A 142,144-nucleotide genomic window follows, 5' to 3' on the forward strand; every position below is an offset into this window, starting at 1 on the left:
TAAACTATTACAATTCATGTCAATAAATCTCACTAATTGCCTCTTTTTGTCCAGGTGAATTTCTCCAAATTGAACTAAGTTTTTGGTTTCTTTGCAGACACCCTCATTTAGAGTGTTTATATGTTTCAAACTCAGCAAAATATTAGATTATAATTTCTGATGACATTTGCAAAACACGACAGGAAGTTTTCATCAATCCTTCACCACCAAACAGGAAATGACCACAGCTTCAGAAAAGAATTTGGGATTACTGGCAACACAATTTTCAACACTTTTAACTATAGCCCATTTAAAACTGGTGGAGGGTAAGTTTGTGGCACCCCCTAGTGGCGACCCGCAGAAGGGCAGGCACGTTGTGCAGAGTTTCATATGTGGTGAAGCTGTAAGGGCCGCTCAGCGCTGCTTGTGGCTTTAATTACTGTTTATTTTTTTAGTGTTTATTTAGTTTTTATGTATTGATGTATGTTAAATCAAATCTGGTTATGGAAAGGTTTTGTACATTTCTATGTGAAAAGTGTACAAACTCTGATAATTCCACAATATTTTTCGTATCGGGTAGCATCAGAGGAGAAGTGAATATAGGACAGCACAGATGAAGTATAATCCTCCAGATCAGCGCTCTCTTTAAACACCCTGCAGTCTGTGCGTTCAAAGCAATCATTGAAAGCTGAACAGGCCTGAACACGGGTCTGGTTCTGGTGATCAGGGGTTTGTAGGCATGGATCAGGTCCACAGACATTCTGGATTGCTGTTCATTTGGCTGTTTAACACCATTTAACCACAGTTCAAGCAGCTTTTCTCTCCTTTATTGGATTAGAGTTTGGAGTGCTAATAACACAAACAAATCACAAGGAACAACATAAAGAGCCAGTGAGCTCCGACAGCGGCAGCCGCCTGCACCGCCATCTCAGACACTTCCAGAGTCTTTCAAAGATAAAGAAATGCTACCAGAACCGGTGTGCCGTTGTCCGTCTTCAGGAAACTCTTGACGGTCCAGCTCTTCAGCGAGCATCTCCTACGCTGTACTTCTCTAACCCTTTCACTTTATCTCTTTCTGAACTTCTCTCTATTCTTGCTCTATTTCTACATGGTCACCTCTGACAGAACCTGTCTAATGGTTCTCCTTCTGAGTAGCTCATTCTTAGCTTGAATATTAACTGCATTGTTATATCCTCATTTGCAAAGTTGCTTTGGACAAAACTGTCTGCTAGATGCATTAATATTAACATAAATATTTAAACACAAAAATAATTTATTTTTTCTGAGTAAGTTTTCAGTGTCTCACCTTTGGCGTATGATCAGTGTTTAATACATGTTCTAGAGAGTGTTATATTTTCTCTGATGAAAGTAGGGTAAAGGTGAGCTGTATGCTGTAGAGCACGTGGCTGGAGGATGTGGTTGGTTTTTGATGAAACTAACCACAGCTGAAGAAAATATAGCAGTTTGACGTCTGTATTCTGTTCTGGTAATGGTGCAGATCACACCTGGGTTAAGGTGGCATTAGTAAACTCAGGAACGCTTCATTTCTGTGTTTTTCACCATCATGTACCTTCAGATAAAACAGGAAGAACAACAGAGTTAAGGACAGCAGTAGATCAAAGCACTAGAGCGAGGTGCAGAGGCAGAGATTGGCCAGGCCAGTTCAGGTTCTGGATCAGCTGCAGCGTTCTGATCCACTTCTTAGGCAGACCTGTGAAAACACCGTTGCAGTGATCAGTTCTACTAAAGATAAACATGGATTAGTTTTTCCAGATCCTGCTGAGACATCAGTCCTTTAATCCTGGAAATGTTCTCCAGGTTCTAGAAGGTCCACTTTGTCTTCAGATGGAGGTTCAGGTCTGAGTCCATCACTACTCCCAGGTTTCAGGCCTGATCAGTGGTTTCTAGCTGAAGCAGCTGAAGCTGTGAGCTAACTCTGGATCTCTCCTCTATTTGTCCATGCATTGATTTCTTCTAAGCATTTCCTCAGTGCTTGAATGGGTTCATAGCCTATAAAGGTCATTTTGTATCAAAACTTTTTGTGCATCATAAGTGTGAATTTGAAGTTGCAGAGAGAGTTACATTATAAGTTTTGTAATTGTAGAATTAGAAAAATTCCCAGGGTGTACCCCGCCTCTCGCCCATTGATAGCTGGAGATAGGCACCAGCCCCCCTTGTGACCACGTGAAAGATAAGCATGCATAGATGATGGATCGACGTAAAGCTGTAAGAAATTACATCACCTAACTAAAGTCGATATGTGTAAAAAACAAAGAATAGGTTGACACATGTCAAAAACAGTGCTTTTATTTTGAAAAGTAGTCTCAGGCATTAGTAACAATATCCGGTCACGGAATATGAACTAACAAGCATTTTTTTATCGTTTCTGTTTAAAAGCATTTTTGTTTTCTGTTACCCGAAATGGGTAAAATTTACTTTTCCCTTTTTGACAATGAAAAAGTGAAACGCTTTGTATTTCAATTTTCTTTTTTGTATTTTAAAACAAAAATCAAATTGCCATCTGTTTCTGAAACTAAAATCCAATAACTAAAAGATACACGGACCTTGAAACAATAAATATAAATGGCTGCATCCTTCGAAGGTCTACGTGGGCTGGGTCCATAGAAGGCAACATGGCAGTAGGCCATATATGTATTTGCAGATGGTACAGACTGACCGAGCAGGCAGCGCCCCCTGCTGTACGACCAGGGGTACTACCCACAAGTCACGTATCATTTATAACAGCTTGACATTTGTGCCAAAAGTGAAAATGAAGGTGTAACTTGTAACTTTTTTTGTAATTGGTAAAGATAGAAAAAACTGTACAATTACAAAGCTCCAAAGTTACAATGCACAAATAGTTTTGCAGCATAAGTTCTGGACCATTTGGAGCAAAACTGAGAATGTAAGAGGTTTTTGATGTGCAACTTGTGGAACAGAATTTGTGTACTGGTACTTTAGAATTTGAACAGGTGTAAAAAAATTGAACTTGTGATTTTTTTTTTATTCTACAATTACAAATCTTATAATGTAACTCTCTCTATAATTTCAAATTCACACTTAGAATGCAAACATAGTTTGATACAGAATTACCTTCATAATAGTCACCTGGTGACATGGTGATGTAGAGCTGTGTGTCGTCTGCATAGTGATGGTAGCTGATGATGTTTATGATCTGAGCTAGAGGAGCATGTAGATCTAGAACAGGAGGAACCCAGGATGGAACCTTGGAGAACCCCACATGTGATTTATGTTGTCTCTGATGTAAAGTTACCTGCTGACACTAAAAGTCCTTTAGGTAGGATTTAAACCAGTGGAGAGCTGTAGCAGAGAGGCCGACCCAGTTCTGCAGGGTAGGATAGGAAGGTGTTTAATTGTTGAAACTCAGCTTTTTCTATAATCTACTGATAAAGGAGGTTTGAGATGGGCCTGTAGTTCTGGAGTAGAAGTTTGTCTAAATTGTTTTTATTCAGCAGTGGTTTGATAATTGCTGTTTTTAGGGACTGGAGGAAAACTCCTGACAGAAGGGACGCGTTTATTATCTGGGTCAGATCAGACGCTATGACAGGCAGAACGTTCTTAAAGAACGCTGTGGGGAGAACATGAAGGCAGCAGGAGGAGGAACTTAGCAGCTGAATGATCTGCTCTAAGCTTTTGTAGTTTATTTGGCTGAATTGGGACATTTTGTCAGAAATAGTTCCAGCTGAATAAAGCATTGGTTCTGGTGTTGATATGGTAGTACAAACTGATCCTCTAATTTTTAGGATTTTTTCAGTAAAGAAGTTAAATTCATTGCAGGCCTTGGTGGAGTTAACAATGCAGACGACTCTCCCTGTGGCTCTACTCTTCTTCAGGAGGAGTGAATGCTGCTCCTCAAGACTTGATGTCAAATAGGTTCCCTTAGATAGGACATTTTTGGACAATAATCTGATTGAATTTGACTTTGGAAAGTGCCTTGAGATTACATGTTTCATGAATTGGCGCTATATAAATAAAATTTAATTGAATTAAAAAGTCAACGTGGAGTCTGTTCTTTCTCCACCTGCGTTCAGCTTTTCCACATTCCCTTTTTTCACTTCTAACTGCTGGAGCATTTCTCCAAGGAGATTTATTCTTCCCAGAAACAACTTTCACTTTGACTGGAGCAATGCAGTTAATGATGTCTGAGACTTTAGAATGAAAGTTATCTACTAGCTCATCTACTGAGTTGCAGCCCAAGGTTGAAGTAGCAGAGTAAGCTTGAACAAAAGTTTCCGTGGTATTGTCCTTAAAGGTGCGTTTTCTTACGATGTCCCTTTGGCTAAATGAGTCGCTGGTAATTATTTTTTCAAAGGTAACAGAGACGTGATAGAAGTTTGTTCGGGCTGTACTTGCTTATTGTTTGTTTGCTCATCTCCACACCCAAGACTTCAGCTTGTACTGAGTTTTTCAAGGGTAGGGTGTTCTTTATTATCCTTGGAAGGATGTCTGATACATTAGACACCAGGCGATAGTTCAAACAGTTCTAGGTCAACACCTTTGTGTTTTTCTTGTTACAGAAATGTTTAATCCCACTTTAAGATCCATTGCATGACATCAGGGTTCTTGGCCCTGTGCCTTGTGTTTTCTCTGTTATTTCACTTTTCTTGGGACACGTCTCTGTAATATCGGTTTTCTTTGTCTAGGAGTTTGGTTCCTTGATCTTTTGGCCCAGAGTGGTCCAGGGAGGGCCGGTGGGTTTATTCTCATTTTCGTCAGAGAACTGTTTGTTCCCTGAGTTGCTGGGCTGGTGGTCACAGTTCAGAATGACGGGCAGGGTTGTTTTATTTCCATAGGCGGCTTTTACATCATAATTCATTCAACTCATTTCAGCTCCATAGCAGCTATTTTCTATAGAAGTATGTCAAATTCCTCTGTGGTGAAGGCAGCCATCTTTTGCTCATTATCTGGAATCGGGTGTTTATTCTCCATCTGCTTCAGGTTGAATTCTTTCTATAACAGCGTTTTTCCAGAGAAGTCTTTCTAGCTCCTCTGGGGTGTAAAGAAAAATGTGGATTAGCTGAAAACTAAAATAGTCCACACGGGAAGAAAAATAACCTAAATCCAATTTACTGTAGTATTGGCTAAGAGATAAAAGGAGATAAAACGTTAAAGGCAGGAAAATCCGAGCAAGCAGGGAGCAGAGGAGAAAGCGTCCGAGTGGGTGGAGAAGCAGAGGCAGAGCTTTAGGTGTCTTTTCAAAACATTAAAGATTGTTGTTAAAAGGAAACACTTTTAAAACTTTATCCTGTCAAACTATTGATAATATTCTTAATGTTCCACAGAACCTTCATTCCAGACATGTGAGAAGTTTCACAAGCCTGGAATGAAGGTTCCCTCCCTTATATTACCTCCACTAGTTTAAGTGTCTTGCTTTGCTGTTTTTCACATGTTCGAGCCGGGGACTTTTAACTATTTAAAGGAGATTATTTATCATCTCAAGCCCTCTGGGTGTGTCATGGATGCGCTCCCACCGAGGATTTTTAAAGAAGTATTTATTACTTTGGGGCCTCCTCTCCTTGCAGTTATTAACAGTAGTCTTTCCTCAGGTGTTTTTCCAAAGGAGTGAAAAAATGCCATTGTTCAGCCCTTAATTAAAAAGCCAAGCCTTGATCAAACCGTATTGTCAAATTTTAGGCCAATGTCCAAGCAGCCTTTTCTTTCCTGGTTTTAAGTGAAATCATAACACAAAATCTGCTCTGATCAGTGGTTTAAATTAATTATTTTAGCTACTGACTCAGAAAACCACTTACTCCTGATTTAATTGGATTTAACAGCTGCATTTGACACAGTTGATCACAGCATTTTAATTTATCACTTAAATCATTTCATTGGCATTTGGGGAACTGCCCTTGACTGGTTTAGATCCTACTGGACTGAAAGGACTTTCTGTCAGGTTAGGAGATGTTAGATCTTCTGCTTCCTTTCTGGTTGAGTCCTTGGGCCTCTGCTTTATTCATTATTACTCTATTTTCCATCTGTATGCTGATGACTACCAGGTTTAAGTTCCCCTGAAACATGAGGGACCTCTGCACAATCACCGTTTCCTCACTTGAGGAAGGTAGAGCCTAAATGACTCTTAACTGCCTTAATTTTAATGACAGAGGTTTTGTTTTTTAGTCCTGGAGTCTCCAATGGGTTTTTGTCTGGGGCACCTGCCATTTTAAACCTCCATGTCATAGTTGTCACAGTTCTTGGTTTTAGCATTTAGTGTGATTTCTGATATCTTCAGTTACATTTTGATTTTTTTCTGGTCCTTTGTTGCTCTCATTTCTGTTTGTGGTTGTAATGTGACAATATGTGGAAAGGTTCAAGGGGTATGAATAATTTTGCAAGCCACTGTAAGTGGGAGGTTTGTTTCAGTTTATCATAACTCATGCTCACTAGAAGGCGTAGGCCTACCGCTTCCAAACGACTAAAAATGTTGGTCCCTTCAAAAACCAAAAATCTTGCTGCCAGTTCATGACCCTTAAGGTGCGTTCATTCTGAGTGTGAATGTGTCAGGCTGGGTGACAGATTTACATGATATCCCTACGCACAGGTGCCACACAGGAGTGACGTGACGCTATGCTACGCTACACCACAGAGTAGGGTGACCAGACGTCCCCGATTTCCGGGGACTGTCCCCGTTTTGGACCACCTGTCCCCGGCTAAAGCTGTCCCCGGAAATGTCCCCGATTTTACCGAGGGGGAATAAGTGTTGCGGTAGCTGGGTGCGCTGCGCGCACCACTAGATGGCGGTAATGATCCTTTTGTATGTCAGATGCCATTAAAACACGAAGAAGAAGAAGAAGAAGAAGAAGAAGAAGAAGAAGAAGAAGAGCGCACCACTTTTAAAACAGAAGAAGAAGAAGTGGAAGAAGCTCCCCCCGTTGTCACAGGGGGAGCTTCCCTGTGTCATGGTAAGTATTTTGATCGGGCTGATCCTGTGATAAATGTTTAGTTTTTGTCCAAGTTAAAAATTATCAATAAAAAGTAAGACAAGACCACGAGTTGCTGCTCACATGAGTAAAAGACACTTAGATAAAATGTAACAGAATAATTGAAAACTCTTTGTAAAGCGCTAAACTGGTACACTGGTTCTCCAGGGATCAACAAGGGTTCGTCTAAAGATGTTTTAGAACTGATTGGTGACCTTTAGTTTATATTTCAGATAGTTAGAAGTAGAGTTATTACTAGATGTTTTGCTGATTTATGAGCATAGACTTCCAGGCTTAGGTTTAGCTTTTCTACTGCTCACTTTGGATATATAAAAGCTCCTCATGAAAAAATAGGAGTCAGTAACAGGAGAACTGAATGAGAAAAGATCTACATGATCTGAGAATGATGGAGGAAGAGATAACCACCTGTTTAATGGTCATTTATTATGTTGTTTTTGCTTGTTTTGCTTCCCCCATGTTGTTGCTCTTTCTTCGAGAGTTTCAAGGCAGCGCCTGTAAACTCCGTTTAGGCGGGGTCTGGGCAGTTTGGAGGAATGTAGCCTTGACAGCTGCGCTTTTTAGCAGCGGCTGGCTGGCTGCGTTCCTTGGCAACGCAAGGCCTCAGTCAATCGTTCCCCCCAAATGTTTGTTTGTTAAGTGTATGTGATGGACGGTTGTACTGGAACTGACTTTTCGATTGCAATGCAAATTGTAATTGACAAATAAAATTTGATTGATTGATTGATTGATTGATTGATTGATTGATTGTAGCTCCAAATATTGTGGTAATTAGATTTGTAGTATTTAATTAGATGATATACTAATAAAAATAACAATAATTGGAAGTTTTCATGTTGTACATTCTAATGTTTTTGGAACTGATTTTAATTATATAATGTCTGTTTTAGAATAATGTAAGATTGATACAAGAGGAGAAAGGAAGAGGATAGGAAGTCAGAAAGGAGATTAAATGGGTGGAGGAAAATAGGAACACTGATGTAAAGAACACTTGATGAGAAGACATAAAATTTTACTTAGAGTATTATTAAAGTTCAAGTGATAAAGCGTTGACATGATTTAAGTGATAAAGTAACGTAGTGAGTAATGTAGTGTGTGAAGTTTGCTATGTAAAACAGAGTGACTCAGGTTTGAGTTGAGAAGCCTGCTTGTCTGAGGATATAACCTCTTTCTGAGTCTCTGCACTGAACATGAGTTTCACTGCACTTTCCTAGCTATGGCAGAATGAAGAGGCAGATTAGTTGTATCTTTTTCTTGTGTCTTAAAAATGTCAGTTCTGCACATAATACATTCTCTTCTCCTCTTATTTTATCCAGACCTCTGGATACCGGGGCTGATGGCTCTTCAGACACAGAAGGCCATGAAGAGATGGTTCTGACGTCACTTCCTGTTTGCGGTAAGGCGTATTGTATCACTTCCTGTTTTCACTGCGTGAGCAACGGTTTGTTGCTCCAGATTCTCTCGCTTTTATCTTTAATCTCTTTGCTGTAACATCTGTTTCTAACACATAAGCACTTTTAAAACATTTTCTGTTGCTGCACATCACGCTTGGGAACTCCTCGTGTTTCACGGTTTGCTCTCTTGGCGTGGTAGAAGGGCGCTAGCCTAGCTTTAGCCTAGCCTAGCGTTAGCTCCACAATGGCTTCCTCTCCTACTATTACTTCAGCTTCTCCGTCTCTGACTAAGTCTCCCCTTATCTCCTGCTCTCTGTGTCAGATGTTTAGCTATTCCTCTGCCTCCTTTAGTGATAATGGTACTTGTAATAAATGTAGTGTTTTTGTAGCTTTGGAGGCGAGGGTGTCAGAATTAGAGTCCCGGCTCCGTGCTATGGAAAGACCAGCTGATAGCCGCCCCTCTGCTAGCGCGGAGCCACATAGACCTAGCGTTAGTTCACTTAGTGGTCCTCCAGAAGCACCCGAGCAGCCGGGTAAGCAGGCCGGCTGGGTGACAGTTCGTAGGAAGCATAGCTCTAGATTTCAGCCCCCAGTTCACCACCAACCCGTCTGCGTTTCAAATAAATTTTCCCCACTCAGCGACACACCCGCTGAGAAGCCGATCCTGGTTATTGGGAGCTCAATAGTCAGAAACGTGGCACTAGAGACACCAGGGACCATAGTTAAATGCCTGCCAGGGGCCAGAACGGGCGACATAGAATCTTACCTAAAACTGCTGGCTAAGGATAAGCGTAAATACAGTAAGATTGTTATTCACGCTGGCGGTAATGACACCCGATCACGCCGATCGGAGGTCACTAAAGTTGGTGTTGCTTCGGTGTGTGAGTTTGCTAAAGCAATGTCGGACTCCGTAATTTTCTCCGGTCCCCTGCCTGATTTGACCAGTGATGACATGTTTAGCCGCATGTCATCATTCAACCGCTGGTTGTCTAGGTGGTGTCCTGAAAACGACGTGGGCTACATTGATAACTGGAGAACTTTCTGGGGAAAACCTGGTCTGATCCGGAGAGACGGCATCCATCCTACTTTGGATGGTGCAGCTCTTCTTTCTAGAAATCTGGCCGGATTTATTAGTCCTCCTAAATGCTGACAACCCAGGGTCCAGACCAGGAAGCAGAGCCGTAGTTTAACACACCTCTCTGCAGCTTCTGTACTGTTACCCATCCATTATCCTATTGAGACGGTGTCTTTCCCACGACCAAAACTTAACAGATCAAAAACTTATCTAAAAGGAACAAATCATAAAAACCTAATAAAAATCAATACGGTTCACCTTGAACCTAAAAATAAAACAATTAAATGTGGTCTATTAAATATAAGGTCTCTCCCTCCAAAGACTTTGTTAGTTAACGAATTGATTTCTGATAAACAGATTGATTTGTTTTGTCTCACAGAAACCTGGCTACAAGAGGACTACGTTAGTATAAATGAGTCAACTCCCACCAATTATTCAAATTTCCACATTCCCAGATCTGTGGGAAGAGGAGGAGGAGTGGCAACTATCTTTCAGCCTGATTTATTAATTAGTCCCAGGCCAATTAATAACTACAGTTCTTTTGAACATTTAACCCTCAGTTTCCCTCATCCAAGCTGCAAAGCAATAAAACCTCTTCTGTTTGTTGTTTTGTATCGTCCACCAGGCCCTTACACTCAGTTTTTGGATGAGTTGTCAGATTTCTTATCTGATTTGGTGTTAAATACTGATAAGGCTATTATAGTGGGTGATTTTAACATCCATGTTGACACAGAATGTGATAACCTTAGTGTAGCCTTTAAAACTATCCTAGATTCAATTGGTTTTGCTCAAAATGTGCATGAACCGACGCACTCTCGGCTCCATACTTTAGACCTTGTTCTGACATATGGCATTGATTGTGAAGAATTAACAGTATTTCCTCACAACCCTGTCCTATCTGATCATTTTTTAATAACATTTGAGTTTAATCTAACTGAGTTCTCCACCCCCAAAAGAGGGTTCCATTATAGTAGATCTTTATCGGATAATGCTGTATCAAAACTTAAAGAGTCTGTCCCCTTTTTAATATCCTCCGTATTGCAGAAATGCCCTGCAGATAGCAGCAATGTTGTTTCTTCCAATTCACAAATAGATGTCTTTGTAAACGGTATGACTTCGTCATTGCGTTCTGCATTAGACAATGTAGCTCCCTTGAAAAAGAAGGTGATTATTCACAGGAAGCTGGCTCCTTGGTTTAATTCAGAGCTGCGTTCCTTGAAGCACAATGTTAGGAAATTGGAGAGAAAATGGCGCTCTACACACCAAGAGGAATCCTACCTAATCTGGAAGAACAGTCTATTGTTGTATAACAAGACCCTTCGCAGAGCTAGAGCAGCATATTTTTCATCATTAATTGAGGAGAATAAGAATAATCCTAGATTTCTCTTCAGTACAGTTGCCAAACTTACTCAGAGCCACAGCTCTGTTGATCCATCCATTCCCTTAGCTCTTAGCAGTAATGATTTTATGGGATTCTTCATAAATAAAATTGATTCCATTAAAAATAAAATAATTGGCATCCTCCCAAACATGATTACCTCATCCTCAGTAAGTGAGGCAGCATTGGAGGAATCCTTAGAACCTGTGCAGTGTCTGAACTGTTTAAAAGCAGTAGAGCTTTCTGAGCTATCTAAAATTTTAGCTTCATCTAAACCTTCTACCTGTATGTTAGACCCAATCCCAACCAAGTTGTTTAAGGAGGTATTCCCTCTGATCAGTGGTCCTATTTTAGACATGATTAATGTATCCTTGGTAAATGGATATGTACCACAGGCTTTTAAAGTAGCTGTTATTAAACCTTTACTTAAGAAACCATCTCTTGATCAAGATGAGTTAGTAAATTACAGACCTATATCTAATCTTCTTTTCTTATCTAAAATTCTTGAGAAAGTAGTTGCTAATCAACTATGTGAACATTTACAAAGTAATGACCTACTTGAGGAGTTTCAGTCAGGCTTCAGAGCTCATCATAGCACTGAAACAGCCCTGGTGAAGGTCACTAATGATATTCTCATGGCCTCAGATAATGGACTTGTGTCTATACTTGTCCTGTTAGATCTCAGTGCTGCATTTGATACAGTTGATCACAATATTCTCCTACAAAGACTTGAGCATACTGTAGGGATTAAGGGAAAAGCATTAGGCTGGTTTAAATCTTATCTGTCGGACAGATTACAGTTTGTTCATGTTAATAATAAATCTTCCTCAAACTCTAGGGTCACTTGTGGAGTACCACAGGGTTCAGTCCTTGGACCAATTCTCTTTACTATATATATGCTTCCGATTGGCAAAATTATCAGACAGCATGGGATTAATTTCCACTGTTATGCTGATGACACTCAGCTATATTTATCCATAAATCCTGATGAATCCAATCAGTTACTTCGACTGCAGTCATGTCTTGATGACATCAAAAGCTGGATGACTTTAAATTTCCTGCATTTAAATTCTGACAAGACAGAAGTTGTAATCTTTGGGCCAGAGTCTTCAAAAAATAAAGTTCTTAATCAATCCCTTAATCTGGATGGCATTAACTTGGCCTCTGGTAATAAAGTTAAAAATCTTGGTGTTGTTTTCGACCAAGACATGTCATTTAAATCCCAAATTAAACAGGTTTCCAGAGTTTCCTTTTTTCACCTCCGGAATATCGCCAAAATTAGAAACATTCTGTCCAGGAGTGATGCTGAAAAACTAGTCCATGCATTTGTTACTTCAAGGCTGGACTATTGTAATTCTTTACTATCAGGAAGTCCACAAAATGCAGTTCGAAGTCTTCAGCTGATTCAAAATGCTGCGGCAAGAGTTCTGATGAAAATCAACAAGAGGGATCATATTTCTCCAATTTTAGCTTCCCTTCATTGGCTTCCTGTTAAATCAAGAATAGAATTTAAAATTCTCCTTCTAACGTATAAAGCCCTTAATAATCAAGCTCCACCATATATCAGAGCTCTGATTACCCCGTATGTTCCTAACAGAGCACTTCGCTCTCAGACTGCAGGTCTGCTGCTGGTTCCTAGAGTCTCTAAAAGTAGAATGGGAGGCAGATCCTTTAGCTATCAGGCTCCTCTCCTGTGGAACCAACTCCCAGTTTTGGTCCGTGAGGCAGACACCCTATCTATTTTTAAGACTAATGTTAAAACTTTCCTTTTTGACAAAGCTTATAGTTAGAGTGGCTCATACCCTGAGCTATCTCTATAGTTGTGCTGTGATAGGCCTAGGCTGCTGGAGGACATCAGGGTCTATTTTCTCACTCTACTGATTTCTACTGTTCTTCAGTCTACTGTTCTCCAGTTTTGCATTGTATTACATTGAAATGACTGTCGTCATTTCAGCTTTTAACTTTTTGCTCTCTCTCTTTTTCTTCATAGTAGGTACACCTGGTCTGGCGTTCTGTTAACTGTGACATCATCCAGAGAAGACGGCTCACCCGCTACTACCATCTAATGTAGAACAGATTACTAGATCAATGTGTGCTTCTGTGCTTGTTTGTCTGTCTTGTTGTGTCTCTGTTCTGTCTTCTGTAACCCCAGTCGGTCGAGGCAGATGACCGTTCATACTGAGCCCGGTCATGCCGGAGGTTTTTCCTTCCCGTTAATGGGTGGTTTTTCTTCCCACTGTCGCTTCATGCTTGCTCAGTATGAGGGATTGCAGCAAAGCCATGTACAATGCAGATGACTCTCCCTGTGGCTCTACGGTTCCCCAGGAGTGAATGCTGCTTGTCGGGACTTTGATGCAATCAACTGGTTTCCTTATATAGGACATTTTTGACCAATCTGTATAATCTGACCCAATCTGTATAATATGATTGAACTTGACTTTGTAAAGTGCCTTGAGATGACATGTTTCATGATTTGGCGCTATATAAATAAAATTGAATTGAATTGAATTGAAGAAACCGGAGATGATCTCATGTTAGCTGACTCACTGACCGGAGTTAACTCACCTTATAGGAGCAAACAATATACTGGCACATCAACTACCGCCATACACATAATGTAGTTATACACACTTTGTGTAAGTTTATACATGCTCATGCTGCACACTGATCCAAGGGGTCTCCAAGTCTGTGCCTTTGTTTCACCTCACAACACCACAACCCATTTTCTTGTCCCAAACAGGCTCTATGCACAGCTCCACTTCTTCCTGAAGCTCAGCAGCTCCTGATTAATCCAGGTGTGTCTGACTTCAGTAACCAGCCAGACACACCTGGATTAATCAGCTTGTCCAGTAAAGAAAGAAAGGAAACAAAAGAGCTGCTGAGGTTCAGGAAGTTGTGGAGCTGTGCTTATAGCCCATTATGGAAAGAAATTAATCTGCTTATCTGAGATGCACAGGCCCCTGATGTGGCCAGTTTACAGTAAGAAACATGTATCACCCTTTACGTGCGGGCTTGACCTCTACTTCTTTTTTATGTTAATGCAGAAAACCTATTGCTCATAGGTATGTAGACATGAGCAGAATAAGTATTTGCTGCACTTTTTTAAAAAGTTGGGGAACTCTGTCTTCACAGAGAGCCACAGTCTAAATGTTTGTATTTTCTGGTTTTTCTTTTCCTCATGTCACTCTCCCCTTAGGAGGTGGCAGAGCTCTTTGGGCTACACAAAATTGGAAAAACCCTGCTAACCACCTTAGACCCCTCCACTCCCACCCCCATCACTTTGCCCCAACCCAAAGACACAGTTCTAGTTTTCTATTATTCATTTTATTAATCTTAGGATATATTAAAAGTGTGGAGAGGCACATTCCTGGCTTTTACACTTGATTTTTGTTGTTTAAATATTAATAAATATGTAAAAATAAATGAAACCATTACTGTCCCCGTTTCCTAATTTCGTCTTGATGAGATGTATTGTTTTTTTATTCACGAGTAAGAAATGTCCCCAGATTTGATTTCAGAAATCTGGTCACCTTACCACAGAGCCAATGCTAGAAACGCAAAATGTACGATTTTGGCTAACAAAGCAAAACCAGAGCGACACGACATATGAAAGGGATGCAAAGCGACTTGTTATTTAATATCTAATGAATTTCCACGTCTTTAATAAACATTAACAGGATCAGGTCAACTTATGACAACTTAGGACAGATTGTAAAGCTGAGCTCCTCTGGTGCTTCTACAGTCTCTGCAGGAGCCAGAATTTATATTTTGTTTTTATCTTGGAATGCTTTTCCAATCTCCAGAGGAGCTTGGAGGCTGAAGAAAGGGAGGAGATGATAGAGAATGGAGCCAGCTAGGAAGAGGAGGATTTCACCTAGGAATAGGAACATTTGATTTGATTACTCCTCCACATCAGATGAGGAGGAAATCTGTTGAGCAGCATCTGGAGGTGTTCTCCTGACATGCTGAATCAAAGTAATTCACCGTAAATGTAGATGTTTAGTGGCAATATTGACAGCAATTTAGGCCACATTAAATTAATGTAGAGATTTTGAATGGCTTTTATTTTGAAATGCCACATCATGTAGATGGACTTTGATGAATAACACCTGGACATTTATCATCTGTAATTAAAAGTGGTCACCTGGGAAAAAATGTTTTAGTAGTTATTGAGGCTGATGAGAGTGACCAAACTATGCATTTCCGTATTGACCGTCTGACCTGAATAATGAAAAGTAGTCTCAAGCCTTACTACCGTAATGAATGGTGTTCACATGACGTACAAACCCAAGTGAGGGCTGGACCCTGAAAAGCTACGCCTACAGCACCGTCTGCATTTTCCAGCTCACACCAGGAGGAATAACATGTTTCTGCTCTGTGATGGAGACCCTCTTCAGGATCTGGTTCTTTATGGGTGAGTGAAGAGCTGCTTCTGTGAAAAACTGCACATTAAGCAGGTTATAATTAGGCTGCCTTAGATAAAGAGCTTTAGAGCAACAGGCAGCTGCTACAGTTCCAACATCGTTGATTTGAATCATAAACTGATGCAGATTGTAACAGACTGTGTTATAAAATGTTTTATTTAATTAAAGGTTTCTTCATAAGTGGAATGAAGGGCTGGACAGATGCAGAAAAAACAGCAAAGGTTCATGAAAAATCTGCGTTTATAGAATCAGAAAAATAAAATGTTTTTAGGATCTGACCAGTTGACTAAGATCAAAGATCAACTTTACACTAGTTTCCTTGTTTGAAATGTAAGAAATTACAACCATATTGATCCTCGGGAGAGAAACACTTTGAAGAGAATAAAATTTCAGGAGATAATTTATGTTAATGAGAAAATTATCACATTTATGTGACCCTTAGTGAACAGTTTCTCTGAGTTTAACAGCAACTTTTGTCAGGTGAAAAGAGCAAAAAAATTAGGATAAAGTATTTCCATAAACTCTGTGTCTCTTCATCCTTCAGCTAGTAACAAAAAACCTAAAACAAAGTAAAATTATAGTATTGTTTTCTTTTTTGATTAACAATAATTTACATTTAACTGGTGCGTATTCTCTGTTATTTTAACATTAAACTACTTATGAACGAGTAAGCTTTCTGTATTTTGGGCCTAAAATGAAGAGATCAATGCTTCAAGACCCTGAAATGCCCCTGAATTACATATATAGCTTTGATAAAAAAAAATATGTAATGTTTAAATAATAATAAAACGATGCTTGGGTTCATAATGAAACTCATCATAATGCTGTGAGTTAAAGATGTTTGATTCATACAAAGCTAGCTGTGGGTTTTATGGTTCTTTTCTAATAAAGGACATTCTGTGTCAGGAAACATCTCCGTCTCACTTGATTGCCTCTGACATCTTGTTTTCTACAAAGACTCGTATTTAAGTCTTGCACTCTGGATGAAGACAGCGTCCTGTGGGAAATCACGATAACTGATTTCAGTTATTAAATAAAAAGAGTCAAAGATTCTTTATTGTCACCACGTGTTACCGTGATGCAATTTCTTTTTGGCCACTGTTAAAACTGTTCTGAACAAGATTTGCAGGACCCACTATTCAGCCAGACAAGCAGAGGTTCAGATAAAAGGCAATTAATTAATTAAAGTCAACCCGCGGAAGGCCTCAGGCCCTGACAACGTACCTGGGCGGGTTTATGGAACGCCAAAGCGCTCACAGACATTTTTAACACCTCGCTGGACCAAGCCACAGTGCCAGCATGCTTTAAGTCTGCCTCCATCATTCCAGTGCCGAAGAAACCGGAATGATGGAGGAGGGAGAGTGTTGGCCTAGTGGTTAGAGCAGTGTGCTTGCACTCAGAGAAGGATGCAAGTACCCGGTTCGATCCCCAGCGCCTGCACCCTGGGTCCCTGAGCAAGACCCTTAACCCCCGATTGCTCCCCAGGCGCTGCACATGGCAGCCCACTGCTCCCCAAGGGGATGGGTTAAAAGCAGAGAACAAATTTCGTTGTAATGTATGTTTCAATGTATGTTTCAATGACAATAAAGATGATATTACTATTATTACTAAACCTCAAGTCACCTGCTTTAACGACTACCGGCCTGTTGCACTGACTCCCATCATGATGAAGTGCTTTGAAAGGCTGGTAAAGGAACACATCGTCTCCAGTCTCCCCCCAAAACTCGACCCGTTCCAGTTTGCCTACCGACGGAACCGCTCCACTGAGGACGCCATCTCCTCTGCTCTTCACCTGAGCCTGGCACACCTGGAGGAGAAGAACACGCACGTGCGGATGCTGTTCCTGGACTTCAGTTCAGCGTTTAACACCATCATCCCACAACATCTGGTGGAAAAACTAGAACATCTGGACTTCAGCACACCCCTTCAACTGGCTGCTAGACTTCCTCACCAACAGACCTCAGTCAGTCCGGGTCATCAGAACACCTCTGATGTCATCACCCTCAGCACGGGCTCCCCTCAGGGCTGCGTCCTGAGCCCCCTGCTGTTCACCCTGATGACACACGACTGCGTCCCCAGGTTCACCACCAATCACATCGTGAAGTTTGCTGACGACACAACGGTGGTGGGCCTGATCAGAGACGACAACGACCAGGACTACAGAGGGGAGGTGGAGCAGCTGGTGGGCTGGTGCAGACACAACAGCCTGATCCTGAACGTGGAGAAGACGAAGGAGATCATCGTCGACTTCAGGAAGAACCGGCCGCACCACGCTCCACTGCTCATCAACAGCTCAGCTGTGGAGGTGGTCAGCAGCACCAAGTTCCTGGGGGTGCACATCACGGACAACCTCAGCTGGTCTGTGAACGCCACGTCACTGGTGAAGAGGGCGCAGAAACAACTGTACTTCCTGCAGAGGATGAGGAGAGCCCGCCTGCCCCCGCCCATCCTCACGACGTTCTACAGAAGCACCATAGAGAGCATTCTGACCAGCTGTCTCTCTGTGTGGGGTGGAGGCTGCAGTGCCTCCGACTGGAAGAACGTGAGGAGAGTGGTGAGGACAGCAGAAGGGATCATCGGGGCTCCTCTTCCCTCCATTAAAGACATTTCATCTCAGCGCTGTGTGTCCCATAACATCATCAGGGACCCCCCCCCCCCACCATGGACTGTTCTCTCTGCTGCCTTCTGGGAAGAGGCTCCTCAGCATCTGCTGCAGGTCCACCAGGTTCTGCAAAAGCTTTTTCCCTGCTGCCATCAGACTGTTGAACTGCTGTTGAACTCTGATCACATTTGCAACATAATTTTTCATTACCAGGACCAGCTCGAGGCGAACTAAGCAGCTGCTTGGGGTCCCCTCACCCCCAGGGGGCCCCCCACTGAATTGTTTTATTTTTGTTCACAGTTACAGTTTCAAGAAGCGATATGAATCAGTGCTCCCCAGCCCACATATTGGTACATGTCTGTTAAAACAACAATTCTGGAATACATATTACATGGGTGAACCACTTGGTTGTGGCAGAGAATAGTTAATAGCTGCTACACAGTAAGAACTCAGTTATTTGTATATATATATATATAAATAAATGTATTGTTATTATTTATTAATACATTTATTTTACTGCATCCACTTGCACTTTGTGGGAGTTATATCACTGTGTAGTTATTGTCTTGAGATTTGTTTTACATTCAACAACTATGTAAAATAATGTTCTCGTAAAAATAAAAAATAGTAGTAGTTTATTCCACAACAATGACATTGACTGTGAGGCAAGGTGGCTTTATTTATATACTTTTCCTCTAAAGGAAGCTCAAAGTGCTCCTACATACAATGTAATAAACACAAACTCAGAGCACTATGCCCTGAGTTTCTTCTACATGAACCAGTTTTCTAAAACCTGCATTAATTATGCCAGTCTGTGTTCAGTGATCAATACACATGATCGTTTTTATCACAGTTAGTATCTGAGGTTAATCTGACTGCATCTGTTGGTGTTTTACAGCTGTGATGAGATTATCTGCTGCTGAGGCATCGAAGGACCTGAATGGACTTGTTGGAGGAAACGTCACTTTCCCAGGTCCTGTGTGGGAGACGGGACTTTTTTATGGATTCGTTCCAGATAGAAGAATGAAAATTTTAGAAGAAAGATTTGAAAGGGCTGCTGTGAATAATGGAGAACTTGAGATTGTTGATGACATTTACACAAACAAACTTCACTGGAACAGAACCTCTGGACTCTTTACAATCACAGATCTGCAGAAGAATGACTCTACACTTTATATCATCGACTCTGAAATAGGTTTAATGTTCTATAATGTCATGGTTTACGGTAAGTCATAGTTTCTCAATAATTTCAGAAAAGATTTTACCTATTTTTTAGCCTTTAATAGATGTTCTACTGATGTTTGTTACGTATTGCCTCTGGTAATAAAGTTAAAAATCTTGGTGTTATTTTTGACCAAGACATGTCATTTAAATCCCATATTAAACAGGTTTCCAGAGTTTCCTTTTTTCACCTCAGGAATATCGCCAAAATTAGAAACATTCTGTCCAGGAGTGATGCTGAAAAACTGGTCCATGCATTTGTTACTTCAAGGCTGGACTATTGTAATTCTTTACTATCAGGAAGTCCACAAAATGCAGTTCGAAGTCTTCAGCTGATCCAAAATGCTGCAGCAAGAGTTCTGATGAAAATCAACAAGAGGGATCATATTTCTCCTGTTTTAGCTTCCCTTCATTGGCTTCCTGTTAAATCAAGAATAGAATTTAAAATTCTCCTTCTAACGTATAAAGCCCTTAATAATCAAGCTCCATCATATATCAGAGCTCTGATTACCCCGTATGTTCCTAACAGAGCACTTCGCTCTCAGACTGCAGGTCTGCTGGTGGTTCCTAGAGTCTCTAAAAGTAGAATGGGAGGCAGATCCTTTAGCTATCAGGCTCCTCTCCTGTGGAACCAACTCCCAGTTTTGGTCCGTGAGGCAGACACCCCGTCTACTTTTAAGACTAATCTTAAAACTTTCCTTTGTGGCAAAGCTTCTAGTCAGAGTGGCTCATGTTACTCTGAGCTATCTCTATAGTTATGCTGCTATAAGCTTAGGCTGCTGGAGGACATCAGGGTCTATTTTTGTCTCTCTGCTGAGTTCTCCTACTGCTCTCCAATCTGCATTGTTTGTTGTTATTTCAGCTTTTAACTTTTTGTTCTCTTCATAGAAGGTCCACCTGGTCTGGCGTTCTGTTAGCTGTGACATCATCAGGGGAGGCAGATCATCCTCTATTACCATCTAACATAGAAAGTACTCCTGGGTCAATGTGAGCTTCTGAGCTTTCTGTGTCTCTGCTCTGTCTTCTCTAACATAGAAAGTACTCCTGGGTCAATGTGAGCTTCTGAGCTTTCTGTGTCTCTGCTCTGTCTTCTCTAAGCCCCAGTGGGTGGAGGCAGATGAGCGTTCACACTGAGCCTGGTTCTGGTTCTGCTGGAGGTTCTCCTCCCTGTTAAAGGGGAGTTTTCCTCTCCACTGTCGCTTCATGCATGCTCAGTATGAGGGATTGCTGCAAAGCCATCAACAATGCAGACGACTGTCCACTGTGACTCTATGCTCTTTCAGGAGGAGGTTTGTCCTCAGGGGACACCGAGTCTAGACGATCCAGATTATCCAGGATTTGAGGTCAGAGCGGCCCAGACGTTCTACCAAACAAATCACATCACTCTTAACACATCCTGAGATAGTCTGGGCCTGTCGGAAGGGCCAAAAATTGGGGTCAATTAACCTGCCATGGGCTACACAATGGTGCAGTGGGTAGCGCTGTTGCCTTGCAGCAAGAAGGTCCTGGGTTCTAGTCCTACCCTGGGTCTTTCTGCATGGAGTTTGCATGTTCTCCCTGTGCATTCTTGGGTTCTCTCTGGGTACTCCAGCTTCCTCCCACAGTCCAAAAACATGACTGTTAGGTTAACTGGCCTCTCTGAATTCTCCTTAGGTGTGAGTGTGTGAGAATGGTAGTTTGTCTCTGTGCTGTCCTGCGATAGGCTGGTGACCTGTCCAGGTGAACCCCGCCTCTCCCCCATTGAGAGCTGGAGATAGACACCAGCACCCCTCATGACCTCACAAGGGATAGAATTAAAATTCATTAAGATGCAAACTATAAAATATTTAAAAAGACAACAGAACATTTTAGGACAGAAAGTTTTTCCTTCATTTTCTGCTAAAACATCCAAACTTTTCCATTTTGCCTGCAGATGGTGCTCCGACTCCTGCAGTAGAAACCCTGACTGTGAGCTCTGACAGCTGCTGGTTGCTCTGTTCTGTGGACAAAGCCACGTCTCTGCTGTGGTACAAAGAGCAGGAAGTACAGAACCAGAACAGTTCTGCTTCCTCTTTACCCATCACTGTCCACAAAGAGGACAGAGACTCATCCTACAGATGTGTAGCAGCCAACCCTGCAGAAAACAAGACTCTCCATGTTAACGTGACGACAGCATGTGGGTTCAATGAGACAGAAAGTGGTGACAACTCTGACCAAAGAGCATGTAAGCTTCACTGCAGTAATTATAACAGAGTTTATTCACTTATTTAAAAACTGTTCTCAGTGGAGGAATGTGCTTCATGTGGTTCTGATAGACTGGATCGTAGCAGCAGCGGTCATGGGGCTGATGATGGTGGCGGTTCTGGTCGTCTGGAGGATCAGTCAGAGGAAGACGAGCATCAGAAAAACACCGGGCAAGTATTGATCTGATTTATTATTATTTCAGCTCAACTGATCAGGTTTGATCATCTAATAAATATAAACATCAGTCTGGAGATTGAAAAATATTCACCAGAACTGATCTTTACTCAGATATTTTGCTGTTATTAGTTTTATTTCTAAATGTGAATGACTGGTTGGTGACTGAGCAGTTCTGGCTTGGTTCTGGTTTGGTTCTGGCTTGGTTCTGGTTTGGTTCTGGCTTGGTTCTCACTAATCAATAGAAAAATCTCTGCCTGCATCACAGGAATCAGCCGTAGTTTTAATGGCTGATCAGCTTTCTGCTCGTCTTTCTGGTGATGAGCTCCATGTCGCTGAGGCTGGAAGGCCTCCTGACCATCACCCTCATCTTTAGCTCCCTCTACCAGATTCTGGATCAGATTCAAGTTTGGACTCTGGCTGGACCGCTCCAGAACCTCGTTAATGCTCTTGGTAACATGTTGGTAAAATCAAAAGATTATTTCAGACCTAAATCTGCCAGGGGTGGGTGTTCTGGTCTATAAATACCGACCCGGTACAAGTCCAGTTGGATCAAAGAGCTGATAAAGACGATTAAAGACGACAGATATTCGTTTAGTGGTCGAGTCAGAGAGTCAAAGGTTTAAATCATGAAGAACGTTTCACACCTGCGGCCCGTTCACTTTGGTCCGGATCAGTCCATCACTTTAACATGTTCTGGTGGTTCTGTTTCTTTTCATGAAGAGGGAACTCCACAAGAACCAGAACCTGTCTAACGACCAGGACAGAACATTCAGTGTGTTCACGGGTCAGATGGGTCCAGGTCAGGAGAACCAGATGTAGATACAGGAACCAGATGCTGGGTTCTGACCCAGGTGGAAACATGCAGGATTTAATGACACCGTTAGCGGGTGTGAGGTAAATGATCTGGACCGGTACCAATGTTGTCAGAATTCTAAACAATAACTGACTTCCTAGATTTATTGAATAAGGAAACGGTGGAGTGATGAAGTTCCAGCGCTTTTATTGAGAAACAGAGCAGAGATCACATAGATGAAAAATATTCACACCCCACGGAAGCTGAGAACACCACATTTATTAGACATCCTGAAGTACACAGAGATGCAAATAAGACACAAATAACTAAGATGATCTTTCACTCCGGCAGACATCAATAAACCGCCACAAAGGTTACAGGATAAAATGGATACAACTGCAACATTAGCATAATGGCTGGATTTGTTAAATAACAATAGTAAATTGAGGATTAAAGCAACAGTGAAAAATTGTCTAGAATTACACGCAGTTATCTACAAGATTTATGGAGATTTAATATCCCTCCGGTCGGACGCAAATAACCCAATAGTTAAAACATCTTGATGAATGAATACACATATTATTTAGTGTAACTAATTATTTGACTAGAGGTTTTTAGGCCAGGATAATTTAAAGATTTCCCTCTTACTTAAATTAATAAAAAATAAATAAGGCTAACGAGATTGGTTGAACATTTTGGATCTGGTCAGGATTGCTGGGTGGCTGTGATGATAAAAGGAAACAGCTTGAAGGTGATATCAATGAATGAAGGTTGACTCTGAAGAACATTAAAGCTGCAATGGCACCTGACATTGGAACTCCTGTTGTGAAAAGAACATCTCGAACGGGACATAAGGTGAAATCCTGGGCTTTCAAAGAGAGACATTTCACACACAGGGGGGATGGAGACACCCAGGACAAGCTGGAACTGTGGGTTGGAACTGTTGTGAACTTGTCACAGGTGGTTAAAGTGTTTTGATGGCCGATGCACCTGGAACCAGGTTGGACACAGGAGATGACGAGGTGGTCCCACAAGGATTACCTGACACCTAACACTGACTGTAAAGGATTTTGGGGGGGGGGGGGGTTGCCAAAAGAGGTAGCATTAGAGACGACTTTCTCTGTCCTGATCATGTCCGGGCTTAAAACACTAAGATCCAATTACCGAGGTCTAGACAAATATGGACACAGAGGCGCGATCATCCAAAGAATTTCTTTAATCCACAGATTGAAATGCAGCTACTAAGGCTAAACAGAGAATTAAAAGAGTGACAAAATTATTGCTTGTGATTTAACCACAGGTGGTCGATATTTGAGGGTTTGAAGAAACTACACAATTTCTTAAATATTCACGACAGACAGCAAAAACTTTAAAATATATAGACCTGATTAATCAGCTGGAACAAGATGTAGTGCAAACATAAGATAAGGATTTACGGATCACTGGGTGATGAAATTTCACAAACACTGCGGCAGTAGTAATAATAATGGATAAATGAAAATGTAAGAATATTACTCTTAGTGCGATAAATGTTAAATGAACAGGAGAGATGTTTTTAGAGAGAAACATTGGGTTACTGTTTACATATTACAGTCTAAAGGTTATTTTAGTAACCAGGGTTGAGTGGATAAACTGTCTGTTAAAACCAATTTGGATTATTAAAATAATCAATTAAAGGGGTTAGAATTGCAGTACATTTTAGGCAAAAAGAATTTCTTCTGCTTTCGATTAGAGATCCTTTTGATTTGATGCACGTCAAGCTGAAGCTGATTCACAGAACTGCTTCCTGTCTCTTCCCTAGGCTACGCCTACTTCCTGAATATCAACCAATTACGACTTGGTGTGCTCTTGGGCATGCAAACACTTCTTTTCTCAGCTGAGTTTTACAAAATAAGACAAAAGATATATAGGAATGCTTCTTATTAAATTGCAAAACAGATCTGGAAATTACAGAATGGAGCATTCTTTTACAAACTTAAGGGTTTATTGTTTAGTAACACATGTAAAGTATTTTAGAGCTGATTCAGCATGGAGTTTCTGAAAGGTTTTAGTACATTTCTTTGCTGAGACTGTGTTAAATGAGATAAGGTGAACCTTCACACAGTAGAAAATAGAAACAGCCATGAATTGAATAACATAACATTATGTTGCAGAAAACATTCAACTGTCAGACAGTGAAAAGTTAAGACACACATTGGATGAATTATGTTAGGAATTGCTAAGAAAATACTGCAAATACATTTGAACTTTAATAAAGGTTAGGCAGGATGTGATCATTATAGAGCAGGATTTTAAACTGAGAGTTAAATAATTGTGAACGAGAATATCTGGACGTGAAAGTGCTTGAAGAGAGTTTTGAATAAATGACATATGAATGGGAGCATGATAAGAACACTAATTACACTTTTGTTTCTGTTTTTGAACAGAAAATAAAGCCTTGTGTCTGCAGACCATCTCATTGCCCGAACCAGAACTGAACAGACATTGCCATCCAGCTGAATCATCTCCTACAAGTGGAGGAACAAGAAGAGGACTGACAAAAACTGGTGATGAAGAAGCCAGAGAACTCTGATTTCTTATCCTGAAGAGAAGAGGAGTTTCCTGAGAACCCTGAGCAGACCACTTATGCATGTTTAGATTCATGTCTGCCATGTGCTCTGAACGGCGTGAAGGCTTTCTTTATGTTGTGTTCTTAATGGACTCTTTTTTTTTTTATGTTTCTGTGTTATTTCAACTGCCCTGTTCCACTGACTTACATAATCCCATTCGTAAAGCCAAATGTTGTTGGAATTCTAAACAATAACTGACTTACTAGACTTATTGAATAAGGAAACAGTGGAGTGATGAAGTTCTAACACTTTTATTGAGAAACAGAGCAGAGATCACATAGATAAATAAGTAATCGCACCCCACGGTCCGGCCGCCTGTCTGTCTGTCCTGTCTCTCTCCCTCCCCGGCTCCCCATAAATACCCGCCTTGCCGTGAGACAACTCAGAGACGGTCGTATCCTGGACATTCATCTTTTCCTGCACAGTAAAACCCAAGCATTTGGCCTTGGCAATCAGCAGATACTGTGGAGCAGCTGCTCGCTTATCTCCAGTGCTCACATGTCCAAGTTGGTGTCAGGCTATGGTGACTTCAGGATATTTTTCCAATAACAACCACCGACCCGTTTACTGGACAGTTTGAACAATGGATGGTTCTATGGGTCGTTTGTAGGAGATGATGAATCTGATCATCGACCCAAATATCAGGAAACGGACCTGGTTGCTGGTTCACCTGAGCCCACGGGTCATCTTTGGCCTGGTGCTGCAACTCCTCTCCACCACGTCCAACAATGCGAACCTGGCTGCACTTTGGACACCCCTAATCTAGACAGAACTTACCAAAGTCTTTATTTTTATGGATTTTATCTTCTCATCTTTTTCAAATGTAATTGACTTCAAGCAGAAAATTGATTTCACTGAGGTTTACTGTAATAGTTTTTGTCTCTGGGTCGGTTCTGAAGTGGGTGGCGGTCCATCTGGGTCTGCTGACCAGAATAGATGCTGACCTCAGCAGGAAGGTGGGAAAACCGGGCCTGCTGCGTCACGCTGACCTCTGCCGGTGAAACCAGAGAGCTACAGGCTGTGATCAAGTACAAACTAATATGCTTGTTTTCAGAGAAATACTTTGGTGGTTTTATTTCTGAGTCTGGTTAAAAACAAGAAAACATTATAAAGTTGCTGCAGTTAGTCTTGTGAATAAATCTAACTGAGCAGGATTTTAGTGTCCCAAAGAAAAAAAACTATGGAAAAACAGAGAAACATAGACACAGATTGCTTCGGTTGCTTCACAATAAATATATATTTTTTTACATTGAAAACACAATTGAACAATGAACAATGTATGTGTGTATATATGTGTTTCATGTATATATGTATATTTCATAAACGTCTTATTCAAATCTAAGCTATATTTGTTGTAGTAGTAAGATTTTTCCATAAGTAAAACTCAAAATTAATATTTTAATTTGTAGGGATTAAGGGGAAAGCAATGACATGTTTCATGAATTGGTGCTATATATATAAAATTGAGTTGAATAAAAAATGTAATTGAATGAAGAAACCTTGCAGAAATACAGCGACTAAAGTAGCTCTCAGGAACATGACTGAACAAAGTGCAGATGTGGTAATCATAGTGATATCATTATAACAGGAAGGTCATGAAAGCAACTAACTAACTAAGATGGCACAGCGCTATGTTTTCCCCTTAACACTGACACAACATGACAAAAATATACATTTACTGGGCAGTGGTAAAATGGGAGAACACAACTAAGTATATTTAACAGCTTTGTAAAAAAAAAAAAAAAAAAAAAGGATAAATAAATAATTGTACATGTCTGGTGGCCTAGAAGCGTTGGATAAAAATAACACCAAGATTTTTCACTTTATTACCAGAGGCCAAGTTAATGCCACCTAGATTAAGTGATTAAGAAGTTTATTTTTTGAGGACTCTGGTCGAAAGATTACAACTTCTGTCTTTTAAAAACTTAAAGTCATCCAGCTTTTGATGTCATCAAGACATGACTGTAGTTGAAGTAACTGATTGGATTCATCAGGATTTATGGATAAATATAGCTGAGTGTCATCAGCATAACAGTGGAAATTAATCCCATGCTGTCTGATACTTTTGCCAATCGGAAGCATATATATAGTGAATAGAATTGGTCCAAGGACTGAACCCTGTGGTACTCCACAAGTGACCCTAGAGTTTGAGGAAGATTTATTATTAACATGAACAAACTGGAATCTGTTCAACAGATAAGATTTAAACCAGCCTAATGCTTTTCCCTTAATCCCTACAGTATGTTCAAGTCTTTGTAGGAGAATATTGTGATCAACTGTATCAAATGCAGCACTGAGATCTAACAGGACAAGTATAGACACAAGTCCATTATCTGAGGCCATGAGAATGTCATTAGTGACCTTCACCAGAGCTGTTTCAGTGCTATGATGAGTTCTAAAGCCTGACTGAAACTCCTCAAGTAGGTCATTACTTTGTAAATGTTCACATAGTTGATTAGCTACTACTTTCTCAAGAATTTTAGATAAGAAAAGAAGATTAGATATAGGTCTGTAATTTACTAACTCATCTTGATCAAGAGAAGGTTTCTTAAGTAAAGGTTTAATAACAGCTACTTTAAAAGCCTGTGGTACATATCCATTTATCAAGGATAGATTAATCATGTCTAAAATATGACCACTGATCAGAGGGAATACCTCCTTAAACAACTTGGTTGGGATTGGGTCTAACATGCAGGTAGAAGGTTTAGATGAAGCTAAAATTTTAGATAGCTCAGAAAGCTCTACTGCTTTTAAACAGTTCAGACACTGCGCAGGTTCTAAGGATTCCTCCAATGCTGCCTCACTTACTGAGGACGAGGTAATCATGTTTGGGAGGATGCCAATTATTTTATTTTTAATGGAATCAATTTTGTTTATGAAGAATCCCATAAAATCATTACTGCTAAGAGCTAAGGGAATGGATGGATCAACAGAGCTGTGGCTCTGGGTAAGTTTGGCAACTGTACTAAAGAGAAATCTAGGATTATTTTTATTCTCCTCAATTAATGATGAAAAATATGCTGCTCTAACTCTGCGAAGGGTCTTGTTATACAACAATAGACTGTCCCTCCAGATTAGGTAGGATTCCTCTTGGTGTGTAGAGCGCCATTTTCTCTCCAATTTCCTAACATTGTGCTTCAAGGAACGCAGCTCTGAATTAAACCAAGGAGCCAGCTTCCTGTGAATAATCACCTTCTTTTTCAAGGGAGCTACATTGTCTAATGCAGAACGCAATGACGAAGTCATACCGTTTACAAAGACATCTATTTGTGAATTGGAAGAAACAACATTGCTGCCATCTACAGGGCATTTCTGCAATACGGACGATATTAAAAAGGGGACAGACTCTTTAAGTTTTGATACAGCATTATCTGATAAAGATCTACTATAATGGAACCCTCTTTTGGGGGTGGAGAACTCAGTTAGATTAAACTCAAATGTTATTAAAAAATGATCAGATAGGACAGGGATGTGAGGAAATACTGTTAATTCTTCACAATCAATGCCATATGTCAGCACAAGGTCTAAAGTATGGAGCCAAGAGTGTGTCGGTTTATGCACATTTTGAGCAAAACCAATTGAATGTAGGATAGTTTTAAAGGCTACACTAAGGTTATCACATTCAGTGTCAACATGGATGTTAAAATCACCCACTATAATAACCTTATCAGTATTTAACACCAAATCAGATAAGAAATCTGACAACTCATCCAAAAACTGAGTGTAAGGGCCTAGTGGCCGATACAAAACAAACAGAAGAGGTTTTATTACTTTGCAACAAACAAACAAGGATTTGTGTATCCATATGTGTGTGTGTGTGTGTGTGTGTGTGTGTGTGTGTGTGTGTGTGTGCGTGTGTGTGCGTGTGTGTGCGTGTGTGTGTACTTGTACTTGTAGCTATGTGAGACATTCTTTGTGCATTTCTCTAGTAAAGTGAGGACTTGGGACCTTTTTTGGTCCTCAATTTTTTTCTGTTTTAGGGGATAGGTTTAGGGCTAAGGTGTCCATTAGACCATAGAAAAGCTTCAATGGCTTGTAAATGTCTTGTATAGTGCTTTAACTAGTCTAACGACCTGAAAGCGCTTTACACTACAGTTACCCATTCATGCTACCCATGAACCAGCAACCCACCAGTTACAGGACAAATTCCCTAATTCCTTGCAGCACTTTCACCATGAATTGTCATGTTTGTGATGCCAATAGATGAGATCTGATCTCAGACTCAGACATACTTTAATGATCCCAGGGGGAAATTACTTTTGTTACATGCTCCAGAATACACACATTGTTATATATATATATATATATATATATATATATATATATATATATATATATATATATATATATATTTACAACATTCCACACAAGGTATTACCCTATCACAATAGTCATGTCACTTCACCTTGGAAATCCAAGTGAAGTGATAGTGACTTGTGCAAGAACAGTGCAGAGAATGCATTAATGACAGTTACAGAGGGGGGGGTGCCAGGATAACTGAGGGAGGCGTTGTAGAGATTGATGGCCACAGGCAGGAATAATTTCCTGTGGCGCTCTGTGGTGCATCTGGGTAAGAGGAGCTGTGACAAAGTGGGTGAGAACACCATTTGTCTGCTTATATACATTTGGTAACATTCTGGTTTGTTTGATTTAGACATATTGTATTTAGTCTTTAGTTTGCAAATATGTACTATCCCGGGTTTGTTTATGTTTTGCATTTCTAATGATTATTTACTATAACATCGTGGTTTAAATCGTTCAGTTTGTTTGTAATTGTTTTCCATTTATCTTGTGTATTTTATTTTAGTGAGTTTACCTGATGTGTTGCAGGAGGAGGTGTTACATTACTTCCTGGAAAATAGGCCTTCCTGTTGGAGGATTGGCACAGGAAGAGACCAACTGAAGAGGGGGAAGCAATAGCTACTTCAGTCTTTTTCTGATGGAGTTTTTGGCATTGTGTACTTTCATGCTGTTGGTATTTTAATTTGCATTGTTTCATATTCAGATATAGTGCTGAATTGTATTGGTTTAAACAATGATAGGGAATGTATCAACTGTTTGGGGGTTCCTGTGTGGGAGAGTCTATCTGAGGCCATTTTGTCTACCTTGGTGGGGAAAGGTATAAAAGACAAGCACTTGAGAGGTTCTGGAGAGAGGGGGAGAACCAGGTCAGTGTAGCTGTGTGCATGTGACATTAATTTTGGTTGCTTTATGTTCAGTTTTGATCTGTTGAGCCATGTTAAACCTTTTAGTTTTTGTTTTTTTAGATTTTTTGTAAATATTTTTTCCAACACCTTTTTTTGTGAATAAACCACCTGCTACACTGGATATCTTTTGCTTGACTGCCTGTGTGTCATGGAGAGGCTGTGAGACATCGTCTAAGATGGACTGGAGCCTGGACAGCATCCTCCTCTCTGCCACTGCCGTCAGAGTGTCCAGCTCCTCCCCCACAACATCCCCCGCCCTCCTGATCAGTTTGCTCAGTCTGTCGTTGTCAGCAGCCCACGGCCCCAGCATGTGACAGTGAAGAAGAGCGTGCCGGCAACAACAGGAAGAAGAGTCGGCTTTGACTCTTTTTGTAGACCGCCTCGGTGTTCCTGGTCCAGTCCAGTTTATTGTTAAAGTACACTCCCAGGTACTTATACTCCTCCACAGTGTCTACAGGGACCCCATGGATGGAAACAGGGGTCACAGGTGTTTTTTTTAGACCCTTACCATGTCTACATGTGAACTCAGTTACGACAAACACTTCCATCTTAGTCCAAAGTCCTGTAAGAAAAATCTGTTTGGGTTGAGCTGAGAGGAGCCTCAGATCTGAGCCGGATAGAAAAAGGAAGGTTCTAATGTCCGTCCGTTTACCTGTAGGGAGACAAAGTCATGTGCAAACACTGAATTAGCACTAAACCAAACCCAGTATTAACAGTGGGGTGCCAATTGTTGTAGCTCCAGGGGTTTTAGGGCTACACTGTATGTTTTCAACCAAATAAATAATCCATGTGATTATTGCTGCTGTAATAAAACCGTTTGTGCAAAGGGGAAGTTCTCAGTAATATATTCATTTAGCAGCTTTTTCCTGGGAACAGATCTGTTAGCCCCTCCTTCATGGGTTTTGGGGTTTGTCTCTCTGGGCGTTTCAATTTTGCTCTCAGTAACCTCACAGTTCACTGCTGGAAAACATCTGCAGCCGGTAAGAATTTTTTTTTATTACAGGACAATCATTTTCTTCTTCATATGGCTAATGGTGGTGTTTGCTGAACTAGGATCAGCATTTCCCTGTTTACTGCAGTATCCTGATCAAAATTATGGATTCCCTGCCTGATGTGATGCTTTACTAAATCATTTTACGTCAACAGTCTTTAAACTGTTTCTGCTATCTGTGCAAATTAATAATTGTTTAAACGGTTTAAACTGCCTTCTCTGGAGTGAAAGTTTTGAGACTTCTGAACCAGAGCTGGAGATGGTTTATCTCTGGAGCTCAGGACAAGATCCAGCCTGCAGAAATATGCCGGATATTTTCTGTCTGACTTGTTCTGACATGAAGCTTTTGTTCAGCAAAGGGAGAGTCTGGAGAGAGATTCTGTTGGACCGTTTGGAGATGAAGTCGTCAGACTGGTTGTTAAACTCTGAAGACATTTTGGTTTTAATTCATCTTTTTACTTTCTGCTCATTGGCAGTTAAAATATGTTGGCCAGACGGCTATACTTTCAGCTCGGGTTTTCATCCTTTCCTTTACGTTGTTCTCCCTGCATAGTTGTTGCAATTGAACATCATTAGTTTAATAAATTTATTCAACGTGGTTTTCGGACATTTTGCATCATAGTGTTTTTAACTCATTAAGTAAAATGAAATGTGTATTATTCATAAAGGATAGTTTATAAGTGCTATATATATTTGACTGTGACCTACACAACGAGAACATTTCTTTTAACCCTTTAAGTTGTTATTTTAAAAAGATTAATTTTTAAAATATTTCCTAAGATTTACACCTTGCACCTTTAATCTTTGGCCACTAGGTGGAAATTATGTCACAAAGTTGTGGAACTAAAGCTTTATGAACAAGACCTTTCATATATTTAGAGAATAAATGATAGATGAATTAACTTTTTTATTGAAAACCCAATCACTATATATATTGTTTTACTGAATGCATATTAATAAGTCTACTTAACATAAAACTTTGCGTTTTATGTATAATAAACTGTACATCACCCTTCCCCAGTACTTTAATTCCTTGCTTGACTCATGTTGAGAGTGCTGCAGTGTTCATGGAACATAAGTATCCATTTAACCTTTATTTCATCAGGAAAATCCCACTAAGATTAGGAATCTAAAGGCAACAAACTTTCCTGCCAGACTTTGCTTTACTCTGGGGGGGGGGGGACTAAGCTTTATGCCACTGTGGCTCTACGCTCTTTCAGGAGGAGTGAATGCTGCTTGGAGAGACTTGATGCAACCTGCTGGGTTTCCTTAGAGAGGAAACTTTCTCACCAACCTGGAGGATCTGATGGAAGCTGACTTTGGAAAGAGCCTTGATGATGACGTGTTTCATGAATTGCCATTATATAAATAAAATAAATTTGAATAGAATTTAATTGAAAGTACCGCTAAAAGAATTTGAGCCAAAATGCAGTACATCCCTTCAGAACCAGTCACTGTTGCACGTTGGATCTGAAAATAGATCCGCTAATGTAGTCTGAAACACCACTTAATCTGTTTATAAGTTTTGTTTTTATTAATGCTGTGTTGTTTCTGTGCCTCAGCACTCTTACCTACTTCTCCTCTCTCCTTCCTCTCCTCGGAGCCAGAAGCTCTTATCAGCGTCCATCCTTCAAAACTTTAACCATTACGTTTCATGTCCTTCTGCCTGTAGAATAATGTCCCAATTAAAATCAATAGAGAGTTAGTAGTTGTGTTTCTTGCTAGTTGGTTCAGTCTTAGAACAAGCGGTGCTTCGGTGGGCTTCTGTGTCACCTTGCATCTGCTTCAGGTGATAAATGTGATTTAGGTGCGCACTTTAAGGGCGTATTAAGGGACATGTAACATCGGGGTCGTCAGCTTAGAGCCCTCATTCCTCCTGTTCTCTCTAAAGGAGCTCTATACAGTCTTTATTTGTGCATATTTTCTACTGTTTATTCTCACAGTGCACCAATGGAAAAATGAAGAAAAAGATCCTCCCACCTCAGCACAGTAGAATAAATCATGCTTAGACCAGACATTCCGCTCCCAAATTGCGTGTTTTTCAGCTGTCACTAGGAACCAGTGAGGCGAGGAGCTTGAAAAGCTGCGCCAAAACTCATCAGATCGGGCATTGCACCGCATAAAAAGTGCTTCCTGTAGGATTCTGCCTTTAAGACTATTACCGCACTAAAAGCGAACCAGAAAGTTATCATTTCGTCTGCACCGACCACAAACAAACAACTTCAAACTCAGCCTTCCAATTGCGTAATTACACATCAGAGCACCCTGTGTCAGGAGATTTATCTGGTCAGGGTAGAGACTGAAAGGTGATGATGGTTATAAACTGTAACAGGCTAGAAGTGCATGGAGCTGAAAAAGGAAACATCAGCATAAAGACGCAGCGTGAACCCCGGTGTGCTTCAAGTGTTGCAGCTGAGGGGAAAATGTCGGACCATATAGGCTTTCTAAAACTTTGATTTACCAATGGGGAGATAGACAGCAGTAAGAATCAGATACTGACTTTAAGGTCCCGGGTCAACACTCATGTTAGAGACATTAATGGGCCCAAACAACATAACCTCAGCCTTTTATTGTTCTGGTGTAACAAGTGTGTTGACATTCATGATTTCTACAATGAATTCGAGAAGTTTATTTGCAGAACAACTATTTTCCTTTTTAGTGTCATAAAAGTATGATTGCATTCTTTCTAAAAAAAAAAAAAAAGGCTAAACCATGTTTTCTTATAACTGACTCCAATAGGACGGGGTAAAGAGAGAAGAGGAAGGGGCCAAGAATGGAGGCTTGAGTCACTCCATATTAGTGGGACTCTTTAATAAAATAAAATAAAAAAGCAGTTCAACGTCTTTTAAAAAAAGAAATTTAGTTTGACATGGCTGTCTGTCGAATGATGACTTTGACACACTGACATGGTTTATTGGAATGATCCAGAAGGTCCTCCACCGTGTTCGGGGCTCTAAGACATCAGAGGAAAAAGGCTCTGAATCTTCATCTTCTTTGATGTAAAGATGTTCACATGAACAGAGAAGATGCTTTCTCCCTCCCCTTGGCCTGTATCTTCTTCATATTGATTAAACTTGCAATTTGTGTGCAGTGCCAATCTAAGTTCCACCTTTTAGGACACACAAAATAATGACAAAAAAATGGGCGCTAATATTTGCAGCTGTAGTGAACCATGCTGTATGTTAAATGACAAAATTTGCATCAGTATGCAGTATTTAAAGTAACTTGTTTTTTTGTTACTAGGGACCAAGAGGGAGACATTTTATAAAAAATTTTATCACATTAGTGATCCTGGTGGAATCTGGGGGTAAAACCTTTTCTGGGAGGGCGTACGATGCAAAGTTTGGAAAACCACATCTTTATTCTGCAGTTTAATAAAAGTCACAAAAACATTGAATGCTAAGAGGTTGCTGGTTGGCATCCTGATGTCTAAGAAAGAAGACCCTGGGATAAAATCCTCGTGGCTATAATACGTGAGTTTATAAATTTCAAAGTCAGATTATTCTTTCATTCATGTGAAACATCATCAACAGGTATGATTTTAACGTCTTAAATTGATTCTTATGTTACTGATTAAAATTTTTCTGCCTTGGTTTGTGGTTGGGATGACTAATATGTAGCTCAGATGCTTTCTGTAAAGATTTATTATAGAGAAAGATTAACATGACTTCCTCATTTCTGTGTATGTAGCAAACCTCTCCATGATGTACAGGGGTGACTCCTGGAGTTTTGGGTCCCATGACAAAAACTTTAATTGGGCCCCACCCAGCCCCCCGTGGAGCTGCTGCCACCATATCTCTAGAATTTAATTGACCCATCAAAAACCTTACATGGCTAAATTTTTCTTCCACTGGAAAACTGGTATCAGCGCAGTATTTACTGTCAGCAACCCGGGTCTTTGTTTGTTTTTGAGTCCCTCGGAACCCTGTAGTTCTGTTAGATTGGCATCTGTTAGTGTTGTTTATTGCCTGTAGATTCTTCTTTCTATCACTCCTTAGTTTTCTGTTTATTATGATGTTAGTTGGTTATCCGTGTTTTTAGACATGTTTAACCTTGCCAGCCAGATTAGTAATGTGCAATAATATCCCGTACTGATCAAAACTGATGCAACAAATAAAGGACATTTCCTTAATTTACAGGGAAATCAGGACCGGTGCTGCACAGTAGCAGTGGGTACCGCTGTTGCCTTGCAGCAAGAAGGTCTTGGGTTCTAGTCCTACCCTTCCCTGGGTCTTTCTGCATGGAGTTTGCATGTTCTCCCTGTGCATGTGTGGGTTCTCTCCAGGTACTCCGGCTTCCTCCCACAAAAACATGACTGTTAGGTTAATTGGTCTCTCTAATTTGTTTGTCCTGTCTATTTCTGTGTTGTCCTGCCATGGACTGGCGACCTGTCCAGACTGGCAACCTGTCCAGTGATGATTTGTGTTTTCTTCATGGAAACATAGTGAGCTTTGTCAAATATTTGCATTTAGTTAAGCCTCTACCCCAATACCTGCCCAGTTAAGGGTCTAGGTCAGGGACCCAGAGTGCCTGCGCTGGGGATCGAACCGGGTACCTGCAACCTTCTCTGAGTGCTCTAACCAAAGCTCCTGATAACAGTAAGGTGACAATCCCACAGGATGGAAACAAAGAATATTAAATATTGATTAAATAAGTAAAAAAAAATCTAAAATATCCTTCATCCAAGTTTTAACAACCAACTGCATAACATACATTATGGATGTCCATTAAGCAATTTTATAACTCAAATCAATGTATCCCTGATAACTAATAATAATCTCAAAAAATAAAAGAGAATGAAATAATCACAATAAATGACCAAAAAAATTCTGATATAGAATTAACAAACACAGCATGCATGAATTACGTGAATAATATGAAATGTCTCAACCTCCAAGCAGAAAATCAGTGCAGAGACACAGAGCTCCTTAAAAGCTGCTAAGATGAGAGTGGAAAGTGAACAAAGTGTAAAAACTGCTGTGTGTTTATCCTCTAATCAGCATCCAGAGCCAGAGGCAGAGGCTGGATGGGGGGGCGCCACAGGTCACTGGTGTGAAAGTCTGCTAAGCATTATGGGACACGGGGACCTGTTTGTTGTGGTGTGATTTAGAAACACTTCCACTGCAGGGCAGATACAAAAACAATAGAAATGCTTTCCACTGTTGACATCACAGCAGATGCTGTGCTGCCGTTTCCTTTTGTTGTCTTAAGGATCTAATTACATGAATCACTACTGAAACACTGAACGGGACGATGTTTCCTGGCGAGGCTCTCTGCTGCGGACTGCAAACTGATGACTGCCTGTGAATGACGGAGCAAGAATTTTGTTTTTTTGCTTTTTGTTTTTTTTTTTTTTTTGGGGGGGGGGTGGTATTGTCCACTTTTGCCTAAAATAAAACCGGCTGTGGTTACTGCGAAAAAATGAAACTGAGGAAAACAAGCTGTCCTGTTGGGAAATTCTGACTTACTTTTTGCTTTGATGGGAATATTCTGATTTAAATTGTGTCTGTGGGAGAAATCAGGGGTAACAATCACGTCATCAATACTAGTGGCAAAGTTACGGTTTACTCCTAAACGTTTATTTGTATAGACGAGCGTTTTTTAACATGATCCAGGACTCATTTTATAGCCATAGGCATAGTGAGATGTCAGTGGGACTGATGTTACCTAGCCCAGTTTTTAGCTATCTATCCATTTTCTAACACGTCTCATGAGGGGTGCTGGTGTCTATCTCCAGCTGTCAGTGGGGGAGAGGCGGGGTTCACCTGCACAGGTCGCCAGTCTGTCGCAGGACAACACAGACAAACAACCATTCACTCACACCTAAGGAGAATTTAGAGAAATTAATGAACCTAACAGTCATGTTTTTAGACTGTGGGAGGAAGCCGGAGTACCCAGAGAGAACCCACGCATGCACAGTGAGAACATGCAGACTCCATGCAGAAAGACCCAGGCTGGACTCAAACCCAGGACCTTCTTGCTGCAAGGCAACAGTGCCACCCACTGTGCAGCCGCATGTTTTTAGCTGCCATTCAGTTAATTTATGCAGAAAGCAGCGGTGCGGTGAGATGTTGTCGGTAACAGGGAAAACACAACGTGGAGTTTTAGAAGTATGTGAGTATTCTTATCAATCAAGTGGAATTAATAACTTTGGGAAGCAAAAGAAACAACTCACAGGGAAGTGATACTTTCGTAAATGTGATCAGATAGCTTTCAAAAGTGGCGGGGGGGGCGGGGGGGTACCTGACAATCTACTGATGGTGAATTGTACCTGTGTACCTGCAGCAGTCGACATACAGCAGATGGAATTCCCAATTTGAAGCAATATTAAAAGCAGACATAACACACACATATATATATATATATATATATATATATATATATATATATATATATATATATATATATATATATATATATATATATATACATATATATATATATATAGAGAGAGAGAGAGAGCTCCACCACCTGCATGGTTGTCTTTCTGTGTGTGTCTCCCTGTAATGGACAGGTGACCCGTCCTGAGTGTTTACTCCACTCTCACTGCTTTACATGGACACCAGTCACAGCTTGTCATCCTCGTCACAAAGCCACTGCTGTTTCATTCTCGCTGTCATCAGGCAAAAAGCAGGGAGCATCCTGGACAAGCCGGGAGTCCATGGGGCGACAGACAACCATGCACACGCATAATCGTACCTGATGACAATTTGTAGAAAAACCGGTTAACACTTTTTCAAGCTGGAGTACCCAGAGAATGCATAAACATGCAGACAGACCCGGTACCTTCCCTGCTGCTAACGTGAAACCACTGGACAAAACTCATCATCAAAGATGAGTTTTGATGCAGACGACTCTCCCTGTGGCTCTACGGTTCTCCAGGAGTGAATGCTGCTTGTCGGGACTTTGAAGCAATCAACTGGTTTCCTTATATAGGAATTTTTTGACCAATCTGTATTATATGATTGATTTGACTTCGTAAAGTGCCTCGAGATGACATGTTTCATGAATTGGCGCTATATAAATAAAATTAAATTGAATTGAAAGAGACATATTAAAATTTCTGAAGTCAGCAACTTCAGAAACCTTCATACCAGTCTCACCCTCTTTTTAACTTCAGAGTCTGGGCATCACCCAATCCATCATCACAATCCCACATCAGTGATGTCTCCTGGTTTGCCTATTTCCATCACTTCTACATCCATCGACTGTGTCCCTCCCTGCTGATTGGAATGTCATTGAATAGAGTTAATAACCTTTTTCACTGCGACAGGGAGGCAGTTACGCTGGTTTCAGTCAGGACTGCTGCTTAATCTCAATCATCTGCTCAGTGTGGTCAAAAGAACAGGGAGAAATTAAATATATGAATATCTTCTTAAAGATTTCCCTTCACTGATTAAATGCTTTATGTTTTATAAGCCAATAGATTATTTTTTACACTACAGTCTACCAGCCTCTCCTGGAGAAAAACTGGGTTACAATTTAACACCCTTTTTGTTTGTTTTCTCTCTGTTTTCACTTTTTTTTGAAACCCAGATTTTATTGTTTTTCTAGACAGCCTGGTTATTATCTCTGTTGTTCTTATTGTCTACTAATGGCTAAACACCCTCACTGTCATAAGCATGAACAGAAAAACATAAAGAAACTAATAAATGAAAAATGTTTTTCTCAATTTTTGAGTTTTTTGTACAGCAATCCCAGCGCAAGTCGGTGGCGTTGAACCCTGCGTCCATAACAAAACACCAAAGCAACAGTAGAAAAATGTAACTGACATCTTAAAATGCATACAAACACTGGTGGAAACTTAGTAGTAACGTGATCTGTTTCCATGCCACTGTGAATTAATCTAACATATAAAATGTCAGCCTGACTCGTATTGAGGAGCCAACTGAAACTGAAAATATGACTTTTCCCACTGTGGACCAATGTGGATATTACACATTTTTTAGTGAGACTGGGTGGGCTCTGCATCTGCTGACAGTTTCTTTACCCTCTCTGATCTGTTTCATCATCCCACGTACGAGTTTCATGCGTTCAGAACTAATTAATGTTAGTCGTGAATAATGCTGCCGCGCCTGCATGTCCGTCCGTTTGAACATCTGAGGGTTCAGCCCCTCCCTGCCTACAGCATGCCACAGTCAGAGCAGCGTAGAGTGGCAGCAAATGGCAGAAAACGTCCTGCAGATCAAAATGTTCTCTTACTGACAGCATTACAGAGTTATGAGTCATTTACTTCTTCATTGTGCATGTTCCTTTGAAAGGTGAAGCTGTTTTGCTGCGTATTCTTTGCAAATAAGCGGCAATGGGGGTGGGGGGAGGGGGTGTGCAGCTGGATTGGAAGTAGAGAGACGTGACTTGATGCACGTCTTGGTTTGCTTTCCAGACAAAACTCAAGCTCCACGTAGGCGTAAAAAAATTGATTACTGCTCCTTTAACTTTCCTGTTTACTTTGTATTTACTCTGAAAGTTTTATCTTTTTTCAAGTTCAGCACAAAATGTTTTACATTGGTGGAATGTATTTCATTTTCTAGTTGTTTTTATTTACATTGTGCACTATGCTGGTAAATGGCTTCCTTCACCTCTTAAACCATCTGTCCCTCTGTCTTTGTTCCAGTCTTATCCTCAGACTCTGCATTCATCTTCTCTTATTATCTTTTCTTTTCTGAGCACCAAAACTGGACGTTCTGATATTTTACTCGAGCAGCTCATTGAACTTCAAAACCCTGTTGGTCAGACCATTTTTGTGTTGGGGTGGGGGAAGTTCTGGGCTCCAATAAAAAAAAAAAAAAAAAATATATATATATATATATATATATATATATATATATATATATATATATATATATATATATATATATATATATATGTATGTATGTATGTATGTATGAATGTATGTATGTATGTATGAGTGTGTGTGTGTGTGTGTGTGTGTAAACATTGATATAAAGGTTTTAACTATTAAATATCAAAGTTTTTTCACTTAAACGACAACATTTTGCTAGTGTGTCCATGCCTATAATTTAATGATCAGAGCTCCAGTTCTGTCTCTCTTCTGTGTTGATGGCTTTGCAGCAATCCCTTATACCAACATGCATGTAGCGACAGTGGAGAGGAAAACAGGAAGAACCCTCCGGTAGAACCAGAACCAGGCTCAGTGTGCCACGACCCACAGAGGGTCCGAGAAGAAAATATCAGTCATATAAACTTGGGCAGGTTACAACTGAACTTTATTACAAAGCGTTTTTGGTCTTTAAGGCCTTTGAATTGCTTAATAATTTAATGTGGACAGATACTGAGACACATAAACATAAAATACTGGGTTTTAGTTTAGGAAACTGACAGCTGTGGAAATTAAATGTAGCTTTAATTATACCAAAATTCACAACAAACGTTCTTACTTGTAATATTTATACGGAGAATACCAAACAGTATAGATAGTAATTAAATGTTTGGTCCATGTCAAGCTTTCTACCCACAAACAAGAACGTGTCTTTCCAAAATAACAGAGGATCAGAGTCCCAGGAAAGACAGAGGAAGGTCTCCTCAATCAGCACTTTGGCTCTACATCTGAACAATTATTTGAGAAGAGAGTATTGATTGTAGCATCTATACAGAACCTTATTCCACACTGCTTGAATCTTATTTAACACTCATTAAATTAATATTCTTAAATACGTTACCCCACAAACCAACAGAAGAGGGGTTTGCTGACACAGTCCCTTATTATCAATTCTGTGATACATTAGTTTTTTTTGGTTTTTATTCCTAAAATGTGCCAGAATTTCATTTTACTGTTATTTTCAGTTTCAAAACTACAGCACTTTGTTGACCTTTATTTTTATAAAATGCTTTATAACTAAAGGTGGTATGGTACAGTATTTTTTTTCAACTTGATCAGACGCTGAGTTTAGTTACCTGACAGATATCACCTGTTCTGATACCGAGTATGACAGAGTGAGGATTATCATTATTATTTTATTTACATTTCAGTTTGGATTTTATCTACTGCGCAGCATAGAGGGAACACTGGCTGCAGCTTATGTTTTTTTTTTGTAGTTGATCATATTTTAACCTCTTTAATTTATTTATGCATGACATCCTTGAAAAACAATGACGTCTCATTATTGCTTTAACAGCGTCCCAGACTTTTGGATCAGTCTCTCCCTCTCTGTCGCTGTTCAGAGAATAAAATAGAAGAGAAATATCCCTTATTGTCCCTGAGAGGGGAATGCAAATGGAAACACAGACGTGCTAATGCGAAAACAAAAAATAAGAATAAGAGACTCTGAAGTCAGATAAAATCTACAGCAAAAAATATGGTGCAGTTGTTTAAAATGTCAAAATCAGATTAAAATACAGTAGAAAGAGAAGTGTGATTTTATACATAATAAAAAGACTTTGTGCACATGCAGCCTTAAACTCTGCATCATCTCCAAGGATTGTTTGGAGGGGGGGGGGGTGCAGATATGACCCTCCTTTCTCTCAGCAACTCCAACAAACAGGAAATGACTGATGCCTCCACAGTGTCAACTTATGATAACCAGGTTTACGTTTAGGAACGCTGAGCTATGATCTCATATCTGCCGTCCCTCCAGTCAACGTCTGACCATGTGGCTGTCTCTGATGCTCCTCTTCAGGTTCAGGTCCATTTTCAAGATTTTATACAAGTCATATTTAAAAGTTTTCTGTTAATCTCCAAACTGCAGGTTAAGAAAACGTCTCAACTGTTGGGGGAAAAAAGCAATTCCTTGAATTAAAGTACCCAGGTTACCTAAAGTAAGACTGTTTGTTAATCACCAATATCTTTATTGGTTTCCTCCTTGATTGAGTCAAAACGAAAGTTAGAAAACAGCGTAATCTCACTTTGTGTTCTGCTGGTTTTACTTGAGTTTTAAAAAGTCAAGCTTCTTAGACTTTTATGTTGTTTTACAGGCATAAATAAATGATACACAGGCTTTGTTCTTTCATAAATAACAAATAATGTTGTGATGACCTCCTCTTTAATTGGCTACCAGGAAACTCACATAATCAACATGAGATGTGATAGAAAGATGGAACCAAAGTTAAGTTAGAGCTTGAAAGTTGGAGCAGATATTTCACCTTGTCCCCAACGCCCCACTTAGACAGAAGGTTAGTGGTGAAACACTCCCATCATGTCCTCTTTGTCCCACAATCTCATTACACGCCTTGGAGCAGAGGTTCAGCTGTTTATCCAGCAGCTTCTGGACTCAGAGTGGATCTCGTATGTTTTTCAGATCTACCTGCTTCTTAAGATTCACGTCTGTGATGATTCACATTTGAAGAGGTTTTTAAACCTGTCGCAGATTTTCCTTTGTTGCCTTAATGACTCTAAAGAATGTTAAAGGCATGTGTAAGGCAGGCCTCTGTCTCTCCCCCTCACAGCTTTAGCGCCTGTGTTTCTTCTTCTAGGATTCGTTCACACCTGATACATTTGGTGCGTTTAAACAGACCAGAGTTCATTCCCGGTTCCGATCTTTTATGCAGAGATTAATTCAGTCAAGCAAACACTGGGCAACCGAACTGACACCCACTTTTCCACGTGCGCTGAACCTGACCCAGTTACAGAAAACATGCGTGTCTGTGGCCTTGACAGGCAGTGAACGTAGGACCCGGTGCTCAGCCATGCGAGTGCCAGCATGTCGTGGGACTCCTCTGGTTTGACACACCCAAAACTAGAAGTAAAATGTCTAATGAGCTGCTCTCTGTGCTCATGCAAATACAGGTGCTGCATTTCCTCAATATCCTAAGTTTGTGGGTTTGTGCTTCTTCCCGCCTTCATCATTTCCTTCGTCATTTCCAGGGTGTGGCTGTTGTCTTTGTTAAATACGAGAACATCTCTCCGGTCAGTCTTTTTTTTTTTTTCGCTGCTGCTCGGGGCAGAATGCGCTGCTACTGGAAGTCACTCTTGTTCCTCCTCACAGGTGTCTCATGTGAGTTCATTTACTGCTCTTCTTCATGCAATAATGTTCCTATTGTTGCTTTTGGGGTTTCATTTTGGATAAGTATTGGTGAGGATAGCTGAGATATCTTTAGGACTTGTTAGTGTCTTTCTTAAAAGCTGGTTTTTCCTTGTTTATGATGAAAAGTTATCCTGTGAGTGCAGCAGAACTGCTCAAAGCTCAGAGAAGCTGTGCAGTTTGGTCTGGAAACTGGGATCTTCTGTGTTTCTGTGGGAACTTTTTTATCCTCTTATTTAATTTCCCTAAAATAATATTGTTAGCTTAACATTCTTTTACATCAGTCCACACCTGTGCGTTGTCCCGGCTTCAGCCTGAGCTTTTAGTGGCAACGACAAGTGAAACAAGATAACCCTGTCTATCACCTGTAGAGGTGGGAAATACAGGCTAATACAGGCTCAGCATCACAGCTATGGATACTTTTCTATATTTAAGCTTGATGACCTTTTGGTGTTTTTGTGATTTTTACATTAATCTAATCTATTTTTTACCTCTGTTATGTTATAGGCAGTGCAAGGCAGATTTATTTATTGATATTTATTTATTTATTCATATGCAAGGCAGTTCAAAGTGCTTCGCAATTCCATAAAAGAAACAGATAACGCATGAAATCATTAGTCAAGTAAAACATAACTAGAATTTTGAAATTACATAACAAGTTATACGTATGTCTCTGTACATTTCGTACTTTTATGGCTTTGTAAATATTCTTTGGAGTTCTGTTCAGTGTTTTTTTCTAATCCTCCACTTATGATATTATATCTTTCAATCCTTATGTAATTTTGTTTGTGTTGTGTGCTCTTGCCTGTTTTAAACCTTTAATTCTTTAATGCTTTAATTCTTATAATTTTCCCCGTCGTGGGATAAATAAAGGATTATCTAATGTTAGCTTATCTTAGATTGCACGTTTTAATGGGATAAATGCACTGGGTTATTTTGTTGCTCGTGGTTTTCCATGTGCTTATATGAACTTGTTGTGTTTCCATTGTGTTTAACGGGCTTTTTACAAACTATACGGCTTGCTGTTGTTTCTTTGACAGCATTAAAATAAAGCCAGACACGTTTCAGCAGCAGCTCTGTTGTGTTTGTTTAGTGAATGGAAGGAGTAGCTGAGTCTCAACACGGTGCAGCGAAATAATCAGAGACATGAGCCCACAGCGTTCACAAATAAATCTACATATTCATCTGGATGGAGCTCTCAATCAACAAGCAGATGCACCAGCGTGCAGATTACAAAAAGTTTGATGTTCCTAATTCAGAAAGGAGGCTTCACTGTATAAGAGGCGTCAAGAAGGGCAGGAGAGGCTTATCAAAGCATCCCTCTATCCCCTCTCATTTAAGAAAAGATTTTGATATAGAAAAAATATTCATAGGACAACTCTTTCTGGCCATATACACTTGTAGTAGATTATTGTGAATCAAGTAAAAAGCTTAATTTTACTTGGTTTACCTTTTTTTAAAGTAGTTGAATTGAAGGCTAAAGAGACACAAAGTTTAAGACTGAAAAAAAAAAATCCTGGAGAAGATGATCATTATTCAGCTTTTAGGATACTTAGAAAAACCTTAATTTCTCCCACGCTCAGTGAGAACAGCATTGTAAAAGTGTTTATTTTTGGCAGGACAAATGAAAGTACTTTCTTTATCAGTGGAATGAAGGACAGGAAAACAGAACAGGTTCATGAAAGAAGGAACAGATTTACAAAATAAATTTTAATTAAAAGTTCAGAAAGCTGTCATCAGTAAAATAAATAACTTTCATAATCTGTCTATTAATAAATCTGTTCTATCAAGATTTAAGAAAAATAAACTCTATAGTTGTTTCCGTGGTTCGCTGAGTTTAATAATAGATTTTGTCAGATGAAAGAGAGGAAATCTTTATTGTCATTGTCATTAAACTTTCCAGTGAAATGTGTCTTCTGCATTTAACCCGTCCCTCAGGGAGCAGCGGGCAGCTTTCACAGGAACCGGGGAGCAATCTGGGGCTAAGGGTTTTATTCAGGGACCCACTGTGTAGAAAAAGGTTTGACTTGTTGGGTTTAAAATAAAACGCAGATCTTCATCCTGGAGCTTTGCTGCACTCTCATCCTTTGTCCTGTCATCGGTATCAATACTTTAGTTATTAAGAACTGCATGAATAAAGTTGTGTTTATGTGTTACTTTGAGTAAAATCATTTCCATGTTTAGCTTACAAAATGTATTTCACATGTATTATTCACATGTATTATTCAGAAAAAAACAGTTACCTAATTAATGTTACATTTGTGACTGATTGCAATGATTTCTTAATTCAGCATCTATAATCAACCCAGAGCTGCATGTTTACAATCAGCACAGAAATTTGGAAAAATGGAGGCTGGCAGTCACACTCACTTCTATGTCCTACTGGCACCAGGAGATTTGTTATAATTTCCTGGTTTATGAAGCAACAATTTGTTTCTGTCTACTAGCAGAAATGGACCTGGTGCTGGAATGAGAAGCAGTTTAATGACCTGAAAGATCTTTTAATGTTTTTTAGTTACTTTTAACCATTTTTTATAGAGCACTAAGCACCATTGAGCTAAATTGAACAAACGTTATGGCCCCAGTTTATTTCATAAAGACGGATCTAAGGACCAGATATTTTGACATCATGATGAAAATCCATCTGGAAGCTCCCAGAGAGGGTTCCTGCTGGTTTCTATCATAGCCAGAGCTTTTAAGCTTACTTGTAGCTCAGGTGAAAATCCTTCTGCTCTCTGACCCTGGTGATGCTCATTAGACTAAACCTTCACTTCACGTCTTGCTGGGTGAATATCAGTGATTATAGCTAACTTTAAACCTGGGAATGCTGCTCCACACTTCGCTGCCACCTCACCTTGGCATCACGGGGACTCTGAAATAAGCCGGGTCCGCTATCGTAGCCCCATCGGACCATTAAACCAGGCAGGCTGATGGCTCTGGACTGAACAGTCATTCTGGATTTTCAGTATCTGGCTCTACTCGGCTCTGCTTTTCTTTCTTCTCTCGTCTCGCCTCTTCACGCCACTTGTTTGCATGTTTTGCTCTTCCGGGTCTCTTTCTGCACACTTCGCTGTAAGATGGACCGATCAAATGTAGAGATACAAACATTACAACACTCACTCTGATGACATTTTATCGAAAGGAGTTTTGTTAGAAACACGATTAATGTGCCCAAATAAGTAATAACTGTATTAACCACACATGTACAAGGAGTTTTATGGGGCCCTCAAGAACTTTGGCCCCTAGGCAACCGCCTAGCTTTGGCTATTGGTAAGTCCGCCCCTGAGTGTACCGACTATAAACCACATTTTTAATGGCTTCTAGTAACCCTGGTTCTAACGCGCTTACAGAATGATGTCCTGTCTGGGAAATACGTTACAGGCGTTCCCATTTAGTGAATACAGTTTGTAGATTAACAAACAATCAAAAATCCTGAGTGGCGGTCTTTGATGGACAGCTGATTATGGAGAGTGTGGATATGGTAGAACTTAACCAGTAGCTGTAGACTATTCTGTGCCAAAGAAAAGCGGTAATGACCTCCCATCATCTCTCATAATTTCCCCCCACACCACCACCAGGGGTAGAACGAAATATGTCAACCTAAATGAAACACGACCACCCAAACCAACTAAACCAGAAACAAACTATACCCAAACACTTTGGTGAATCTGCTGCAGTCAGTGCTGGAGAGAATAAAAAGTATTGAGCATTTTAAATGAATATTGTTTAATATCAAAACCAGTGTTGATAGCAATATTATCGATACTGGGATCTTACACGGCACATAGAGGGCTGACCTCTCAGAATCACAATCAGAAATACTTTCATAATCTCACAGGGAAATTATTACATTTTTTAATTATTTAATTTTAATTAACTATTTAATTAATCTGACCTCCTCTCCACTAAATGCTTTCCTCATTTCTTTTCAGTGAGTCTCAGCACTAAGATTTTGTCTCTTTGCCTCTAAAGTTTCCACTTTTTGAACTCACAACACGTTCCTTTGGAAGCTGAAGGTTCGCATCAAGTTTTTCATTCTTACAAATGATTTTCACAGGAATCATTCCATCAATTCTGCAGAGCGTAGGTAGAAAATACAGTCAGGATCTGTAAATTTGTGACCCTGAAATTAAATAATCATTCTAATAAAACCAAAAGCTGCAGTCTGAGGTTAAATCAGAACATCTCCAGGTAATTCCTGAACAGTCTGTGTATTTTTCAGATAGACTGCTGCCTGTTCACAGCTAGGAAGGAAAGGAAGTCATCAGTAAAATGAAGAAAGGAAAGGAAGCAGAAAAATCAATCTGAGTCATCTAGTGGCGAGAGAAAAGGACAACATTCCAGGTTATTCCTTTAATCAGGTTTTTTGGTCTGTTGATGTTTTCCAGTCATGAAGATCCCAACTGCTGCTGAGGAGATTGTGATCCTGAGTGGAGTTGTTGGGAGAAACCTGACGCTGCCTGATCCTGTGAGGAACTCTGGGTTTTTTAAGCATGGAGACAGTATTGTTGGGCGAGTGTACCCGGGACTTTTCAATTTTATGGATAAAAATTACAAAAACAAAATTCACTGGAATAGCAGCAATGGACGTTTCACACTCATTGACCTACAACACAATGACTCAGGAAGTTATACCATTGATCCAAAGAATGAAGGCACTCTAAAAACATATAATGTCACAGTGTATGGTGAGTATTCATTTTGGATACCCCCACCCCCCCGCACCATCCATACCGCAGCTCATAAAGGATAACTGTTCTACGTACAAACAGTTGGTACTACTCAGCCTGATTTCCTTCTATTTCTGCAGACCCCGCACTGACTCCTGTTATCCAACGTCTGAATGGAAGCTCCAGCAGCTGCTTGTTGTCGTGTTCGGTGGACAGCGAGACCAATCTGCAGATTATAAAGGATGACCAGACTGTGAACGAGACCAGATCTAAGTCACTGCCGTTCTATGTGCAAGAAACGGACTTTAACTCAACTTACCAATGTGTTGCATCCAACCCTGCAGAGAACAGGACTGAGAACATCAACGTCACCGTATGGTGCAGAAAGGACACCAGTGACACAACAGACAGTGAGTGTTGGAGCCGATTAATTGTTTAAATAACAGTTTATTTGTAAAGTGGTATATGTCACTGATGTTGTAAAACAATGCTAATGATTATAGATGGTAGATGAGCTCCTATTTCTAATTGTTTTGTGCTCAGGACTTCCTCCTAGTCAGGCCAGTCTCCTTCTATGACTAAACTGGATTATTTTTGCTTTGCGTTGAAGGAGGAAAACAGTTTTTATATCACTAAATAAAATTTTTAATTGAAATTTGTTTAAAACTAGAAATTTTTCCACAAGTATTTTTTTCTAGTGTATTCAGAACCTCCTCCTCAGGAACTACTCTGGCCTTCTTTGCTTTTCCATGGATTTGATTTGGTTATTTGTTTTCTTTTCCAGATCTGAAGATTTCGATTCTGGTTGGGCTTGTGTTATTATTATTTGGGGTTGGGGTTGGTATTGGTGTTTATTGTTGCAAGAGACACAAGAGACTCAATCATGCACAAGGTACTTCTTGATATTTTTATTTCATTTTAACGCACCTTTTGTAATATATTTCTTTATGATTCTTGATAGAAAAAAATTATAATTAACAGCTCGTTTGGAGTTCTAACCATAATTTTTTTTAGGATGATTTTTATTCTCATAATCTCATGTCTCCTACTTAATAAGAATTACATGCAGAAACCAAATTAACTTTATTCAGAAACACTTTAAAACCAGAACAAACATCATTTACCAGCATTAAAAACACATAAAAATGTTATAAAGTAACTTGAACAAATGAAGTACACTCTTCCCTACTGGGTCAAAATTCAGAGTTCAATCTATTTCATTAAATCTCTAGTTGACTTTAAGTCTAAGCATTCCTGGGGTGAGAAGTGGTCAGTGGAAACTTGATCTGCAGGATCTCCAATCATCAAACACCACATATTCTGTTTTACAAAAATAAAACCCAGAACAGGCCGAGTTTTATCAGTCAGTAACAATAAAGCGTAACGACACAGACAACAACGTTAACAGTTTTATCCTAATAAAATAATAATAGATTACATGTTAGGCTTTCTATGTCGCTCTCTCACCAGTTATTATGTTATTATGGTAACACATAATGAAAATGAAGATTCTTGAATAGCAGCAGATATTATAGAGACTCAATGTTTCTTCTGCATATCTCTAAAGAGGAGATGGATCATGATCATGGCTACCATTCACAACCAGACGCTTAGAAAAGTCCACAACATGGACCCGAGTCCAGCTGCTACAACCGAGTCTGGATTTATTAGTTAGAGACAGATTACTGTTCCGGGCAATGATGCAAACCTTAAAATAGATACTTGTTTATAAAATAAAGAGTCATATTGTTGGGGGAAACATTAAAACACTTTCTAGGCCCTGTGTGATGATAGCAGTGGATCATCTGGAGAGGTTAAAGCAACAGGCCTAAAATCCTTCAAGGATCCAGGGTTTAAAATATTGTTGAAACTGGAGCAATAATTGACTTTTCAGAACCGTGGAAACTTGTGTTTCTGGAGTGATGAGAGAAGAAAATAAAAGATGCTGCAGACATTTCAGGCACTATGTGGTCCACATGGTACCAGACTCTGGACATTTATAAGACTCGTCAATTTGAAACGATTTTCCACCTTTCTCTCAGGAAATTAAGCTGGGGAGCCCTGATACTCTTAGTTGAAGGAACATATCACTAAAGCTAAATACAACAATATTTTTGCCCTACTTGTTAGAGTAAATAACTTTTTTAACCTTTTGTTTTAGAGATGGAAGAAAGCTTTGGCCATCCACAGAGCTTCATCATGTCTGAGAATGTTAGAAGATCCAACCAGCAGCTTATCTCCATTTTATTAATTAGAAAACCACTGTGAGCAACGCAAAAAGACTTTTACTGGAGATTGTTATAGGTTGCTTATTTATTTTATCTCCTAGGTCATATAACCTATTTTCCATTATGTCAGCTGAGGCAGCAGAAGTGAAGTCAGTCTCATCTGTCATCACTAACTAGCTGGAAGCTGGAAGCCAGTTGTCAATGAGCTCTCAGTTAAAAGTGACTCAGGTACTTCTTAAATAATCCACTGCAAAATAATTAGATGTTTATTCAAGGCAGATAAATACAGGAAGGACCAATTATAGCCACAAAAAAGCAGGATTTATATATAGAGTAAATATGTGAGGGTTTGATAAATCTAATGTTTGCATGTAAGTAATACTGTAGTGATGCTTTTTCTTTATTGATTGTAAACATTTAGTGGATGCAGTCTGATGATAGTAATACTGTTATACAAGCTGACAATCAAATTATACGAGTTGCTTTAATTTCTGCAAATGACTTTAAGTTTCAGATGTTCTACAGCCTTTAGTGTTAAAATAAAATCTGCTGTCAGGTAATCTAGTCAACATGTTGGCAGCTTTTTATTTTAATTATGGATCAAACACAAAGAAAGTACAGAAACAGATTCTAAGGTGGCTTTTTAGCTCCTAATGAGAAAGTTGCTTCTTGGTTGGAATATTGTCGTCTTTGATCTGTGATAAAACTTTTCTAATAGAACCTTGTTTCTTATTCTGTAAAACTTCACTGTTGCTGTTCAAATTAGATTTTTATCACATTAAAGCTTCATTGTGTCTCTTGCAGAACCACCCACAGCAGCACAGTCATCTAATGGTGAAAACCATCAGGTACGTACCTGCAGGTCTGTTAAACACCTGAGGACCTCGGGTCTCATTTCTAAATCTTTGCGTTTAATCCATACTAAAACTGTATGTACAGCAACAAAAAGAAAATGCTGTATGCCATAAATATTCAGAGTTATAAAATCATGTGCACGTACGCACCAGCAGGCAGTTTTATTTTATAAATCACAGCTGTACCTGAACGTTTGCGTACCTGGTTCCTCCGCAGGTTCTGCTCTCTACACCCAGATTCAACCATAAATAGTCGATGCAAAGCACCTCATAAATGTTCCCATAAGTTAAAAATGTTTCAGCTGATGATTTTTTCACCAAGATGACGTGGCAACCACAGAGAAAAAACAAAGAAAATGTGGGGAAATTTCACAGAAAGGCGTTTATTAAATGTGTAAATCCCAGTTAAAAGCACAGATGTTGCCCACATTCAAAGATCCCGTCAAAAATTAAACATGTTGCTGTTTTACAGCTGTATTCCTCTGAGGCTGCGTTCAGATCCACGTCGGCTTGGAGAGCGGCCTTTCTGCACCAGGGAGGGAGGTGTAGCCACTTTTCTCTGTAGGGTGAAGCAGAAGGCAAAGCTCAGGGTTTTCTGATTCTAACAAACACTATTTATTAGAAACAGGTAAAGTTTTCCAGCCTCTTAATGTAAAATTATAATAAATACGTCCCAGACTGCTCCACAGACCCTAACTACTGATTATGAGCAGGGACCAAAAACCTTAAAGCCCAGTGCTGGGTTTTAGTTACATCTCCAATCTGGCAAGTCTTCTTTAGCTTTACTACCAATTAATAATAATAATTGAACTTATATTGATCTCACAATGAAGAATCTTAAGCCATGCCCTTGTGGCGCAGTGGGCTGCCACTGTGCAGTGCCTGGGAACAATCTTCTCTAACCACTAGGCCAGCACTCCCACCAGTTATTGCACATCTGTGTTTTAGAAGCAGACTGCAGCGAGTCCTTAGATTTTATCTTATCCTCTAAACGTGGGCTGCACCGTGCTTTGGGTGTTAGCACAGAGGCCCTGCCAGCCTGGGGTCTTTCTACATGGAAGGTAAGGTTCTACCTATACATGCATGGGTTCTCTCCAGGTTCTCCTGCTTATTCTCGATGTCTAAAAACCCCTGTCAGGTAGAACGGTCTCTGTAAATCAGCCTTAGGTAAGGGTGTCTGGGCATGTTTAGCCTTTGTGTCTCTGAATTGGAGGGTGATTATGAGAGAGCGTGATGCACACATACAGAACAACTTTTAGGTTTTTCTGCTCTACTGCGGTTATGATTGGTCCTCCTATTTTGCATCCTACACACATATCCAGACTTACATTAGGATCCAAGTTAGCTGTGGTGATTAACCAACTTTGTGTGCTTTTAAATCCTCAGGAAGAATTGGAGCTGGAGCCGCTCAGACAACCGCCAACGGCTGATCAGAACCTGAATCACTGTGAAGCTCATTAACTGCACTGAAGAAGACTACAAGACTACACTTTTTAATAGGATATATGTACTGGGTTCTTTCAAGGTCTTCATTACATTTTATGAATGGGCTCCAGTAACATATGATAGATAATATCTACTTCAGGGTTTCCCGCAGCGCTATCTTGGCGTGGCGGCCGCCACGCCAAACTCACGCTACTGCCACGCCAACATTCCAAAAAAAAAAAAAAGTGACGTTAACACGCGGTTTGTTGTTGTAGCTTTCGCGCGTGCGTGAATGGCAGGGAAAAAACACATGGATACCCCCGCTCCGCGAGTCTGTCCGCGGAAAACGTGTCGTCCCCCCCCCCCGCCCCCCACTCCGCTCCGCGAGTCGGTCTGCCTCGCATAAGCACATTCCTGCGGGAAACACTATACTTTGAAAGTTAACATGAACTGCTGCTGAAGATGACCACTCTGATCTACCTGGATGTTCTCTGGAGGACTGAAACAACTCAGTGATGTCAGTCTGTGGGTCTGTCGGGGCAATGAGAGAAGATTCGTCTCTTCTCTCCGTTTGTTGCTCGACGTTTTCTTGCTCATGGTTTTTCCCGTGCTTATATAAATCTGTTATGTTAACACTGAATTTAACCGGCTTTTTACAAACCATACAGCCTAATTTCATTTACGGTATTACATTTTAGCCAAATGGCGCTTCTTTCCCTGTTCATGTTTTTTTTCCGCTAGTGCAGTCCCTCTCTTTCTCCGAGTCTGATCATTTGAACAGCACCGCGGATGTTTGTGTTGGGAGCAGAGTGGGCGGGCCGGGCTGAGCCTGCGTGCTGATTGGCTGGCGCCGCTGAGCCATGTAGGAGAGGGGAGGGGGAGCAGGAGATTGCCGTGAGGGAGACTTTGGTGCAGCTTCTGCAAGCAGCGCCCGCGCGCGCTGGTCAGAGTCAGTTTTGGGCCCCCCCTCCGTCCTGGGCCCGGGACAACAGACCCGTTTGTCCCCCCCCTGTCGGCGGGCATGCTCACTGTCACAACTTGTTTTGCTGAGGGCCGTCCGCTCTATCTTGAGAAACAGGGATCCTTTGCCCGTGTTTTAAATCTTAACTTCTTAAAAATTTAAAACCATATTATAATATGAAAAATAGCGAGAAATTTAGACCCAAGCGTTGCAGTTTCACTTTAGATAGACCACAACTGAAGGATTTCAATGTGAAAAGGAAGGATTTAAAATATAGTCTGTCAGCTTTAAAGCTACCTCCTATGATAACTTTATTAGTAAAAAAACTTTACATTATTTTGTTTTAACTTCTCACTAATATCTGCAAAAACGTTATTTTTTTTACTGTTATATCCATATACGATGGCAAAATTACCATTGTTCTATTCATTTCCACTAAAATCCATTTCTCTGTGACTATATGACTAAAATACCAAAATAGAACCAGGAAATCTATAACCCAGGATCATAACCCTAGATGTGCCATGGCTAAAGTCAATTAGGTCTCCCCTTCAAAGTTTCCAAAATGTTGAGTACTCACAAAATAGGTTTGTTTTTTGTAAGAATTTTTTTTTTTTACTTTTAAGCTTTACAGTAAAGTAGCCATGTGTTTAATGTTGTTTTATTAATCCCCTGGTGTAACAAAAATAACACTATATAAGCAAAATAGATGCATCAGTGATGATGTGCAGCAGGGGTGTGGAACTAATTTCCGTATTGGGCCATTTTGTCATCATGAAGTCATTAAAAGGGACGGTTGCACCTGTATGGATGATACTTTTGATTTCATAATTTCATCTCAGTTCACATAGAAATATAATAAATAATGCAGAGTAACATAAAGGTAGCACCTTTAGTTGATAATGGGGGATGACTTACCTGCATCACTTTTTCTCTTTTTTGGACATTTCTGGGTTGTTTCAATGTGTTGTGTAAAAGCTGACATCTAGTGGCAGGATGCTGTTACTACACAGTTAAAGAAAATCAACATTTTCCACAGGAGGCTCAGTTTCAGCCACTTTGTAAAATTTAAAACTTACTTTATGACATTTATATCTCTTTTTGGCTGTTGAGGGCCGGATAAATTGCTTTGATGGGCTGAATTCAGCCCGCAACTTCCTGTGATGTGCAGGAACGAGTAAACAAACTCAGCAAATAACTCTTAAATGAGAACCAAAAGTGCATGTTGTGTAAACAGGAATAAAAGTAATAAGGTGAAAAAATGTGTTGGGGTCCTTTTGTTCTTTAATGCTGTGTAGTCCCAGTTTTCTCTTTGCTCTGCAGAGGTAGACGTATCCCACTGACTACTGGAGGCAGCCCTGTCTACTATGATATCTTCCATATTATCATCATCGCGAGGGTCTCGTTAGGTTGTAATTGTGATACTGCATCCAGGAAGTGCATCATTTACCACTTGTCTCTAAGGGTTTAGCTGCGAGGGTCACAAACCCTGGGTACTTAGCCAAAGGTGGCAGACAAGACATGAACTGATGGTCAACAGTGCTTTAATCTTAGAAGATTTATTAAAAATAGATCTATAGCACCACAGTGCACATTCACAAATTTGCTAGCACAGAGACATCAGCTGTGCTGCTTGCTGATGATTGTATTTAAGCTAAAACCCCACCTACTGGGTTTGACTTGTGATTGGCTAGATGTTGTTGACCATGTTGAGTTACTTTGCCCACCGGTGAAGATGGCTGTTAGAGATATATATATATATATATATATATATAAAACCACAAAAACCCAAAAGGTCAACAGTTTCATGATACATCAAGCTTAGGGACTGGCTAATATACAGCAGGTCAAAAAAGGCCATATTTTGGCTGAAGTGCTGCTGTTCTCTTATGAAGAAAAGATCATCTAGTGCACTAAATTCAATAGATGGGTTGAAAATATCCAGTATAAAATAAGTGCTACAAATGTTACAACACTTTTGTTCATATGGCAGCAGAACATTAAAATAAAAGTGCTCTTTACACTACTTTTGAATTCATTCTTGGAGTTTGTAAATACAATGCGATTAATCGCGATTAATCACGATTAATCAGGGCGATTAATCGCGATTAAATATTTTAATCGTTGCCCAGCCCTAATATATATATATATATATATATATATATATATATATATATATATATATATATATATATATATATATATATATATATATATACTGGGCCAGTGTGTCGTACCGTTTGGCAAATATTCTGAGGATGCTTCAAATGCAGCCTTCGATTTCCTGAGGTGCTTTGCGCGCTTTTTTAGTGAAAGTAGTGATTTAAGTCAGTTATTTACAGGGTTTGTACACATTTAACTATTCAATTCAAATTACTAAAGTTACAAACATAAGCTTATATCAAGTGTTACAAATATAAAATTTTATATTTAAACATATTCGTCAATCTGCTGACAAGCGTTTGTTTAATAACTGGTATATTATGATCATTAGCATGCCCCTGGGTGAAAATAATAGCAGGTAAATGTTACCTCTCCACTGCGCTCTCCCAGCCTGAGAAAAATTCGTCGCCGGTTTTGCTGCTGCCGAAGCCGTCTAAACCGACTCTCCTCCTCCAATAACAAGTAAATAAAAAAAATAAAATAAAAATTTCCATATCCATTTTTTTGTCGTCTGGTGCTGTTTTTCCCGGGCTTGGGGTAGACGTGATGACGTCGTGTCGCAACCAGGAAGTGCTCCAAAGGCTAGACCGTCCCATTTACCAACGGTTGAGGATCCTCCGGAGGATCCTCCGGAGCATCCTCCGATGCCTGGGTCCTCCTGAAGGCCCGTTCATACCTCACATAAAAGACGGATACGTGTGAAGTGTTTCATACGTTCTAACCGTCGATTTCGTCCGTAATTTGACACGAAAATTGGGAGCTTACGATTACGGACGAAACGGATCAATACGGAGCAATACTACCGGAAAAGGTGGGGGCGCTATTGAGTTTTTAGTACAAAATGTCAACAAAATCACAAAGAAGGTTAGAATTCTGGGCTTTAAACAATGGCGGGATTCAAGGAACAACTTGCGGAGCTTGTCCGCAACTACCCACACACATGTGATGTGTCGTGTCTGGGGCACAGGGACAAACAAAAAGTTTAGTAACGGAGCAAATACAACAAAATCATGTCTTGGACCGTCGCCATGTTTGACGAATTATTGTCACCCAGCACTGCCACCTAGAGGAAATATTGGTTATTGCGCACCTCAACGGACGGAGGTATGAAGGAGTCAACGGATAGAACGTACGGACAGAAATACGGACGTGTAGGCCAAACGTAGGGTATGAATGGACCTTAAGGCTGTGTAGGCTGGGTCCTTCGAAGGACGCAGCTTGCAAATTGAGACACAGTTAATGTCTAAGATGAACTGAAGCCTGGACAGCATCCTCCTCTCTGCCACGGCCGTCAGTGTCCAGCTGGACACCCACTTGCAGGAGAGTACACACTAGGTTCTATATAACGTTTACATAAGTGATAATTCTGACTCTCCACTTTCTGATTTTACCCTTCCTGTATTGTTTTATGTCTGAGTCCAGTACTGAAGCTGCAGCATTACTCTGGTTTGTTAGATTAAATATGTTAAGGTAAAATTTCTGTTCCAAGAGTCATGTTCTTACTAAAGAAGTCTACAATAAAGAAGACCACTTTTACAGTGTAAAGAATATGTGAGACAGGAACTGGAAGTAATTCAATCTTAACAAAGTGGAGTTTCCACCCGGTTTCAAACCGGGGACCTTTCGCGTGTCAGGCAAACATGATAACCACAACATAACAGTAAAAAATAGTGGAATTAATTTTACAGTTGAGCGATTTGATTTGACTGCGGCCAGTTCTCTGCTCTAGGTGATGGAGAGTGCATGGAAAGGCGTAAGGCTCCACCAGGCAACACTAGACTTCATTGGGTTCCACTGGGTTCCACTAGACTCCACCAGCTGTGGGAAGATTACACACAGGTCTCTCACACACACTGACCATACTAGTTTTGGTGACCATGAACAGATTTATCAGACTGAATAAAACAGATTAGCAGTATCATAGCTGTACATCGGATGACACTTTATTAATCCTGGAGGGAAATTAGATAGAAATATAGTTATAAACACCAATATTTAACAGAAAATGGTAGAAACCACTGAGTTTTAACTTCTACATTGTTGGTAACTCTTTGGTCGCTTTGACTGAGTTTGTTCCTGATGAATCTGCAGACTCCTCCCTGAGAAACAGAGAAAATAAATATTATGGTTCAACACCAACAGAGTGGTGGGTCTACTTTGGTTATTAGAAGAGAACAGAATTCAACTTTATTGTCACTGCACATGTCACAAGTACAAGCAACAAAATGTAGTTTGCATCCTTCCAGAAGGGCTTTAGTAGTGCACAGTAAAATTGTTATGATTGTGCTATAGTTGTAAATATAAATGAATGTATGTATATATAGGCTATGAGTGTAAAATAACTGTAAGTATATGTATAAACAGGCTATACATGTTATAATGTTAGTATAAATATGTACAGGCTATGAATGCACAGACAATGAAGAGGTTATGAATGTGAAATGTTAAAAATATAAAAGATTATCTCTGTACTATGACTATTAGTATAAGTATGTGTTTATACAGGCTATAAACGTACTATAACTGTAAGTTTAACTATATACAGGCTATGAATGTACAGACTATGAACAGGTTAGGAATATGAACGTTTATAAACAGGCTATAGAGAATATTAAGTATATGAAGAATATCTACGAACAGGGGTAGTTAACCAATACATAGTAGGTGCACAGTACTTACAGTAGTAGTGAGCTAACATGTAAAAGTACAGGTAGGTAGTTTTACATGGTGGTTCAATCCATGTGTTACTGTTATATTATGAGAATACAGTCCGTCGCTGTTTGCTCAGATGTCCAGAGGGAGAGTGCAGGAGTTTGATGGCTTTAGGGAAGAAGCACTGATTTATTTATTCACTGGATTGCTGATTCACCGTTGGTAGTAGACTTCGCTGTGAAGCCAACTGCCGCCATATTGGTATTCCCTATTTTCCTCCAGTAACTAGGGAATACGTGCGCTACAGCATCGAACAACGAGGATTTTCTCATGTTCAGGAGGGGCTTAAGACTTTTAAAATGTCAAATGCCATATACTTTTATGTTATGTACTGAAAATATCAAGTACTGAAAAAGTCATGTGCTGAAATATTTTGCATGTTATATATATATATATATATATATATATATATATATATATATATATATATATATATATATATATATATATATATATATATACGTGACTTTCTCAGTACTTGACTGTAAAATTACCTGTGAAACGTTTTCACACAGCCAGAAAACTGCTTTGTTGTTTCAGCCAAATCCTGTTGTGGGTTTCTGTGAGAGTAGGGAGTAGCAAGATGGCGGCCAGTGACTTCAGTTTTTCAGGCCTATCAGCAATCCAGTGAATAAATAGAGATCAGTGAACTGTGATGCAGTTGGTCAGGAAGCTCTTGATAATGGAGCGGTAGGAGTTCACCAGGATGTACCAGGACAGGTTTATGAGTCCTCAGAAAAAATAGTCGCTGGTGAGCCTTCTTGACCAGCTTGGAACAGCCGGTCATCCAGGTGAGATCCTCGGAGTGGTGGACTCCCAGGAACTTCAAGCTGTTTACATGCTCCACCGCCTTCCCTTTGATCTAGATGGGTGGATGTGGGTAGGCAGTCCTCCTGAAACCCACAATGAGCTCCTTGGTCTTCTTGGCATCGAGCAGCAGGTTGTTGATGTCGCACCACTCCGCCAGACGATCCACCTCCTCCCTGTAGGCGGCGTCATCGGTGTCTTTGATGAGGCCGATCACCGTGGTGTCATCTGCAAACTGAATGATGATACTGGAGTCATCGAAAGCTCTGCAGTCATGAGTGAGAAGGGAGTAGAGGAAGGGATTCATCACACTGCCTTGTGGTACACCAGTGTTTGTGGTGATGGTCAATGAGAAGTTGTTGTCCAGCGGGGCATGTTGGGGCCAGCTGGTCAGGAAGACCAATAACCAGTTGCACATGAGGGAACTAATACCGAGATCTATGAGTTTTGTGATGAGTTTTGAAGGGATGACCGTGTTGAATGCTGAACTAAAGTTTATGAACAGCATTCTGGTGTAAGTGTTTCTGTTGTCCAGGTGTGAGAGGACAGAGATCAGCGCTATGGAGGCTGCATCCTCTGCGCTCCAGGTCTGACGCTAGGCAAATTGATAGGGGTCCAGGGCGGGGTGGGGTGGGGGGGGGCAGTAGTGTTGTGTAGTTCTTGAATGATTTGTGCAAAAGAACAGTTGAGTCAACGAACTAAACCGAATCACTTCATTAACTGATTCTTACATTTGAGAAGGAGGTCAGCACACGTCTCGGTTGGTACTGGAACTTCTGTGTTGTGTTGCGCTCATGACTCTGAACGTTGCCTGCCAGGAGTGATTTGTTCAACCGTTTCCTCTTGCAGGGGTTATAGTGTCATGCCACGTGGAATGGTTTATGTTTCCCCAAGTCAAACCCAGAGTCAAGCCACACATAATGCTGTTACAGCTCTATGAATAGAACACTAAGCCATGATAGTTGCCCAATATAATGTAAGGAAATGAAAATGTAGTTATAGGAACTTAATGGTTCGGTGAACAAATAATTTTAATGATTAATTTTAATGCGCTGATTCTAGTGATTCGGTTCACTCAACAAACCGTAGTGCCCATCACTAGGAGACAGGATTTGAGGTCTGCCAGGACCAGCCACTCAAAGCACTTTGTGATGATGGGGCTGAGTGCTACCGGGCGGTAATGAGCGAGTCTTGATGCGTTGGAGTTTTTGGGTGTCGGGACGATGGAGGTGGATTTGAAGCAGGTCAGTACCACTGCATGAGCCAAGGACAGTTTGAATGTGTCCATCAGCACTCCAGCCAGCTCCCTAGAACACACTGTGAGAAAATGTCCAGGGATGCCATCAGGACACGCAGCCTTGTGAACATTAACCTTCCTTAATGCTTCCACATGGGTGGGGAAGAAGTCAGTGGTTGGTGGTCTGGAGTCCCATTTGTCTTAGTTGGAGTCGTTTGGTTCCCTCTCTCAAAACAAGCATAAAAGTTGTCAAGCTTGTTGAGGAAGGAGACATCAGAGGAGACGAGGGAGAAGTTAGTGGTCCTCTAGTCTGTGATGATCTGGAGTCCTTCCACATGCGTCAGGGGTTGGATTGGGAGAAGTCTTCTTCTACATTCCTTTTGTAGCGGTGCTTGGCCCTTCTGATGCATCTCTTCAGCTCCACCCGGGCTGTAATGTGTCATGATTTTAGTCCTGCCATGTTTTTGCTACTCTCTCCCTCCACTGCTAATTGATGATGATTCTCACCTGGGCTGTTCCCTATTTAAACACCTGTTTCTCACCTGCTCTGAGCGAGATCGTCTGCCTTTCCACAGCGTTCAAGCCTTGTCTCATGAATCAAGTTTTCCCTGTGCTTCGACCCTGCCTGTCCCTGACCACTGCTTTTGCCTAAACCTGTTCTCTGAGTGAGTAGAGCCTTTGTTCCCTGTATGTTGCTGAACTTTTGCCTAACTCTGACCCTGATTAAGCCTACGGATTCTGGAAACGTCTTGCCTGAGTGATCTTCTGTGTATGACCCTGGACTGTTTATGGACCTCAAGCCTGTTGGATTTTGGACGCTCGGACCCTGCAATCTGCAAACCTCCCCAAGGCCTCAAGACCCCATCTCTCAATTGGTCCCTGCCCCGTTGGAGCTGGACTGCTACACCTGATCCACCAGAGTCTCCCTTCTTAAACTGGATTACTTCCACACCCTCTTTTGTCTATTTGCAAAGAATAAATATTCAACTCAATCGTTGTTTTGGCTGTGTGTTGGGTTCTGCTCCTTACTAAAAACGTGACAGTAATGTAGGCCTGTGCATCCCCTGACCTGAAGGCTAAGCGACTGTTCTTTGAGGTAAACCCCCAAATTTCCCACTGCCACTTTATTTAGTTCAAAAGTGACATAGTGTTGGTGAAAGATATTCATACAATGACCAACAAAGTGTGCTTCCTAAAGAGACGGTAAAGAATTGGACTGCAGCATGAAGTTAGCCCTTTGAAAGTGTTAATGCATTAATTACAACCTCTGCCTAAAATTATAAATTCCTAACAGACTGGAAAATATGCATATTTTCAGTAAAAAGGTTTATGTATAAATGCAATAGTTACCTGGCATGTATTTGATGTCTCTGCTGTTAATGAAGTGCAGCCTGAGCTGCAGTCAGTGCTATTAGCACAGTTAACTTGATGGGAATTGTGATTGCCCACAAATCTGTTCAACAACAACAAATAAAAGGAGGTGAGGATATATTTATGTGAGCCACATTGTTAAAAAGCTGAATCCTAATGAGCCTTACAGATTTCTAAATTACTGCTGACTTCTCTCTCTGCTCTGCAGGATTGGGTCATGTTGACATTAACGGCCTTTTCCTCTGCAGGGTTGGCAGATGCACACCTGAAAGTGGAGTTGAGGTCCAGTTTGTCTACAGTGATGGTTAACGAGAAGGTGGAGATGCTGTGGTTCAGAAGCTGACTGTCTCTGAACCAAGACAGAGTCGCCAGTTTATCCACAGAGCAGAGCAAAAGGCAGCTGTCAAGGCTCACATTCAGAGTTTCTACAGCTGGAGTCGGGGCAGAGTCTGCAGGAAGAAAAAGATTCAAATCTGTCAGAAGATCTTTTATACATCACAATCAGCTTTGATCAGCAAGTGAGAGCATGTTAACAAGAATTTTGATTTTGGTTCCACTTTGTTGTCCATGAACACAATTTAAGTAAATAAATATAAAAAGGAAACAGAATCTTTATGTGAATGTGTATACAGTGTTTAAATAAAAAAGGAGGACATGACTGAAAATAAGTCTGGTCTGGATCTGGGTCCTCTGACTGTTAAGTGTTCATTAGGGAAACAGCCTAAGGGAAGAATCTGTCTCTGTGGTGGCTGGTTTCAGCAAGTAGCGCTCTTTAGCACAACCATCTGTTCATCTGTTGCCTGAAGGTGAAAGTCAACACAGTTTTTGTCCAGGATGTGTGAGGACTGCAGAGATGTTAGCTGCCCTTTTCCCTGACCTTTGACCTGTACAGGATCCCTGATGGAGGTAGGGTCAGCTCTGCAGACCTGATTGGAGATGTTACTGGAATGATGCAAGTCTACATTTCTTGTTACAAATTCCTACATTTCTCACACTTTTTGCCTGTGGGGAGAAGCAGGGGAAGGGATGGTTAAATGTTTGATTAGCTAGCTGAGCACGTAGAGTAATTTCCTTCACAGCAGGCTTCCACCACACACCTGTCAGTGCGAACAAAGAGGAACCGTGATGCTGCGCGTCCTAATGACTGCCTGCTTAAAGCAGCAGTGTATCTAGCTCAGTGTCACATATAAAAGAGTTTAATGTAAAGATTTCTGGCCACCGGGCAGTTTATAGTGTGACACCACAAAAACTGAGGTCTGCACGGACGTCCGTGTCACTACCCGATCCGTTCCATCAGCTCATTTCCGTGAACAAAATAACTTTCGGGTCGCCAAGAAAATAATGTAATTACGGAACTGAAAATACTTATTTCTATACTTAAATCATTAAAGAATGCTAAACTATATCGTATAGAAAATATTGAAGACTTTTCTGAAAGAAATTGATGCGTTTTACATTCTCTCCATTGTATTGCTTGACGTCATCATCGGATATGCTCAGAAGTCCGGGAATATTCATTGCATCATGTTTATCTGTAAATGCACTCTATTAGTTTTATTATTTGTTCAAACAGGACTGGAAAAAAATATTTTCACTCTTAATAATAAGGTGAATTTTGTTATACAAATAATCTTGTAGCTGCATTGTTTCTTTTTTTGTTTTTTGTTTTTTACAAAAATCGAACAGGGAATAGAACAAAGAACACATAACAAAACCAAGGCATACATTATTAAAAAAGTACAAAATACACAAATGCATATGCAAATCAAATAAATGATAAAAAAAAACCTGAACAATATTCGAAATCAAATATGTTTCTATACTCCTGTATGTTTTTATAGCAGGGTTTTTATGTACTTTAATAAAAGGTGTATATATTTTTATTTCCCTAACCACAACTGGGAAACATTTTTGCTATTGAAAAAAACAATGTATTTTTATGTATTTCTTTTGTTTAATTTTTAGAATATGCAATATTTACGCAAATACAAAGATATACAAAAAGAAACCCCCGCCCTGAAAAAAGACAAAAGAATAAAAAAGTAAGAAAAACGAAATATCGTCTACGGAAGTTATTCTGTTCGCACAAATTAGCTGATGGAACGGATCGTGCTACCGGTACGGATCGGGTAAAGACAGTCCGCCGCATATATGTGGAGACTTTAAAGCTGTAGTTGGTAATTCTGTTCAGAAACACTTTTTGTTATACTGGATAAATGGTCTGTCCATCCTGACAGTAGTAAATACATTATGTATTTAGGAAAAGGAGGTTAAAAAATCTTTCCAGGCGAGGTTAAAAAATCGCCTGGAAAACTCTAACCAATCCCTGCGTCAGCATTACATTTTCATGCAACACCAGAGTGTGTGCTCGTTCCTCATTAGTTTCCGCTTGCTGGCTGCAAATGTGCACATCTAGTGTTTATGTATCCGGTTAGCTTAGCGGTTAGCTTTGGTGTTGGTTCGTTGTAGCTCTGCTGTTCTCACCGTAGACTTTGAACATGGCTCAGAGTCACAAGAAACAAACCACGTACAAGTTTATGAGAAGAACAGGAAGGCCTCAGTAGAAAGAAATGAGACCAGCGTGGATTTGGGAGATTTTTTTTATGTTATCCCCTTGAAGAGCAGAAGAGCAAATAAGAGTTTTGTGCATGCGCAGTTATTCAAAAAAGGAGTAGGGGGAACTTCTGAAAAAATTGGCAACTCTAACTTTAAGGCAGAGTTATGCTCGTTGTGTCAACATTTCTAAGTCGCCTCTCATTACTGCAGAATTGGACAGGAACATAAACGTCAACCTGTTTTACGTGACCAGTCCATGAAACAGGACGAGGCTAAGATACAACGACCAATCAGGTCTGCAGAGAGGATCATGGTGGTGAATGATTGTCTTTTAACTGACCCGTCCAGAGGCGAGCGCATCACTCCGTTATGTCCTCCCTCCACTGACTACTGGTCCATAGCTCAATGTCTGACCCGGGCCTTTTAAAATCCAAACTTTAGATGTATTTATTCAGGATTTCAGATTTCTAACTTTATTTATTTTTCATCTTTTATATTAATTTTCTCTATTTTAGATTAAAAAACTTGGCTGACTACTTGGCTGTAAAAAGGTATAGAAATTAATAAATAGAAATTTGGGGCATTCTGACATTTCTCATCTGTAATTGTCGGAGGTTATGCTCTTGATTAATTTAGTTCTGACCACAGCTTGGTGGAAAAACACACAGCAACACTAAGTCTGCGTTATCACACATGAGCCAACACACACATGCACACGCTAATTTAATCTGAACATAAAATCCTTAATCTTTGCATGTTTTCCAATAAAACAAAGTCATGATTGTAGTCTAATTGTCTGGTATAATATTGGTAATATTAATTGGTATTAATGCTCCTATCAGTATCACTTTTTTATTGTGAGTGAAAACATAAAAGACACAATCAGTATACAGACATACCAGGAACTGTAAAAGAAAACATAAGAGGAAACATTATTTGGCTTTCAACCAGGTTACATGATTGTCAAGTTTCTCCCAGCAAAAAAAGAACATGGTTGTCATTCCGCATACTTGCGAGAAATATGCACAATATTTTCATTGCCCATTAAAGCAACAGAGAATTACAGCTAATTATAGCTTTTACTCAATACTTTCCTCAGTAATAGAAGTTTTTCCTGTTGCTTTTTGCTTTAGCCCCTAATCTGGACCCTAGCCAAAGAAGTTTGACAGGAGAAGACTAAATCCTGTCCTGTTGGCAAGAAGTGAGGCCAAAACCAGGCATTTGGTGAAGTAGTTATAAACAGACTCTTTTTTATAGAAATAATAAAATATTTTTTTATACTGTCTGCTGTTGTGACAGAACCTGACCTTTTTTTAAACACCAAGACATCATAAAGTCGCCTCAATAAGAAAACGTGACTCACCGTAGACTATGAGATTGTGAGTAGATCTGAAAACACGTCCTCGTTTAGACTCAACGCAATAAACTCCAGAGTGGTTCTTCTGCAGGTCTGTGATCATAAAGTGTCCGGTTTCCTGGTTCCACCTCAGGTTTTCTTTATAAAGGTCTTCTAATATTTCCAGGACTCTGTTATTCACCGCAGCAACAGTTCTTCTTCCATGTGAAAGAAATCCAAAGCGGAGCACAGGATCCGGCAGAGTGACGCTTCCTCCAACAACTCCTGCCAGGCTCGTTATCCCATGTTCAACAGCAGAGGAAAACATCAACAAGTCAACTGTAAAAGATCAACAGATCCTTCGGTTAGATCGGATTCCTGCTGCATTTCAGCCATGTCGCCCTGGTTGCTCATGAACAACCATCTGTAGAACCTGGACCTGGACCAGAAGGTAAAGGTCTACAGCAGGCCAACATTTTGGCTGAAATTTATTATTAGCTGTGATTTAAGATTACTCGCCACACTGGTGTACACTGGAATAAATGTGTAAATCAGATTTTAAGAAGGCTGACTGGTGATTGTTCAGCATTTGTCTCAAGACGGTTGCAACTTACCAACATAGAAGAAGATCATGTTGGTCCTGGGCTTCATTTCAGGTAAACAGAGCCGCCTGTGAGTGCTGGCAGGTTGGAGCGGATGGAGATGAGACTCAGGAAATCTGTGACAGAAGCAGAGCTGATCAGAAGACTTCAAGATGGCAACGAGACATAACCTGATTTTCGCCAGACGGATGTAGTCCTATCCATCTGGAATCAGATATGGCGGCGCTGACAAGTTCACTCCTATAAGCTCTATTCCAACTGCCCTGGAATGTACCCTTAAAACCTGCATTGGCCGTCGAGTTGATTGAATGTGTGTCGCCTGTTTAACAGTGTGACTTAAAGCCTGGTGTTTCAGTCGAAATAACATATCGTGAGTGGGAAGCCTAATGCTAAGCTGGTCCATAATCAAGCTAGCATGACTGGACATGATTATACTTCGATGGAAACGTCTACCAGTGGCTCCGGTAAGAGAGTCATTCCAACCAAATCCACGGGTCAGCCCATTACGATCAAACCAGGACAGAACCAGTCACATGAGAACCTAGTCAATGCCATTAAAAACTAACTGCCAAGATTGATTCCTTTGGGGAGCAGCTAACCAACACTTCTACGTTGGTAGCCAGCATAGCCAAGCTGGTGGAAAGCAATGCTGCTGATATAAAATAATAAGACATCCAAAACTTCGTACCCCAATTTACCCCAAGATCTGAAAGGAAGAGTAACTGAGGTGGAGAGACACAAGAGGCGCTGGAATCTTAAAAGACAAGGCCTGAAGGAAAATGACAACGAACACATTCGACCTCCTGAAAAAGAAATCGCACCACAGAGGGCTTTAACCATGGATACAGTTGTGGATAGTGTTCATCGACTTGGCAAACGAGAAGAGGGAAGAAACCGACAAGTAATGATCCTGTTTGTCTTGTGGACAGGTTGGCAATCAGTGGGAGGAAGAATAGCGTTGTACTGACGAAAATGATGGAAGCCAGGCAGCTTTGAGGTCCTCAATCTCCTTTTTCTTTTATTCTCTCCAGAAATAATCCAAAGTGCAAGTGCAAAAACATAAAGTGCATGGAGACATAGCAGCAACGGTTTTCTAGCAGCAGCAGAACATCTCAATGAATGAACTGGACACCTTTTGAAAAGTTTAAACCTAACTAGGTAAAACCATTAAAACTACAAGGGATATATTGTTGTGTAATTACGTACTGTTTTAAAGTTATTTAATGTTTAGTAAACAACTGTTTGTTAGGTTCAAGAGCTGATATCAGGACAATAGTTGAAAGGGATGATACGAGCACTGGCGATCTTTTAACAGCTAACTCTACACACATATAGAATAAATGACTGACAACTTCTCTTCGGTTAACACTATATTTCAATCAGCAAATCCTCTTTACAAGGCTAGTGAAACTTAACTAAAACTACTAAGCAAAATTAAGATAAAAAGAAGCTAAGTAACTGTAAGAGATTATGAGATTACAAAGACTGAACTGCAAAATTGGTTGCCATGGAAATTACAGATAAACTGACTCTGAAGGCAAAGTGTCTGACATACTCAGACTGGACAGAATGACTGTTATGGGTGATATGTGTCAACAAGGACATCTGCATTACAGATCTTCTCCACCAATGAGATAAATGGAAAGCTGATATCATACTGGGAACGCCCTAAATGAGTGGATACATTTAATGTATTTGATGTAACTAACAAGGTTCTCAGGGACCGGTTGCATTACATTGTTATGAGAACATAGTTCTGTCTGTAAACATTCCTCTGCCTCTTAGATTAAATGTGGAAAAATATAGTTATGATTTAAACAGTCTTTTTATTACTACAGAAGTCTACAATGCGAACACCACATTATCAGATAAAAGAACCAGGGGAGGCCGAGAAGAAGGTCAATACCTGAACAGAACTATGTACACACAAAAGACAAAATAAAGTTGTTGATCACCAGCATCATCAGAATAATTCAGTGAATCCTGGTTCACTGCAGATCTCAATTAAAGAACCAAAGTTCAACTTAAAGACCATGGAATGAGGTTAGATTAGCTTAACTAATTCAGAACATTTGGTATGTGTTTCAACCCATTTACAATGCCAATCCTGGGTTAAACAAACATTATTTGATGAAATAACATTTTAAACAAGGATTTTCTCAGTAAACATCAGTAAACTTTTAGGACGTTCGATTTTATTAATGCGATTATACCTCTGGGACGCTAGGGGTAGCTGCACGATCAGTCGCTAAAATCGGTTTATCCTAAAGTTACACAAAACACCTTTAAATCGACATTAATATTCCCTATTAATGCAGTAATCAAAGCACTATCGAACGATGGTGGAGTGAAACAAAACAAACCTCATGTTTGAAACAAACTGTAGTCAAATATCTGGGAGAGCAGAAATTACCTAATAGCATTAGGCTTGCAGACATTCGGCTCTAATTTAAAAAGCGTCGGCTTTATTTTAGTCGTAATGAGGGGACCGGATAAACACAATCAGTTTCACATTAATGTATAAAACGTTTGTGGAGATAACATTTGTTATAACCATAAAAACACACTAGAGTTACATCGGCAATGGCATGGTTCAAAGAATGCTAGCGGGAGCTACGTTGGTTAGCTCCATGTGTTAATTAAGCAACCTTCTAAATAACCCATTTAACTTTTCCTGTTTATTTCTCTGCCAAACCTGTCGGTGCCTCTGTGTCAACTCGGTTCATTTTGGGCATCCAAGGGGAAGCAGTACTCCAAGGAAACGTCGGTTATTTCAACAGTGAGCATGCATGCGCTCAGCTAGCCGAAACGCGGTCGGAGCAGGCCGCGGGACGTAGTCGAGTCCCCGGCATGCAGGCGATCTTGGCCCATATTTTGCTCTCAGTTTAGGAAAATGGGTTCTGTGCTGGCTGCTCCGGCTCCGTCTGGAGTCTGTTTCCTGCAACAGCTAACGAAGCAAAACAAAGCTGGTTCGGCATAGGGATTCGTTCACTCATGCGTTGGGCAGAAGTGAGACTGCGGACTTAACTTTGATTCGGCCGTCAGGTTCTCCGCTCCACACTGGACAACGAGAATTTCCCCTTTGTCGTTCCATTGAAGAAACAGGAAATGAGTTTCACAGAAAGCACATTTTACTCAACTTGTGAGCCTTTGAGGCCCATGTGGCCCCATGCATAGCTGGCTTGTCCCCAAGGGCGGATCCTTTCCTTCACAGACTCCGGCAAGAAGTCTAAGAGAGTGAGGTGATGTCTGGTTTCATAGCAGGCCACCCTGCTGTGAGAGGCTGTCTCTGCGTGGATGTGTGAAATTCCTTTGGTTATAACCCATTTTGATTTCACCTCAGGTTACATGTTTCCAATTCAATCTGATTTTTGACCATAGCTTGATGACATTAGCTCTGTTAAAATCAATGTAAAACTCCTTTATTAAAACCCACCGAAAACATGTAAAAAAATAACCAACCAATGAAACAGAAAAATCCAAAAACGAATTACCATTACTATAAATAATTCCCCAAACAATCTAAAACCACAAACTACTACCCCCGTCCTTTCTTGGTCCGGCCTGATAGTTTCAAATAGCTGTCTGGTCCCCTGGGGAATTATTTTGGCAAGACACCTGAACACGAGAAGAAGGTATGTAAAAACAACATCACACCGTGCTAAAACCTGTTAAAACATAACACATACACTACACACTAACACTTAAAAGATATTATTAAAATCGCATATTGCACAAATGATTGCCCATTTATAGTTGTTGTTTCTGCAGGCCGGAGCCCTGTGGGTGGGCCACTACCGGACCTGCATGGGAAACCCAAAACATTCAATGAATATCTTTTAAAAACAATTGTGTGCAATTCTTAAATCAGCCTTAATTTCCATAACTGACTTTGTAAAATTATTTTTGTGTAGTAAGGGGAGAGAGGAAGAAATATTAACACCTAAATAGTGAAAGCTATTATGAGCCAATCGAAATAGTAATGCATTTGATGGGATCTGCTTAATTGCTAGGTTTACCGGAAAACACGGACCTTTACTGATATTTATAGCTTGAGAAAGAACGCTCCAGTTGCTCCCTCTTTCATGAGTCGTGTTTGTCTTACTTGTAAAACTGTTCTGCTCACTTCGGGGAACCAAAAATGTGGGTCACACTGTTAAAGGTGACAAGCAGCCGGGCCGGGTAGATCATATCTTGAACCCCGATAAGTCATATAGCGGTGTTCCTTTGCCCACAGCAACATTGTCTCTTTATTGATGCAGCGGTGAAAGGGCACTGTTACAGGACAGGATCCTTCATGAGGTTTGGGTCTGAGACTACAATGGACCCGGTCTAATTCAGGTGTGGCGTTTGCTTCTGTAGCCGCTTCCTTTAATAAATCTGCCATGAGTTGTCTGAGGTTGTTCAATGTCTTCAGGAAGCCCGATCACTATTAAATTCTGACGCTTTCAGTGAGACACTAAGTCCTCCACAGCAGCCTGGAGAGCGACGTAGTCTTCTGCCATCAAGGTTAGCTTATAGCGCAGGTTCACTCTTTCTCAAGGCTAGTAATGTTATCCAACTGGGTTAAGGAAGCCGTTTCCATATCCGAAAACGTAGAGGTGTGTTTAGCCACGGTGGTGGTAATGGACTCAAGGGCTGAATTGATTGGGGCAAGGGCTGCGTTCAGCGAGGCGGTGAGCTCCACAGTGGTGCTTTTCTTAGGTTTTTCCAGTTCGATAATTAACATTTCCAAGATAAGGGGGGAAGGCACTGACGCCATGTCGCTAGCTTTCCGACCAGCTTTCTGTTGTTGTGCTAGACCTTTCCCGGATGATTTACTCATTCTTGCGCAGGTTTAACGTAATGTCAATTAAAACAAGTAGTTACACTGAAAAAATAAACTTGATAGATTGACGAATTACAAAAAACATTTCCTGAAATTGTACGGAGGAATTTCCAACACGTCCATTCTCTACATCTCCAAACTGCAAAAATCTCATTACAGCTGGTGGACTTCATGTGCCAGGACAGGTTTGCTCTACAAAAATGATATGCAAAGCTATCAACAATGCAGACGACTGCCCAGGTTCTCCTCCCTGTTAAAGGGGAGTTTTCCTCTCCACTGTCCACTGTCATGCCACTTCATGCATGCTTAGTATGAGGGATTGCTGCAAAGCCATCAACAATGCAGACGACTGTCCACTGTGGCTCTACGCTCTTTCAGGAGGAGTGAATGCTTTTATTTGCAGCATAAGGGCATCACTCAAAAGATAAACTCCGCTATCAGGCTTTGAGATTTTTAGTCGATCAGATGAATGACCAATGTGAAGCGCTTTGAGGTCGTCAGACTTGATAAAGCTCAATACAAGTACAAGGCATTTATTGTTAAAATATTTTATGTGACCCATAAAAATCTGTCAGTTTAAAAGAAGATGGAGCAAAGTTAGATTTTTTTCTGTTACATTTTTAATAAATGTTTAAATCCCCAAAAACAACATAAATAAAAAGTTTTGAAAAAACTCACCTGGTTCGTGTTTGTTGCTGCAGAACGTCTGATCTTCTAGCTGACAAAACCACACAGCTCTTCCTGTTCTGCTGAAATTTGGCAGTGTGTCTGTCCAATCAGTCATACCATCCTGTTAACCACATTCTGATGTTTGTGTGATGACACAGAGGCAACACATCATCTGAAAAACATTCAGCTACCTCTGCACAGCCTGCAGCATGATTATCACCTATAGGAGCCCACTCTCTTTCCACTAGTGGGACATTTGTTAATTTGCTCAGTATTTCAGTTTAAACCTGACTCTAAAGCTGTATGTGCAAAAAAAAAAAACACTTTGACTTCTGAGCTTTGTCTCTGCTGGTGGTTTGTGCAGATTGTGTCCTTTCTTTAGAACCCCCCTGAAACTGTGCTGGTGTTGCTTACCGGTATCAGCTTAATGCTCACAGAGAGGTTGGGGAGTTGATGTGTTCTAGAATTCTGGTGAAACATGAAGTTTTTGCATCTTTACTTTCTGAAATGAGTGACAACATGTGCCGAACATTTTCACAATATTTGCATTTCCTGAGATGATCCTGTACACACTAAGACAATGGTTGCACATAAAAACATGGGACATTTTGATGCCGTTTAGTCCTGACTTAATGAGTGGAACCTGCTGAAGGTGATGATCTAGATGCTAAACAACTGCAGCAGCTTGTCTTGTTTAAAGCTGCTGTTTCCTCCCTCTGAGCCCTTAATGCAGTGCTTCTCAATTATTCTCTGTTACCCCCACCCCAGCAGGAAGAAAACTATTTGCGCCCTCCACTCCCCACCGTGACTATCCATCACTGCATAACATTTTATCCTTATTAACATTAAAGAAAAGACAAAATGAAAGACATATGGTCAAACTTACAAAGAATAACTTTATTAAATCGTGTTTTAAGTCTGCAACAGAAAAGATGTTAAGTGCATCAATGCCTGAAATTAAAAATAAATAAATCCTTGTTTAAACTGTAAACATGTTTGACCAACTAATTGCACCATTGCAAAATTAAATTAAATCAAATCAATAAATAATATTTAAAAACTATAAGAACTAACTACAAAAACTAAAAAAATAATAACTAATTTTATATTCAGTTTAGCAACATTAACTCAGGAGCACAATATATAAAACACTTGAACCTACAAAACAAAAATGAATTAAACAATTTGTGCTCATTTTTTAATTTCTTTTTTGATCAAAATGAGAAGGAAGTCAGGTTTAATGGCTACAATGAGCACGTTTTGCAGTGCACAGCTTTTCGAAGCGAGGTTCGAAGCATGATAGAGCAACTCTCAGCTCCTGCTCAATGTTTAGCTGGGACCTGTACTTAGTCTTCAGTGCAGCAACAGCAGAGAAGCCAATCTCACAAAGGTAAGATGTTGCAAAAGGAAGCAGAATGCTTATAGCTTTCTCCCCTAAGAGTGGATACTGCCTCTCTACACTCAGCCAGAATGCACTGTAAAACACAGAGTGTTTGTGATGTGAACCTCAGTCTCAATGTGGAGTCAGACTGTGATGTTCTTGGCACTGGCGCTGATTTTTCTACATTCTGCACACCTGCTCCTGTCCGCCCTGCTTGCAATTATCCTTTACTGGCTTCAGCTGTTTTCATCTCCATATAAGCCCCGTCCAAATCAGCTTCCAGTGCCAGATCGTCTCATAGCCTGCTATAGAGTACCTTCCAGCATTTCCCTGTTCTGTCTGCTAAGTCGTACCTGACCTGTTCCGCCTTGACCACCGAGAGTGCCTAACCCCTTAACTGGTTCTGTCTGCCCACGTCTGGAAACCTGACCCGGTCCGTCCCTGGATTTCTGCATCTGCCTTCGCCTTGGATTTCTTGCCTGTGAACCTGACCTGTCTGACCGTGAGTTTTTCGAGTCTGCCTAACCCCTGACGTCTGTGTATCTGCTAGTTTTTTGGACCTTGGATTGGACCTGGTCCTGCCTTCTGGATTTCCCCTCTTGTACCTCTGCCTGGATTTGGCTCACTGGACTTTGCCCCCCAGACCATCACCGGTCAAAGACCCCAGTGGACCGCCAGCCGCTCAACGGCTCCAACCCCTGCAAACCCCTTCCTGCCGAGCCGGTCCCCAAGCTCACAAACCCTCTAACTGGTTAGTGTTTCAGATTACCTCTTTTCCCTTTTTCCCCCCTGACTGATCACTAACCTGTTGTCACCGTCTCAGCGGGGTTACCGGCTCGAGAGCTACCCGCGCGCTCCACGCGCAGCGCTCGCACATTCAAAATAAAGCCTGTTACCAACCACTGACCCGTGCTGTGTCGAATCTTGGGTCCTACGTTATCGTTCATTACACAGATGTCATGTCAATGAACTGCTCCTCTTCTGCAGAGCTGAAACCAGTTGGAGCTAGTGCACTGAAAGCGTCTCTCACCCAGTCATACTGGGAACTGTTTTCAGGGAAGTACTTTTTAAAGAATCCCATCAGTGAAGAAATATGCTGCTTAATGTGTGAAATTACTGAGATAGCATCATAGTCATTAGTGTCCACAAGTTCATGCAGGTTCTCAAATGAATCAGTGTTTCCTTCATCAAGTTGCCTGCCCCACGTTGCAAGCTTTCGGGTGAAAGAGCTAATCTTGTCTGTGACCTGAGGGAGGTGTTTGTCTTTCCCTTGAAGCTGTAGATTCAGTTCATTTAGCTTTCCAAATATGTCACTCAGGTAGGCCCGTTTTACCAGGAAGTTCTCATCACAAAATTTTTCTGCCACTTCATACTTGTGCTCCTGCTCCAAAAACACTCTTATTTGCTCTCTGAGCTCAAAAACTTGGGACAAGACTTTTCCACCTTGCTTCACTGTGATAGAGCACAGCTTGATGTTCAGCTCCCATCTCCTCACAGATGGCAGAGAAGACTCCAGCTTCTCTGTGTATGATACAGTGTGTCCACTCAGCATGGGGTGAGGCTGTCTTGATGAGTGCCCTAAGTCCTTTTCTCTTCCCTGCCATGGTTTGTGCACCATCACTGCAAACACCAATGCAGTTCTCCCACTTTAGCCCATTCTCAGTCAAAAAGGAGTCCAGAATTTTGAATAGCTCTTCAGCTGTGGCTCTATTTACAAAAAAGTAGATCCTCACACAGGGAGTTTGACAAGTCAAAACGTACATAAGCAATAAACAGACAGTCTTTGTTGCTGTCAGTTGCTTCATCAAATTGTAAGGCAAAACGTTTGTCTTTGAGTTTATCTACCAGCTGTTCTTGAAGATCATTAGCAATGTCATCTATACGTCTGGCAACAGTGTCATTGGACAGAGGGATAGTTTTTAGTTTTGCTGCACTGGCGTCGTCCAGCATGACAGAGACCATGTCTATTGCTGCAGGCAGTATCAGCTCCTCTGCTATGGTGTGGGACTTTTTGTACTGCGCAATTTCGTACGCCACCTTATATGATGCTAACAGCGCTCGATGGTTTACTGAAGTAGCCTTCACAAAGCGGGATGACTGTTGGCAATATTCAGCACGTTTTCGCTGAAAAAACTAGCGGCTTATCGGCGTGATTGGGGTGTAACATATTTAAGTGACGCACTAATTTATTTGGCTTCATGCTGTCCGCTGCGAGCATTTTTAGACACACCAAACACAGCGGTCTTTCCTCTTCTCCAACTGTAGTCACCGTAAAGCCAAGCGCTAAATACGCTTCGTCGTATTTCCTCGTCTTAGCTTTCGGGTGACTTTCTTTCGTCTCATTATCTTTGTCTCGCTCCGCTTTCCTTTTCATCCCTGTTAAAAACTTTTTCATGTTGGGGGTTGTTATGTTGAATAACGGAGGCTGTAGACAGAACGCAGCCGGAGCTTTCTGTTGACTCAACACTGGTAACCAAGGCAAACCTGTAAGTCGTAAAATGTTGCACTGTCGCAAACGTGACAGAAGTAACAATGAGAGCGCCACTGCCCCCTACTGTAGTGGATGCGCAATTACACTTTATACTAGTACGGCCAAAAAAAAAAAGCCTGTTCCCCAGGTATCACACCATATAAACAAATACACTTTATGGTAAGATTAAACAGGGGTCACACCTTTCCAGATAATAGCAGAATGTACTTCCAGTATTCTCGTGATTAGGACAGTAAACAATAGCAGCATTAAATCTAAAGGAGGCACTTCATTCCCCTCCAGAGAGTTGTAGAGCGTTCAACTACACCCCTTTCGTCCATTTTTGTAGTCTGCTGGGGGACGGTGTAATGAACAATGTACTATACTTTTCGGACTATAAGTTGCACTTTTTTTCATAGTTTGGCCAATCCTATGATTTATAGTCAGGTGTGAATTATCAATTTTAAATTGTAATTCACACTTACCAACATGACCCAAGGGGTAAACATTGGTGTCTATAGCCGCAAGGACAATCTGCACAAACCACAAACCACCAGCATCGAGAAAGCTCAGAAGTCAAAGTGTTTTTTTTTGTTTTTTTTTTTGCACATACAGCTTTAGAGTCAGGTTTAAACTGAAATAGTGAGCAAATTAACAAATGTTCCACCAGTGGAAAGAGAGTGGGCTCCTATAGGTGATAATCGTGCTGCAGGCTGTGCAGAGGTAGCTGAATGTTTTTCAGATGATGTGTTGCCTCTGTGTCATCACACAAACTCAGAATGTGGTTAACAGGATGGTATGACTGGTTGGACAGACACACTGCCAAATTTCTATATGCTCCTGTACTACTTAACAATTAATTGAAACATTAACTTATAGACAACAAAGACTGAACACATGTACATATTGTTTCAACATGGACCGTTCTCCCTGTTGCCCCCTGGAGGCAGGAGGCTCAGCTGCTCCAAATGCAGAACAACAGCTTCATTCCACATGTCATAAAACTGCCGAACTACCAATAATCCTCCCCTACCCCCAATATACAAAACTATTCACTTTACATTGTCACTGTGAACTCTGTTGCACTGAGTAACCGGACTATCTGCGCCATCATATGGTCCATTCATTTTTGCAAAACCTGCAGCTGCTACAAATACCTTCTCTATTCAAATCCTCTTACACACAACTACATATACCATATATTTCTAACTATAAGTCCTCCGGTAGATAAGTCGCATCAGTCAAACAAATGCGTTATAAGGAGGAAAAAAACGTATATAAATCGCACCGTACTATATGCATTTATTTAGACATTTATTTCACACAATCCAAGACCAAAAACTGACGTTTAATCTGGTGAGCCAATTTATTAATTTACACAGCTGCATCCACAACCAGCTGAATAACTTGGAACATACGTGTTCCAGGATGTCTGTTTCTATTTTTAAACTTAGTTCATTGAGAATGTTGACAGAATAGTTTTTGTCGTACAACCATCTTAGAGTTTTGGTTCAGGAGGAAGACATCCTCTACATTTTCAGAAAAAGCTTTCATAAAAAAATTATTTTACATAAATCATCATCAGGTCATTGTGTACATCCTGAAACTGTGAGTTAGTCCAAAGAAAAAGCTCCTTGGCTACCAACCAAGTTATAACCCATCAGTGTTCCCTTAAAAACCAGAGGACCCCATCTTAGCAGGAAACAGCTGCCTCCTTTATGGAGGAAATATCACCAAGACAAACATTATTGGCTATATTATTTCTTTAAACACAAACCCAACTTAAAATCAAATACATAAAACACAAAATCATATTTTACATTGTTATATTGCCGATAAACAATGTATTGATTATTTATATTAATTTTACAATGAGTGATAAAATGTTGAAGATCATAACTTTATTTTTTTTCCTTCGGACGGTAATAAGCTATCTTTACTAAATACATTAAAGACCCAGACCATGCACTAAAAGTAAAACCATTACCATCCTCCCAAAGTAGTTCATGATTACACATAATTAAAAATATAGATTGACTGGATAAATATGAAAAAAAAAAAAAAACAAAGAGCAAGAGACAAATGTTTTTGTAACTTTTCTCAGCTGTTCTCCCAAAGTAGTTCATGATTACACATAATTAAAAATATAGATTGACTGGATAAATATGAAAAAAAAAAAACAAAGAGCAAGAAACAAATGTTTTTGTAACTTCTCTTAGCTGTTCTCTCACCTGACTCTCATTGAGCTCCACACATCAATCTGGAATCATTTCATTGGAGATGTACTTCAGTAGGAGGGGCCTTATTAAAAATCCTTGCTCATGATTGGATAAACCACTTGTCCATCATCTTTACTCATGTGCTACTTCAACCTCTCACATCAAAACCAACCTGTGACGCTGACAACAGCGACGAAGGGAAAACTAAAACAGAACAGCCGCCATCTTGGATATAGCACGATGTCGGTAAATGACCGATGTCGGAGTTCTTTTAAAGAATTTCCCGTATTTTTCTTACCATAAAGTGCACTGGATTGTAAGGTGCATTAAATATTATTCCCATATCACTCCGCCCTTCACTCATACACATGCTACCATAGAGATAGCTATCCGTCTCTGTCAGAAGGTCACAGTAGCTGGACTACACTGCCCTGTTTCTAACATAAGGCCAAAGTAAACATAACTTTTATATTGAATTAACTTACTAGGTTTATTGTTGCTAGCGCGTACTCCAGGCTGCCTGACATAAATGATCTTCTAGTTTAGACATTACAGTCAGGCAGTGTTGTAGACATCTCACGGGTCCTATCAGGTAGTGACACAGTGTACCGTAATGCTCAGAATATCTATTGAGCGGAGCGGCTTCCTTGCTAACCAAAGTGGTACTTACACATTTTAACAGATTTTTGAGCGCATTGTACCACATAAAATCAGTCAGTAAAACCAACAGTGATCAGATACAAGGCGCACCATCAATTTTTGATAGAATGTAAGGATTTTAAGTACGCTTTATAGTCCGAAAAATAAGGTAAGCTTTGAGCCGGCATTGTTGTCACTTCTCTGACGCGTCACATCTACTAAAACCCGCCTGGCGCTCCTGATTGGCTCGTCCATTTGATGTGATATTGAAATCCCTCCCAATGGCAGCGATTCCAGATGGATGTGTGGAGCTCTGTGGTTCTCAGCCAAAGTCTAAGACTTTTTCAGTTCTCAGAAGTCTATATTTGAACTTACGGTGGCCGAGGGGTCCAAACGCACTGCAAGTACATAAATGTGCTGCTAACAAAAAAATACTCCAAACACAAAACAGAGGCTAATACACAACACACATGCAAAGTTGGTGTTTGACGTGGAAGATTCTGTATAGATTGATATAAAAGCTCTTAGGGAGTTGTTTATTCTGTGTAACTGTGATGTATGGTAACCCTGAAGTTGTGTCTGGAAACTTGTAAGGTGTTGCCCTCCCATTCAGGCCAATAAACTCTATTACCCCGTTTCCACTGCCCCTTTTTAACCGTGCCGAGACCAGTCTGACCTCAGTAACTGAGATAACTATCGAGTGTGAATGGAACGCAAACTGAACTGAACTGTGCTAGACACAACCGGACCGCGCTAAATCTAGACCAGTTCCATGTGTGGGCTCGACTCGGTTTTTCCCTGGCCCGGTTCTCTGATAACAAAGAGAACATGAGCAGACCGCGTCATCTCCTCATAGCCAGCTGACTTTTCAGACATTCATAATAATATTAGCTTCCCTACCGTGACACACGATTTCTAGTGATGATTCTGCTTAACAGTGTGATGAACCTCAGCGTCTGTCGTTGTTTCCTGCGTCTGTAAATCCTTATTAGACGTTCATTTGTCTGATCCATTTCCTAAAAGCCGACTCTGTCAAATAAATTCACCAAAAGTTGCCGTCTTCGCCTGACTCTCCGCAAACAACGAAATGTAACCAAACATAAATTCCTGAATGTTACGGGCACCGCCATTTTGATTTGCTTGATTCCCTCCTTTAATCCCAGATAGCAGTAGGACCACAGATCGTCACTAGGAGGCGAGGAACCAAGGAACCGAGATAGTGTGATGTGTAAACGGTCGTCAGAACCAAACTCGGCTTGGTTAACTGATCCAAGCTCGGCCTGGATCGGTTTAACAAGGGTAGTGTAAATGGGGCTATAGTCTGAAGTAAATTAGCCTACCATCACCTTAACTCTCACCCTCATTCAGGTGATCAAACATCGTTCCTTTAAACCAAGCCAATAACGACCCTAATGACTCCTCATTACAGAGGAGTGGACCACTTTCGGTCCAATCGGCTGGCTTAATGGCTTTAACGACCGCCCATTACTAAGGGGTGGACCTGTTTCTGTTCAATCTGCATGTTATCTAAGCCATTACCTTACAAAAAAGCTGGTAGATATACTACTGCCTTTGTTAGGCAGTAGTATAAAGCTTGGTACTCCGCATTACTCCAGACTTTTTGAATTGAGAAAGCTTCCTGGAGAGGAAGCTAAACGTCTTCAACTACGGAAAACAAGTCCAGTTGCTTTGTTTTTACTTTTTTTGGAATGACCATGACCTGGATGACTGAGAACCTTCACCAGCAAACTGAATGATAACTTAATTTAATTACATTTTATATAGTGCCAATTCATGAAACATATCATCTAAGGCTCTTTCCAAAGTCAGCTTCCATCAGATCCTCCAGGTTGGTGAGAAAGTTTCCTCTCTAAGGAAACCCAGCAGGTTGCATCAAGTCTCTCCAAGCAGCATTCACTCCTCCTGAAAGAGCGTAGAGCCACAGTGGACAGTCGTCTGCATTGTTGATGGCTTTGCAGCAATCCCTCAGTAAACTGCTAACCAGGAAATTGATAGGACTGCAAAACCCATTCTTCAAACTTCTTCTCGCTACAGATGTGAACAAGATGGAGCCGCAATAATAACCCACAACGGCAGAGCTGCTCACCTCAGTTATTCTGGGTAACATTCATAAAACGTTTGTCTAGCTTTTGTATAGAAATACCCTAAAGTCAATGCAAGACATTCGTAAACCTGAAGAGGGCACTCAACAGCTTTCTAATGATAACAAGAAGATACACCGGCCAGTATCCACAGTTTCTTTTAAAACAAAACTTTTTAAAGACTTAAATTGACCATTACAAGTAAACAGTACGCTGCTGTGTAACGTCTCCTTCTGTTATCTGTGCATGCGGGTCGCTTTGCGGTCTTGAACAGTTCAGACAGAAGTATGATGCTGGTTGCATTTAATAGTAGTATGAACGGCCACCTCAAGAAAATCAGATTTCAGAAAAAAAATCAGAATTGAGCATCAAGACCTGCAGTGTCAATGTAGCCTAAGTTGCTAGGCTACAAAACTTAATTTAGTTGGTCTGAGAAAGTTCAAAGACCTTTAGCTTTCTAGTCATCAACGAGTTATGACCTTGTTATTTTGTTATGTGTAAATGCATCATGTTCATATAAATCCTCTGTAGCTGACTCTAGAATCCTAAACTGGGCAGAAAAAAGCAAAGTTGTATTTTTCCCAGATGTAGAGACCTGGGAAAAGTGGTGCAGTGAATTTATTCTCAAAGGTGTACAGGTGGGTCAACGTGTCAGAGGACACCTGGTAGAAGGACAGCGTGCCAGCAGGCCAATCTAGATACACCCCAATTTTGTTGCATCCGGTAGGGAGAGGAGCTTGCCATACCTTTCTGTTATGGTGCCATGCACGGAGTTTACTGTCGTTAACACCAAAATACCAGGAGACATCATTATATCCAAAACCCACATTACCCCGTATTCTATTACCTTTTCTTGGAATGCAATCATATGCAAGACCTACACCAAGCTCTTTGGTATTTTCGCTGCTCCACACAACCTCAAAGTAATGACATTCTGTCAGACCTTCCCTGCACAGAACCTGGGGATACGAATCAAACCTCTTCTCGTTTACAGGATATTTCTGCTTTGTTCCACATGTTGCCTTCTTGTCTCCATCAGACAGAATGAGGAACCCATTCACTGTTTCTGGATCCAAGGTGAGATCACAGGAGTCTGTTGGATAAAAACAAACAGCCTGTCATTCTTTATCACATACATCTAGCTTACTTAACACCCTCACATTGGCTAAAAATGTGTTAGTTTGCTCAGATCAGAATCCATTTAATTTGCCCAGTTTGTGCACCAAAAAAGAAAAAAGAAAAATTAATTAGTCTTTGGTTTCACTTTTCTCTCAGTAAGGACTATACTGCAAGCAAGCAGTGGTGTGTCTGGTCAAGTGGGGCACAAAAACTCAACACCTATTGGCACCAACTGATTTTCTGTGATGCATACAACCTGACTTTGATCAATTTTAAATTAAACAGATAAATTAGCATAAACTAACACACAAATAATTTTTTATAAGCTAAATGTAATTGAATTTGTATACATAAAATTACAAATAAAGGCTCCCCAAAAATATTTATTTATTGAACAGAAAATATTCACATCAATCCTTTAATATACTAGCAAGGTCAACCAATGCTTTGTTAATATTTCCTTTTAGTTTAAATTTTCTGTGTTTTATTTTGTTTAAATTTTATTCCAATTGTTCTTTTACTTGCTTTTATTCAGTTTTTATTTTTTCAGTGTTTTAATCATGTAAAGCACTTTGCATTGACTTGTACTGAAATGTGGTATAGAAATAAATCTGCCTTGCCTAGATGCTCTCACACTATCCAGCAGATCTTAAACATAATGTAACATTTCCAGTGTTCTGAATGGACAATCTGACTTTGGGGCCGTTGGATTTGTGCCCCACGGCTGTCTACTGAGAGCGTACTGAGCATGCTCACTGCAATTTCAGATGTTCATTATTTAAACAAACGTTGGTGGGTCGGCCCCAATATCAACAAGCCTCAGGAGGATTAAGCCTCTGAGTTTGTTAGTTTTCTGGCAGACTTACATATATAGACACAAATGTTCCTAGCAGAATTTTACTGGTATGGAAATCTGTCCTTTTTACAATATTACTCTATAAAGAACAATCCTGTTCAATTGAATATCGAGAACATAGAGCTCCATTGAACTGCCTCTCTGGTGGCTGGTTTTAGCAGATAGTGCTGTGTAGCACACCTGGAGATTACGGTCTAAAAAGTTTGAGTCCAGGATGTGTGGGGTCTGCAGAGATGTTAGCTGCCTTTTTCTGACCCCAGAACCCAACAGGTCCTGGATGGAGTGACATTCAGCCCTGACGATCCAGAAACCCAGCAGGTTGCATCAAGTCTCTCCAAGCAGCATTCACTCCTCCTGAAAGAGCGTAGAGCCACAGTGGACAGTCGTCTGCATTGTTGATGGCTTTGCAGCAATCCCTCATACTGAGCATGCATGAAGCGACAGTGGAGAGGAAAACTCCCCTTGAACAGGGAGGAGAACCTCCAGCAGAACCAGAACCAGGCTCAGTGTGAACGCTCATCTGCCTCCACCCACTGGGGCTTAGAGAAGACAGAGCAGAGACACAGAAAGCACAGAAGCTCACATTGACCCAGGAGTACTTTCTATGTTAGAGAAGACAGAGCAGAGACACAGAAAGCACAGAAGCTCACATTGACCCAGGAGTACTTTCTATGGTAGATGGTGATAGAGGATGATCTGCCTCCCCTGATGATGTCACAGCTAACAGAACGCCAGACCAGGTGTACCTTCTATGAAGAGAAACCAGACAGAACAAAAAGTTTACCTCCTCAGCAGCTTCTTGATGGTTGCTGAGGAGGCTAAGTTAACTAAAACATGGTCAAATATTTTTGGGCAATGATTTATTAAACTTAGCTGTTGGTTTGACTTACACCACATCAAATCTTGTTTATCCGTTATGTTTTTCTCTCGATGAATGGCAGGTTTTGAAAAATCTCTGGTTTTCAGGACACCGCTCCTGTAGTGGTAGATCGTGGCTCCTCTGAACTCTTTGTTTGGCAGAGCTGCTACAAGGAAACTAAATCTGTTGCTGGTTCCAAGGCTTTTAGCAGTTTCTGACATCATGTTCGCTTTCTGCTTGATGTTTTCTAAGACCTCATCTGAGTAGAACCACTGGTCTTTAGTGGGTGGAGTCACACGGGTTGGAGTTTCTTTGAAATAATCGACCATTTGGTCCATGAAGGGGTCATTAGTTTCAGTGGAGGTAAAAACAAAGCAGAGGGCCTCTTCCATGCCAAGAACTTGTCTGTCCAAGTCTGACTCCTCTGGGATTATCTTGATTCCCTTCATAATGTCTAAACAGGAAGCGATGACATTGATTTCTCTGTCTAAATTATCAAGCCATGTATTTAAGTTATTCTGGCTGAATGGGGAGTTTTCCTGCGCATCAAGGAACTTTTCCAATGAATCTTCTTCTTCTTCACCTTCACGAATGAGGGGGATTTTCTCCTGTAGGGTCTGTTGAACTGTTTTCCTGTACTTTTCACAGATATGTTGGAAACCTTTCAGCTTTTTGTAAATGTGTGGCAGAGTCTTCACCACTTCCTTTTCCATGATGTCATTGCATCTCATTTCTGTTTCTCTGAGAGCTTCCATAACATTTTCAATTTTTCTGAGTAAGCCATCGGAAAGGTCTGCCTTAAGCTCAGCTGCAGCTGGATCCAGGTTCTTCAGAGGGGTCAGCCAGACTCTAACAGGAACTGATTTCTCTCCATTTGTTCCAAGAAGCCCTGGGAGCCTCCTGTAGGCATCTACTGCTTCTTCAAATGTTGTAGGGTTCTTATCTAGGATAAAATCTCCATAGAATTTACAAGATACCTTTTCCATGACATTTTTTTCTTCTGTCAGTTTTTTGACCATGTTTCCATCAGGATTCAGTTTTGGGATCTTCTTTATTAAACTTTGCATGCTTGCCTCCATGCTGCGCAGACTATGATTCTCTAACCTCTCACTGTCAAACACAAAGAAGGCGTTCGTCCCATAAAGGATGCCTGTGACTACATGTGTTGCGAGGCTATTCTTAAAAACATCTTTAGTTTGCAGTTTCTTGGCATCTTGATGAGTCATGTCCAGTCGTTGGAATGCACTTGTTGCTTTGTACTGAAGAATGACTCTGCTCTGGTTCTTGAACTCCTTCTTGTCATTCAGATAGTTGGCAGAACCTCCAACTTCAACCAGACCACTCAGAACACCGGCTATGAGAGACGGATTTGCTTTCAGCAGAGAAGCCTTGGTTTCAATGGATTCTGAAGTTGTAGTTTCATAAACACTGCTTTTCTGGGTTGTTCTTATGGTCAATTTCTGAATAGTGTCTCTGTCCCACAAGGTGAAATCTGTAAAATAAAAAGAATAACTTGCTGTTCATTTTTATCACACGTTTGATTCAATTCAATGTTTTACACAGCATCAATCCACAACTTATGTCATTTCAAGGCTATTTCAGAATCAGAATCAGAAATACTTTAATAATCCCAGAGGGAAATTCCAGTTCCAGTACAACCATACATCACAAACATTTTGGGTGTAACGATTGACTGAGGCCTTGCTGCTGAGGACCCCATGGACTGACGCAGTTTCCATAGGGCGCTGCCTTTAACTCTGTGGATAGATAGCCACATTGATGACATCAAAAGCTGGATGACTTTAAATTTCATGCACTTAAATTCTGACAAGACCGAAGTTGTAATCTTTGGACCAGAGTCTTCAAAAAATAAACTTCTTAATCAATCACTTAATCTGGATGGCATTAACTTAGCCTCTGGTAATAAAGTTAAAAATCTTGGTGTTATTTTTGACCAAGACATGTCATTTAAATCCCATATTAAACAGGTTTCCAGAGTTTCCTTTTTTCACCTCCGGAATATCGCCAAAATTAGAAACATTCTGTCCAGGAGTGATGCTGAAAAACTAGTCCATGCATTTGTTACTTCAAGGCTGGACTATTGTAATTCTTTACTATCAGGAAGTCCACAAAATGCAGTTCAAAGCCTTCAGCTGATTCAAAATGCTGCAGCAAGAGTTCTGATGAAAATCAACCAGAGGGATCATATTTCTCCAATTTTAGCTTCCCTTCATTGGCTTCCTGTTAAATCAAGAATGGAATTTAAAATTCTCCTTCTAACGTATAAAGCCCTTAATAATCAAGCTCCATCATATATCAGAGCTCTGATTACCCCGTATGTTCCTAACAGAGCACTTCGCTCTCAGACTGCAGGTCTGCTGGTGGTTCCTAGAGTCTCTAAAAGTAGAATGGGAGGCAGATCCTTTAGCTATCAGGCTCCTCTCCTGTGGAACCAACTCCCAGTTTTGGTCCGTGAGGCAGACACCCCGTCTACTTTTAAGACTAATCTTAAAAGTTTTCTTTCTGACAAAGCTTCAAGTCAGAGTGGCTCATGTTACCCTGAGCTGAAGGCTGTGGACAGCGCCGGGCTAAGATCAAGAGACAGCGGTGGGCTAAGGACTAGGGACGGCGCCGGACTACAGGTTGTGGATGAGGCCTGGCTACAGGTTACGGGCGGCGCCTGGCTACAAGCTGCTAAAGACATCTGGCTACAGGCTTCAGGAGGCCCCGGGCTACAGGCTGCCGAGGAAGCCAGACCCTTGGAGACAAGAAGCCTCAACACCAGTCTCTAGAGAGTCTCTGGAAATGATAACCAGAAAAAGGCACTCTGAGAGCTGGCTACTAGGCCCTAGGGGCTGACCAATCCGGCGGGGAAACCGAAGACTTCTGCTTCCTCTTCTGCCCCGACAAGTAACACGGTTGCCTAGACCCTCCTGGATCCAACCAGGAGGCTGAAGTCGAGTCTCAGGTGCCACCTGATAGCTCGTCTAATGAAGCTGTTAGCTTGTTAATGACAGGAGCTCGTTTACTTTCACAGATGTGATTAAAATGTGTCCGGATTAAAAGGAAAGAAAGTATTCCGGATGAACCATTTATATGGGCTGAAAATAAAATAATCCGACCATGATGTGCGTTTACTCGCACCAAGCTTTATTCAAAATAAAAACTCTGACATTAGCAGAGTTGATGATTTCCATAAAACAACAGTAGAAGTACAAGCGCAGAGGTGCATTGGTTCTTGTGCGGGTCCATTTTGTTGCAAAAAAGCCCTTATGTGCAGCGTTATTTCATTTAATATTTCAAAAGGATTTTGTGGCTCCCAGTGTTTTCTTTACTGTCTGAAATGGGTCCAAATGGCTCTTTCAGTGGTAAAGGTTGCTGACCCCTGATCTACTGGTTAGAGCAGCACGCTTGCACTCAGAGAAGGATGCAAGTACCGGTTCAAAGTTGCTCCTCACATTTAAGGTGTGAGTAATGAATACATTGGCAGGTATCTTCTTATCCCACCTGTGATCAGTTGATCCTGGCGAGCGTCGTACAGCATCCCTAAAGCAAATGGCCGACCCAGGGCAGCCACAAGCATCTGATCTGAGGCCATGTCTTCAACCTGAAGGGACACATCAATGAGTTAAACATCAAGATGCTTTTAAAGCTTCTTAACAGAAGTAAACATCAATGTTTTTAAATGGTTCTTCTGGCTCACACCTTCTTGGTCCTATCTATGGTAATGTTGTTTTTCAACGGGGGCTTTCCAGACTATTCCAGCATCATCCATTAGGGGGCGCTGTTGTTTAAGCACCAGAATACCTGGAATATTTCCTCTACTCTGCAAAGCACATCTCAAAACACGAATCTGGCTGGCTGTGGCATAGACATTATATACGTAGACGCCCCGTTGGACGCTGCCGGCCGCTAGGCCGACGTGCCTACAGGGCGGCCATTCTTGGGTCAGACCACAGATCAGACAGCTGCTGTTAGAATGAATAGGAGGCAGCTCAGATCTCATTTTGATCATATGTTCATCGTGACCTTTCAGTTAGATTACTCATATTTATTCAGAACCAAAACAATTCAAACTGAAGTCAAACTGGATGATATATATACACACAGTTATGTATTTTGCAGTTATATATTAAAGGGGAAGTCCGGTCAACAAGGGAAAATCAGGGTATCATTAGCTATAACTAAAACTAATACGTTTGTGGTTATTTAATGAACTTATCTTTAATCAATAAGAAAATAAAAACATAAATTGTCGTCTGAATCACTGTGTATGGGGGCTGACATTACTGCCCATATTTGGGCAGTAAGGGGCGTTTGACATCACATCCTGGGGCGTGGAAAAGCGGAAGCGGCGACAGCATTTCTCTCCGCTTTCCATGCAAAGTCAATAGGAGCCGTTCTACATAGCTGCGATCATCAATAATTTTTTCGGATTTCCAGAAGACTTCACCACTGACATTCCCAAGAGCTATTGTTACAGCAACAATGCCCACGTGCATGGCCATCGGATGTTCCAACACTACTGGTAAAAGTGGAAAAAACATTGCTTATTTCAACTTCCCGATTCATGAGCCACCGGGCTCATAGCTGGAATGCCAACTTGAACAGAGCGGATTTGCCATCTAACTTCTGGCCAGAGAGAAAACACGTCATATGCAGCGTCCATTTTGAAGAAGAATGTTTTGAACATGACATGAGAGCGAGGATTTTCGGTAAGTTATTTTTTATTTTAGAATTTTTTATTTAGAATTTGCGGGGATGGTCACCGAGCAGAGGGGCGGAGGGATACCACATGTTATGTGGTATCCCTCCGCCCCAGCATGTGCTGGAACGCTCTTATATTTTAATATTTATACAATAATGACCACCTGCCCTATTTACTAGAGGGCAAATGTATAACTTAAGTCACTTCAGCAATCTCTCCTCCGCTGTGTGTGTGTGGTTGTGTGTGCGCTCCGCTGCAGCGCCGGCAAAGCCGTGCTGCAGCGGAGCGCACACACACACACACACACACACACACACACACACACACACACACACACACACACACACACACACACACACACACACACACACACACACACACACGCGTGTATACATATATACTGTAGGACCCGACTGAGTTTGCACTGGAAATAAGTACGCTGGATTCCGTCAAAAGTCCGGTTTCTGTCAAGAAACTCTTCTAAAAAAATCCATATTGCTATCAGATGATGATAGCTCCACAGAACTCTCATCACTGTCACTTAGTACTTTATCACTCTCTGCTTCGTACAGAGCACCAGTCGTCGCCATGTTGGAAAATAGTGCGCCGTGACAAACAGAGCGTTGAAACTTGCTCAACTGCGGCTCCGCCGAGTGACGTCAAAAAATGGGAGGTGACAGTACTATTCTTGACCAAGATGGATTCCTCCACATAAACATGATTAAATAAAAATTATTCATAATTAAAAAAACGTATAATTTTTTGCACAGTATGTAGTAGTTTTATATTTAAAGTACTTTCAGCAGTTTGAATTCTGATTTTGACCGGCCTTCTCCTTTAATATAATAAACACACAAATTATACACATCTGTCTCTCTCTCTCTCTCTCTCTCTCTCTCTCTCTCTCTCTCTCTCTCTATATATATATATATATATATATATATATATATATATATATATATAGATATATATATATATCTATATATATATGATAAATATATAAATATATATTATAAATATATGATAAATATATATTTTCATAGACTATTCATCGCAATCCCTTTTATCATAAATCGGCTCCAACAGGGTAGCTTCCTACTTCATGTACATTTACAAACACCAGGATGTTTGGGAGCAGAGCCGGTGGGTGGGGTGGCTGCATCCTTCTCTCATCAATCTGATCGTGGGTCTGCTGCTCAGTTTTAACCACAGTCTCATAAAAGGCTTTTAGGGCCAGTTGTGGTCTGAAGGATCCCTCAGAACAATCCAACCCATGTTTTAATGCTCAGATGGCTGTGAAGCATTGGTTCTAGGAGTGGATGTTGTTGGTCTCCAACTGAAGGGAGACAGTTTCTCATCAGATCTGGACCATGCAGAGCTCTCAGGTCATCAGAGTCCTCTTCACTCAGCGTAACCAGGATCAAACCAGGGGAGGAAGAATTTAGTTTCTATGCTCATCATCTCTGGAACAAATTCCCTGTTTACGTTTAGAATTAATTCCGTGAAAACCTGAGATGTTACAGAAACTATTGGACTCAATAAATCAGGACTGAAAACATTAATGTTTTCTGCAATTTGCCCATAAATCCCAAATATTATTTTACCTGCTAGTTTTCATCAACACCTTAATAACATTATTTAGATCTATGTGTTACCGGTTCATCTCTGAAATTTAAACACAGGAAGGATTAAAAACATATACTCCAACATAACGGCCTCTATTTAGTTAATTTCAGTTTATTTTTATAGAGCAGATTCCTAAAAACGGTGCAACACAAACAGACCCGATTTATATACAGAAATATATCAATTCAGTTTCAGTCCCTATCTGGAGTCAATTACAATTAGATTTTGGAGATTTTACAGGGCTGTGTAGTAAATTATGCTGGTTGGTAAAAGGTTTTCTATCAGTGTTTATTTCATTACCTGATGAAGATGAATAGATCAGATGAGCTTCTTCTTGGCTTCTGCAAGTTTTAGGCTCTATAGCAGTCCTAGTCTCCAGGAAGCTCCTTCCACCGACACACCTGAACGCAATCCCCCATCCCACCCCCGGACCTGCACCAGGTCACCAAAGCACAGCCTGTTCACCCAGGTACATCAGGAAATGGAACCCGACAGGCGAGTCCTGCAACCATGAAGGAACATTTTTGTTGTGCGTGACCGGACTCAACGTAGAAACTCGCCAACATACACAAACTAAAAGCTCCAAACTATTAAGTTTTTTGTCTTCTTGCCCTATGATAGGGATCAGAGCAAGGCAAATTCCTCTCTTTGACAGACTGCATTCTATGGGAGGAGATATTATCTCCAAGATTCATGGAGAACAAAAGCCTCTTCAAACTAAAAATGCTAAACATTGTTTATTTACCAAGGAAACTGAAAACATGTCAAAACAAAACTTCATTTCAAAAGTTTGAAATTCCAGTTGAGTTCTGTGGTGGATATTAATAGTTATAAAATACGCAAGCACACTACTCATTCAATCAATCAAGAGAAAGATGCATATTTTTCTTCTCAAATTTAATTCAAAGGCATGAGCGTTTGAATGTCTCTGTCCCCCAACGCAGTCAGGAAACAGAGTGAAAGGAAAGGTACACACTAAATCTTTAGTGTGTCCCTAGCACCTGTCCCTAAACATTCTGGGTTAACATAGGCAAGGCAAGGCAAGGCAAGGCAAGGCAAATTTATTTATATAGCACAATTCAGTACAGAGACAATGCAAAGTGCTTTACATGATTAAAATATAGGAAAATAAAACAGAATAAAAGCAAGCAGGGATAGTGTAGAAACAAAAAAGAACATTTGAAAACAGTAAAACATTTTAACTTGAACATTCAAAGGCAATTCTAAACAAATGTGTTTTTAATCTTGATTTAAAGGAACTCAGGCTTTCTGCACTTTTACAGTTTTCTGGAAGTTTGTTCCAGATAAGAGGAGCATAGGAACTAAATGCTGCTTCTCCATGTCTGGTTCTGGTTCTAGGTATGCAGAGCAGGCTGGAGCCAGAAGACCTGAGTGGTCTGGAGGGTTGATGCCCTGATAACAAGTCTGTGATGGATTTAGGTGCTAAGCCATTCAGGGATTTATAGACTAACAGAAGTATTTTAAAGTCTATTCTCTGAGATACAGGGAGCCAGTGTAAGGACTTTAGAACTGGTGTGATGTTCTCTACTTTCTTAGTCTTAGTGAGGACGCGGGCATCAGGTTCTGGATCAGCTGCAGCGTTCTGATCCACTTTTTAGGCAGACATGTGAAAACACTGTTACAGTAATCAATGCTACTAAATATAAACGCATGGATTAGTTTTTCCAGATCCTGCTGAGACATCAGTCCTTTAATCCTGGAAATGTTCTTCAGGTGATAGAAAGCCGACCTTGTAATTGTCTTTAGATGCTTTTGAAGGTTCAGGTCTGAGTCCATCACTACTCCCAGATTTCGGGCCTGATCAGTGGTTTTTAGCTGAAGCGACTGAAGCTGTGTGCTAACTTTTGATCTCTCCTCTATTGGTCCAAATATTATTACTTCAGTTTTGTTTTTGTTCAACTGAAGAAAATTTTGACACATCCATGCATTGATTTCTTCTAGGCATTTACTCAGTGCTTGAACTGGTTTATAGTCACCTGGTGACATGGTGATGTAGAGCTGTGTGTCGTCTGCATAGTTATGGTAGCTGATGTTGTTGTCTTTTATTATCTGAGCTAGAGGGAGCATGTAGATATTGAAAAGGAGGGGACCCAGGATGGACCCTTGGGGAACCCCACATGTGATTTTTGTCATCTCTGATGTAAAGTTACCTACTGATACAAAAAAGTCCCTGTCCTTTAAGTAGGATTTAAACCAGTGGAGAGCTGTACCAGAAAGGCCGACCCAGTTCTCCAGGCGTTCTAACAGAATGGAGTGATCCACAGTATCAAATGCTGCACTGAGGTCCAATAGAACCAGCACGGTGGTTCTTCCACAGTCTGTATTTATATGGATGTCATCAAACACCTTGATCAGGGCGGTCTCTGTACTGTGGTGAGCACGGAAACCTGACTGGAAAACGTCAAAGCGGCTGGTCGTTGTTAAGAAGGTGTTTAATTGTTGAAATACAACTTTTTCAATGATCTTACTGATAAAGGGGAGGTTTGAGATGGGCCTGTAGTTCTGGAGTAGAAGTTTGTCTAAATTGTTCTTTTTCAGCAGTGGTTTGATAATTGCTGTTTTTAGGGACTGGGGGAAAACACCTGACAGAAGGGACGTGTTTATTATCTGAGTCAACTCAGACGCTATGACAGGCAGAACTTTCTTAAGGAAAACTGTGGGTAGAACATCAAGGCAGCAGGAGGAGGAACTTAGCTGCTGAATGATCTGCTCTAAGCTTTTGTGGTTTATTTCGCTGAAATGGGACATTTTGTCAGAAATAGTTCCAGCTGAATAAAGCATTGGTTCTGGTGTTGATATGGTAGTACAAAGTGATCCTCTAATTTTTAGGATTTTTTCAGTAAAGAAGTTTGCAAATTCATTGCAGGCTCTGGTGGAGTGGAGTTCAGAAGCCACGGACACAGGAGGATTTGTTAACCTGTCGACTGTGGAAAATAAGACACGAGCATTATTAATGTTTTTCTTAATGATCTCAGAGAAGAAAGATTCTCTTGCATTTTTCAGTTGTAAGTTATATCTGTAAAGGCAAGGCAAGGCAAGGCAAATTTATTTATATAGCACAATTCAGTACAGGGACAATGCAAAGTCTCTCTTTATAGATGTCATAGTGAACCAGGAGTCTATTCTTTCTCCACCTGCGTTCAGCTTTTCGACATTCCCTTTTTTCACTTCTAACTGATGGAGCATTTCTCCAAGGAGATTTTTTCTTCCCGGGAAAAAACTTCACTTTGACTGGAGCGATGCAGTCTATGATGTCTGAGACTTTAGACTGAAAGTTATCTACTAGCTCATCTACTGAGTTGCAGCCCAAGGTTGAAGTAGCAGAGTAAGCTTGAATAAAAGTTTCCGCGGCATTGTCCTTAAAGGTGCGTTTTCTTACGATGTCCCTTTGGCTAAATGAGTCACTGGAAATGATACATTCAAAGGTAACAGAGAAGTGATCAGATAGAGCAACATCAGTTACATTGACCTGTGAAATGTTTAGACCTTCAGTGATGATTAAGTCTAAAATATGCCCCTGCTTGTGTGTTGGCTGTTTAATATTCTGAGTTAAACCAAAGTTTCTAAGTGTGTCACACAGTTCTTTTGCACTTCTGTCTTCAGGGTTGTCAACGTGAAAGTTGAAGTCTCCAACAATAATTAAACAGTCATAATCAACACATATCACAGACAGCAGGTCACTAAAATCATTAAAAAAGTTTGATGTGGACTTAGGAGGCCTGTAAACATTCAGAAACATAGTTCGTACCGGGCTCTTTACCTGGAGAGCCAAATGTTCAAAAGAGTCAAATTTTCCTAAAAACACCTTTTTACACTTTAGTGAATCATTAAACAATGTTGCTACTCCTCCACCTTTCCTTTGCTGTCTGCTCTCACAAAGGAAATTGTAGTTTGGAGGAGTCGACTCCATCAGTATAGCTGCTTCACTAAATTCATGCAGCCATGTTTCTGTTAAAAACATAGAAAGTGGGAGTACCCTTCAGAGGAGTGCACCACAGGTAAGATCCAGTTCTTATCTAACACAATTCCTCTCTAAGTCCTTGGTTAAAGAAAACAACAATAAATCTGTAAGCATGAGAGCTTCTTTCACAAGGGAAAGTTATGCAGGTGCATCTGGACAAGATATGATCAGAGTTACGTACGTCAAAAAAAAAATTCAACAACAATCCTTTCTTCTAATAATGAAATCATCACATGATAAAGAAAAGTTTAAAAACACTGTGAGCCTGTAAAAGGCTCACAGTGTTTTAATTATGTTTAATCGCCACATTGTCCACGTCCAAGACGGTTAGATCTTCAACATGCTACGCAGGCACCAGACCTCCACAGCAGCTAGTTCTTAGAAGGACCATGGTAGGGAGGGGACATTAACATCTCACCTTTTCCATCGCCAGAACTCTTGTTCTTGAACCAGTTCAGTTCGGGCACCCTGGAACTTTGGTTCTTTGTTGGGAGCCAAAACCCGTTTCCACCCGGTTTGGGCACCAAGCACACCATCATTATACATCTGTAGAAATATGTAACTTTTTTTTATTACTTTAACATTATAGGCCCTGTTAAATATCAGGAGAAATTGAAGGACTGCTGCTTCCAGGAGGCTGAAGGGTAGTGGGAGGGTGTCTCCTAAAAAGAAAGGACAGCAGTTTGGACCTTACAGAGAAGGAAATTGTTAAAATTATCTGTGTATAAATATTTATTATGCTGTATCAATTAAAACTAATGTCTGACAGAGATTAATTATAAAATATATTTTATAATTAATAAACAGCCTATTTTCCTGTTGTGTTTCTACATGAATATATAACTATTTTTACCAGGTCAATACAATACAGGTCAAAAATACAAATAAGTTGAGTAATTTTCTTACGGTGTTTGTGTGTTTATGTGTCGTTCATACTGTATTTGTGTTCTGATGTCATTGTTCTGAAGAAGAACCAGCTATTGTGTGGTTCCTGAGTTGAACCACTTTTCGTGTTCAGTGGAACCTGTGGTTCAAAAACAGGTGCTAGAACCGGAATGGGCAGTAGAAGTAAAAACAGGAGCAAACCTGCTCCTGTTTTTGTTCAGTGTTCAGTGAAAATATCGCAATGCATTGCAATAATTCAAGTATCGCGATGCATCGTGGCATGTGAATCGTGATTCGAATCGACTCGTGACTTCATTGGCAATACCCACCCCTAGTGGCAACCATCTTCCATTCTGATTTATTAATTAGCGCCAGGCCAATTAATAATTACAGTTCTTTTCAATTCAATTCAATTTTATTTATATAGCGCCAAATCATGAAACATGTCATCTCAAGGCACTTTACAAAGTCAAGTTCAATCATATTATACAGATTGGGTCAGATTATACAGATTGGTCAAAAATGTCCTATATAAGGAAACCAGTTGATTGCATCAAAGTCCCGACAAGCAGCATTCACTCCTGGGGAACCGTAGAGCCACAGGAAGAGTCATCTGCATTGTACATGGCTTTGTTGCAATCCCTCATACTGAGCAAGCATGAAGCGACAGTGGGAAGAAAAACCACCCATTAGCGGGAAGGAAAAACCTCCGGCAGAACCGGGCACAGTATGAACGGTCATCTGCCTCGACCGACTGGGGTTACAGAAGACAGAACAGAGACACAACAAGAGAAACAAAAAAGCACAGAAGCACACATTGATCTAGTAATCTGTTCTACATTAGATGGTAGTAGCGGGTGAGCCGTCTTCTCTGGATGATGTCACAGTTAACAGAACGCCAGACCAGGTGTACCTACTATGAAGAGAAAAGAGAGAGAACAGAAAGTTAAAGCAGAAATGACAACACATAATGCATAATTGAAGAACAGTAGAACTCAATATAGTGAGAAAATTAGATCCTGATATACTCCAGTAACCTAAGCCTATAGCAGTAAAACTATAAAGGTAGCTGAGAGTAACATGAGCCACTAGTTATAATTTTTGTCAAAAAGAAAAGTTTTAAGCCTAGTCTTAAAAGTAGACAGGGTGTCTGCCTCACGGACCAAAACTGGGAGTTGGCTCCACAGGAGAGGAGCCTGATAGCTAAAGGATCTGCCTCCCATTCTACTTTTAGAGACTCTAGGAACCACCAGCAGACCTGCAGTCTGAGAGCGAAGTGCTCTGTTAGGAACATACGGGGTAATCAGAGCTCTGATATATGATGGAGTTTGATTATTAAGGGCTTTATACGTTAGAAGAAGAATTTTAAATTCTATTCTTGATTTAACAGGAAGCCAATGAAGGGAAGCTAAAATTGGAGAAATATGATCCCTCTTGTTGATTTTCATCAGAACTCTTGCTGCAGCATTTTGGATCAGCTGAAGACTTTGAACTGCATTTTGTGGACTTCCTGATAGTAAAGAATTACAATAGTCCAGCCTTGAAGTAACAAATGCATGGACCAGTTTTTCAGCATCACTCCTGGACAGAATGTTTCTAATTTTGGCGATATTCCGGAGGTGAAAAAAGGAAACTCTGGAAACCTGTTTAATATGGGATTTAAATGACATGTCTTGGTCAAAAATAACACCAAGATTTTTTACTTTATTGCCAGAGGCCAGGTTAATGCCACCCAGATTAAGTGATTGATTAAGAACTTTATTTTTTGAAGACTCTGGCCCAAAGATTACAACTTCGGTCTTGCCAGAATTTAAATGCAGGAAATTTAAAGTCATCCAGCTTTTGATGTCATCAAGACATGATTGCAGTCGAAGTAATTGATTGGATTCATCAGGATTTATGGATAAATATAGCTGAGTATCATCAGCATAACAGTGGAAATTAATCCCATGCTGTCTGATAATTTTGCCTATCGGAAGCATATATATAGTAAAGAGAATTGGTCCAAGGACTGAACCCTGTGGTACTCCACAAGTGACCCTAGAGTTTGAGGAAGATTTATTATTAACATGAACAAACTGGAATCTGTCCGATAGATAAGATTTAAACCAGCCTAATGCTTTCCCCTTAATCCCTACAGTATGTTCAAGTCATTGTAGGAGATTATTGTGATCAACTGTATCAAATGCAGCACTGAGATCTAACAGGACAAGTATAGACACAAGTCCATTATCTGAGGCCATGAGAATATCATTAGTGACCTTCACCAGAGCTGTTTCAGTGCTATGATGAGCTCTGAAGCCTGACTGAAACTCCTCAAGTAGGTCATTACTTTGTAAATGTTCACAAAGTTGATTAGCAACTACTTTCTCAAGAATTTTAGATAAGAAAAGAAGATTAGATATAGGTCTGTAATGTACTAACTCATCTTGATCAAGAGAAGGTTTCTTAAGTAAAGGTTTAATAACAGCTACTTTCAAAACCTGTGGTACATATCCATTTACTAAGGATAGATTAATCATGTCTAAAATAGTGCCACTGATCAAAGGGAATATGTCCTTAAACAACTTGGTTGGGATTGGGTCTAACATACAGGTAGAAGGTTTAGATGAAGCTAAAATTTTAGATAGCTCAGAAAGCTCTACTGCTTCTAAACAGTTCAGACACTGCGCAGATTCTAAAGATTCCTCCAATGCTGCCTCACTTACTGAGGACGAGGTAATCATGTTTGGGAGGATGCCAATTATTTTATTTTTAATGGAATCAATTTTATTTATGAAGAATCCCATAAAATCATTACTACTAAGAGCTAAGGGAATGGATGGATCAACAGAGCTGTGGCTCTGGGTAAGTTTGGCAACTGTACTAAAGAGAAATCTAGGATTATTTTTATTCTCTTCAATTAATGATGAAAAATATGCTGCTCTAACTCTGCGGAGGGTCTTGTTATACAACAATAGACTGTCCCTCCAGATTAAGTAGGATTCCTCTTGGTGTGTAGAGCGCCATTTTCTCTCCAATTTCCTAACATTGTGCTTCAAGGAACGCAGCTCTGAATTAAACCAAGGAGCCAGCTTCCTGTGAATAATCACCTTCTTTTTCAAGGGAGCTACATTGTCTAATGCAGAACGCAATGAGGAAGTCACATTGTTAGCAAAGGTATCGATTTGTGAATGGGAAGAAACAGCAATGCTGCCATCTACAGGGCATTTCTGCAATACTGAGGATATTAAAAAGGGGACAGACTCTTTAAGTTTTGATACAGCATTATCCGATAAACATCTACTATAATGGAACCCTCTTTTGGGGGTGGAGAACTCAGTTAGATTAAACTCAAATGTTATTAAAAAATGATCAGACAGGACAGGGTTGTGAGGAAATACTGTTAATTCTTCACAATCAATGCCATATGTCAGAACAAGGTCTAAAGTATGGAGCCGAGAGTGCGTCGGTTCATGCACATTTTGAGCAAAACCAATTGAATCTAGGATAGTTTTAAAGGCTACACTAAGGTTATCACATTCTGTGTCAACATGAATGTTAAAATCACCCACTATAATAACCTTATCAGTATTTAACACCAAATCAGATAAGAAATCTGACAACTCATCCAAAAACTGAGTGTAAGGGCCTGGTGGACGATACAAAACAACAAACAGAAGAGGTTTTATTGCTTTGCAGTTTGGATGAGGGAAACTGAGGGTTAAATGTTCAAAAGAACTGTAGTTATTAATTGGCCTGGGACTAATTAATAAATCAGACTGAAAGATGGTTGCCACTCCTCCTCCTCTTCCCACAGATCTGGGAATGTGGAAATTTGAATAATTGGAGGGGGTTGACTAATTTATACTAACGTAGTCCTCTTGTAGCCAGGTTTCTGTGAGACAAAACAAATCAATCTGATTATCAGAAATCAATTAATTAACTAACAAAGTCTTCGGAGGGAGAGACCTTATATTTAATAGACCACATTTAATTCTTTTATTTTTTGGTTCAAAGTGATCCGTATGGATTAGTATTAGATTTTTATGATTTGTTCCTTTTAGATCAGTTTTTGATCTGTTAAGTTTTGGCCGTGGGAAAGACACCGTCTCAATAGGATAATGGATGGGTAACAGTACAGAAGCTGCAGAGAGGTGTGTTAAACTACGGCTCTGCTTCCTGGTCTGGACCCTGGGTTGTCAGCATTTAGGAGAACTAATAAATCCGGCCAGATTCCTAGAAAGAAGAGCTGCACCATCCAAAGTAGGATGGATGCCGTCTCTCCGGATCAGACCAGGTTTTCCCCAGAAAGTTCTCCAGTTATCAATGTAGCCCACGTCGTTTTCTGGACACCACCTAGACAACCAGCGGTTGAATGATGACATGCAGCTAAACATGTCATCACTGGTCAGATCAGGCAGGGGACCAGAGAAAATTACAGAGTCCGACATAGTTTTAGCAAACTCACAAACCGAAGCAACACCAACTTTGGTGACCTCTGATCGGCGTGACCGGGTGTCATTACCGCCAGCGTGAATAACAATTTTGCGGTATTTACGCTTATCCTTGGCCAGTAGTTTTAGGTAGGATTCTATGTCGCCTGTTCTGGCCCCTGGTAGGCATTTAACTATGGTCCATGGTTTCTTTAGTGCCACATTTCTCATTATGGAGCTGCCAATAATTAAGGTCGGCTCCTCGGCGAGACTGTCGCTCAGAAGGGAAAATTTATTAGAAACGCAGATGGGTTGGTGGTGATCTGGGGTCTGTAATCTAGAGCTATGCTTCCTACGAACTGTCACCCAGCCAGCCTGGTTACCAGGCTGCTCGGGTGCTACTGCTTTAGGTTCGCTACGTGAAGTTACTCTATGCGGCTCCGCGCTAGCAAAAGAGCGGCTATCAGCTGGTTTTTCAACAGCACGGAGCCGGGTCTCCAATTCTGACACCCTCGCCTCCAAGGCTACAAAAACACTACATTTATTACATGTACCATTATCACTAAAGGAGGCAGAGGAATAACTGAACATCTGACACAGAGAGCAGCAGATAGGAGACTTAGTCAGAGACGGAGAAGCCATAATGAGGCTAAGGCTTGGCTAGCGCTAGGCTAACGCTAGGCTAAAGCTAGGCTAGCGCCCTATTATCACGCCAAAGAACAAACCGTGTGAAACACGAGGAGTTCCCAAACGTGATGAGCAGCCACAGACAATGTTTTAAAAGTGCTTATGTTTGGAAACAGATGTTACAGCAAAGAGGTTTAAAGATAAAAAGCGAGAGAGCCTGGAGCAAAGCTCCGTCGTTCACACAGCAACAACAGGAAGTGACACAATACGCCTTACCGCAAACAGGAAGTCCGCGAGCCAATCAGCAATTTGTCAAAAGACAAATTTTTATTTGTCTTTTGTTTGTTTTGCATGTAAATAGTTCCTTAGCTTAGCTTCTTTTTATCTTCATTTTGCTTAGTAGTTTAGTTAAGTTTCACTAGCCTAGTAGAGAGGATTTCTTAATTGAAATATTGTGTTAATTCAGGTAAACAGCATTACATAGTGACGTTCTCTGGATGTTCATTTTATTTCTGTTATTAAATTCTTGGACTTGAAAAGAAGTTGTCACTCCTTTTATTCTATGTGTGTGCAGGTTTTGCTGTTAAAAGATTGCTAGTGCTCGAATTCATCCCTTTCAACCGTTGTCTTGATATCAGCTTAAGAGCTGATCATCACCAGACAATACTTAACAGACAGAGTTATTTATGAAACATTAAATAACTTTTAACAGTGTATAATTGCACAACAGTAGTCTACAAATAGCCTAAGTGTTTTTCAGGGTCTTGAATTTAATTGAATAAAGAAACATTTTTGGGGACATACGTAAACTTTTAGTACGGATTCTACACAATGTTTTATAAATGAGACCCCTGGGTGGGTTTTACTAATTGGGTGAGTAGTTGTCCAAATACATTATTTATTGCATAATAAATAATGCCCCCTTACAGCAGTAATTTTGTTGCTATTTGGAGGGTTTAACCATGTTCCGAAAAGGAGGGGGGATAAATCATTTAAATAAATTGTTTCAACCTGTTTGCTAGTTTATAGGGTGTTCATGTGGTTCTATTGAGTTTGATTTATTATTGTGTCGTTATATTATTGTATAAGTAAAGACATCGTGAGCATTGTACAAACCAGAGTAAAATTCCTTGTATGTGTTCACATACCTGGCAACAAGCTAGTTCTGATTAGTTATCTGATAAACTTCCATCTTTACAACGTTCTCCATCATCAGAATCAGCTTTACTCGCCGACTTTGTGCACATAAACCTTCAGGTTTGAGTCACTGTAAGCATAAAGCCGGTGGTTCTCTGATGGTCTTAGTCCAGGAGACTCTTTGGCTTCTGCATTTTAACGTCTGATCAGAGACACTCCTTATAAACCAGTGAAAGTGAAAGCTCCTTCTTCTGTACAAGAGCCATTCTAATAGAACTAAATAAAAACATTATTATTTTCTGGATATTTGACAGCATGTTCTGTTTTGTGCTCGATTGTGCTTCATAATCTGAGTGTAACGTCCCGTTATACTCAGATTATGCAGAGTTCTGTTGTTCCATTTCCATGCTTGGTTTTCCTTTAACACTTAGAAACATACAAAAAAAAAATTCCAAGCAGAACTTCTGATGATTTTGTTATTAAAAATTTATGTAACCAGGGTAATCACCATTGAGATTAATAATCTCCTTTTCAAGGGAGAGCTGGTAAAAAAAAGTAAAGTAAATTAAAAAAAACTGTAAAAAGTTACATCAGACATAATTAAAAACACTGACAATTTAAAGAAATGATTTCTAAGACCATTGATAGCTTTAAAATCAGGGAGATCACAAAGCTTCTGATTTTATTCCCATATGTGCGGTTCTGGAAAAGATGGAGACCAAGTTTTCTAACGTTGCTGCTCAGCTGGTCTGGTTCTGACCTGTAGAGACTCGGGACATTAGTGAGAACTGGATCCTCATCAGACTGGTCCAAGGTTTAAAGAAGTTTAGCTTCAGGAGATTAGTTCTTGTTTTTTCTTTCTTTATTAGGCCCGAGCAGCGAAGCGCTGCGAAGGCCTATTGTTTCTGTGTTGTTTCTTATTAGGCCCGAGCAGCTAAGCGCTGCGAAGGCCTATTGTATCTGTGTTGTTTCTTATTATTATTATTCTGCCCCCCTAAAGAGGGGCCTTTTTGGGGGCCTTACCATTTTCAAAAACTCACCAAACTTGGCGGATGCAAGAAGACTGTTTAAAAATTTTGGATTTTAAGGTCGTCACAAAAATCAAAAGAAAAATGCCTCAACGGCGCCACCTAGAAATTTTCAAAGGACCCTTTGCTATTCACTTACTTCATCGTAGAGTAATGAAATTTTGTACAGTTGTAGATCTAAGCAAGACGCTCAGAATTTACAATTAACGTCATAGTGCAAATATCACAGGAAGTCGGCCATTTTAGATTGAAAGTCGTAATTTGACCTCATTTTTGACGTTTACAGCATTGGTATTTGATCAAACTCGTCCTAGGGATTTCGAGCGAGCGGCTTAAAACTCCGTCAGTCTGATCATAAGGCATGGCCAATTAAAAGTTATCAAAACGGTGAGTTTTTGAGCATTTTGAAGGGGCGTTAGCAGGGGTCAAAGTTCACCTACTCGCCACAAAACATAAAACTGTTATATCTCCCACACAGAAACACACAGAGGCACCAAACTTTCTGTGATTGATCATCATCGGGTCTTCTACAATATCCAATGGTCAAATGATGACGTCACTTAGGCCACGCCCCCTGACAACAGGAAAAACTGCTATATCTCCTACACAGAAACACACAGAGGCACCAAACTTTCTGTGATTGATCATCATCAGGTCTTCTACAATATCCAATGGTCAAATGATGACATCACTTAGGCCACGCCCCCTGAAAACAGGAAAAACTGTTATATCTCCTACACAGAAACACACAGAGGCACCAAACTTTCTGTGATTGATCATCATCGGGTCTTCTACAATATCCAATGGTCAAATGATGACATCACTTAGACCACGCCCCCTGACAACAGGAAGTGTCATGTTTTATTGTTAGCAGTCGCTATGTTACCCCTCTGAGCTAATCAACATGAACGAGATCCTGGCGGGCGGCCAGCGGTGCGCAAATCCCAGCGGTGGCCAAGGCCGGAGCGGCGCTTGGCTGCGAGGGCCGCTCGATGCCGCTTGCGGCTTTAATTATTATTATTTTATTCTGCCCCCCTAAAGAGGGGCCTTTTTGGGGGCTTTATCATATTCAAAAACTCACCAAACTTTGCAGATGCATGGTGACTGTTTAAAAATTTTGTATTTTAAGGTCGTCACAAAAATCTAAAGAAAAATGCCTCAACGGCGCCACCTAGAAATTTTCAAAGGACCCTTTGCTATTCACTTACTTCATCGTAGATTAATGAAATTTTGTACAGTTGTAGATCTAAGCAAGACGCTCAGAATTTACAATTAACGTCATAGTGCAAGTATCACAGGAAGTCGGCCATTTTAGATTGAAGGTCGTAATTTTACCTCATTTTTGATGTTTACAGCATTGGTATTTGATCGAACTCGTCCTAGGGATTTCGAGCGAGCGGCTTGAAACTCGGTCAGTCTGATCATCAGGCATGGCCAATTAAAAGTTATCAAAACGGTGAGTTTTTGAGCATGTTGAAGGGGCGTTAGCAGGGGTCAAAGTTCACCTACTCGCCACAAAACAGAAAACTGTTATATCTCCTACACAGAAACACACAGAGGCACCAAACTTTCTGTAATTGATCATCATCGGGTCTTTTACAATATCCAATGGTCAAATGATGACATCACTTAGGCCACGCCCCCTGACAATAGGAAAAACTGTTATATCTCCTACACAGAAACACACAGAGGCACCAAACTTTCTGTGATTGATCATCATCGGGTCTTCTACAGTATCCAATGGTCAAATGATGACATCACTTAGGCCACGCCCCCTGACAACAGGAAAAACTGTTTTATCTCCTACACAGAAACACACAGAGGCACCAAACTTGATTGATCATCATCGGGTCTTCTACAATATCCAATAGTCAAATGATGACATCACTTAGGCCACGCCCCCTGACAACAGGAAAAACTTATATCTCCTACACAGAAACACACAGAGGCACCAAACTTTCTGTGATTGATCATCATCGGGTCTTCTACAATATCCAATGGACAAATGATGACATCACTTAGGCCACGCCCCCTGACAACAGGAAAAACTGCTATATCTCCTACACAGAAACACACAGAGGCACCAAACTTTCTGTGATTGATCATCATTGGGTCTTCTACAACATCCAATGGTCAAATGATGACATCACTTAGGCCACGCCCCCTGACAACAGGAAAAACTGCTATATCTCCTACACAGAAACACACAGAGGCACCAAACTTTCTGTGATTGATCATCATCGGGTCTTCTACAATATCCAATGGTCAAATGATGACATCACTTAGGCCACGCCCCCTGACAACAGGAAAAACTGCTATATCTCCTACACAGAAACACACAGAGGCACCAAACTTTCTGTGATTGATCATCATCGGGTCTTCTACAATATCCAATGGTCAAATGATGACATCACTTAGGCCACGCCCCCTGACAACAGGAAGTGTCATGTTTTATTGTTAGCAGTCGCTATGTTACCCCTCTGAGCTAATCAACATGAAACTGTGTCCACAGACATGTTGCTGTGTTGTGGATTCCAGGCCCAACTGGATTCCATGTAGCAGTGCGGCATGGTGGCGTGGCGAAGTCACCTGAAACGCCGCTGCCATATGTCCAGACTTCCATAGGGTATTGACAAATTTATTAAAAAGTAACTTAAAATTACCTTAAAAGGACAACATTTTTAAAAGTCAAAAGGCTTATTTGATGCTTTGAGAACATCTCTTCTATTCGGCTACAAAATCAACTGGATTCGATGGAGCAGGGCGGCGTAGTGGCGTGGCAAAGTCACCTGAAACGCCGCTGCCATATGTCCAGACTTCCATAGGATATTGATAAATTTAATAAAAAGTAACTTAAAATTACCTTTAAAAGGACAACATTTTTAAAAGTCAAAAGGCTTATTTAATGCTTTGAGAACATCTCTTCTATTCGGCTACAAAACCAACCAAAACAGGATGATCTTTTAAGCTATAAGACCATTTTTAAGATGTCAATACATAGATTTTAAGCTGGTGGGTCGCCACTGCCTCCGGTGGCCAAATGCATCGCTGCATCAACTGATCTGCACCAGTTTAATCTCGTCATGGCAAAATTATTTTTTCTCTTCATGTGTGGCCCTAATACTCCATCGTAAGAACACCGCTGTCGTTACCGCGGGTCCTGGGGGAAAAAAAAACGCTGCTCCTGGGGGGAATTTTTGATTATGCTCACGCATAGATGTGTAAAACTTCACATTGCAATTCAGACAGGCGCAGACTGAACCGTGCAGTTCATTTTAAAGAGGCAGTTTTGGCGCATATTCCGATAGAAACGGGCTGCGGGGAGCCTATGTGTGTTGTCGTGGGCGTGTTTACCCGCTGCAGGTAACCGCTGTGAAACAATCAGAAAGATTTCCCTGATTAATAACATCTTTATGGCGCTCATCTTTATTGTTACTATGTGCTGCTTTACCAGTTCTCTCTCTCTCGCTCGCTCGCTCGTCATCGGACAAAAATCAAACTGCTTCGTGTTTGTATTTGAAATTGTGCGTCAGACTCAGATTTAGAAGTGTTGTTACGACGTTTGAGCTGTAACTGCAACCGTTTTTATATATATATATATATATATATATATATATATATATATATATATATTTATCTGGTAACTTTACTGAATTTGCAGCTTAAGAAGATTGGGTTTGACAAACAACACCAACTGTCCCCTCAATCCAGTGCACACAATACCACAACAGACCTCATCACGCTCTACAGTACATCAAGAAAACTAAATCAACTAAAACAAGTTCACGAGTGCACATGAAATGAAGTTAATCCATATTTGTGTGTCAGGGTGTCTAAGCATTCTCCAGAATTTGACATCTCAGCAGAGCCTGTAATAATTATAGAAAGTAACATTATAGTTGTTCTGCCTTTTGTTAAGACAGCAAGGAATTCATGTCGTGAATACATTACATAAATAAGATAATAATTCTTAGAGGAAATCCAAGGCAAAAACAGTTAGAAAAGTTTGGGTTCATATTTAATCAGAGTGAGACATCACAACTTTGTTAGATCTCTATGTGAATTACGTGAGATAGTGAGTGCTCTCACCTTAAAAAAAGATCTTTGACGTATTTTGCTCCGGTTAAAATCTGCTTTTCAGCGATGAAGCTAGGGAAACTGCTAATGTTGAAGTTGAATTTGTTCTACACGCTTCTGCCTTGGAAAAATATTCGTCTTTTTACAAAAAGAATGTTTAAAGCCAGATTTGGGAACAAAGGTTATTCAGAGAATGCAAGAAAAGGAAGCTTTTGTGGGGAACTTTTGTCCTAGCTGCATATGGCCCCAGGACAGCACAATAGTTTTCTTGAAGTTTAATTTTGGAGAAGTAGAAACAAGTATTAATTTCAAAAGGTAGGTAAAAAAGGAAAAAAGTTTTTACAAAATCTTAAAATGTTGGATAGTTGTTATTTCCATCTTGCTGTGAAAATTGGTGAAATATTATCATTTTTAATGCTTAGATATAAAATCGCAAGGCCATTACTAAAATTGCCTTTTGTTGAAAATGTTTTTTGGCATGCCATACTTTATATTTATAGGTAGCCTAGATGTGCATAATAAAAGAGTGGAACTAAAACCTGGTCTAAAATTATTATGGAGCTTTAACTTGCTAAGAGTAATACTGTTAGATGATTATATCTTTAAAATGAGATAACTGTCTCAAAAAATGTGATAGTTTATTTGGTCTGAAGAGATGATGCAATTCAATGTTATTTATATAGCGACAATTCATGAAATATGTCATCTCAAGGCACTTTACAACGTCAAAATCAATCAGATTATACAGATTGGGTCAGATTATACACATTGGTCAAAAAATTCCTATATAAGGGAACCAGTTCATTGCATCAAAGTCTTGACAAGTAGCATTCTCTCTTGAAGAAGCGTAGAGCCACAGGGAGAGTCGTCTGCATTGTCCATGGCTTTGCAGCAATCCTACCTACTGAGCAAGCATGAAGCGACAGCAGGAAAAAAAACTCCCCATTAACGGGAAGGAAAAACCTCCAGCAGAACCGGGCTCAGTATGAACGGTCATCTGCCTCGACAGACTGGGGGTTACAGAAGACAGAGCAGAGACACAACAAGAGAGACAAAAAAAGCACAGAAGTTCTACATTAGATGGTAGTAGCGGGTGATCTGTCTTCCCTGGATGAAGCCACAGCTAACAGAACGCCAGACCAGGTGTGCCTACTATGAAGAAAAAAGAAAAATCAAAAAGTTAAAAGCTGAAATTACAACAGTCATTCAAAATTGAAGAACAATAGACCCTGATGTCCTGCAGTAGCCTAAACCTATAGCAGCATAACTATAGAGGTAGCTCAGGGTAACATGAGCCACTCTAACTATAAGCTTTTTAAAAAAGGAAAGTCCCAAGGGCCAGCTTCTAGTGGAGAAGTTCAAGTATCTTGGGGTCTTGTTCACGAATGAGGGGAAGATGGAGCGGGAGATCGACAGGCGGATTGGTGCGGCGTCTGCTGTGAAGCGGGCGCTATACCGGTCCGTTGTGGTGAATCTGCACCAGATTTTTTGTGAGTCGTGGGGGAGCGCTGCCGAACACGTTCGTGTAAATCGCCCAGTGGACGGGCGGGCAAAATGCGTGACAGCATCTGCGGTGGCGGGCGGCCGGCGGTGCGCAAATCCCAGCGGTGGCCAAGGCCGGAGCGGCGCTTTGCTGCGAGGGCCGCTCATCACCGCTTGCGGTTTTAATTTCATTTATTTCCTCCAGTCTTTCCTATAACTTTATTGGACCAACTTCCCTCTCGTTCATTTCTCTCTTTAGTTTGATTTAAACCTCAGGTTTTAATCCTTTTTTTTCTGTTCTGCTTAGATTCTGTCCTGAATGCCTTTAAACAAAAAGGTCTGTGGCTGGATATTGAGCAAAATAATATCCTAATAAAACATTTGTTTTAAATAATAATGTGATCCAGATCTAAAAGCTGCATTAACGTTCAGTCTTTCAGATAACTCAATATTTGGTATTTTAAAAATTACCATCTGTGTCTATTTGTTTGATAATCCCGATGACAACAAATCATTTTTAATAAAGGTGAAAGATAAACGTGTAGGTAGTGGCTGAGCTCCCTCTGGTGGCTGAAACGTGCATTCTCCAGCAGCATCGCTGAAATGAGCTGTTTTTTAATTGTTTGCTTCTTACAGCAGAAATTCTGTTGCTATTTGGAGGGGAAAGACTTTTAGAAAATCTATAATGTGTCTAGAAGCAAAAAGTAAATAAAGTGAACTAAATATCACACGTGTTGAGTTCATAAAGGAATAAAAAGCAGTATGTTCTGAACAGAACGAAGGTCCGACTGTTAAATTTTATCAGGATTCTGTAATTTAAAGGTTCAAATTAATGAATTTTCTCTGGTTAAATGTGAAAATACCTCAGATATTAATCTGTGTTTATGCATGATTCAGTCTGGAGCGTCTCTGTGTTGACCTTTGCTCTGACCCGGTCAGACCCAGAAAAGGTCTAAACCCGTGTAGATAAATGCAGTTAAGTCAACATTTAATTAATTAAATAAAAATACAAACTACTCCCCCTGGCTGTCTTCAGGTATATGTGTATGGGCATATGTATGTAGGTATGTTCATGAGTATGTAGGTGTGTCTGTGTTTATATATGTTTATACATAGGAAGAACTGAGAAAAGAAAGTGACTAGAAATCCTCCTTTTTTCATGTGTTTCTGTGGAACAAATCATACGGCCCCAAACTCTGATCGTCCAATCAGAATGCTGGAAATGCAGACGTTAGATTTACCTTTTGCTGGATAATGTGAGACCATCTGGAGTGAGCCTTTATCTGTAATTTTGTGTATAAAAATCTAGGTAACTTATCATGCCAGAGATGCCACTGCTCAGCAGATTCAGTGCAGGACAAAGTTCCTCTGCTCCTGCCCACACCCTTCCTGTCCCGCCTCTATTTTATCTCCCGCCTCTGTCTCCTTTACTCCCCCTTAAGCCAACCAGAAGATGCTGCTCCTCCATTTTCCTCCTCCTTCACCTGGCTGTCTCCAGGTCAGCTGGAGAGACTGAACCAGAACAAGGCTGCAGGTCCAGATGGTGTCGGTCCCAGAGCCCTGAAGGTCTGTGTGCAGCAGCTCTGTGGGATCCTGCAGCAGCTCTTCATCCTTAGCCTGACCCAGGAGACGGTGCTGAGGAAGACCTCCTGCCTCGTCCACAAACAAGCAGCTGACCTAAGGAAACGTAGAGAAATATAATATATAACAGAGTGATACATATGAATAATACAGCTATTTGCAGAAGAAGAAGAACGTGGCAGATATTTAAACGTGGATTATTCTGGGTTTGTGTTGAGCAGAACGTATAGCAACAGGAGAGTCTACATTAATATGCATATTCATGTTTAAACACAGATGGAGAACCTGGAGAGAACCCACACGGCTTCAGGTTGAATTAGTGAAGTTAAAACCTGAAGACGGTTTGTGTTTAGCTTGCATCTGGAGTTTCACTTCTCCGTGGTTCTGTTCAGTACCTCCTGGGTCCGGTCAGAGTTCATGACGCTTTGGACCTTCGTCGGGTTGCACCAGAACAGGATCCACCCAGTGAACCTCAGCGTTCCTCTTTGTGTGCGTCTGCAGCCAGATTCACTGACAGGAAGCTCAGGTTTTCTTTTCACACGGATCAGAGAAAATGTGGAGGAGCTGCTAAAAAAAGTCTAAATGTGTCTGAAACCAGCTTTAAAAACATCACTGACACCTGCAGACTTCTCCATAAAAAGTAGGTTTTATTCAGTGAAGCATAATGACACAACACAGTCTAATAATCAGCATCTGCATGATGCAGAACCAGAACTTTGCTCCATGTCTAAAGGTTTCTGTTACAGAAGTCCAGAAGCAGCTTTTTTCTCACAGACCCACTGCAGCTGCTGCGAACACAGCTCAGTGCTCCACGACCTGATGGTGCCCCACTGATGGGCCCAAAAACTGTTAAAAGCTGCACAGCTCTGGGTTCTGTACCGGCTCTCTGGCGCCGCCTGTCCCTGCCAGTACCTGCACAGAAAGTCTAGGATTATTCAAAGACAAAGAAACACAGGAGAACCGGCTGATCTTTAAAACACCTACATGGTTTCTGGGGAACTTCCATCGGTCCATCTCCATCCAGATATGTGGGACATTTGCCTCAGGCCGATCCAGAACTTCTGAGCTCCGAGCTCATTCAGAAACACCTGAAGATGGAAAACTCCCGTCAGCGCTTCACATTCAGAGACCAAGCTGCTTCTGTTTGTTTCAACAACCTCACCATTTCTTCCCGGCTGCTGATGGTCACCAGATCCGCTCCGTCCGTGAAACACTGACGTCTGCTGCTCTCCCAGATGCTCCTCGACGAAGACAGAAGGTAACAGCTGCAGCCAAACATCCTCCATCCAGCAGGACACGCCACTGAGGAAGCCCCGCCGGGAGTAACAGGTTCTTCAGTAAATCACGGATCAAGGCCGCTTTGTTCAGGTTAATAATAAATCACTGTTACGCTGATGACACTCAGCTATATTTATCCATAAATCCTCTTCGTTGTCGCTCTGCTAACTCCAGAATAAATATTAAACCCTTAAGGATTAAGGGGAAAGCATTAGGCTGGTTTAAATCTTATCTGTCGGACAGATTCCAGTTTGTTCATGTTAATAATAAATCTTCCTCAAACTCTAGGGTCACTTGTGGAGTACCACAGGGTTCAGTCCTTGAACCAATTCTATTTACTATATATATGCTTCCGATTGGCAAAATTATCAGACAGCATGGGATTAATTTCCACTGTTATGCTGATGATACTCAGCTATATTTATCCATAAATCCTGATGAATCCAATAAGTTGCTTTGACTACAGTCTTGTCTTGATGACATTAAAACCTTTAGATTTTCTGCTTTTAAACTGAGGGGATCTTCCCTAAACTATAAATCTGAAGTTTTAAAGCGAAGCAGGAAAACTGGTTCATGCATTAATTTTCAGAGACAAATCATTTTAATGCTTTAATAACAGGAAGTCCACAAACATCTGGGTAAAATCCTTCAGCTTTATGAGAATGCTGCTTCTAAATACCAGAAATCCTCTTCATTGTCTCTCTGTTAGCTCCAGAATAAATAATAAACTCTCTGATCCGGTCCATGTCTGTGCCTTGAAGGACTTTTACTCTAAATAAATAAATAAATACATGCTGACCAGAATTCCTGCTCATTTGGTCCAGATGAAGCTCTGCCGTCTTTAAGCGGACGTCTAACTGATCCCTCTCATGGGTCAGGTTCTGGTGCCTCATCAGGAGCTGGTTCCTCTCTGCCGTCTGGTTGGACAGGTTCCTGCTCAGCTGACTGAAGTCTCGTTGATCTTAGGGAACAAAAGAAAGGAGAATGAATGTTATCTGAGCTTCTCCCTCTCCATCGCCATCATCTCAGGGTGGAAACTCACACAGGACGCTGACGGCCACCAGCGAGGTCAGCAGGAGGAAGCTGAGCAGACCCAGACCAAGCGTGGCCGCTTTAAGAGGCCAGAAGCTTCTGGTTTCCCTCACAGCCAGAGAGACAGTTTCCACTGGTTTACCTCCTGCTGCTGCACAGATCAAACCAAAGGTCCTCTCTGAGATGCTCCAGAAATCAGGTTAAAGTTTAAATCAAAACTATATTTAAAGTAGATCTAATCTGCCATTCGTCGTGCTTTCTAAAGTCTCTTTGGACCAGAAGTTCCACTGATTTCCAGCCTGGAGGTTAAAACCTTCCTATTTCAAAGTTAAACCCACAAAGACCCGACAGAGGAGCGCAGAGCTTCATCTTCCTTCTGCAGATCATCTGCTGTAGACTAGTGTTGCACCGATACTGATACCAGTGTGGGACGGGGACCTGATCCAGCACTAAAATGGTGGCATCAGTATCAGAGAGTACCAACAAATAGGCACTGATACCATCTTGATGCTTCTATGTCACTTGAACACAGCCTTCTCTCTCCCAACAAGTATTATACATGTTATATAAGTTCATGAAAGTTGCACTATTTTGGCATTTGAGAGTCAAAAGTTTATTGTCTAACTATTGTCACCCATTCCAGGTAGGCAATAAAAAGTGGTTACACTTTATTTGAAGGGTTGTACATAAGACTGACATTACAGTGTCATAAACATGACATAACACCTGTTATGAACATAAATGACTCTTTGATATTGTTTAAAATGTCTTTGTTATGACAAATTCTTAATTTAACCTAATCCCAAGTCAAGCCCTAAATTTAACCTTGTCTCTGTTAATGTCAAGTTGTCATAACAACGACATTTTAAACAATGTCAACTTTGCTTTAATAGTGTCATAATTTACTGAATGACAATTAATGACAACAGTTCTAAACATTCATAACAAGTATTATGTCATGTTTATGACACTGTAATCACGTTCTTATGTACACCCCTTCAAATAAAGTGTAACCTAAAAAGTTCTACTACCCTCAGTAGTATGCAGTTCTTCATATATACACACACATCAATTTCAAACATTCGGTACGGTATCGGGGCCAAAAAATGGCATCGGCGCAACATTGCTGTAGACCAAGGTGTTCTTTAGCCTGGAGGCAAACATGAAGAAATGAGAACGAGGCGTTCCTCTCCTGGATCTGAGCTTCATCAGTTTCTGAGCATGTCTGACCATTTCTAGCCAATTGAACTTGTTTTATTGAGGCTGTGGAGTTGCCTGAATCTTTATGCAGACTGCTTTCAGGGTTTAATTGTTTCCAGGCAGAACAGGAACTCAGCGGTCTCTGGGATGAGTCTCTGTATTTCTGTCATGTTTGTGGTCATTGAACGGTCCAAGAACCATTTATGTGGGAAAGCTTTAAAATAAATTTGTCTTTTGTAGCAAGAACATAGTATCACATTTTGATTTTGAAAAAAACATAAAGGACAGTGATTTATAGCCAAATGTGTGGTTTATATTCTAAATAAAGGTAACTGCAGATTGTTCTTTAAACTTTACATAAGTTGATCAGAGCGTCTAACAAGTAAACCACGACTTCCTGTTTCTACTGGTCCCTTAATGGGCTGAGGACCCGTATTTATCATCAGGCACACTGAGGACAGCAGCGGAGGCCAAACATCTCTGAAGCTCAAAGCTTGGGCTCACCAACCGGAGGGATGGGAGTGATGCGAGGAATCGCCTTTTCTGTCCCGCCACCACAAACACACACAGGGGCGGTTCTGGGACTTTAACTGGACCTGGGGGGGGGGGGGGTCGATTCAGGTTGAGCTTTTGATACAAACACACTAATTTCTATCTGTGCTTGTCTCCCCACAAACGAAACTGATCCTCATTCCAGTGTCAACTAAGAAGTTTGCTTCTCGATACATTTGCCAGATGTTTCCAGGAGTCTACCAAGATAAATATTCCAAAACAATGTAAAGTTTTAAACCATAAACCTTCGTGAAGCTTACCAACCATAAAACATCATGTGACCCTTACTTGCTCTAGTATCCAACAAGAAGGTTGGGTGAATTTATAGCCACCAGAGATCCTGCAGACCCTACAGGCCACAATACTGCCTAATAGAAATACATGATTAATCCAAAAGCTGATTCTATATTTCCATAACAAGACCATCTTTAGATGGTCAAAGGTCTCTCCTTGTATGCTCCACAGGGTGAGAATCTTATTTACAACGATGTCCTGGACGACATCAGCTCTTTTAAATCGATTTCAACCCTTTGAGCCTGGGAACGTGAGAAAGCACCAGAGTGAAACTGGAGTCCAGCTGAATGTGGTTTCATGTGATGAAGAGGATTCAGAGCGACGAAGATGCGTCTGCTCTCACTTCCTCATGCTCCTTCATGTTTGTTTCACATTCACCTGATTTCAGAGAAAAGCCTCAGCTAAAACATTTAGAATGACCCTGAAGTTCCTCCACGTTTCATGACTCAATAATAAAATAAAAACCTAAAACTTCCAAAAAAGTTAAAAAACAAAGACAAACACAAGTAGAATCATTTTTAGTGAAAAAGTTAAATAAACCTTCATAAAATCTTCGTGAAGGCAGATTAAAAAAATAGGATATTATGAGAAAGTTAAATACTGGAACCTCCTGGTGTCTCACCCTAATTAGTTAATTGGTTAATTAGCTGCAGATGTTTGCTGAGCCTCTAATTGGTCTCAGTCTGGGTCCGGATGGCGGCGTCTACCAGACAGAGGTCCAGAACACGGAGGGCGAGCCTCAATAGGGCTGAAGAAGTTCTGGGTCCGAGCATTTCATGTTCTGTTAGAAAGTTGAGTGGAAGGAAAAACTGAGGCATGAGAAGAAGAATCAGCCACAGGCGGAACCGCAGCTTGGAGAGGAGCTGGAGTCGGTGCCTCAAGAGCCGCGACACGCAGACGAATACGAGACATGGGCTGCAGGCGTCTGACCCGGGTTCAGGAGAACCAGAACCAGACTGTTGCTGAATGTTCCAAAGGTTCTGTTTTCAGGTGAAAGTAAAATCTGCATTTCATTTGGAAGTCAAGGCTTCAGGGTCTGGAGGAAGACAGGAGAGACAGAGCACCCACGTTGCTTTGAGGTCCAGTGTGAAGTTTCCAGAACCAGTGATCTGCTGGTTCTGGTCCACTGTTTCTGAGGTCCACTCAATGCAGCCATCTGACACCGACCCATTCTGCCAAAGGTACCAGAACCTGGTCCAGTGACCGCGGTGGTTCTGAGCTTGATTGGCCTGAAAACGGGCCTGACCAGAACCCTTTAGATAATCTATAGAGTATCATCAGGAGGATGAGAGGCGCCAGAACCAACAAGGCTGCTATCAAAGCAACCCGGGCTTCCAGAACCCGTCAGCAGAACCACAGGCTGACCTCCTGAAGACCCGGTACTGAGAGCAGAGAAATGGACTTTACAGAAAACATTCAATCTGATGCATTTATTCTGGATGTTGGGTTTTTTATTCTCTGTGGCCAGAATCATCAGAATTATTAAAAATAAAGGCTTAAAATATTTCACTCTGTGTAACTAACCTATAAAATAGTTTCACTTTCTGAAATCAGGGACAAAAGAATATTAAACTTTCTCACATAATCCTCAATTTCTGAGCTATAGCTTTAGGGTTTCTTTAAAATTAAAAACATTTATTCTCTTTTAATAAGTCTGTGAAATGAGCATTAAACTAATTAATTTACAGTTAAATGCTGGATTGTTTGATATAAACGGATCTTCAGGCCTACCGGCGCCGTTGGGTCGTTTGGACAGATTCAGATCCTCCAAGTTAACGTAAATCTCTTCTGGCTCCATCAGAGCCGCTCCTTCCTTCAGTCGCTCCGTTTTCAGACAGGATCTGATGATTTATGAAGCAACAGCTGATTGAGGAAGTTTCTGTTCCTTTAAATCTAGAACCACACACCTCAGAGCTCATTTCACTTCAGAGGAGTCCCAACGCTAAATAATGCACCAGAGGACACCAGAGTCCTCAAAAAATAAAGTTCTTAACCAATCACTTAATCTGGGTGGCATTAACTTGGCCTCTGGTAATAAAGTAAAAAACCTTGGTGTTATTTTTGACCAAGACATGTCATTTAAATCCCATATTAAACAGGTTTCCAGAGTTTCCTTTTTTCACCTCCGGAATATCGCCAAAATTAGAAACATTCTGTCCAGGAGTGATGCTGAAAAACTGGTCCATGCATTTGTTACTTCAAGGCTGGACTATTGTAATTCTTTACTATCAGGAAGTCCACAAAATGCAGTTCAAAGCCTTCAGCTGATCCAAAATGCTGCAGCAAGAGTTCTGATGAAAATCAACAAGAGGGATCATATGTCTCCTGTTTTAACTTCCCTTCATTGGCTTCCTGTTAAATCAAGAATAGAATTTAAAATTCTCCTTCTAACGTATAAAGCCCTTAATAATCAAGCTCCATCATATATCAGAGCTCTGATTACCCCGTATGTTCCTAACAGAGCACTTCGCTCTCAGACTGCAGGTCTGCTGGTGGTTCCTAGAGTCTCTAAAAGTAGAATGGGAGGCAGATCCTTTAGCTATCAGGCTCCTCTCCTGTGGAACCAACTCCCAGTTTTGGTCCGTGAGGCAGACACCCCGTCTACTTTTAAGACTAGGCTTAAAACTTTCCTTTGTGACAAAGCTTATAGTTAGAGTGGCTCATGTTACCCTGAGCTATCTCTATAGTTATGCTGCTATAGGCTTAGGCTGCTGGAGGACATCAGGGTCTATTTCTCTCACTCTGCTGCTGCTTGTCAAGACTTTGAAGCAATCAACTGGTTCCCTTACTTAGGAAATTATTGACCAATCTATATAATCTGATTGAATTTGACTCTGTAAAGTGCCTTGAGATTACGTATTTCATGAATTGGCGCTATATAAATAAAATTGAATTAATATTAGAATTATGAGGAGCTAAGGAGTCTCTGCACGGTCCATTATTGGTCACTTTCTCAGAAACTAGACACCAAACATTAAATTAAAATAAAAGAAATGTTTGTTGACATCAGTTTATACACATTATTATTATTATCATTATTAATATTAGTAGTAGCAGTAATAATAATAATAATAATAATAATAATAATAATATGTCCTTTAGGTACAGAAACTTTCAAACAATCAAAAAATCCTGCAACAAATAAAATTGAAATTGATGAATTCAGTCTCAGTTCTTTACAAATTTAATTCATCACAGAGATATCAGGGAACTGAAAACAACTCTTCAGTACAAATATTGTTTGTTTTCTTCATAACACTGAAAAAAAATGTTAAAACCAAATTTAAGGTCAAAATTAATCTGTTGTTCTTTAAAGACAAAGAGATTTTTTTTCTTTTCTGTCCTTGACTGAGACGATGGAGTCGCTCCTCCACCTGAGGACACACGGATGGATGGATGGATGGATGGATGGATGGATGGATGGATGGATGGATGGATGGATGGATGGATGGATGGATGGATGGATGGATGGATGGATGGATGGATGGATGGATGGATGGATGGATGGATTATAGGAGCACGTACATTTTGAGGACTTGTTGATCTCAGTTTTGATCAACTTTACACAAAGAAATAATTTTAAAAACATTTTATTTTTACAGACTCAGCACCAATACGTAAAAACATATAAGATTATAGAAATATACATTTTCAATCTTAAAATCACTTCAGAATCATTAAAATCAGCACGGTGAGTTTCTCAGGTCCTGATGGGTCTAGTAAACATAATCCAGCATGATGTGCGTGTGCCGACGACCCAGATACCTAGAAGTCCTTCCTGGGATCGCATGGAGGAGGTTCTCATCCCAGTTGGTGCTCCACAGCTTCTTCACTAACCAGCTGAAACATTTAGCTGCCAGGTAGAGCGCTCCGACTTTCAGGAGGATTTTCAGGAAGCTGGAAAATCCTCCTCCACCTCCTCTTCCATACCCACCTCCATAACTGTATCCATATCCCCTGCTGGACATTATCCAGTAATCTTCATCAAAATCTGCAGACAGTCACAAAAAGTCAAATCTGAGTCTTTGGCTAGGAAAAAAAGTCCACTTTGGTATTTATTCATTACATTCACACAGTTAGAATTCATTAAAATAATAAAACTTGATAAATTGTTTGTGGACCAAAAAGTTAATGAGCAGCTAAATTACACGGAAAAGAGTTTGGATCAAGATCTCTTCATAGCTGAGCTCTCCAACTCTGGTCCTCCACAGCAACTCTCCTGCAACTTTATGCTGCATCTCTGTTCCAACAGCCCTGAATAACCAACCACCCGCAGCTACAACTAAAAACAACTAGAACCACCCACAGGTAGAACCACCCACAGGTAGAACCACCATGATCGTAGGAACAGGCGTGTTGGAGCAGAGGTGCATCCAGCGGGTTGCAGGCAGCAGTTCAGAGCTGGAGATCCCGGCTTAACGCCAGACTCACACTGACTATGGTTCAGGTTATGGTCTGAGCTCCAGCTGCAGAGAGAGCTTTCCCAGGAACAAAGTTCACGTGGTCCTTTCTGTTGCTATCCCTTATAAATTATTTCATTTTGTAGGGCAAAACACGTTATCCGTGCGCAAAAATATCCTATTTCATCCTCCAATAGCACCTCTGTTTTCTTGTGTTTCTGGGTGGCTGTTTTGTTCACATTTGTCAAGTTTTATGAGCAATAAGTCAGACATTTACTGTAAAATCAGCCTGAATTATTCTCATTTCTCACCCAGAATGGAAGTAACATTCCCTATAAACAATCCTCTCCATCAACTACGTCTTAGTCGCGTTTTTCTCCTTTCAAACCTGGATGTACAGTGCAGAACTGCCCGTGTTCACTTCCTGGTTCCTGAGCCAATCAGATGAAAGATCCCAGGGTTCCCAGCACAGAGCGCAGTGTTTGGTATTTAATGTTGGTAAATGAGCAGCAGCCTGCAGACATGGAGGCCAGGAAGAGAAGCGGACCAGAACCAGAACAGAACATCATCATAGACCCGTCCTGTGGAGGTAGAACCTCAGTGGAGACTCACAGCAGCGACGGACCGTTGAGGAAATGGCGCGTCTCCATTAAAGGCGTTGTGTGTTGTTCCGATTTTAACCACTAGGTGTCCTTATTACTGATTGTTCCTTTAAAGTAAGTTTTTTTTTCGGGAGTTTATTCTGAAATTTACCAGAACCTTGTGGTTTTTTAAGTCATGGGCCGTTCTAGTCTCATGTTTTCCTGTTTGGTTCGTGAAATTCAGCCTCACAGCCTCAGTAACCAGACCAGACGTAGCTGATGTGAGTGTGCACTCTGATTTTAAGGATTTGGGTTCCTCATGGCGCCTGCTCTGTATCTGCACCGTACTCAGTGTGAGTCCTAGCACTGAAGGACCGTTAGAAACCAAACGAGGTGACCGGGAAATAAAAACTTTAGGCTCGTTCCTGTGTATCACGATGAAGAAGAAGGAACGGACTGAGAGTAAATCAGCCGGGACTCTCACCTCTGTATGGAAGCTGCCGGCTGGAACGCCAGTAGATCTCCCCCAGAGGGCTTAGTTTCTGGTTGCTCCTCTTCTTCTTCTTCTTCTTCTTCTTCACCGGGGTGTAATGGACCACGGCCCCGCCGTCGTCTGTGTTCATGTTGAACCTGAACTGATCAAAGTTCAGTTGCTGACTGAGGGCCTCGGAGAAGAACCCGGACGGATCGTTCTGCATCCTGCTGAGCATCATCTGGACCGATGGCTCCTGCATCTCCTCCGTGTCCTGGAGCACCTCAGCATCTTCGTAGTAACCCATCTGTGCGAGGAAGCAGCTGAGGTCCAGCAGCGGGTTCTGCAGCACGCGGATCAGTTCTGGGCTGACCTCGTGAGTCCCGTCGGATCGGAACCGTCCTGCGTCGGCGTCGTCGTGTTCTGTGACGTACACCTTGTCCACCACCCTGGTCTTCGCCTGGTAGCTGATGATGATGCGGTCGCTGTTGGAGCTGCCGTCCGCCCCGTGGTTTTCCCTCACGAACGGCGGCAGGTCCGCCGACTCCGGGTACGACGCCGTGTTCAGGTTCCCAACCACGAAGTAAAGCAGCTGCACAGACAGGACAGCGCGTGAAAAACAGTTTACGTTACGCAGGAGAAAAGATTCAGAAGACCAGTTAAGATCTTTTCAGATTAAAGAAACTAATGCTGAAGAAAAGAGGGACATTCTAAAACGCTTAACGTGGCTTAAGGTAGGAAAACAACGAGGAATCATCACCAAATTTCACATGGCCATATCTTGTCATGAAGACTTAAGCCTGTCAAAAAAAAAAAATAAACCGAAATTCAACGATTATAGAAGATATCTCACATTAACGTTTTCTTCTTCATTGGCGCCTATGGCGAGAAAAAGGCTTAACGTAATTCAATGTACTTAAACAACGCTCAGTGATCACCAAATTTCTCTCATATATTGCTTATCATAACCACTTAAAACTGTCAAAAAATCGAACCCAAAGTCCAATTATTATGGACGTTATATGACATTAAGTATTTCATAGGCATAGAGGCTATGAAAGCAGAAACGCTTAATGTTAGATAACGTCCATAATAATTGGACTTTGGGTTTGACATTTTGACAGTTTTATGTGCTTATTAGGAGCAATATGAAAGAGAAATTTGGTGATCATTGATCGTTGATTAGGTACATTAAACCACGTTAAGCCTTTTTCTCGCCATAGGCGCCAATGAAGAAGAAAACGTTAATGTGAGATATCTTCTATAATCGTTGAATTTCGGTTTATTTTTTTTTTTTTGACAGGCTTAAGTCTTCATGACAAGATATGGCCATGCGAAATTTGGTGATGATTCCTCGTTGCTTTCCTACCTTAAGCCACGTTAAGCTTTTTCACGTTAAGCGTTTTAGAATGTCCCAGAAAAGATGTCTGTCTGTTCATATTTCAGCATTATTCTGGTTCTCCATCAGTAGAAGCTTCTGTGTTCAGCTTCGTTTCTCTGCTGGATGCTATTAGCCACACGTACGGCTGCACAACACCACCCTGGTTATAATTTAATAATATTTTAGGTCAACTGGTCGTAAAAAGAGTAAATCTAAACTGAAGCAGACCTGTCTGGTGCTCTTGTGCTTCTTGGGTTTGTGCAGAACGGGCAGAAGTTCCTCCACGTTCCTGAACTTGTGGAAGCCGTAGTCCCCGTTCTCCGGCTGACACTCTGAGACCAGCTGTGGGAACCGGTCCGATCACGTCAACGGAACCACGAAACATATCCACTAATGGCTTCACTGGCAGCGATGGAGACCTCATGAAGGTCACTAACCTTCATGACGTCCGCAGAGTCGGCCGGCTCAGAGGACACGCAGTGGTTGGAGAACCAGAACAGCAGCTGGAGGCCGTGGCGTGGAAAAGGACGACCAAACCCAGACGTGTCGAGGTGGTCCAGGGTGCAGAGCCGCCACAGAACCATGGCGACTCCAACATGGACTCAAACGCTCGCTGATAGAAACAATAAAAACATTAAATACGGGGTTAGAATGCCGCTTTATTCCAGGAATTAGGAGAAGATCTCATTCAGCAAACTGCTGGACCTGAGAATCTGTCAGTCTGACTCACTCTGACCGACCCAGAAGAACCGACCTGAATCAGAAAGTATTAAACATTTATGTTAAGGCAGACACCTACAAACACCAGCCGTCCTCCACCTGTCAGTGGACCATCAGCTTCTGGACTGACCAGCAGCAGGTGATGCTGAGGAGCATCTTCTCCTGCTGAAGAACCGTCAGCACTGTTCTCTGCCCACACCTCCTCTCTCTGAACAGAAATGACTCCACCAGGACGGCAGCGTCTCTGCATGCAGACCGTGGATCAGCTGGTCCACTGCTGCTGACCTAAGGTTGTGAAGAAGATGGTGGACTTCTGGAGAACTTCCCCTCACCATCCTCAACAACACTCGGTCTGCAGTGGATCCCTCCCTGGATCTCTGGACCTGAGACACATAAGGGTTGTTCAGAAGAAGGTCCAGCCTTCTACAGGAGCTGCTGGTCATCTTCTACACTGGCTTCCTTCAGTTTGTGTTCCTCCATCACTGAAAACAGAACCGGTCCGAACTGCAACAACCAATCAGGTCTGCAGAGAGGATCGTCAGGGCGGACCTTCCCTCCATCCAGAACCTGAACAGGTCTGGGGTCAGGAAGAGCTCAGCTAACATCTCTGCAGACCCACACATCCTGACACAAATTTAGACCTTTACCTCCAGGGGGCGCCGCAGAGGCAGCTTCTCCCCAGGCTGACTCTCTGATGGACACTGAACACCTCTGAGGAGTCAGCTACTCTGCTGGGAAACAAAATATCTTCACTTTTATAACCTGCTTTGAGTTAAACAAGTAAAAATACTGAGTGTACGTACAGATTAAGTCTACAGATTGTTTTTTAGCTTTTATCTAAAGTTTATATATTTAAATATCTATACCTGTATGCTGTGGCCGTGTTGAAACACTGAATCTGACACCATCGGAAATCATTAAGACGTCAACAGAGACTGCAAACGAACAAAAGAAAGGAACCGTTTGATACATGTGCTAAACCAAATTTATCTGTTATGTGAACTATTATTATGTAAGTATAATAAACCATAATGACTCTTTTATTGCTGATAAAAGGACATGTCATTTATTTAAAGTTCACTTCAAAAAGTCTGGTCACATCTCTGACTCACACAGGTTGCTCAAGTATCACCCGACCCGACTGAATCAGTAGGAAATCAAACCAATATGTCTGTTTCTGATCAAAATCCAGGTTTGAATCTTACATCTCTGCTGTTTTCTGATGTTTTGCATGTTTTAGACTCTATTTAGCTGTTCCAATTATCACACAACCCGCAAACATAAAGCTTTATTAGATTTTATGCTGGGACTGTGTCATGTTAAATGGACACTGAAACAGGAAGAGAGAAAAAAGAAGAGAAAAAGATGAGACAAAATGCTGAAAGGGAGAAAAGGTGGGAAAAAATGAGGAGAGGAAAGGTAGAGAGTAATTTAACATCCTCTGAGTCTGCTTCTACACCTGCAAAGAGAGATATAAAAAGAACAGCAGAACCACCTGTTAAAGTACTACAGGTAGAAACAACTAAAGCCTTGATACCATCACTGAAGAATATACAGGATTAATTAATACGACATGTAGAAAGTGACAGCTGAAGATAATAACTGGGGTTTTCTATATGGAAGTGAGACTGTGAGCACCTGGATCCACCTGTAGGTGTTTGAGAGAGTCTGTGAGGTTTATCCGTGAGAAAAATGCCCTCCCCCTACCCCCCCAGAGCACAGAGGCAGACGCCAGGGGAACCAGAACCCCAGAATAAAACCAACCACAAACGCAGACCCAGGCTGTCACCAAGCTCCGCCCCCTTCAAACAGTACAAAGAGCATGCTTTCTTCTTTAAAACCTGTCTTTAAATTGTTTTAAAACAACAGCATAAAATAACCAGGGCTGCACTTAAAATCTATGTTTTCAATTTGTTGATAATTATCGATATCGATCAAAATGATTTCTATTTTATCAATCTGCTTTTTTTCTATATCGTCCAGCCCTACTTTGTGTTTTCCTCGTACTGAAATGTGCGACACAGATAAACTTGCTTTGCCTCTGAAGAGAGTCTGGGAGGCTGAGGCTACACAACAAGTTGATCATCAACAGATCAGGAAACTGATCCGCTTCATGAATGGAGGCTGATCACTGTTATTGATCGGCGGCTGTAGTAGTCACTGATTTGTTTTTAAATGTTTATTGAAAAGTTTTGATTTGTTTATTAACAATTCTAACTTAAATAAATTAAAATAAAAAAAATTGAGAAGTGAAAATGTCTGAAAATGTTTACATAGGCAAGGCAAATTTATTTATATAGCACATTTCAGAACAAAGACAATTCAAAGTGCTTTACATGATTAAAATATAGGAAAATAAAACAGAATAAAAGCAAGTTGGAATAAAATGTAGACACAAAATAAAACATGGACGAATAGAAGCTAAAAGCAAACATTAAAAACAGTTGGACTACAAACTTAAACTAATGATGTTTCAGTAAAACAGTTTAACTAGAACAGTCAAAAGCAATCCTAAACAAATGTGTTTTTGATCTTGATTTAAAGGAACTCAGGTTTTATGTACTTTTTTCTGTAAGTTTGTTCCAGATAAGTGGAGCAAAGGAACTAAATTTAACCAAATCCCAGGGATTTGGTTAATGGCTCTTAGCTAATTGAACCTCCACACCAAACCCTCTGCAACCGTCATCAAGCTTCTGGCATCATTCTGGATAAATATGTGACTACTTTTCTCTGTATAACTACTTCTCTGTTTATTGTTATTTGTCGGTTAAACTGTTTTTTATCAAAATACAAGAAAGAATGAGCGTAAAAGATTAAGTTGTCCTTTAAGCAGAATGATCTGTTTACTTGATTTAACGTGTAAATAGTGACGTGGGAGATGAGGCTCAGATTTAATCATCATGGAGTCTGTATGGGATCCCAGAAAGGCACAAGAGACAACTTGATGTAACAGAGAAACTGTAGAAAGATCCCTTCCTGTGTGTAAAAGTCCAGCGAGGAGATCTGATAGGAAGTAAGTGCATAAATAAAAGACTGAGTCAGCATACATCTGCTCGGAGTGTTTGCTGTTGTTATTCTCAATAAATACTTCCAAAGTGGACAAATATTAGTTATTCTTTTAAATGGCATCTTTACTAACACATTTAAAGCTTGAAATATGCAATTAAGTATAGTTTTCCTGTCATCATATAATTCCTGTGTCATTAATAATTCTGACTTTTTATACGCATAAAATAAGGAATAAAACACAAGAACACATTTAAAGCTATAAAATAAAAGCGGATTCTTAACATTAATCGCCCAGTTAGGCTGCTTTACCCTTTGTTTTGCTGTCTCCCCTCATATTTTCAACCTTCTTCCTTGTTCTCCAGCTGAGGTAACGCCCACAGCGTCAGTCCGCAGCGCTCTACGTCAGACACGTGCTCGTTCACGCCCCCTCCAAACGCGCGTTCAAGTGTGACGGCGTCCCCGCTGCGTCAGTTGCGCGCCTCCACGCTCCCGATGCTCTCGTTTTCCCGACAACCACAAGATAGATGTTTCGATTTCAGGTGAGCTTTAACCTTGAAGGACGGTTCCGGACGGGTTCTGGAGGTCCGGCCCGGAGTCTCACCGAGGCCTTCCGGGGACTCCGGTCCGTTTGGGACCGAAATGTCCCGCGTTGCCTTTTTGTTTTGTTCCCAACGCGATCAGCGGCCTGTGAAGCAGCGCGCTTTCCTGCTGGCTTCAAGCGGGCAGACGGCGCGCCTTCCCCGCCGCCGGTGTCCAGGGTGAACCGGTGGTCGGATGGCCGGGCTCCGTTCTAACGCTCCAGAGTCTGGTGGTTGTCATGAGGCCGTTAAACGGAACCGGTTCCGGGGGAAGGTTGCCCGTCCGCGGGGTTCGGAGCGTGATGTAACGTGCTAGCAGAGAAGCTAGCTGGTGCTGCAGGCTGGACAGCTATCAGTTGTTCTGGTTCTGGTTCTGGTTGTTTAAAGGCGAAAATCAGAGCTAGTTCCACAGCATTAGCTAAATAATGCATTTATACGGGCATCATGCCCTAATGTGACCTAAAAAGTGGTTATAACATTATAATGTAACCCAACTACACCATGGGAACCCCGGTCCTCCAGGTTCTAGATGTTCTGGTGGATTTATGTAAACTAAAAAGGTTCTTTAGGAGACCTTTGCAGAACCTGGTAATTGAGCCATCATTACAGCTGTTTATGGAGCAGAAACACCCAAAACCTGAGGAACAGCAGCTGTTCCTCAGGTTCCCCAGGTATACAGGGTTAAATACAGGGTTAAATAACGGTAAATAAAGTTCCACCGTTGATCCAGACCGGGGATTTGACTGTTCCATAAGTAAGAAAATGTCCTTTAAGGAGGGAGTACATGTTCCTTGGTGCTCCATCCACCCATCATCTACACCACCTACCCTTGCAGGGGGCAGCGGTTATTGGGCGAGAGCTGAGCTACACCCTGGACACAGAGACATCCACCCACACACGCCTTAGGGCTGGTTATGGTAGCCAGTTAACCTAAAGTCGTGTTTTAGGACTGAGGAACCCAGAGAACCAGGAAAGAACACATAGAAACACCCCAGGGGCCAGGATTCAAACCCAGAACCTTCTTGCTGCAAGGCAAAGGCACCAACTGCACCGTCTTCCAGCCCCGCTCTGTGAATCGTTCATGGACTCTGGAGCCGCCTGAACTGGACCGGGTTGTTCTGATCCGCCACACGGCTCAGCGTGAATCGCTGACACGTCTTTTTACCGTCCATCATGATGCTTTATTACTCCGTTCGTTCCTGATAATTTAAAAACTAGGAATGGATGCACACGCTGGAGTGTGACGTCTAACAGCTGTGATTATAGTCGCTGGGATCTGTGGCGATGCTTCTGGACCTTTTCTGGACTCCTGCAGCGTAAAGCGTGTCCAGATCTGGCAGACGGCATCCCACAATCCCCTGATTGACCAAATGCTGGTCAGGCAGAAAACGCAGCTTTCAGTTAATCTGACTGACCTGTTGGGGGCAGCAGTGAGCCTGAGTCGCTGCTGGTCTGTTGCATTCAGTAAGAGAAGAAAAACTAAGCAGTAACTTTAGCATTGTTTGGTTCAGGGCTGCAAAGGATTATTTTTATTGTCGACTAATCACGATTATTTTTGTATGATCTCCATCACTTCAGTTGTAAAAATATTTTGTTCTCGTCTCCACACCTTTACGTCTCTTTATTTCCTCTTGTTGTCGCTCTCCTTTTAAATGTATCTGAATTAGTGTAATTTTTTATATTTCTATCAAAGTAGATTTTTCTGTTTTACTATAAAAATGTTTTTACAACAATCTTTCGACCTTGAAGCATTTAATGTTACTTAATGTTTAAAAAGATTTTAAACTATAATCCAGTTTAAAAAAAAAAAAAAAAGAGGAGCATATTAACGTTTACAGGCTTGTTCTCTTTAATCGGGTAATATTTCCAGCATCAATATGAAAAACGAGCAAATTATTCATTTCCTAATAAACTCCAGCGCTCGTCAGACATTTAAGTTAAACTATCCTGTCATGTAGCTTCACTTTAATCTTAACTAGGGCCGCAAACTAACGATTATTTTATAATTGATTAATCGGTCGATTATTTTTACAATCAATCGATGAATCGATAAATGTTCTATTTAGGAAAAAAGGACTAAGAGAGCTAATTAGGACTAAAAAGTTAGGTGTTCTGTTACTGTAATATTAGGTAATAAGTAATTTTGCTTCAAATAAAGAAGTTTATGTTGACTAGATTGTAAGTCCGTCATTTAATAGTCAATGTTGTCTATATGAACAGAGATTTATCACAATAGTGAAGCTGTAAAACTGGAGGGTCAATGCGGTTAAACTTCACCTTTGTGCATCATGGGGGGAAATAATTGGACATAACGATGAAACCAGAGCAAAAACACGACTTCTGACGATCAAATAAACCAGCAGTACATTTTATAAACTGTTTCAGTACAACCAGCATTTTATGTAAATACTACATGCTACATTTGTCCTTCTACAGATTTTTTCCCCTAGTTTTTTCTCAAAGAGTATAAAGGCTGGTAGACATTTAACACTTTTTATTTCTTCTAAGGGTTTTACATTAATTAGGGTGTCATTTGGGGATGTTTATGTTTCGGTTTTCTGTTTTTAATTCAGATCTGCCTCAACATTCTGTGTCTCACTTTTGACAAGAAGCTTTGTCACAAAGGAAAGTTTTAAGCCTAGTCTTAAAAGTAGACGGGGTGTCTGCCTCACGGACCAAAACTGGGAGTTGGTTCCACAGGAGAGGAGCCTGATAGCTAAAGGATCTGCCTCCCATTCTACTTTTAGAGACTCTAGGAACCACCAGCAGACCTGCAGTCTGAGAGCGAAGTGCTCTGTTAGGAACATACGGGGTAATCAGAGCTCTGATATATGATGGAGCTTGATTATTAAGGGCTTTATACGTTAGAAGGAGAATTTTAAATTCTATTCTTGATTTAACAGGAAGCCAATGAAGGGAAGCTAAAATTGGAGAAATATTATCCCTCTGGTTGAATTCTTGAAAAGTTAGTCCTGCTCCTCTCTCCCATACAGAACCTTCACTCAGACTCTGCTGTCAAACAACAAATTCTGTTGTTTTATGGAAATTCATTAACTCGCGTGCATTCTGAAGACTTCTTTCTCCGAACGCATTTTAATAACATCAGGAAAAGTTGCTCATGTAAACGACTTCCTGTCATTAACCAGCTAACGGCTGCGTTAGACGAGCTATCAGGCAGACGGACGTTAAGGCAGTACCTGCCACTCAGGACTTACCTGTTGAGCTCAGTTCACCCTCATCAGTGACTCCATGTTGTTTCAGGTCGCTGTGGAGCTCTCCTGCCACGTCACGTCTCTCACATTACTGATTTTTTTGGTTTTGTGAAACGCGGCGTTCTCGTGTCTTTTAAGGACTTCTCTGTTGTCAGCAGTAGAATTTACTACAAAAAAGCAGAATCTGAATCAGAAAATGTCGCCTCTACCTCGCTTTGTCCACCTCGCTCTGCAGCCAATCAGCATTGACGACGCTCTGCAGGTAAATGGCGGCGCCACATGGCGAGTGACGCATTAACCGAGCGACACGACGAATCGGTGATGAAATTCGTTGCCAACGCTTTAATTGACGATTTTATTCCTTCGTTGTTGCTTCCCTAATTCAGAAGCAGTCCCTGTTGTTCGTTACCCCAGCAGACTACAAAAATGGCCGAATAGGGTGGAGTGGAGCGGTCTGGGACCTGGAGGGGGCGGAGCCTGAAGGGCCTCCTTTAGATTTAAAGAGACGGCACCAAAACGAGTCGCTGTCAGGCGCAGCTTTAGAATAAACGATGCTTAGAACCTGCAGGGGAACCCTGGTTAGGTTGGTAGAACCACAGGAAGCGGTCCGGTCCAGGAACCAGAACCGGCCAGACGGCTGAAACCGGTATCTGGTTCTGGGTGAATCAGTCTGAAATGACGATGACTGGGTTGAAGCTAAGAACCAGAACCGGTCTTTGAGGGTTACTGGATCCGACCCAGTCCAGCGTAGAACCTGACCGTTTCTGGTTCCGTCTCCCTCTCTGCTCTCAGTCCCTGGATGACGACTGCACGCTGGAGGAGGAAGATGACGGCCTGATCGAGGAGGAAGATGAAATCGACCAGTTCAACGACGACACCTTCGGAGCCGGCGCCATCGGTGAGTCTGGTTCTGACGGGTCTCTGGTTCAGACAGAACCAGAGACCCGTCAGAACAAACCAGAACCTTTCTGCTTCCAGATGACGACTGGCAGGAGGAGCACAAGCGCCTGGCGGAGCTGGATGAGCGGGACGGGCTGGGAGCCGGGTCCGGAGCCGGGTCCGGAGCCGGGTCCGGAGTAGGAGGAGGCGGAACCGGAGGAGGGGACGTCTCGTCCTCCGCCGGGCTCCCCTCGTCTTCGGCCCGCGTCCCGCTTCCTTCCTCCGGCCCGCCGACACAAGGTCAGAGCCCGGTTCCCCTGAGACCGGACCGCTTTGGGTTCTGCTGCTGCTCCAGAACCCAGAGAAACGTTGCGTCTCGTTTTCAGATGCAGACGAGCGATCGGGGGGGAGCGACCTGGCCGAGTCTCTGGCCCGGCTCATTCTGGACGCCGACCCGGCCATCGCCGGGGTGGGCGCTGCCGAGAGGCCCGCACCGTCTCCCGGTTCTGCTGGACCGGGTCTGTCCGGCCTGCTGGGACTGGATCAGCCCAGAGTTCTGCCGCAGCCGCCCTCCATGCCTCACCAGCACCAGCTGCCCCCAGCAGCCCCCGCCCCAGGTGAGCTCACCTGTGGGTCTTAACTGGATCAGAACCCGCCTCCAGAGTTTAATCACAGATTATCACATTTTCTTAGGGCTGGACGATAATTCAGTAATAATATATATTAATGATAGAAAACAAGTTTAATAGAATAAAAGTTTTCTTTCCTTCTGCATTCTATCATGTAGGTTAATATTACATCATTACATCCTCCCAGCCAATCACAACGCAGACCCAGGAACCAAGCTCCGCCCCCTTCAGAGTTCAAAGAGCACATTTTCTATTTAATTTTTTTTAAATTACATAATTTTGGTAAAAGTTGAATGAATATAAGGTTGAGGTTAAATTCAGTGTTTGTGTCTGTATCATAAGTAATAATAAGCACAAACATAAAATGGGCTGCACTTAAAACATATTGTAAGATTTGTTGATAATTATCAATATTGATCAATATGATTTCTATTTTAGCGATACGTTTTATTTGTAGATCGTCCAGCCCTAATTTTATATAAATGGTGGAAAAACGCTGAAATCTGTGGATTGGAGCCAGAATATTTCCTCATGGATCTTTTGTTTAAAGGCGTTTAACATTTTAATAAGTGGAGGTTTAGGCTCAGTCTGGGTCTGCAATACCGACGGACCTCGTCCCGGTTCTGGTGAGTAGGGCTGAACAATTAATCACATTTTCAATATAATCGCGATTTTAAAAAACGCAATTTCCAAATCGCAGAGTCTGCAATTTTTGGCGATGTAACAATTAGTGAATTAGACGCGTCCTTTAGGTGTTGATAAAATGTTTAAAGTGGGTTTGCCTCCACATGGAAGGGAAGACAGTTGCAGCAGTGAGATAATCTAACTTTATTACTTGTTTTAGAGTTTATATAATCATACATAGCATTAAGTTCTGGTCAATCAGTTTAATACATAGACTTGCTTGTTGGTTGCACTTTATGTTCAACAAGGATTGATGTCCAATAAATTAAAAGCTGTTCTCTTGAATAATATTCTGATCAATAGAAATATTAAAAGTTCATATTTAAAATAGTCCTTGTTTACAAACATCTTTATTTAGAGGCCATTTTTGTTGCTTGTGGAGAAAATGCGGAGAAAAGTCAAAATTCTAGAGTTTAGATGCTTTTAGTAACTAATCCACACGGCGAGGAAACAAATTGATTTGTTGTTTCTATATATTTTGAAACACATGATAAATTAAACTGGAAAAAAATTCGCATTAAATGACAATATTAAGAAAAGAAATAGCAATTACATAATTTTACAGAATGGTTCAGCCCTACTGGTGAGGCGGGTCTCTGAAGGAAGTTCTGGTTCTGGCTGATCTTTAACCGGCAGCGTTCTCCTCCGCAGGCCTCCCCCCCTCCTCCATGCTCAGCTACCAGCAGCAGCAGCACCTCCTGCGCCGAGGCGCCGCTCCTCTGGGCCAGGTCCGTTTGTGCCGCCCCGCTCCAGAACCATCAGAACCACGCGGTTCCGGCCGTCGAGCCGTCAGATAATCTCTGCTCTGCTTTCCTAGATGAACTCTCACAGCATCTGGGAGAGCAGCATGGGCTTCGGGCCGCTCAGCGTCTCGCCGGGACTCGTCGCTCACATGGAGGTGAGACACTTCCTGTCGGCGGATCCCGCCGCCATCTTGTCTTCTGCGTCTTCTGACGTTCGTCCTCCGTCCTCCTCAGGACAGTCCTCTGATGTCCATCATCAAGGAGGTGGGGCTTCCCAAGCGTCCTCCTCCGGGCCGCAGCGACGAGGGACTGGACCTGTCGGAGCGGGTGCCGCCGCCTCGCTCCTCCTCTCCTGTGATTGGCTCTCCTCCGGTGAGGGCGGTGCCTATCGGGACCCCGCCCAAGCACCCGATGAGCCTGAACCACCAGGTGAGCAGCAGGGAGGTTCTGGAGGTTCTGGAGGGACTGGGTAGATGTTTGGGTGTTGCTGAGTGTCGCTGTGTCGTAGATCCACCACCCCACGGCGGTCCATGTGAGAGCGCCGGTCCAGCACCGGTACCACGCCCCGTTCCCCGAGCGCCTGTCCCCCAACACGCTCCTCAACATAGCTGTGAGTTCCTCCTGGGTTCTGGACGTGGTTCTGCTGCCGGAACCGGGAGCGGTTCTGATGCCTTGTGTTTTCTGTCTGCGTTGTTCAGAACTCTCCGTTGTGTCGCGGCCCGTTCCCTCCCAGAGTCGGCCCGGTTCTGTCTCAGCTCCAACGGGCCCAGCTGCTCAACTCTCAGGTTGGTACCGGTGAAACAAACCGAACACGGTCTGTAGAGGAGCTGCAGAGATGTGGAGAAAAGTACCAAAGTCTAAAAAAAAGTCCTTCAGAAATCCTGGAGACTGGTGGATCTGGACCAGGTTCTGAAACTGTTCTGGTCCAAAGATCCTAGAGGAACCAAGTTCAGAGTCACAAATGTTCCATAAATAGATAATTATGGACTGAAGGAAGCTTTCAGTTGTTTTTAAAGAACCGCGACTTGATTAAGTTTTAAAACACAGAGAAAAAAACACGGAGGGAAACGTTTCCCATTGGATCTAAACAGAACCTTTAACCGGTTCTGTCTGGTTCTGGCTGGTGCAGAATTAAAAAACAGGAAATCTGCTAAAACCTGCATCTGTTTAGTTCTGAGTCATTGTGGAAGGTCCAAAGAGCCACACGTGGTTCTGGAGCCGGAGGTTGCAGAACCCTGATCTAGACTAATTGACATATTATAAATTAACTAAATGACATCTTTGTTGCTTTAAATGTACCATATATTTCTGACTATAAGTTGTATTATTTTTAGAAGTTTATTTCACTTACTGGTAAATCAACTAATTCACTTAAACATCAGCATCTAACGAGCTGAATAAAATTAACTTGGGTGGTTTAATGAAGTAAGTTAGCATAACAATCCAGCATCTCCATCTAGCATGTTACCACCAGCGCATTTCAGCGTAACGGCCGTCAAAGTTGTCAGAATTACGCTGAAATTAGATCGAGAGCATAACGGTGCTACGTGCTAAGCTAACAATGCTACGTGCTAAGCTAACAGTGCTAGGTGCTAAGCTAACAGTACTACGTGCTAAGCTAACAATGCTACGTGCCAAGCTAACAGTACTACATGCCAAGCTAACGATACTACTTGCTAAGCTAACGATACTACTTGCTAAGCTAACAATGCTACGTGCTAAGCTAACAGTGCTAGGTGCTAAGCTAACAGTACTATGTGCTAAGCTAACAATGCTACGTGCTAAGCTAACAGTACTACGTGCTAAGCTAACAATGCTACGTGCTAAGCTAACAGTATGACACAAATGTTTGACAGCAGCATAGAACGGCGGTAAAGCGTCAGCGACGTCGTAACGCTAGCTGGTATTAGCTTGACGGTCAGTCTGGCTCTGCTGCGTGTAATTATACTGAAACATGGTCGGTCTTTGTTGTCAATAAGTTAATGTTGCAATTCATTTTTAAGTTGCACAGGAGCCACATAGTTTTCACAAGCCTGGAGCGCCCTCTTGTGGCTCTATACTGTAATGTTTAGTCAGTATGAATTACCATTTAACGTTATATTTAATATTTACGTCACACCTACGAGTCACAGGATCAGCCGAACTGAAAACAGCGACTTATAGTCTGGAAAATACGAGAACTTCAGATTTGTGCGATAGAAACTAAACCTCAGGACTAATCGTCTCTCTGCCTCTCCAGGTGGCTGGGTTTCCTCGCGGGGGTCCGGGCCCCCCCCTGTTAGCCGGCGGGGGCTTCAGGCCCTTCTTCGGGGGCCCTCCCCCCCCCCACGGCCACAGGATGGGCCCCCCGCCGCCCCACGGCCCCCCCAACCACACGGCCCCCATCAGGCACAACACGACGCACCTGCACCCGCAGCACCGCCGCCTGCTGACGCAGCGCATGCAGAGCCGAGGAGGGTGGGGGCCGCCGCCTCTGGTAGTTCTGCCGCTCCTTTAACGCTCACAGCCTCACCTGCCTGGTTCTGTCCCCGCAGCGACCGGGTCAGAACCGGACTGGACCGCCGCAGCAGGGACCCCTACAGCAACCTGATGAGCCAGAAGGAGAAGGAGTGGGTCACCAAGATCCAGATGATGCAGCTGCAGAGCACCGACCCGTACCTGGACGACTACTACTACCAGGTCAGCTCCTACGGTTCTGCTCAGGCCCGTTTGGATCTGGGCTCAGGCCGCTGATAAAATGGTTCTGATCGGACCTCATGGGTCTGTTTCCGTGTCCAGAACTACTACGAGAAGATGGAGAAACGTCAGGAGAGGGAGCGAGACAGCAGCAGCAGGAAGGAGCACGCCACCAAGCTGATCACGCCGCAGGTGGCCAAGGTGGAGCACACCTACAGGCCAGGTAAGAACCCGCAGAACGCACCTGGACCGCCACAGAACCCGTGGGTCCGCCTGACGGTTCTGGACGCTGCGCTGCAGTTCAGTTTGCAGGATCTCTGGGGAAGCTGACGGTGTCCAGCGTCAACAACCCGCGCAAGATGATCGACGCCGTGGTGACGACGCGCTCTGACGACGAGGTCGGTTCACGCTGCGTCCTGATTGGACCGAGCCGTCCGCTCAGGTGAGAGTTCTGCCTGACCCGGTTCTGTCTGTCCGCCCGCAGGAGAAGAGGGAGAAGCAGGTTTGGAACAAGAGGCGTCAGATCCTCTACACCGTGGAGAAGGTAGGTGGAGCTCGGCCGAGGGGAACGGCCGGGTCGGGTCGGCGCCGCTCATTTCTTCTTCTGCTGCTGCTCAGATGTACAGTTTGCTGCTGGAGGTCCAAGACTTTGAGAAACGCTTCGTCCAGACGCCAGAGGAGGAGAGGGAGGCGCTGCTGGAGCAGCATAAGGCCAACACAGAGCAGCTGTGCAGCTCGCTGCAGGAGAAGGACTGGGAGGACAGGTAGGAGGAGAGAGGGATGGATGGATGATGGAGGATGGATGGATGAATAGATGAATGCATGAATGATGGATGATGGATGGATGAATATATGGAGGACAGACGGCTGGTGTCCCTGCGGCTGACTCTCTCTCTCTCCTGCAGGGTGAGCGAGGACCAGTGCGTGATGATCATGGCGGTGAGGAAGGGGAAGCGGCTCGTCGCTAGGCTCCTCCCCTTCCTGCCTGCCGCCCAGGCCGCCGCCGTTGTCATGGTGATCGCACGCAACCTGCCCGCCTTGGCCAAGAAGGACAAGCAGGACCAGGTAGCCGTCTTTGTTTCACCTGGTCTGTTCTGAGAAGTTCTGATGGTTTAAGATGATAATTCACATTTCTTGAGATTTTAGATTACCGCATTTTCCGGACTGTAAGTCGCTCCGGAGTACAAGTCGCATTTTTTGGGGGGAAATTTATTTGATAATATCCAACATCAAGAACAGACATGTCACCTTGAAAGGCAATTTTAAATAAAAATAGAACGGAGGCAACAACAGGCTGAATAATTGTACGGTTAGCTTACGCTACATGACACAACTGAGAACGTGCCTGGTATGTTAACATAATATATTAAAAGCTGTTCAGATAACTATAGCATAAATAACATGCGAAGAAGTAAACCAAATGACTAAAATCCAGTGAAATCTTCATCCTCGGTGTCACTTTCAAATAACTCCGAGGTAGAAGATGCTTCTACGTCGCTTACGTCTGATTCAACACAGGCCTAGAGCGCCCTCTTGTGGTTTGGTGTGAACATAACAGGTGTAATGATATACCGGTAAAAATGTGTAATAATTTCACACATAAATCGCACCCCCGGCCAAACTATGAAAAAAACTGTGACTTGTAGTCCAGAAAATACAGTAAATATTTTACAGATTATATAGTTAAAACCATAATTATACCTAAAACAGCCGTTTTGTCTTGTTGTTCCTTTGTGTGATGTTAACCGGTTGCGCTCGGCGTTGACCCGTTAACCTGCGTCTCTGCTCACCTGTGCAGGTGTTGGTCTGCCTGGTGGAGCCGGTCTCTGCAGTCGTCCAATCGCTGTCCAGCTCCGCCCTCACAGACCTGCTGCAGGAGCTCCAAGGCAGCGACGGCCAACTGGCCGCCGTTCTGCAGAACAAGGTGAGAACGAAGGCCAGGAGTCCGTTCTGTTCATCAGAACAACAGGTGGAGAGTAGTAGGAGAAAGTAGCTCAGACTAACCCCCCCAACCCCTCCCCCCCCCCTTCCTCTGTGCAGTTTGGCGTCACGCTGCTGTATCTGATCCTGAGTGAAGGAGAGAGGATGCAGAGCTCCGACCAAGACTGTCAGCTGATGGACGACAATCGATGGTGAGTCTGAGCTCCGCCCCCTCATGGAGGCCCCGCCCCCTGGAGGCGGCCCCGCCCCCCTGGAGGCGGGTCTTCCTCATCTCTCACCAATCTCTCCGTCCAGGACTGAGTTGGTGTTTTCCGTGACGAGGGAGCTGCTCAGCGTCCCGTCTTCGTCCCTCTCCCCCCCCCTCTTCACTCCGCCCAACCTGCTGTCTCTGTTCTCGCGCTACGTGGACCGGCAGCGGCTGGAGCTGCTGCAGGACAAGCTACAGTGAGTCAGACCCCCCGTCGTCCCCCCCCCCGGTGCTGAGAGCGAGCCTGTGGCTGAAAACACGTCTCTGTTTGCTTTCCAGGATCTCTGCTGCCTCCAGGTAGAAGTTACTACGCCGCCATCATGCTGACCCCCCCCCCCTGCAGAACTTCTGTGTACGTGTCAGTCTGGGTCGGTCTGGGTCGGCGCCGCTCCGGAGGTGCAGCCGTCTGGGCCGTTTGTCTGCAGCAGAACCTTCACACTTTGTTTCTGTGTTTGTGTGACTGTGAGTGAGAGAGAGAGCGTGTGAGGAACAATCTGTGACGACAAAATTAAATCTGCATTTTTAAATATCTTGTTTACGGTTATGCCTGTGATAAAATTAAAAGTATTTCTATTATATAAACGCTGGTCCACTTCATTGGTTCCGTTTGGACGTTTGGTGTCACTTCGCTGCCCATCCGGAGCACCAGAACCATCTAAGGAGAGAGCAAGTTCTGGTTCCTGGTCCTCTTCACTGGGTCCATGGTTCTGGTCCAGTTTCTGAGGAAGTGGGTTTTCATGAGCTGTCAGCCAGAATCCTCCTGAGGGTCTGCGTTTCCTCGGTGGTCCGGTCCAGGACGACCTTCAGCGCCGGTTCTGCTCACGTGGTGAGGTGGACTCATCGGTGCCGAGGCCACCGGTCCGGGTTTAACTGTGTGGCATTTTTCTGTGAAATTTCACCTGATAGCAGAACCCAAAATATGAAAGGTTCTGAGAACCAGGAACCTTCAGTGGTTTTTAATCGGTTCCTCTAAAGCTGATAAAGTTAATAAAGAGAAACAAAAAGAATAAAACCTCCACAGCAGGATGTAAAGATCATGAAGCTTCAGTGGCGCCGGGTCCAGAGTCAGCGTGGTACCTCTGAGGAGGCCCGGTACCCGTAATGTTTGGACCCGGTACCTGGTCTGAAGAGCTGCTCAGTGAGAAGAGCTGAAGCGACGCCGTTCAGAGTCAGGATGTTCTGATTCTGCTCAATGACCCAGGTGGAAAGAACCCGTCTAGAAGGACGGTTATGACCTATTCTGCTTAGGTTTTTTTCTTTAACTTTTACAGAATGTTATAAAAAATAAACAAAAGGTTCCAGGTTACGTCTTCATGATGTGCAACAACTTATTTTTCCCTCCATATTATTTACGCTTTTACAAATAATCTGATGCCTTAAATTAAAAAATGCTTTAGTACCGCTGCCAATAAAAGCAATTCTGTGTAACCAGCAGCGGTTCTAGATCCAATTTACCTGGAGGGCCAACATGGGGCCCAGAACAAAAGAATGAAAAAAATTAAACAATATTTAACTTTAATAATAATAAGTGAGGCTCTTGTGGCTCTGGAGCTGCAGGTTTCAGATCTAGCAGATGGAAACTAATCCCAGCTCAATACGGCTGAAGCTAAACATGAAACATTTTTAAATCCTTAAAATGAAAACGTTAAAATTAAACTATAAAGGTAAAAAATAAAATTGGTCAAAGTGACCAATCAGTTATGGTTTCTTGGCCAGTGCATATAATCATAAGAAGTATATTTAATGTTATGTCTTTAGTACTGAACCATTAATAATGTTTTATCACCATGACTTAAACTGTCTATTTGGACCTTGTTGGACCTCCACAGTCAGCCGGTCCAAAGGTTCACAGGAAGTCAGGATGTCCTCCTTCTTCTCATCACTATGGATCCATAATGATTTTAATTAGGCTAAAACGTCCAACAGGTTTATATTATAACTAGTTATTTACCTTAAAACGGTTTGTTTTTATTCTGGACTCAATCTGTTCCAGTTCACATGTTAATAAACTTTAATCCAAATATCTGACGCTTTGAATGTTTGCTGTGAAAACCCAGAAAGTCTCGTTGAGTTTAAAAGAAAAAAAACAAAAGTTCCGCCCGAACAGGGACTTGAACCCTGGACCCTCAGATTAAAAGTCTGATGCTCTACCGACTGAGCTATCCGGGCTCTGAGCAGAACTAGAACCCGGGCCAGATTTCACCAGAACTACCCCGCCATGACGTGCTCTGGGTCGGAACCGGACCGGTGGATCTCTCCGGGCTCATGCAGCGGACGGATGCTGACCCACATCTGACCGCAGAGATCAAAGGTGATCTTTGTTCTCAGGAACCAGCCTCCCGGTTCTGTCTGTCCGCAAACACGACTTCCGCTTTGCTCCTTCAAAATAAAGCCCAGACTAACGTAAACTGGAGCTAACCGGTTTATGCTGATGTTGCTGAAAGTGTTCGCTCCCCTGCCTTCTGCAGCTCGAACAGCGTGGACTCTGCTGGGAAGGCGGTCCACGGGGTTCTGGGGTTCCTGTGAAGGTTCTCAGTTTATCTCAGTTGCTCTACACCTGTCCAGGTGAGCGACCTGCAGATGGAGCGATGCTGTTCCAAAGGATTTTTTACACACTGGAGCGCCATCTAGTGGTGAATCACAAACGTCCAGGCCGTAATAGCCACTACGGAAGCCTTGGGGTGTCATAAACGTGACGATGTAAACATGTCCTCCACAAATTCAATTGTTCAAACAGTTATGAACTGATTTTCCACAATTTAATGTATGTGAATTATGAATTGTGTTTTTATCATCAAACTGTGTGCAGGTAACATGTTTTTGTGCTGCTGGGCGATCATAACCAGCAGAGAACTGGTTGTAGGTGAGGCCTGCAGTTCCTTGGCCTCTAGGCAGGGGGCGCTCAAGGAGCACCGCTCCTGATCCTAAAACTGTAGAGTGACAGCAAGTTATGCATGTTTTATTAGAGAGTTATGCTAAACAAGTAAAGCACTAAAAAGACTCTAAACATCCAGCCGGAACAGGACTGATGAAGGAAGGCTTTCCTCCCTGGCAGTGAGCTCCACTGAGACTGAGAGACTTTTAAAACTGAAGAAGATAAAAAGAACTTTTACCGGAAAATTATATTTTTGTTCAGAAAGAGCGCCGCATGGACTTCATTTATAAGTAGAGGTAAGACAGCGATAATTATTCATGTTTTGTTTTCGTAATGAAATGTGCGTAATGTGGGTTATATTTTTAGAATATGTTACAAATGCAGAAATCCATCATAACTCATAAATCAATGACAAATAATTTAGTTTTATTTATTTTGTTCATCAAATAATCAATATTTTTACATGTCTCTTGGTGATTTGATTTGGCTCAATCAGTCTCCTTCAGCACTTTGCAATGAGTCTACTCTGTAGAGTTTATATATTTGTAAATCTGACCCTGATGACGTCAGTGCCTCACGTCACTGGAGTAAAGAGACCCACCAGACCCTCCGTGTGTTACAGGACAGAGTAGCCAGGCTTTTTAATTAAGGGGGTGGTGGGGACCAACTTCACCATCTCCATGTATCGTTTTAAAGTGAATAAAGTGGCTAAAACTGTGCCTACTGTAGCGAATGTTGATTTTTTTTAACTGTTTAGTAACAGCATCCTGCCACTAGATGTCAGTTTACCCACATTAAAACAACCCAGAGATGTCCTAAAGAGAGAAAATTATGCAAAATGATGAGTTTAAAGTTTAATATCAACTTTTTCTTGCATATAAACTGTATAAACTGGGCCTAAGGTGCTACTTTTGTTACTGTGTTTTTTTTTTTTTTTTTACATTTTTATGTGAACTGGAATGAAATTATGAAATCAAAAGTATCATCTATGCAGCTACAACCGGCCCTTTTAATGACTTTATGATGCCAAAGTGGCCCAACATAGAAACAGCTTAAGACTCCTGCTCTAGACCCTTAAGTCACATTTACTGCACAAAAAAAAATAGGAAAACTTAACATTCTTTAATAAATGGGTCTCTGCTTAAAGTGCGGTGAGCCAACATGCACACAGCTCCACTCAGTCAAGTTTAGTCACAACACCTCAGAGAGGGTCAAAAAAAGCTGCAGGTCTGTTTAGAAAATGTAATTTTACACCTTCAGTCCAAACTTTTATATATTCCAAGTCAACAGGCCTACCTGTGAATACCTGCCCAAAGTTCTTCACCCTCTTCCCTGAATCTGGATAACTTCTCTTAATGATTATTTTAACTTGTTGATTTTCTACCGCCCTTTTCCTGACTTCATACGTCACTCTGCGTTTACCACCGCAGTTGCAGCACTTTTCCTGCACATCATCTTCACATTCTGTGAATTAATGATCAGCACCACATCTGGGACACATCTGGCTTCCTTTTAGACTTAGACTTAGATCAACTTTATTGTCATTGTGGTTTAGAGTCCAGTTTATAGTTCAACAGTTCAACAGTCTGATGGCAGCAGGGAAAAAGCTTTTGCAGAACCTGGTGGACCTGCAGCGGATGCTGTGGAACCTCCTCCCAGAGGGCAGCATGGAGAACAGTCCATGGTGGGGGGGCATGGTTTTTTTAGGGGTCCCAGTGATGTTACGGGACACAGCGCTGAGATGAAATGTCCTTTATGGAGGGAAGAGGAGCCCCGATGATCCCTTCTGCTGTCCTCACCACTCTCCTCACGTTCTTCCAGTGGGAGGCGCTGCAGCCTCCACACCACACAGAGAGACAGCTGGTCAGAATGCTCTCTATGGTGGTTCTGTAGAAGGTCGTGAGGATGGGCGGGGGCAGGTGGGCTCTCCTCATCATCTGCAGGAAGTACAGTCGCTTCTGTGCCCTCTTAACAGACCAGGTAGCAGCTATGTGTCCACATCTTTGACTTCTTCTGTTCCTCCGTGTTATGGAGCTTTTATTGTGAAGGCAAACAGTCTGAACCGGAAGTTTAGTGTGTTCAGGGTTTACATGGCGGCGTTTTTGTTGTTGTTTTTTTCTTATCGGGAATGAAAACATGGAGGAAGACGAGATTTCAGAGCTGGACCCTAACAACAGAGACACCGACGGATGGAAAACAAGCAGCTCAGAAAGTAAAAGCGTCCAGGCGGGAAGTCAGAGCGTCTTTTACCGCTTTTATCGGCTCTTCCGGTTGTTTCTCATATTTCTCATATATTTAGTGATTAAATGTGTTGGAGCATTTTTAAAAACCTTTTAACGGTAACGGAGCTGTTCCTGCGGGTTTAAAAGCTCTCCTGCTCCGCTGAGCAACAGGTGGCTCCGTGGCGCAATGGATAGCGCATTGGACTTCTAGTCAAGCACTTGAGAGGTGATTCAAAGGTTGTGGGTTCGAGTCCCACCGGAGTCGCATTTTTTGCGTTGCTATTTTTTTTAACACACATTAATAAAGGTCGACATACTGCTGAATTTCTCTTTAATATCTTTATTTTAGGTATTATGTACCCAAATGTAGATCTAACTGATCTGAACCATGTATGTATATATCATCACCGCTCTAACATTAGTTAGTTATTATTCAACTTTATTTTTGGTTCATTCATTATCTGTTCTGTGTTTTTCCTTTGTTGTTTCATATTTTATACTTTTCTAAATCTAATTTACACAGTTCTGCAACAGTTCTGTTGTAACTTCATATTTATGTATATAACTTAGTCGCTGTCCCTCATTCTAATAAAGTGGACATGCAGACCTGACTGGGTCTAATGACCAATTAACATAGAGACAAACATGGCGGCTGGACTTGCTGTTCCCCTCCGCCGTTAGATGGAGACTGTGTGCAGATGTTTGTCCTGCAGCAGCAGAGCCGTCCCACCATAAGGACAGGAGGACGCAGCCGGTCAGAGTCAGACGGGGACTGTGAGCCGGAGCAGCTGGATGTTCCAGATTCACCTGATCATGGCGGCGCTGACATCATCTGTGGTCCTTCTGCTGCACCTGGCTTCATCTGCAGCGGTAAGACGCCTGCAGACACACAATTCCCTGCATTTAGTTTCCTTCAGCATGATATCAGAGTCTTTAAACGATGAAACGCGTTTAAAATGCAGCTAAACTGGTTTAAAACTGGGTAGTTATTGTCTCTACATGGAAAATAGTTACTTTCTTATATCTGTTCCTTTCTCTATATATTCAGATTAGCAAGAAATTAAATTACAAAATACAGAAAAAACATTATATACTGTATTGTTATTTTATTAGAAAGGTGTTCGTTTTCTCAGAAATCAAGGGAAGTTACATTTATCCATCATAAATATTTTAGTATGTTTACCAAGAAGCGGGGAATGAAAGCCTTGATTCAGATAATAATAATAATAAAATAATAATAATCTGCATCCGTCGTTGTTGAGGAGGTTTCGCTTCATTTTTCCTCATCTGTTCTGGTAGAAGAATAAAAATGTGAATTATTCTAAATTCAGATTTAGAAAATTGTTTTTAATTTAAACGTGTGATTTTATTCTGCTTTCCAGACATTTCTGTTTATAGCATATTTTTATAGATCTGATATAATTTTCTAATTTTCTGAGACACTGAATTTTTGTTTTTTATTCTCTGTAGCCAGAATCTTCAGGAAAAATAATGTTTTAGTCATTTTTTCAAATACCTTGTCAGCTATAATTAATTGTTTTATTCGTTCGTCCAGACGGAAACATTTCAGACAGACATCCGGTTCTAAAGCGATGACTGGAGAATGGAGAACAAGGTCGTCTGTGTTTCCGTCTGATAGAAACTCGTCTTTTTTAGAAAGACGTAACGAAGTCATCACTCCTGATAATTAAAGAGGCTCAGCCAAACAGAAGCAGCTGGTGGTACTGGAACAGTTTATTCTTCACAATTAAACATAAATCAGTTGTTTAAAGGTGAAAAATCAAACGTAATTGTATTGTTATATAAATGTATTTCTGTCTGTTGGCTCTCTGGTTATATTCTATGAAGCTGTGATTCTGCCTTATTTGGTTTATTAAGGACATTTGGGGGTTGAACTGTAAAACTTTTACTGAACCCGTT

General features: G+C 41.4%; 9 protein-coding genes and 2 non-coding genes across 16 annotated transcripts in view; 5 read left to right on the top strand and 6 right to left on the bottom strand.

The window, feature by feature from the left end:
* Nucleotides 1-15,134: 15,134 nt before the first annotated feature.
* LOC118563243 lies at nt 15,135-25,069 on the top strand. Its single transcript, XM_036137633.1, has 5 exons — nt 15,135-15,196; nt 18,707-19,033; nt 20,942-21,232; nt 21,324-21,422; nt 24,649-25,069. Exons 1-5 carry the CDS (start codon nt 15,163-15,165, stop codon nt 24,792-24,794), a joined length of 897 nt encoding a protein of 298 aa, XP_035993526.1. The 5' UTR covers nt 15,135-15,162; the 3' UTR covers nt 24,795-25,069.
* Nucleotides 25,070-30,940: 5,871 nt separating this feature from the next.
* Nucleotides 30,941-52,319, top strand: LOC105922253. 2 transcript variants are annotated; one of them, XM_036137634.1, is made up of 6 exons: nt 42,869-42,980; nt 47,396-47,695; nt 47,818-48,087; nt 48,462-48,569; nt 50,710-50,753; nt 52,146-52,319. In XM_036137634.1, exons 1-6 carry the CDS (start codon nt 42,932-42,934, stop codon nt 52,218-52,220), a joined length of 846 nt encoding a protein of 281 aa, XP_035993527.1. In that variant the 5' UTR covers nt 42,869-42,931; the 3' UTR covers nt 52,221-52,319. The 2 variants fall into 2 exon arrangements, 1 of the variants encoding a protein (XP_035993527.1); XR_004931129.1 differs by lacking the exon at nt 42,869-42,980 and adding an exon at nt 30,941-31,018 and having other exon boundaries at nt 48,462-50,753.
* A 4,831-nt stretch (nt 52,320-57,150) lies between these two features.
* LOC118563244 (CD48 antigen-like) lies at nt 57,151-66,573 on the bottom strand. 2 transcript variants are annotated; one of them, XR_004931130.1, is made up of 5 exons: nt 65,942-66,573; nt 65,355-65,666; nt 61,603-61,884; nt 61,415-61,517; nt 57,151-57,407 (listed from the first exon to the last, which is right to left on the bottom strand). XR_004931130.1 is itself a non-coding variant. In XM_036137636.1 (4 exons), exons 1-4 carry the CDS (start codon nt 65,976-65,978, stop codon nt 61,441-61,443), a joined length of 708 nt encoding a protein of 235 aa, XP_035993529.1. In that variant the 5' UTR covers nt 65,979-66,573; the 3' UTR covers nt 61,175-61,440. The 2 variants fall into 2 exon arrangements, 1 of the variants encoding a protein (XP_035993529.1); XM_036137636.1 differs by lacking the exon at nt 57,151-57,407 and having other exon boundaries at nt 61,175-61,517.
* A 14,018-nt stretch (nt 66,574-80,591) lies between these two features.
* On the bottom strand, nt 80,592-81,355 carry LOC110368309 (stonustoxin subunit alpha; the record flags this gene model as incomplete). The annotated part of the gene is made up of 1 exon (XM_021315419.2): nt 80,592-81,355. A coding segment is annotated over one exon (573 nt), but the record flags the coding sequence as incomplete, so codon positions are not given.
* A 1,637-nt stretch (nt 81,356-82,992) lies between these two features.
* Nucleotides 82,993-89,789, bottom strand: LOC105924968 (neoverrucotoxin subunit alpha). The gene is made up of 4 exons (XM_036136681.1): nt 89,706-89,789; nt 86,579-86,678; nt 83,103-84,563; nt 82,993-83,021 (listed from the first exon to the last, which is right to left on the bottom strand). The coding sequence occupies exons 2-4, from the start codon at nt 86,667-86,669 to the stop codon at nt 82,993-82,995; spliced, it is 1,581 nt and encodes a 526-aa protein (XP_035992574.1). The 5' UTR covers nt 86,670-86,678; nt 89,706-89,789.
* A 19,439-nt stretch (nt 89,790-109,228) lies between these two features.
* Nucleotides 109,229-114,782, bottom strand: LOC105918079 (CD209 antigen-like protein C). 2 transcript variants are annotated; one of them, XM_036136660.1, is made up of 6 exons: nt 114,707-114,781; nt 110,940-111,083; nt 110,697-110,858; nt 109,782-109,921; nt 109,604-109,707; nt 109,229-109,531 (listed from the first exon to the last, which is right to left on the bottom strand). In XM_036136660.1, the coding sequence occupies exons 1-6, from the start codon at nt 114,771-114,773 to the stop codon at nt 109,360-109,362; spliced, it is 789 nt and encodes a 262-aa protein (XP_035992553.1). In that variant the 5' UTR covers nt 114,774-114,781; the 3' UTR covers nt 109,229-109,359. The 2 variants fall into 2 exon arrangements, with proteins under 2 accessions (XP_035992553.1, XP_012708541.2); XM_012853087.3 differs by having other exon boundaries at nt 109,230-109,531; nt 110,940-111,080; nt 114,707-114,782.
* Nucleotides 114,783-116,143: 1,361 nt separating this feature from the next.
* LOC105918083 lies at nt 116,144-123,912 on the bottom strand. Of its 2 annotated transcripts, XM_021310882.2 has the most exons (6): nt 123,848-123,912; nt 121,396-121,464; nt 120,247-120,422; nt 120,038-120,151; nt 118,441-119,020; nt 116,144-116,966 (listed from the first exon to the last, which is right to left on the bottom strand). In XM_021310882.2, exons 3-6 carry the CDS (start codon nt 120,391-120,393, stop codon nt 116,692-116,694), a joined length of 1,116 nt encoding a protein of 371 aa, XP_021166557.2. In that variant the 5' UTR covers nt 120,394-120,422; nt 121,396-121,464; nt 123,848-123,912; the 3' UTR covers nt 116,144-116,691. The 2 variants fall into 2 exon arrangements, with proteins under 2 accessions (XP_021166557.2, XP_021166558.2); XM_021310883.2 differs by lacking the exon at nt 121,396-121,464 and having other exon boundaries at nt 123,848-123,900.
* A 35-nt stretch (nt 123,913-123,947) lies between these two features.
* Nucleotides 123,948-135,709, top strand: patl1 (PAT1 homolog 1, processing body mRNA decay factor). Its single transcript, XM_036137644.1, has 20 exons — nt 123,948-124,077; nt 128,121-128,226; nt 128,307-128,507; nt 128,594-128,824; nt 130,172-130,248; nt 130,338-130,418; nt 130,498-130,692; nt 130,772-130,873; nt 130,962-131,048; nt 132,503-132,720; nt 132,798-132,942; nt 133,042-133,162; nt 133,240-133,337; nt 133,424-133,483; nt 133,558-133,703; nt 133,845-134,004; nt 134,738-134,863; nt 134,980-135,071; nt 135,175-135,324; nt 135,407-135,709. The coding sequence occupies exons 1-20, from the start codon at nt 124,063-124,065 to the stop codon at nt 135,426-135,428; spliced, it is 2,433 nt and encodes an 810-aa protein (XP_035993537.1). The 5' UTR covers nt 123,948-124,062; the 3' UTR covers nt 135,429-135,709.
* A 1,514-nt stretch (nt 135,710-137,223) lies between these two features.
* trnak-uuu lies at nt 137,224-137,296 on the bottom strand. Its single transcript has one exon. It is a non-coding gene; the product is annotated as a tRNA-Lys (tRNA).
* Nucleotides 137,297-140,070: 2,774 nt separating this feature from the next.
* LOC105918084 (fibrinogen-like protein 1) overlaps nt 140,071-142,144 on the top strand; it is a 9,216-nt gene continuing 7,142 nt past the window's right edge. The window contains exon 1 of one of the 2 annotated variants that reach the window (XM_012853091.3): nt 140,071-141,094. In XM_012853091.3, coding sequence (XP_012708545.2) covers nt 141,017-141,094 — 78 coding nt within the window. In that variant the 5' untranslated portion in view covers nt 140,071-141,016. The remainder of the gene's footprint in view (nt 141,095-142,144) is intronic. The other variant, XM_021310890.2, reaches the window with a different exon arrangement.
* Nucleotides 140,398-140,489, top strand: trnar-ucu. Its single transcript is given in 2 exon segments — nt 140,398-140,434; nt 140,454-140,489. It is a non-coding gene; the product is annotated as a tRNA-Arg (tRNA).

This window comes from Fundulus heteroclitus, chromosome 5 (genome assembly GCF_011125445.2).
Source record: "Fundulus heteroclitus isolate FHET01 chromosome 5, MU-UCD_Fhet_4.1, whole genome shotgun sequence".
In the NCBI taxonomy this organism is placed as follows: domain Eukaryota; kingdom Metazoa; phylum Chordata; class Actinopteri; order Cyprinodontiformes; family Fundulidae; genus Fundulus; species Fundulus heteroclitus.

What these genes read in the sequence shown, in the direction of transcription:
- LOC105924968 (XM_036136681.1), bottom strand. Translation starts at nt 86,669, where the DNA reads ATGGCCTCAGATCAGATGCTTGTGGCTGCCCTGGGTCGGCCATTTGCT. An exon ending in CCAGGATCAACTGATCACAG is followed by an intron (nt 84,564 to 86,578) that starts GTGGGATAAGAA and finishes TTTATTTTACAG; the next exon opens with ATTTCACCTTGTGGGACAGA. An exon ending in TAAACAAGATTTGATGTGGT is followed by an intron (nt 83,022 to 83,102) that starts GTAAGTCAAACC and finishes TAGCCTCCTCAG; the next exon opens with CAACCATCAAGAAGCTGCTG.
- LOC118563243 (XM_036137633.1), top strand. Translation starts at nt 15,163, where the DNA reads ATGGAGACCCTCTTCAGGATCTGGTTCTTTATGG. An exon ending in CTATAATGTCATGGTTTACG is followed by an intron (nt 19,034 to 20,941) that starts GTAAGTCATAGT and finishes TTTTGCCTGCAG; the next exon opens with ATGGTGCTCCGACTCCTGCA. An exon ending in GAGCATCAGAAAAACACCGG is followed by an intron (nt 21,423 to 24,648) that starts GCAAGTATTGAT and finishes GTTTTTGAACAG; the next exon opens with AAAATAAAGCCTTGTGTCTG.
- LOC105918083 (XM_021310882.2), bottom strand. Translation starts at nt 120,393, where the DNA reads ATGGTTCTGTGGCGGCTCTGCACCCTGGACCACCTCGACACGTCTGGG. An exon ending in AGCACAAGAGCACCAGACAG is followed by an intron (nt 119,021 to 120,037) that starts GTCTGCTTCAGT and finishes CTGTCTGTGCAG; the next exon opens with CTGCTTTACTTCGTGGTTGG. An exon ending in CCGGCAGCTTCCATACAGAG is followed by an intron (nt 116,967 to 118,440) that starts GTGAGAGTCCCG and finishes GACTGTCTGCAG; the next exon opens with ATTTTGATGAAGATTACTGG.
- LOC118563244 (XM_036137636.1), bottom strand. Translation starts at nt 65,978, where the DNA reads ATGAAGCCCAGGACCAACATGATCTTCTTCTATGTTG. An exon ending in TCACAATCTCATAGTCTACG is followed by an intron (nt 61,885 to 65,354) that starts GTGAGTCACGTT and finishes TTCTTCCTGCAG; the next exon opens with ACTCTGCCCCGACTCCAGCT. An exon ending in CAGCAGTAATTTAGAAATCT is followed by an intron (nt 61,518 to 61,602) that starts GTAAGGCTCATT and finishes GTTGTTGAACAG; the next exon opens with ATTTGTGGGCAATCACAATT.
- LOC105918079 (XM_036136660.1), bottom strand. Translation starts at nt 114,773, where the DNA reads ATGGAGCCAGAAGAGATTTACGTTAACTTGGAGGATCTGAATCTGTCC. An exon ending in CAAACGACCCAACGGCGCCG is followed by an intron (nt 111,084 to 114,706) that starts GTAGGCCTGAAG and finishes GTTTGATCTGTG; the next exon opens with CAGCAGCAGGAGGTAAACCA. An exon ending in CCAAATGAGCAGGAATTCTG is followed by an intron (nt 109,922 to 110,696) that starts GTCAGCATGTAT and finishes GGGCTTCCTCAG; the next exon opens with TGGCGTGTCCTGCTGGATGG.
- LOC105922253 (XM_036137634.1), top strand. Translation starts at nt 42,932, where the DNA reads ATGCGCTGCTACTGGAAGTCACTCTTGTTCCTCCTCACAGGTGTCTCA. An exon ending in ATATAATGTCACAGTGTATG is followed by an intron (nt 47,696 to 47,817) that starts GTGAGTATTCAT and finishes CTATTTCTGCAG; the next exon opens with ACCCCGCACTGACTCCTGTT. An exon ending in CACCAGTGACACAACAGACA is followed by an intron (nt 48,088 to 48,461) that starts GTGAGTGTTGGA and finishes TTTCTTTTCCAG; the next exon opens with ATCTGAAGATTTCGATTCTG.
- patl1 (XM_036137644.1), top strand. An exon ending in CTTCGGAGCCGGCGCCATCG is followed by an intron (nt 128,227 to 128,306) that starts GTGAGTCTGGTT and finishes TTCTGCTTCCAG; the next exon opens with ATGACGACTGGCAGGAGGAG. An exon ending in GCGCCGCTCCTCTGGGCCAG is followed by an intron (nt 130,249 to 130,337) that starts GTCCGTTTGTGC and finishes CTGCTTTCCTAG; the next exon opens with ATGAACTCTCACAGCATCTG.